At 42.2% G+C, this 103,525-nt stretch overlaps 2 protein-coding genes and 1 pseudogene across 2 annotated transcripts; 1 reads left to right on the top strand and 2 right to left on the bottom strand.

Annotated features, from left to right (window-relative positions):
- Positions 1-8,257: 8,257 nt before the first annotated feature.
- Positions 8,258-21,393, bottom strand: Fkbp14 (FKBP prolyl isomerase 14). Its single transcript, XM_032906460.1, has 4 exons — positions 21,037-21,393; positions 17,822-17,973; positions 15,054-15,181; positions 8,258-9,015 (listed from the first exon to the last, which is right to left on the bottom strand). The coding sequence occupies exons 1-4, from the start codon at positions 21,231-21,233 to the stop codon at positions 8,857-8,859; spliced, it is 636 nt and encodes a 211-aa protein (XP_032762351.1). The 5' UTR covers positions 21,234-21,393; the 3' UTR covers positions 8,258-8,856.
- Positions 21,394-23,370: 1,977 nt separating this feature from the next.
- Plekha8 (pleckstrin homology domain containing A8) lies at positions 23,371-69,709 on the top strand. The gene is made up of 14 exons (XM_032906459.1): positions 23,371-23,652; positions 42,134-42,250; positions 44,171-44,326; positions 45,488-45,612; positions 47,752-47,910; positions 48,693-48,733; positions 50,567-50,727; positions 52,565-52,721; positions 53,057-53,142; positions 56,958-57,016; positions 57,998-58,128; positions 58,809-58,879; positions 64,124-64,185; positions 69,460-69,709. The coding sequence occupies exons 1-14, from the start codon at positions 23,613-23,615 to the stop codon at positions 69,655-69,657; spliced, it is 1,563 nt and encodes a 520-aa protein (XP_032762350.1). The 5' UTR covers positions 23,371-23,612; the 3' UTR covers positions 69,658-69,709.
- On the bottom strand, positions 36,688-36,855 carry LOC116903769 (annotated as a pseudogene).
- Positions 69,710-103,525: the final 33,816 nt, after the last annotated feature.

The raw sequence follows: 103,525 nt of genomic DNA, 5'->3' as shown, positions 1-103,525 counted from the left end.
AACAACAGTGGTGACATCCCCCCTACCCATAAGCCCTGCGTGAAATTCACCATCAACTTCTGCCCTTAATACGCAAGGTTTTTAATGCTAATTGGAGACAACTGCTTTCGTGACGAATCACCACAGAACAGCAGCTCTGCCCATCCTCCGTCATGAAATCTAGAATGAAGCTGGAGAGGAACTGCAGGTGTGCGTCAGTGGCGTGGCACACAGACGGCCCATCCTCAGTAGGGGCAACCAGGGAGGGAGGGAGGGAGGAGGCTGCAAAGCTTTCACGTTGTTCTCTTTACATCAAATCAAAGTAGAAGGATGCGTGAGGGTAAAGCACCTGCCTTGAACATCTGGGGACTAAAGTTCAGCTCCCCAAAACCCACATTAAAAAAAAAAACAAAAAGCCACCGTGCAAAGTGGCTTGCGTATAACCCCACTACAAAGGCGGCAGCTTCAGAAGCTCTGCAGTAAGAAGGCTGGCCAAAGGGAAGAGCGTCGGGTTCAGTGCGGCCCTGCCTCCATGAATTAGGTGAGGAAGCCTAGGAAGACACATGTCCGTGCTCACACTCTGTGCCCCCCCACACATATGTGAATATATATACACAAACTCCACACACATGTACATGCGCAAAACATCTTCTCATAAAACTGACTCCCAAATAAACTTTATTTTCAAAGAGAGTATCCCAATACACATAGAAATTTAAATATGACACAGAGAGCAGCTACGAGTCAAATTACGCCCATGTGAAGTCACAGCTGGCGTTTGATTATTCCCACTGCTATACAAAATGGCAGATGGCTTTTTTTTTTTCAATTTTTTTTTTTATTAACTTGAGTATTTCTTATATACATATTCACTTTCCCAGTTTCGGGCAAACATCCCCCCCCTCCCCCCTTCCTTATGGGTGTTCCCCTCCCAACCCTCCCCCCCATTGCTGCCCTCTCCCCAACAGTCTAGTTCACTGGGGGTTCAGTCTTAGCAGGACCCAGGGCTTCCCCCGACTGGTGCTCTTACTAGGATATTCATTGCTACCTATGAGGTCAGAGTCCAGGGTCAGTCCATGTATAGTCTTTGGGTAGTGGCTTAGTCCCTGGAAGCTCTGGTTGGTTGGCATTGCTGTTCATATGGGGTCTCGAGCTCCTTCAAGCTCTTCCAGTTCTTTTCTCTGATTCCTTCAACGGGGGTCCTGTTCTCAGTTCAGTGGTTTCCTGCTGGCATTACGCCTCTGTATTTGCTGTATTCTGGCTGTGTCTCTCAGAGCATCTGCATTCACATTTTGATCATCCGTCTTGAGTTTCATTTGTTCTAGGCATCTAGGTAATTCAAGCATTTGGGCTAATAGCCACTTATCAATGAGTACATACCATGTATGTCTTTCTGTGATTAGGTTAGCTCACTCAGGATGATATTTTCCAGTTCCAACCATTTGCCTATTTAATTTCATAAAGTCGTTGTTTTTTATAGCTGAGTAATATTCCATTGTGTAGATGTACCACATTTTCTGTATCCATTCCTCTGTTGAAGGGCATCTGGGTTCTTTCCAGCTTCTGGCTATTATAAATAAGGCTGCGATGAACATAGTGGAGCACGTGTCTTTTTTTATATGTTGGGGCATCTTTTTGGGTATATGCCCAGGAGAGGTATAGCTGGATCCTCAGGCAGTTCAATGTCCAATTTTCTGAGGAACCTCCAGACTGATTTCCAGAATGGTTGTACCAGTCTGCAATCCCACCAACAATGGAGGAGTGTTCCTCTTTCTCCGCATCCTCGCCAGCATCTGCTGTCACCTGAGTTTTTGATCTTAGCCATTCTCACTGGTGTGAGGTGAAATCTCAGGGTTGTTTTGATTTGCATTTCCCTTATGACTAAAGATGTTGAACATTTCTTTAGGTGTTTCTCAGCCATTCGGCATTCCTCAGCTGTGAATTCTTTGTTTAGCTCTGAACCCCATTTTTTAATAGGGTTATTTGTCTCCCTGCGGTCTAACTTCTTGAGTTCTTTGTATATTTTGGATATAAGCCCTCTATCTGTTGTAGGATTGGTAAAGATCTTTTCCCAATCTGTTGGTTGCAATATTGTCCTAACCACAGTGTCCTTTGCCTTACAGAAGCTTTGCAGTTTTATGAGATCCCATTTGTCGATTCTTGATCTTAGAGCATAAGCCATTGGTGTTTTGTTCAGGAAATTATTTCCGGTGCCCATGTGTTCCAAATGCTTCCCTAGTTTTTCTTCTATTAGTTTGAGTGTATCTGGTTTGATGTGGAGGTCCTTTATCCACTTGGACTTAAGCTTTGTACAGGGTGATAAGCATGGATCGATCTGCATTCTTCTACATGTTGACCTCCAGTTGAACCAGCACCATTTGCTGAAAATGCTATCTTTTTTCCATTGGATGGTTTTGGCTCCTTTGTCAAAAATCAAGTGCCCATAGGTGTGTGGGTTCATTTCTGGGTCTTCAATTCTGTTCCATTGGTCTATCTGTCTGTCTCTGTACCAATACCATGCAGTTTTTATCACTATTGCTCTGTAATACTGCTTGAGTTCTGGGATAGTGATTCCCTGAAGTCCTTTTTTTTTTATTGTTGAGGATAGTTTTAGCTATCCTGGGTTTTTTGTTATTCCAGATGAATTTGCAAATTGTTCTGTCTAACTCTTTGAAGAATTGGATTGGTATTTTGATGGGGATTGCATTGAATCTGTAGATCGCTTTTGGTAGAATGGCCATTTTTACTATATTAATCCTGCCAATCCATGAGCATGGGAGATCTTTCCATCTTCTGAGATCTTCTTCAATTTCTTTCTTCAGAGTCTTGAAGTTCTTATTGTACAGATCTTTCCCTTGCTTGGTTAAAGTCACACCGAGGTACTTTATATTATTTGGATCTATTATGAAGGGTGTCATTTCCCTAATTTCTTTCTCGGCTTGTTTCTCTTTTGTGTAGAGGAAGGCTACTGATTTATTTGAGTTAATTTTATACCCTGCCACTTTGCTGAAGTTGTTTATCAGCTTTAGTAGTTCTCTGGTGGAACTTTTGGGATCACTTAAATATACTATCATATCATCTGCAAATAGTGGGATTTTGACTTCTTCTTTTTCGATCTGTATCCCCTTGACCTCCTTTTGTTGTCTGATTGCTCTGGCTAGAACTTCAAGAACTATATTGAATAAGTAGGAGAGAGGGCAGCCTTGTCTAGTCCCTGATTTTAGTGGGATTGCTTCAAGTTTCTCTCCATTTAGTTTAATGTTAGCAACTGGTTTGCTGTGTATATGGCTTTTTTACTATGTTTAGGTATGGGCCTTGAATTCCTATTCTTTCCAGGACTTTTATCATGAACGGGTGTTGAATTTTGTCAAATGCTTTCTCAGCATCTAATGAAATGATCATGTGGTTTTGTTCTTTCAGTTTGTTTATATAATGGATCACGTTGATGGTTTTCCATATATTAAACCATCCCTGCATGCCTGGGATGAAGCCTACTTGATTATGGTGGATGATTGTTTTGATGTGCTCTTGGATTCGGTTTGCCAGAATTTTATTGAGTATTTTTGCATCGATATTCATAAGGGAAATTGGTCTGAAGTTCTCTTTCTTTGTTGGGTCTTTGTGTGGTTTAGGTATAAGAGTAATTGTGGCTTCATAGAAGGAATTCGGTAGTGCTCCATCTGTTTCAATTTTGTGGAATAGTTTGGATAATATTGGTACGAGGTCTTCTATGAAGGTCTGATAGAATTCTGCACTAAACCCGTCTGGACCTGGGCTCTTTTTGGTTGGGAGACCTTAAATGACTGCTTCTATTTCCTTAGGAGTTATGGGGGTTGTTTAACTGGTTTATCTGTTCCTGATTTAACTTCGGGCAATTGGTATCTGTCTAGGAAATTGTCCATTTCCTGCAGATTTTCAAGTTTTGTTGAATATAGGCTTTTTATAGTAAGATCTGATGATTTTTGAATTTCCTCTGAATCTGTAGTTATGTCTCCCTTTTCATTTCTGATTTTGTTAATTTGGACACACTCTCTGTGTCCCTCGTTAGTCTGGCTAAGGGTTTATCTATCTTGTTGATTTTCTCAAAGAACCAACTTTTGGTTCTGTTGATTCTTTCTATGGTCCTTTTGTTTCTACTTGGTTGATTTCAGCTCTGAGTTTGATTATTTCCTGCCTCTCTCCTCCTGGGTGTATTTGCTTTTTTTGTTCTAGAGCTTTTTAGGTGTGCTGTCAAGCTGCTGACATATGCTCTTTCCTGTTTCTTTCTGCAGGCACTCAGCGCTATGAGTTTTCCTCTTAGCACAGCTTTCATTGTGTCCCATAAGTTTGGGTATGTTGTACCTTCATTTTCATTAAATTCTAAAAAGTTTTTAATTTCTTTCTTTATTTCTTCCTTGACCAGGTTATCATTGAGTAGAGCATTGTTCAATTTCCACGTATATGTGGGCATTCTTCCCTTATTGTTATTGAAGACCAGTTTTAGGCCGTGGGTGGTCTGATAGCACGATGGGATTATTTTCTATCTTTCTGTACCTGTTGAGGCCCGTTTTTGACCAATTATATGGTCAGTTTTGGAGAAAGTACCATGAGGAGCTGAGAAGAAGGTATATCCTTTTGCTTTAGGATAGAATGTTCTATGAATATCTGTTAAGTCCATTTGGCTCATGACTTCTCTTAGTCTGTCTACGTCTCTGTTTAATTTCTGTTTCCATGATCTGTCCATTGATGAGAGTGGGGTGTTGAAATCTCCTACTATTATTGTGTGAGGTGTAATGTGTGTTTTGAGCTTTAGTAAGGTTTCTTTTACGTATGTAGGTGCCCTTGTATTTGGGGCATAGATATTTAGGATTGAGAGTTCATCTTGGTGGATTTTTCCTTTGATGAATATGAAGTGTCCTTCCTTATCTTTTTTGATGACTTTTAGTTGAAAATTGATTTTATCTGATATTAGAATGGCTACTCCGGCTTGCTTCTTCTGACCATTTGCTTGGAAAGTTGTTTTCCAGCCTTTCACTCTGAGGTAGTGTCTGTCTTTGTCTCTGAGGTGTGTTTCCTGTAGGCAGCAGAATGCAGGGTCCTCGTTGAGTATCCAGTTTGTTAGTCTATGTCTTTTTATTGGGGAGTTGAGGCCATTGATGTTGAGAGATATTAAGGAATAGTGATTATTGCTTCCGGTTGTATTCATATTTGGATGTGAGGTTATGTTTGTGTGCTTTTCTTCTCTTTGTTTTGTTGCCAAGACGATTAGTTTCTTGCTTCTTCTAGGGTATAGCTTGCCTCCTTATGTTGGGCTTTACCATTTATTATCCTTTGTAGTGCTGGATTTGTAGAAAGATATTGTGTAAATTTGGTTTTGTCATGGAATATCTTGGTTTCTCCATCTATGTTGATTGAGAGTTTTGCAGGATACAGTAACCTGGGCTGGCATTTGTGTTCTCTTAGGGTCTGTATGACATCAGTCCAGGATCTTCTGGCCTTCATAGTTTCTGGCGAAAAAGTCTGGTGTGATTCTGATAGGTCTGCCTTTATATGTTACTTGACCTTTTTCCCTTACTGCTTTTAATATTCTTTTCTTTATTTTGTCGTTTGGTGTTTTGACTATTATGTGACGGAAGTGTTTCTTTTCTGGTCCAATCTATTTGGAGTTCTGTAGGCTTCTTGTATGCCTATGGTATCTCTTTTTTAGGTTAGGGAAGTTTTCTTCTATGATTTTGTTGAAGATATTTACTGGTCCTTTGAGCTGGGAGTCTTCACTCTCTTCTATACCTATTATCCTTAGGTTTGATCTTCTCATTGAGTCCTGGATTTCCTGTATGTTTTGGACCAGTAGCTTTTTTTTCCGCTTTTTACATTATCTTTGACAGTTGAGTCAATGATTTCTATGGAATCTTCTGCTCCTGAGATTCTCTCTTCCATCTCTTGTACTCTGTTGGTGAAGCTTGTATCTACAGCTCCTTGTCTCTTCTTTTGGTTTTCTATATCCAGGGTTGTTTCCATGTGTTCTTTCTTGATTGCTTCTATTTCCATTTTTAATTCCTTCAACTGTTTGATTGTGTTTTCCTGGAATTCTTTCAGGGATTTTTTGTGACTCCTCTCTATGGGGCTTCTACTTGTTTATTTATATTTTCCTGGAATTCTTTTTAGGAATTTTTGAGATTCCTCTCTGTAGGCTTCTACTTGTTTATTTATGTTTTCCTGTGTTTCTCTAAGGGAGTTCTTCATGTCTTTCTTGAAGTCCTCCAACATCATGATCAAATATGATTTTGAAACTAGATCTTGCTTTTCTGGTGTGTTTGGATATTCTGTGTTTGCTTTGGTGGGAGAATTGGGCTCCGATGATGCCATGTAGTCTTGGTTTCTGTTGCTTGGGTTCCTGCGCTTGCCTCTCGCCATCAGATTATCTCTAGTGTTACTTTGTTCTGCTATTTCTGACAGTGGCTAGACTGTCTTATAAGCCTGTGTTTCAGGAGTGCTGTAGACCTGTTTTCCTGTTTTCTTTCAGCCAGTTATGGGGACAGAGTGTTCTGCTTTCGGGCGTGTAGTTTTTCCTCTCTACAGGTCTTCAGCTGTTCCTGTGAGCCTGTGTCTTGAGTTCACCAGGCAAGTCGTTTGTAGCAGAAAAGTTGGTCTTACCTGTGGTCCCGAGGCTCAAGTTTGCTCTCGGGGTGTTGCCTATGAGCTCTCCGCGGCCTCAGCAACCAGGAAGATCTGCGCCGCCCTTTCCGGGAGGTTCCGTGCACCAGGGTTCCAGATAGCTTTTGTTGTTTTCCTCTGGGATCAGTACTGTGTGCAGCGTGCAGTCTCTTCTGGTTTCCCAGGCGTGTCCGCCTCTCTGAAGGTTTAGCTCTCCCTCCCACGGGATTTGGGTGCAGAGAACTGTTTATCCAGTTCGGTCCCTTCAGGTGCGGTGTCTCAGACGCAGTGGACCTGCTGCTCCTGGGCCCTCCTCTACGGGTACCCAGAGGCCGTATACAGATTTCTCCTGGGCCAGGGATGTGGGCAGGGGTGGGCAGCGTTGGTGGTCTCCTCCGCTCTGCTGCCTCAGGAGTGCCCGCCCGACCAGGCGGTGAGGGCTCCCCTCCACGGGCCTGGGAGCAGAGAGCTGCTGAGGGCAGGGATCCGCCGGCCCGGGACTCTGGCCAAACACCGGAAGTGGCAGATGGCTTTAACAAGCATTATCTACACGCACCTCTTTCTTCTATACTTATGTGTGAACGTTTAGCCGGGGTCCGACACAAATCCATGTGATAGAGTAATCAAGATTCTCTCTTCTTCCTTGCTCCAGCACAGCTGGTGGTGGCAGCTTGGTGCAAAGTGGCCTTCAAGACACATCACCGTCGCAGGACACTCACAGGCCGTCTCATCACCTCCCGGGTTCAGAAAAATGCCAGTGGTGGCAGTCATTTCATAGTTATACCTGCCATCTTCAAGAACAGGTCCTTAGTATGTTTTCCCCATTAACATGTTTGGTGAGACAATGTCAGTGCAGAACTAGTGTACAATGTAATGTCTGCAAACAGCAGGAAGTGACAGGAACAGGTGAACTACGACATACACCTGACCCCTCTCACTGGTGAGTGACACAATTCAAAGCAATTGTGAAGACTATTCTCAGAAAACACAGACCTTCCTGGATCTCAAGGAGAGCTGTATTGGCCAGGAACTGGCAGGAACTATCCCCAGAAGTGAAGATGCTAAGAGAAATGGGGCCCAACTTGCTGCTTCTTCGTTAGCAGAGAAGTGGAAGACTGAACTCAGGGACTGACGGTGCTTCTACAGCTTAAGCACCAAGGCTGGGCTCACCAGCCAACCTCTGAACAGAACTTCTCATCTATAAAGAATTACCCAAAGACCCAGCAGCTTCCCAAGGGTGTCAGATACCCCCAGGCAGGCAATAGTGCACTTGTAAACTATAAGGAGGTATCCCTAACAAACGGAGATCTGGGAAGTTTGTTTTAAGATGAAAGCCATTTTGGAAGCCAATTTGAGATAAAATGATAAAGGCCCGTTTTCATACCCAGGATAAGTATTGATAGTAGCTGTTATTGGTTAGCCTTGTTTTTGATGAGTCAGGATTGGGAAAAGTCTCACTGACATACTAAACTCTCTCACGATTCAATGCTGTTGCAAAGTAATATACTAGCCATGAACTGTATTTACTGAAGGACCAGAAGGCTAACCTGGTAGCCTCAAAAGTAAACACTGATTAGAAGTACAACTGTCTTCCATGCCCACCATGCTGTGATGCCCTGACACAAGGAAACAAACACATACATTATTTGTCTGGCTCATTGTAATAGTTTATTAGCCACTGGGAAGTCTCTGAACACCTATTTTGAGTTACTGCCTCCCTTACCCATCGACATTGTATATCTCCACAGTGAGGCCAAAGCTGTTAAGGAATAAGGCCCACCATATTCCTCCTGTCCACAGCAGGAACTCAAAAGCAGGTGAGGAAAACACTACTTCAGTGTAACCTGAAAACAGCGCCTTGGACTATCACGGAAGAATACGCCAGTAAAAGAACTTTGAGAAAACAGAGGGAGGCAGACGGCCAGGGCACTGGTTTATGCTCCACCGTGAGTGTATGCTGTGGCGTGTTTCTAGATGCACTATGTTACCATTAGAAGCAAGCAAGCAAGACCAGCCTCTGTGTGAACAGGAGAGCAGCCCAGTAGTCCTCTACGCAGAGACACCTGTCACTGCCCAATAACTTACCAGAAAGCTAGGGATATTTACAAAGTCTCTGGGGTCCTTTAAATAATAGAAAAATAATATAAAACTAAAAACAAGAAAGGCAAAGGAAAAAAAGCTTTGTTTAAAAAGGTGCTGCCTCCCCGTTAGAAATGAATGCGTGTAAAAACGGCAGCTGCTTCCCTACAGTTCGTCATGCACATATGTAAATTCTCTGGCAGATATAAACCCATCTTTGTCTTCATCTTCTTTATCAAAAATATCTTCCACCAAAGCATCATGATGGCTTTCGTTCACCACTGCACCGTGCTTCTCAAACTCGTTCTGTAAATAGACTTTCACCTGCAAAATAACAGCTGTCATTAACAACTGTCCCTGTAACCCACAATGCATCATTGCCATGATATACAACAAGAACAAAAACAGTTCTGTTCCTAAAGGAATTAAAACAAACTTTTGCTTTATAGCTATGTTAGAGACATCAAAAATAATATTTATAATACATATACATATATGAATATATATATGTATATATATATATATATATATATATATATACACCTTTGCACCAAATATAAGGTTTTTATTACCTGCCTTTTTGCCTGTGTTAGAGATGCTGTATGTCCCTGAACCTGTAGTTCACTGCCTGCCACTCTGACTGCCCAATAAGTAAGACCCCAGGAGCTCCCTGTCTTTACCCCAGCCCCGCCCCCAGCCCCTGGGACTGTGGCATGCACTACCACACTCTACTTTTTGCATGGCACTAGGGATCCCAGTTCAGGTCCTCCTGCTGACATGACAAGCACTGAGCCATCTCCCTGGTCCGTTGGCTTGTTTTAAGCTGGATCCACTTTTATCCTTATAATTTCACATCAAGGAGCCAACACTTAATTTAAGAATCTGTTGTTCACAGCCCATTTAAATTTGTGGGTATCTTAGGAGTATGTGCGGGTACCTGTTCATGTGGGGTTGCACATGTGAGTGTGTATTTGGGTATATGGAGGCCAGAGTCAACCTCAGATGTCATTCTTTAGAGTCTTGGTTTTTGAGACATAGTCTCTTACCTGGAACTTGATGAGTGGGCGATCTGCCCGTCTCCACTTGCCAGCTCTAAGATTACACATACACTCTTCCATACCCAGCTGTTTTCTCACCCTGGATTCTGGGTCTGGAACTTGGGTCATTGTGTGTGAACGGCAAGTACTTCACTGACAGCTAGCACCTCAGTTCCAACTTATAAGCATTTTAAATGCCTGGATTTTACATCAATATTCTCTGACTCTAAATTATATCTATTGCTACTCTTCAAGTGTGAAAATGGTTTCTTTATGAACTCCACACAGTACAGTCAGCCCTATCGACACAGCACTGTGTGTGAAGTGTTACAGTCACAAGAGAATCAACAGTGGCAAGCAAGCCTAGAGAGATCTGCCTGCTGCAGGATGCCTCCAGCAAAGGCACTCGTCAAGCACTAGAGAACAACGGAGGTGCAAAGCAGGGGGAACAGACATTAAATGAGGCGAAGTTTCAACTTTATCTTGGTGTCTTATTTGACATGGCTTTCAAATTGTTTGTTATTCTGATTTAATTGAAAATCAAAATGTTTGGGCACCATTTTAAAGTGTTGAGAGAATCAACATAACCTTTTAAATGTTTAGATGTGCCATATATATTGCATTTTCTGCTAGCCGTGGCTAATATTTTCACAGCATTATACTATAACTATTGAATTAAATACACTTCAAAGAAATTGTTAGCATCATAAAATCTTCCAGAAGTTTGTGAGATTTGATTATTTTAAATATTATTTTAAAGTTTAACTTATAGAAAAGGAAAGTTCTATCTTTGTTTTTTTTAGAATTTTATTTTATAAGGAGTTGCCTACATGTTTGTGCACCATATGCATGCCTGGTGCCCACAGAGGTCAATAAAAGGTACCAGGCATCAGATCAGCTAGAACTTGAGTTACAGACAGTTGTGAGCCATGTGGTGCTGGGAACCAAACCTGGGTTCTCTCTAGAAGAGCGGCCAGTGCTCTTAACCATTAAACCACCTCTCCAGCCCCAAGAGGAGCATTCTTATGAACTATTTTTTATATGTGTATATTTTTATAGACATGCAATGATCAAAGAAAAATTTAAACAAATTATGCTACGTGGTTGATGGCTTACTTGAATGTTACAATTCACTCTGCTGAAACTAAGAGGTAAATGCGTAATAAGAAATACTCTATTGCCAGGCGTGGTAGTGCATGCCTTTTATTTTATTTTATTTTTTTAAAATTTTTTTTCGGAGCTGGGGACCGAACCCAGGGCCTTGCGCTTAGTGCATGCCTTTGATATCAGCAGAAACAAGTGGATCTCTGTGTCAGCCAGGATTTCATAGAAAAACCCTGTCTCAAAAACCAACAAAACAAAACCAAAAAAATTATACTAATCAAAAGCTAATAGGTTAAATATGTATACATTACATATAATAAGTAATATACATATCATATATATCAGAAAGCATCCTTAGAAAGGCTTTAAGCTTTTGTAATCCAGAGGTCTGAAACAATTATGTGCTAGAATCAAATCAGATAAAGAAAAAGCTGGGGGTTTTGGGGGGAAAAAAACTTGACATAAGCAAGTTTTCTTTTACATTTGCGCTCCATCTAAGTCTGTCCAGGATTTTATTTCCAAATGGTTCACCACAAACCCCTCTCTCTCTCCTTCCTCCCTCCATCCCTCCCCCTTCTTCTTCCTTCCCTCCCCTCTTTTCATTCATCAAATTCTCCCACTGTACATTTGGCTCCAATTTCCAAAACGTGCTTAACCACAGAAAGCTCAACAGACCACTGTGGCAGGACATAGCAGGAAGTCAGAGCTACAGGGTACAAGGTCACACTCTGCAGGAACCACTGTGATCCATGAAGGGGCAGCCACACCCTGGAGCACATCTCTGTAGAAGCTGACACAGGAAACAATATATCCATTCTAATCAGCAGAGTTCACAGGCTGATCCGTGACTCAGCATACAGGGAAATTTGTTTTGAAGCCATATCCATTGGAGACTGTTCCACAGCTCTCTACTTTTGCATCCCCAAAGCATGTGTATATTGGCCTCAAATCCATGCTTTTCTGAACCTATCGTAGAACCGTTGAAACAGGTCAAGTAGTGGCATGGGCTTAAGTTCACCACACACTTGCATAACAGTTGTAAAAAATATTTTGTAACTTCTAGTATCCTCCTGAAGGAGCTTGTAAATGTTTCTGGCCTTCTTTCAAACAGACCTTTCTCCAAAACTCACTGCAAATAACCAGAGCTTTCTCGAAAGTGCCTGCCAAGGAACACGGCTTTCTCTGATGGAATAAATAAACAAATAAAGCATGGACAGCAGCGGGGCCTACAGAGTGACCATCAGCTCAAACTGTCCCGTAGCTGTGTTCCTCAGCCAGCTTGGCTCAGCAGCATACGCTGCCTGCCGCTGTTGGAAGCCAAACAGAGCAGTGCACTTGAAGGATGGCTGCTTCTGGATACGTTGGTTTCATCGGATTTTCTCCTCTAGGAAGGGTCAGAATTCCAGACGACCCTCCTAAAATGTAAGATTCCAGTCTCCATTTTTATTTGAACCATGTCTACCAGTAGAAAGAACTGTGTACCGGTTGTGACAAGGCCACACCAGCAGGGCCTAATCAGGACCCTGTAAACTTAAAAAGCGAAGCAGGGTCTCATGAGCGCCTATGCTACACTTTTCTATTGACTTTAAAGTATAATCGAGGAGTGGGGAGATGGCTCAGCGGATAAGACCATTTGTAGCAGAAGCATGAGGACCCAATTCCAAATGTCTAGCACTGCAAAAAGTGCACGTGCCTGCAACCCCAGCTGCAATGACAAGAAAAAGAGAAATCCCAAGTAGCCAGACTAGCCAAAATGGTTCAGTGTCCGTCACAAGGCAATAAGGCAGTCAGAAACAGGGGAAGCCACCGGTGTCCTGCTCTTCTGGCCTCTGCATGCACACTCACGGGTGTACACACTGCACACTTACATGCATGCACCACATATACAAACCACATACATAAAAATATGTCGCCAAAATGCTGCTTCCGACTCCCTATGAATGGCTAACTGCAGCCCTTTGCCGTCCCATCCATGCCCCGCTGGGCTAGAGCAGTGGTCGCGGCCCTCTCTCCCCAGACCCTGACCTGCCAATATGTGCTATTTATGTAGGGTAAGGTGGTCTAAAGCCATTGGAACAAAAGTAAGGAGGGGAGGGCCAGGGGAAGGAAAGGGGGCTAGGAGGAGGAAACAAGTTATTATATGGATTAATGTAGACGCAGTCTCAGGATCTGTTCTGTGAAGGAAGGAAGCTACTAAATATAGTATGTGTATTTTTCCTGCCTTTTGCATAAGAAAAGGTGAATGAATGATATCTATTTGTGTAAACACTGGAAAAACACATTAGAAACTAATAGATGAGGGAGGGATCCAGTGAAGGACAGAGACGACATGGGTATAACAAACACTTCTCACTTATGAGGTGCTAAGGGTTGATCTCAGAGCCTTGCACATTCTGAGGAAATGCTTGGCCACTGAGTTCTATGCCCAGGCCAAGACTTCTTCATATAGTAATTTAAATCAGTCGGTTTTTTAAGTCATGAGAATTTTTTTTATATATAAACATTTATGACATTATATATAAACATATATATAAATGTTTTATATATCTTTTTTTTTTTTTTAGTGAGAGAGAATTACTATTTATCTTGGATAGAAGGGAAAGGTTAGCTGTTACTGCCCCAGCATATGAAACCCAGTGAGAGGGACTCTAAATCCCAGCAGTTAAGAAACTGAGGCAGGAGGTTCACAAAGTCAAAGTAAGCCTGGACATCACAGGGAGATCCTGTCTTAATCAAAGAAAGCCAACAGGCAACCAAACAAAACCAAAAAGAAACAAATCTATTATGGTCCCCAATAATTTTGTTTGAGACAACATCAGTTTCTGGCTCTTACTGTGAAGCTCACCAAAACATTAAAAAAAAAACAAAACCAAAAAACCTGGGCCTCCCCTGTGGCACAGCAGAATGAGCATCCGGGTACTGGTGGAGGACTGGGGCCTCACGGCAAGAACCATGGGCACGCGTCTACCCCTGCTCTCTCTCCACAATAGCCAGTGACAGCGAGGAAGGCTTGAGACTCGGAGAAACCTCCTTCTTCCTCCTACCTCAAATGTCAGGCCTTCCGGTGGCTGAGGAAGAATTTTCCCTCTGTAAAATCCAGAAATCCCCTCCTGCAGAGGCTGACTTCAACAAACTTGGTCAGGCAAACCGCCTGTTGGAGAGTACTCCGAAAGCGGTTCAAGTCGGCCATCTTAAGCAGAAACCATCCACATGAGAAACGTCTCAGGATCTACGTGTGCCTCATACGGTCATTACCATCATGGAAAAAATGAAGCTTTCCAAGATTGGGATGAGGATGAGACACAGTCAACTCTAAGCTAGGAGAGAAGGGAAGAGGCAGGAGGCTGGGCACGCCTTTCAGCCAATGCACTTCTCCTCTGAGCAGTGACTTCCTCCAAAAAAGAGGCAACTTTCAAAGCACTTTAGGAAAAGCTGTGAATATTTTATCCAAATAAAATAAAATTTCTTTATTACCTGCTTATTCTTTGGGAACTTTGTATAGTATATTTTATCATGCTCTTCCAACCGCTAACTCCTCCCAGATTCCCCCCATCCATCCAATTTCAAGTTCTTTCTCTCTTTTAGAAAAGGAAGCCCCCCTATGGAGGCTTGATGCCTCAGAGAAGGGGGATGCTAGAGGGCTGAGGGCGGAGTGGGTGGATGGGGGGGCACCCTCTTAGAGGCCAAGGAAATGGAGAGAAGTAAGACCAGGAAGGGAGACATTTGAAATCTAAATAAATAAAATCATTAATAAAGAAGAAATTTAAAAAAGAAGTAGTTACAGCCTAGCCAGGTAAATATATTGCTATAAATCCCATTTAACTTTCCCCCCTCACTGGAATAGGCTCATAAAAGACAACAAAAACCTGCAGAAAATTTAGTCACAGAATAAGATTGTCAATACAGTCTATGTGTTTAGAAATAAAATGGCACAATCAGGTATAAAGAAGAGACCACATTAGAGTTAATAGAAAATCAATCTCAAAAAAAAAAAAAAAACAAGAAAAGAAAAAAGGAAAACCCCACCAAGAACCATGGGGTCTGATTTCTATTGGGCTGACTTCTGAGCATGGGGCCTGCCCTGGGTCTGGCTGACATACCCACTGCCATTCCTTTGAAGAAAACTTACTTTTCTTCTCCCGGCAGCTAAGGTACTTCTAAAAACATGCGCTTAAAATAAAAGTACAAGAAAAACAGTAGAGAGGCAGAGGGTAGGGTCACCTCGTGCTTAGAGAGTTTCCAGTCGTCGTTGAGATCCATTTCTTGAAATGACTCGTGGGACCTTGGGCCATTTCGAATTTCCAGGAGGTCAATGTTGAATATCAGTGTGCTCTCTGGGGGGATTTTACCTAACGTGAGGAGGTGGGGAAAGTTTTATTTAGAAGATCTAAAAGTACTCATAACAAAATCAATTATGGTAACAGACATTTTAACGACATTCAATGAAGAGGTTTTCTGCAATTGTCACAGATAGTGGAAGTCACTTACTGATATAATCATGCTTTATCCAGAAAGAAAAGTAGAACAGAAGAAGGAATAACCAACCCAAACTGGCAGAAGAACAGCACTGTGTTAGGGTGGCAATAAAACACACGTACAGGTGTTTATGCAGATGTTCATAAAAGCCTTGATGTTAACTTTCAAATGTGACTTCTAAAGGGCTTGAGTAATTCAGACTGAATCACATTGTAAGAGATGTGTTCATTTAGATCAGAAAGTCTGAAAGTACACACAGTTGGCACTACAGTGTCTACCACTGGGGGGCAGTATACAATAGTGGGAGCTCTGTGGACCAGGCGCACATTTGAAATTCACGTCTGCCACCTCTAGGCTTCTGTTCCTTATCTGGAAAATGATGGACAATTTTCTACCTTAGGCATCCGTGGGGAGGACAAAGGGGGGGGGAAATCCTTACAAAAATTAAAACCCTCGGGGTTATTCTTGATAAATAGTGCTTGATATGCTGCAAAGATATAATTTTTTATGGTTTTAAAAATAATAAAGGAAAATAATTCAAATTTTTCAACAACTTAGGATACCTCCTGACATAGGACTTTATGCATTTATCTGTTGAGACATTTAATCAGAAAATGGAAATCTAAATCAACTTCTGAAAGGAAACTAAAAAAAGAAAAAAGAAAGAAAAAGAAAGGAAACTAACATATCTTTAATAAAAGACCTTGTTAAAATCTGGGGGTGCAAACAAACAAACAAACAAAAAACCTCGACTAAGAATCAAAGAAACAAACCGTTCTTAGAAGTTTAGGCTCTTTCTCAAATTTGCTTCTCTATTTAATATAAAGGTCAGGGTACAGAGGTCAGGGTACACTCGTTAGACAAGTCTTTGCTGTGTCCCCATTTCCTCAAAGTTCTATGAAAGGATAGTCAGTTTCTAAGAGAAAACCACTCACAGTGCAAGCCAAAGCTTACCGTTGCTGATGGAGACAGGGAAGGAACATGCACTAGACCGGTGGGAAAGCTGGTATCTCTCCAAGGAGGCATGCAAGCATGTACTAAAATACTACAAAATTAGTGGTCAATACACGTTAGAAGAATTAGTTTCATGACACCAGAGAAAACAACTCAGAGTTAGATCTCTGCATGCTGCGAAGTGAAGTTGAATTAAACATGTCACGGACACTACTACTGCCGCCGCATACACAGAGTTAATAGTAACAGACCAGAGACATGGGGAAGAGAACGATTACATCTAGGCATTAAAGAACCCTCTCCTAGGATGCTCGGTTTTCTTCTGTAAAGAATATAATTAGAACTGAATGAGTTTAATAGCCACGCCAGGGGACGTGGCTTAGACGGCTAGTCCTGCTTCGGAGTATATCCTACTCACAGGAAACCGGCAAGGAATCTTGATCCCTACTTTGTCAATGGCTATGCTTGGCTGAAAAATGCCATGAGGTCTAATTATACCACACCGGAATGATTCTCTATGTGCTTCTGATGGCTTCTTACAATTCTTTTCTTCACTGTGTAAGTATGGCATTGTCTCCTTAGAGAATTTGGAAGATAGACTCAGAAATGAATGTAATTCTCAGAATCACAGTACACTACGAATATTTTATTCATTGTGATCCACTTTCTATGTGCATATACTTCCCATGGGGAAAGCTAGACAGACAGAAAACCTATTTGCTACTTTTACATTGCACACATTTCATATGTAGTATTTTTATTTTTTGGAAATGACATGTTTAATAAGTGAGCTACGTCTTACTTGGCTAACCCTGATTATAACACACTTAAGTTAGTTCCAGTTGGTTTAATAACAACACAGTGGTAGACATCCTGGTTCACAATCCTGCTCTTCAGATCTGGCCACTGACCCAGATCAGATTTCAGTGAGGAAACCACCTCTGGGGCCAGCTGATAAGCATCACCCAACAGCCCTTGGAGTGCTGCATGAATTCAGCTAAAATACCAGGTGTCAGGGCCTTAGGAAAAAACTGGCCCAAAAGCTGTGTGGACCAGCCCACCTGCTTGTAATATGAAGACAATTATTTCCAACTCAAGTCAATACATTATTTTAAATTAAACTATTGAGAAAGGCAGTGGTGGCACACACCTTTAATGCCAAGACTCATAAGGCAGAGGCAGGCAGATCTCTGAGCTGAAGGCCAGCTTGGTTTAGAGAGCAAATTCCAGGACAGCCAGGGCTATACAGAGAAACTCTGCTTTGAAAGCCAAAAAATAAATTAATTAAATTAAATTAAGTGATTGAAAACTTTACAAATATGTTTAAAAGTAAGAATGTGACTCTCCTAGTGAGAGCTACAGTGTGGAAGACTTCCTAGCTGTAAACTCTATACAGCCATCCATCAAACTACATCCGATGAAGCTACTCCAAATGTCCCAATCATTAAGACATTCTTGTTGGACGGCTTCTCTTCTCAAATTGCTAAAGCAGGTTGGCAGGTCTCCTCTACCGAGGGAGGACACACTGGAGTGCACAGCGGTGAGGATTGCAGTTTTACCTTTTCCTTCTTTGCCATAGCCCAGGGCAGGAGGAATGGTGAGCTTTCGCTTCTCTCCCACACACATTCCCTTCAAGCCTTGGTCCCAGCCTTTGAGAACCTCCAGTATGCCCAGGGTGAACCAGACGGGCTGGCCATTGTTATGTTTGTGACTGCCAGGAAGGAAACACAGTAGAATTTTAAAAGCTCATTTTGTTTAACCACTAGGAATTGAAGCCAGAGCCCTATGTATGCTAGGACAGCACCTTATACATTAGAGAGTTTGTTTTTTTTTTTTTTTCATGACTTAAAACAAAGACCCTTGCTGTGTTTCATGTGTTTAACCCATCAGTGCTTAAGCTTATGAACTTAGAAATTAAAGAAAACAGCAATTCTTGGATTAGAAATACACACATACCCAAGTCTTCTTCATAGCAATTCAATTCTCTGCCCATTTTTCTTGCTGCAAAATTCATAAATTAAGCCAGCTTGAGAAGGGCAGAGAAAATAGTAAAAATAAATAAATAAATAAATTTGAACATGTACTTTAAAGTACATAAATTTGTCTGTAATTCCAATGATAATCCTATCATTGATAGGTATTCTTGGAACATTGTCCCCAGGATTTGGTCCTCTGTCCCTCAAGCCTCAAGAAGCTCAAATCCACAGTAGTTGCATATAACCTACTGTATACATTAAACCATCTTTAGATTATACAGATTATAATATAAATGCTATACGAATAGCTCTTATACTGAATAATGACAATACAAAGTCTCCACATGTTCAATAACTATGTATTTTTTCAAATAATCTGGATCTATAGTTAATTTGAATTGAGAGACACAGAACCTGCAGACAGGGGATCAACTATTCCAGTTTTAGCCCTTGTACAGAGAAAATGATGTTAAATGTACCAGTATTTGGCTTCAGATATACCTATATTCCCAAGTTCAAGTTATTACTGACAAAGTCATACTTTCCCAGGAAGGTAACAGACCAAGGAAAAACAGGGAGTGTCTTAAGTTTGAGAAGGAAGAGAAAAAGCTAGAAGATGTATTGCTAATACCTGAAAGTCAATTTGCACCCAGACATACAAGGGTGTCTCATTCCCTGTCTATAAGCCTTCTTGCTGTACAGTTCACTGATGGTTCTGATGCATTAAAAAGGCTGTTTCACCCTAAATCTCCACTCATGTTCAGACCCTTTCCAAAGATCTACTATTGGGCTACTCAGGAAATCCTGGAGTACAGCCCCTCAAGTTCTAGAGGGGAAAGGAACAGTCTAAATGTGCGGGCATCCCGAGAGAGTAGAATAGTTTAACTACTAGAATCTGAGAATTCCTAGGCAGTTAATTCCTTTCAATAAGGGAAGTGTTCTATTTCAGGGTAATTCTTAGGTTGAATAAAACATCCTTGGGCTAAGCTTATGGGTACCATGGTTAACAAAATCTGGGTAAATGGTATTTTTGTTTTGTTTTTTTGAGACAGGTTTTCTCTATGTAGTCCTGGTTGTCCTAGAACTTACTCTATAGACCACGTTGGCCTCAAACTCTGGGATCTGCCTGCCTCTGCCTCCAAGTGCTGGGATTAAAGGCAGGCCCCACCACTTCCCAGCCATTCCTGCTTCTTTTACTGCACAGGCCCTTACATGAGGTAAAAAGAACAGAGAAGCAGCAATCATGCGCTCTAACTACATTTGGTCGCATTTCTTTTTACAGCTAAACTAGTTATCACGCAGATGATGACTCTGGTAACGCAAAACACTCTCTGCAGACTTCATTAATGAAATCTCTTCATTTTCATTAGATCCCATTAGCCAAGCCTAAAATTGTACTTGAAGGCTGCATGCAACAGTCCCTTCGCCAAGTACCACAACTTAAGCAGTAAACTGCTACAAAGTGTCCGTGCAGGTTTTTTTGGCCCTTAGAAGGGAAAGAACTTAGGCTAGATATGAAAGGGATCAGACTGAAAGCAAGAATGTAACTGAGATCCTGAAGTGCAATCTCACAGAATTGGTTACTATCTACTGTGCGCTGGCCTCACTGAGAAGGGCAATGCTCTGACAAATTGTTTTTGAAACCTTTCACCAGAACAAGCTGTTTGGAGGACTGTCATTCGCTACCCTTAAGCCTGGCAGACCATGTCTCACGGTTTATCAAAACAAAACAAACTGAAGGATCTAAAATGAGCTGAAGCTTTAGACTTAGCTCGTCACTCCCGCATCTGCGAAAAACCTCTCCCTCTCCTTTCCCCTCGTGACTCTGTGACTCTCAAGGCTGTTGTGCTATGAACTCCTTTATTCTCCCTGATCAGCACAATTGACCACAAGCTACCACGCTTACCCAGTGCTCTGAACATTCTGTACTCCCCATAAACTGAGCCCTTTCCTGTGTGCCTCCTCTCTGCACGAGGTGAGCTGCTGGAGGCCCAGAGCTTGTTTTTAGTAAACTTTGCATCTCCAGGCCCTGGGGTGGGGCTTCACAGCTGAATGAATGAATGGATGGGTGCAGATAACTAGAAAGTGAACTTTCTGACCAACCCTGAGGAAGAGCTGCTTAAATACTTTCTGAATGAAAATCATTATACTTGTTAATATTATCTGCTTGATTTCTTTGTTTATAAAAAAAGAAATGCTAGTGTAAACCACCCGGATATCCTTCTACTCTTCTTTAACCACATCTATGCCATGGATGAAGCCTGACTTTCTAGAAGCAATGACTTTCTGTCATCATGTACTTTGCCCAAAATGCCACCTTCCAGAAAGTTCAACTGGTCGCTTGAAACAGTATTTGTATATCTTTTTGAAGCAGGCAAATAGATTGATTGTGCATTTTGCTCTTGAAGAAAAATGACACATTTTAATATCTTTTATGTGCAATTAAAAGGGAAATCAGATATTTTACCTACGGAATGGAGTTTAAGACCGAAAGTTCTATTAAGCCTTTTCTACTTACTGCTTAATTATAACCTAAGTATCTCTGTAAAACCTCAACTACCCTAGATATAATTTTAAAAATAAAATGATTTTATGAAGACTACATGTTTCCAGGAAGTCCTTTCAAGGTTTTGACCTATACAACTGTCTTTCGACATTTTTTTTTCTCCAAAGGGAAGCAAGTATTTCAGTTTTTTGTTTCAGTTTGTAGAAGTAAAGGACTGTTAGCTTCACAGTAGGAGGGCTGGTGTGAATGGGTGGGACCTTTATCATTCTGCCTCAGAGGCAAAATTACTTACGTGGAATGAAACAGGGAGCCATCCTTTTCTAAATAGCCTTCGTAGTGGACCAACATCAGATCCCCTCCCTTGGTCTTGCGATGGCAGATGAATGGCTTCTGAAGAACTTCGATCTTCACTTCTGGCTCGGGGATCAGAGCTCCACTCAAAACCGTGACCCACAGTGTCAAGTTCGCATTCCACAAGAAAAACCTCATGTTACCAAAGCAGAGGAAAGGCCTCCGACCTTCATAGAGTTAAAAATGTGCCGAAAGCAGACGACAGCTTAGGACAAGTTCAGGATTCCCCCAACAGACACTCTCCCAGGAAGACGTGGCACTTTACTACGAACTTTCACACATACTGGGAACTCACATTAAAGAGTTAAAGCCCCATCCCAACGTGATTGGCTCTGATAAGGCGGCTGCTTGGGGAGGGCGTCCTTCCACTGGCTGGCGGTGCTGTCCCTCAGGCGCCTCTCCAGCCAATGGCGCAGCAAAAATGTAATGGTTGTTCTGCTCCGCCTGTGCCCCTTCGGAATAGTCCTAGAGCCTGCACGTTTGGAAATTCTCCCACCTCCCACCTCGGGAAGGCAGCTGGATGCAGGCTAACAATCCTTGGGGCATGGGGGGGTGGAGGAGCTTTGTTTCTGTGAAGTATTCCAGCTAGGGAGTTTGGGGCCAGGTGACACTCGGGATTTTGGAAAGACCAGACACTGGGAAGCACCCGAAGATGCCACAAATAAAGACTCAGAACTATGGTTACTAATTTAGAACATAAACTCTAAGGACCTAATAGGATGCTTTAAGGTTCACAAAGCACATTCTGGTGCAAGATCTTCACTAACTCAACGTGGTTATTCCCTCCAATTTGGACAGTATCTTAGGGTTTTCATTCTTGGGTTCAAACATCATGACCAATAGCAACTTGGAGAGGAAAGGATTTTTACCTATTACACTTCTATATCATAGTCCATTATCCAGGGAAGTTCAGGGCAGGAACTCAATGCAGCAATTAGAAATCAAGAACTGATGGAGATAGAGAAGCCATAGAAGAATGCTGCTTACTGGCTTGCTCCGCCTGCTTTTCATAACACCTAAGAATGGTACCACTCTCAGTGGGCTGGACCTTTCCACATCGATCAGTAGGTAAGAAAATGCACTAGGGACTTGCCTACAGGCAAATCTTATGGTTCACAGCTCCTCTTTCCAAATTACTCTAGATTGTGTTAAGTTGCGAAAAACTAGCCCACAGAAAGTTTTCTTAGGTTAGAAGTTAGTGTCCTGCTTAAGTTTACTTGGCCAAAAAGAATTTGCACTCCACCTAAAGACTTGGCCTGATTTCATTCTACAAACATCGCTGTCAATGACTGACTGCTAATAATTCATCAGTTATGTGGAGAGTAAAGAATGGCTAAGGACATCTTTCTTTAAAAAACAGAAAAAGGAGGAGAAGGAGGAAGAAAAGGAGGAGGAGGAGGAGGAGGAGGAGGAGGAGGAGGAGGAGGAAAGGAGAGAGAGATGAGAAAGAAATGGCATTTGTGTTTAATAATTATACAGCTTAGAGTTTCTAGTTCTAAACAGCTGCCCTTATTTCAGATGTAGTCCATTGCAGCAGACTAAGAAACTAGAAATCACCAAAAAAAAAAAAAAAAAAAAAAAAAAAAAAAAGGAACTCTGGATTAAAATAACAGCAACAAAACACAAACAAAAAACGGCATTAAGCAAGGTGTGCGGTCCAGGCAAATAACCAATTAAGTTATATATTATTTACTAAACCTGTCAGCCTTACATTAAGGGGAAAATGCCCACACTTAAGCCCTTCAGAGCCTATTTCTACAACACTAACATTTGGTTTGTATTGGGCTTCTCAACATTCACCTTCCATTAATCTGACATTTTTCTTAAATAAAAATCCTGATAACAGTGCATTTTCATACTTTGGTGTACATAGAAATTCCCCTTGGGGAGCTTGTGAAAGTGTCGATTTTTGATTCAAGGTCTGGAACCCAGGCAAGACTGTACGGTGCAGTCAATGCCGGCGGTCCAAGGACCAAGCTTCCAGTCTAGAGGCCCCACGGTTTGAAGAGCGCCTTAAACTGAAGTGCATCCGGAAACGAATACAGACTTGCCTCATCCGAGGATTCCGGGTCTCAGCCGGGAACTTTCTCCACAGACAAGCTTAAAATTAAAAGCTGGACCCCTGGAGCCTAGACCCCAGGGGTGACCTGCCACCCCCGTGCGCATCCGAGCCCCGCCCGCCAGCCAGCCCCTCTGCGCCGCGGCCAAACCCCGGCGTGGATTTGGGAGCGTGCGCGCGGCGCAGTGGGCATGCGCGAGCGCGCCGGGGCGGGCGCTGTGGGCTCAGTGGCCGCAGGAAGGCGCCCGCGACCGCCGCCTCAGGGGCCGCGCCTCCCTCGCCTCTCTCTGGCGGCCGCTCTGCCGCGTCCACACCGACCGCGCCAGGCGCAGGCGCAGCCCCGGGACCCTAAGCTGGTGCTCCTAGGCTGTCGCGGTGACCCCGCCCCCGGGCCCAGGATGTGAGGCAGGCCCGGTGTCCCCGCGGCGGGCCGGGGCGGTGAGGGGCCCGCAGGCGCCATGGAGGGCGTGCTGTACAAGTGGACCAACTACCTGAGCGGTGAGTGGCGGCCTCCGTGTGTGCAGTGCGCCAGACGGCGCCCTCCGCCGGCTCGTGGCCCGGACGGAGATTGAGGTACCGGGTGAAGCCCGCAGCCCGGGTCCGCCGCGGGGGTCCACCCCAATCTCGCGAATTGGGCGGGGGGCGGCCTCGCTTGGGCCGCAGCCCAACTGCAGGGCGCCGAGTGCCAGCAGTCTTTGGGATTCCAGAGTCTCCACTCAGACACTGTCCCTAGGCACCTTCAGGGTCATCCCCCTGCAGACCGAGGTAGTGGAACTCTATCTAGCTCCGCAGCCCTGAGCCCTGAAGTGTACGCTGGCGATTGGCTTTTCTCTCCGAACATTTCTTTTGTTTCAGAACTCTGTCATAAAATGAATGCAGATATTAGCAAACGTGTCCTTGTCTTGCCCAACACAATGGCTTAAAATAGCACCCTACCCCCTTTTTAGCTCTTGGAAGAACTTTCCAAGTATCTAGAAGTTAGAACTATTCTTCAGCTGTGAAGATGATTCTCAATGAACATTATTTTCGTCCGAGCAGCCAGTATTTAATAAATTCTATGCTATATGAACGGTGCTGGGTGCGTTTGAAAGTTAAACTTTTTATTTTGGAAATGGGTTAGCATTTAACGTGTCGGTGGTAATGCAAAAACTAAAAAACCATCCTTTGATGGGCAGTGCTGTAGTAAGGACAGGTGTGGCTTGTGAAGAGCTGGCAGAGTAACTTTGAGGAAGTCACAGCACACAGAACAGGCAGAAAGAAGTACACCTGTCAGCGCCTACAATCTCTCTCCGGATAATGGAGTAGTTAGCACAGTTACTCCTTTTTCCTTTAATCTCTACGGGAGGGCGTGAGGGGGAAGGGTTTTCCTTAAGACCTGACTTTCACCTCAAGGATCTTCAGTGATGTCAGCAGAGAGATTAGGTTAGAAAGGAAGATCTCAAAGCTGAGCTGCAGTTCCGTGAATGCTGGAAGCCGATTAGCATGTTGTTTAAGAGAAGGCTTGGTCAGGCCATTCTCCTGCTGTTGTCCTAAATGCTGAGAGGTAGGTATATATCTTAATTGTAAACCTTGTAAACCCTTGAGTCAACGTTACCCCTTGCTGTCATCTCTTCACCCCTACCCACTACACACACAGAACACTTTCTTCTCCTGCCCCACTTTAATTTCTTTCTTCCTTTCCCTCCCCTTTCTGTATGGAATGTTTTGGTAGCAAAATGCTCTCTCCCCATCTTCTGTATCCTTCATTGCACCAGAATTTTTCTAGCAGTCTTTGGGGTTCTTTGTTCTCTGATGCCTGTGTTATCTGTTTTGATGGTAAGAGTTTACTCTTTTCTTCCCTAAGTAAGAACCAATAGTACTGTTGAGTGGCTTCTGCATGAAGCCCCAAAGATGGGCATTGGAGCCTTTGCCGTGCTCTTCCTTTGGCTTTCATGCCACTCACTGTTCAGTGAAGGCTGAAGGCTGTCACACCTGACTACTCTTCTTTTTTTTTTTTTTTTTTTTTTTAAGATTTATCTATTTTATGTATACGAGTACACTGTAGCTGTCTTCAGACACACCAGATCCCATTACAGATGGATGGTTGTGAGCCACCATGTGGTTGCTGGGAATTGAACTCAGGACTTCAGGAAGAGCAGTCAGTGCTCTTAACCGCTGAGCCATCTCTCCAGCCCCCTGACTACTGTTCTAGATATGGCTGGCACATTGCCTTTCTTTAGACATGGTCTTACTTTGGAAGAGAATGGCACTAGCTTAGGAGATCCCATGGGTCCCTGTTCCCTCCGCTCTCCTTTGCTCGTTGGTCTCCCATCAAGAGCTGTTGGAGAAAGAATGGTGAACTTAGATGAAAACACTACTTCTTCTGAAGCTTCTGCTTTTAAAATAATATTTTATTAGTTCTTTGAAACTGTCACACAGCTGATTTTGCTCATTTTCATCCCTCTTCCCATATCCACCCTCTCCACCCTCACTTCGCACCCAACTGGAAGTCCTCCTTCTGCTCTTCCTCTTTCTCCTCCAGCTAATGTTGCTCAGATATTCTTGAGAGTGAGGCCTGTTAAAGACCACACCATTAAAGAAAATTGACACTCCCTCTCCCACTAACTATCAAATGCCAGTAGTTCCTCAGCCAGTGCTAGCACTCAGATGCCGGGTTTGTGTCTGGCTTAAGCTTGCACAAGTCTTATGCAGGTTGTCACAATCACTGATTGCATATTTGCAACCGTGCTGTTATATACAAAACAAAACAAACAGACAAAAAAAACCCACTTGTTTCCTTGATGTTTTCTACCATCTCTGGGTCTTACAGTGTTTTTACCTACTCTTCCACTAAGATCCCAGAGCTTTAGGAGTAGGGAGTAATGTTTGTTCCAGTTTGGACTGAGCACTCCACAGTCTCTCATTTACACATTTCGCTAGTTGAGGGTCTCTGGGTTAATTGCTATCTACAGTGATAAGCATCATCTCTGATAAGTGTTAAGCAATGTACTGACTTATAGGTATGGAGATAAGTCATTAGAAGTCGATTTAATGCTATAGCATTCAATTTAGCTGAATAACAGTATTAGGTTCTCCTTTTGGACCTATCACATATGTAACCACAGACTCTTGGCCCTGTTAACAGTATCTGGAAAGGGTTCCATTTCATTGAGCAGGCTTTAGATCCAGTCAGAAAGTGGTCGGTTGTGTCCATAACATTCATGCCACTGTTGTACCAGTGAGGGTACATTATCAAGCCAGTTGTTATTGTAGGAATCAGAACTGAGCGATACTGGTGATTGCTTTTCCCTGCTGGTGTGCTTAGGAACGTCCAGTGCTAGGGAAGCTACCAGTAAGGTTGAAGTGAGGACCAGTTTGATTCCTGTGTTCTATGACTCAAATGTGTGCTGCATGAAGCTTATTTTAAAAACATTTTTTTGCTTATAGTTTACATATAGTTACCTTAAAATATTTAAAATACATATCCCTATCCAAGGTTTCTTTCCTTCTGAGTTTTTCTCCAAAACAAGCTCATAACCCATTCCTTTTATGTAGCTTGTGTATTTATGCTTATGAAAAGCTTAATACGAAATTCTAGGTGTCTTGTACACGATACCTTTAATCCCAGCACTCAGGAGACGGAAGCAGGTAATCTTTTAGAGTTTTGAAGCCAAGCCCAGTTTGTTTAATGAGTTCTAGGACAGACAGAACTACATAGTGAAACCGTGTCACAAACAAGCAAACAAAAATGTGGTGGCAAATTTGAGTGGAAAACTTAAGTATATCCGTTCACCCTTTGAATCTTCGGAGAATGTATTAATTTATCATTTGTGGTACAACCCAGGCCTAGTGTTGCTGGGTACATGCTCATACCACCTAATTTGCCAACTGCCTGTTCTTAGGCACTATGCTAGGAAGAGGGCAAATAATACTGAGCAGGCAGACAGCTCTCCTGCCCGATTGTGCCTATGGTCTAGCCAGTAAAAAAGATTGGATAAGTAGATAGAAGCAGGTTCCAAATGTGTGTAGTAGGCTGGGTGACAGCTTGGAGACCCAGGAGGTTAACCTGGGTTGTTGGGAAAAGCTACTTTAGTAAATAGAGCCAGAAGGTTGAGTCATGAGGGCCAAGACAGTGGCACAGTAGGAGGCAGCGTGGTAGAATTAGTGACAGGAATGCTTCTGTGAGGGCTTTGAACAGGATAGAGACCTGGAGTCCTTAAAGAGAAGGAGCCATCTGACTAGAGGCAACAAATATGTTAGGGTGTTTGGGAAGCCTTACCAGGGCCTGTGTAAGTGGTATGTAGTGGAGTGGGTGTGGGTGTGTGTGTGTGTGTGTGTGTGTGTGCGCACGCGCGTGCGTGTACATGTGCATGTGTGTAATTTAAATGAGCTACTCTGCTTTCAGCATACAACGTTCTCTAGGTCTGCAATCATAGCTCAGTGGAAGAGCTTGCCTACTATGCAGAACAGATCCCGGTGTTTTGTTTTTGCCAAGCATGTGCCTACAATCCTAGCACTGAGGTTGCTGAGAGATTATAGGCCAGCCTGGACTGCCCAGTAAGACCTTCTCTCTTTACAAGTCTCCTGCACTTACTGTATTTTGACAAACATTGTGGTTATTTTATGGGTATCTATTACTGAAAGTTTCTCAGATCCTGAGAAAAGTATCTAAATTTATAGCCTGAGTGTGATTCAAGGAGGCAGGAGGAAGAGAAGAAAGGCCCCTTTCACTCAGTTACCAGGCTTCTTCAATATTTCTTGTGCTTCTTCAATGGAAAATGAAAGGAAAATGAAAACCTTTGGGGCCATCTTGCTCTTTGAAGTACAGAATAGTGAACACTCAGGGATTTGTTGTTGAAATTTCTTTTCAGATGTTAGATAAATTCAGGATGTTTAAAAGGAGTTGAACAATATGTCTTGTGACACGCACAGTATACAGGTGATAGGCATTGTTTTCTCACCATTCATGCCCTTCAAAAGCTAACAGGTAGTCAGTGTCCTCTATGCAGGGCTGTTGGATAGGGTTAGCGGGAGCCGGACTTGGGCAGCAGGTTTATCACAGCCAGTGCCAGTCTCTTAGCTACTTTGTAAGTTTAGTATCTTCCCCCAATAAAAAGAATGTGATTTACCAGTTTAATTCTAAGAATACTACCTAAAAACACATCATACTTTATGATGTGTTACCGCTATTGTAAACGGTTTTCGTTTGGACCCAATAGTAACATTGAGAAGCCTTTGTCACCTCCATTTTTGAGATGACGACATTGAATCACAGCATTGGACTGGGCTTAAGGTCACACAGTTAATAGGTGGCTCCAGAGTCACAGCTCCATTACATAACACTGTCAAAGGTCATTATATAATGCTAGCTGATTCATAATGTACCTATATTTGAAGCATGTTTGACCTAGAATACAGGTCTATTTGAGAGGAGGAGCCAGGGAGGAGTTGAGGGGTGAGGGGAGCTTTGAGTACAGAATACTCTGTGTAAGTTGAGCTACAGAAAGTTCTCCAGCTATGCTTTACACTTTGCAGTTTTTCCTGCCCACCCAGCGGACAGGAGGACCATTGCCTCAAGCCCTGCCCAGTTGTTAGCTTTTGCAGCAGGTTAGGCAGGAGCACAATCATGGTACTGCACTCCAGAAACAACAAAATCTCATCATGCTGGCCAGGTGACTGCCAGGGAGGAGGCACTGTGACATTCCCCCAGGTGCTAGAAATGTCTCTTACTCTGGTCTTTTATGCTGTGTAATTGCCTAGAGGTTTTCTGGAACATGATGACCCAGAGGGGGAGTCATGGTCTTACAACTCATGTTTTCTATTGTTGCAATTATAATATCCTATTGGATACCTTAATATTCTTCCTTGTAAAATATGTAGGTTAGTAACTTGTATGTGTATATACACACAGTGCAGCCATTACTACCAGCAATTTTAGAGCATTTTTACAATCCTATCTCCTCCTCCCTTAGCAATCTACATTCCATTTGTGTAGATTTGCCTAGTCTATTTTCTATGTCAGCTGTTTTCTTTGTTATTGACAGAATAGCTGATGCAAGATCGTAAAGGAAGAAGGATTTATTCCGGGTCATAGCTCAGGGAGCACAGTCCACCATGCTCAGGAAAGCATGGCAGTGTGAGCAGCCCGGCTGTGGCATCAGAAGTATAAATCAGAAAGCTTGGATCCTCAAGCCTCACTTCTGCCACCTAGGTCCCATACAGAAAGTTCCACAGCCTCCAAGAACAGTGCTAACAGCTGGACTCTGACTGTTCAAACAAATCACATGATTTTAGCATATCTTTGTTTTGGTTTATTCATGTTGTGGCATGTATTGGTTCATTCTTACTGCTAAATAATACTTCACCACATACTGTGTTTTGCATGTCTGTTCTTCAATCGCTGGACATTGGGATTGTTGCATCTAGGGACTATTATATTGTAGTGAACATTTGTATGCAAGTTTTTCTGTATAGATGTCTTATTTCTCTTGGATGTATATGTCTAGAAGTGGATTTGTACAGAAATTCTTGTAACAATTTGTGAAGCTGCCAGATTGTTTTCCTGTGTCCACACCCTTTACATTCTCACTAGCAATCAAAGTTCAGTTTCTTTACATCCTAGCTGTTACTCATTACATTATTTCATTTTACAGCTAACCCTACTTCACGTGAGTGGACATGTGGTTCTGACTTATACTTCCCTAACTGTAGCAGTTGATCATCTTCTTATTTGCTTATAAGACCATTGAGGAGTGTCTTTTTACATTTAATTGGGTTTCTTCTTATGGAGATGGTTTTCTGTGTTTGTTTGTTGTTTTTGTTTTGTTTTTGAAGAAAGGGCTTTTGTGTGGAGCCTTGGCTGTCTTGGAACTCACTGTGTAGACCAGGCTAGCCTTGAACTCAAAGATCCTCCTGCCCCTGTCTCCCAAGTGCTGGGAGATTAAAGGTGTGTTCTATCACTGCCCTGCTTTCCTTATGGAGTTGTAATAGTTCTTTATTGTGGATGCCAATTTCTTATCAGATGTATCGCTTTAAGTATTTATTCTGTGGGTTGTCTTTTCATTCTCTTAAGGGTGTCATTGATAGCACAAAAGTTTTAAATTTTCATATAGCTTAATTTATCAGGTATTTTTTCTGTATACTTCTAATACCATAACCATTGATATCAACTGTTGCCTTAACCCCAGGCCATAAAGATACAGTTGTATTTTTTTATATATTCCTTTTGTTCCTTACTTAGATCTCTGGTTCATTTTGAGTTGACTTTCATGTCTGAAGTGAAGTAGTGCAATTTCATCTCTTTCCCATGTTGATATCTAATGATTAACTTTTATATGCACAATTTTGGATTCAGTGACAGGGTGTGTTGCTACTGTGGTGAAATCCATGTGATAATTAACCTCTAGGACATCCCTCTGTCCTAGAGACTTCCAGCAGACCACACCTCCAAAGGTTTGCGTAGTTCCCCAGTAGTGCCTTAGTGTCTGGCTCCTTCCTCCAGCCGTATGATTGGGACAACAAAATAAGCAGAGGAGTGTGGCTAGTAGATGTTTGCTGTGGTCTCCATCAGAGTGCTACAGCTCCTTCATCCTGCTGTGTTGTGGTTGGGTATATTGGAAGTGATCTAGAGTCTTAGATCAGTGAACAGAAGAAGCCTGGGGATCATTGTTCTCAGGCTGCAGTCTTGGTGCTTAATCATTGCCACTTCCTGTTACCATCACTTTTGCTTTTTTTAGACTGGGCAAAAGTCAGCCAAGTTTCATTAGAACCAGATTTAAAACAAACAACGAAACAAACTGTGATGTTATGTTGTGTACAAGATAGAGGAATAAAACAAGCAAGGTGCATCCAAATGCCACAATGCCTGAGTGTTTTTTTGGATCCTGTGTCAAGCTTGTGGAGTGTGTGACAGCACCCAAAAAGATGGAGAAATGCAAACTATATGGAGAATACTGCTACAGAGAGCTAACCTTCCTCAGTAGTCTATCATATCACAGGAAGCAGAATATTTGCTTGAAAATACACTCCATTTGCTCCAGCTAGAAATGTTCTAAAACAAGAAGCTGTCTTTATTTTTAAATATCAGAGAAAAGATTTCATAAATCTTTCAATGCCATTACTCCCCTTTCATTTATTCGTCTGAGAAAGCCTTATTGAGAGTGAACTTCTTATCCATCAGACCTTTTGTGGTGGGGCCACTGTTTGAAGATAGCAGGGTCTCTGTGCTAAGAGACTGTAGTCTGATGGAGGATCTTCTCAATCATGAAAGTTTACTTCCATTTGAGTTTGGGTTTGAACAGACCGGTTTTCAAGTGGCTTGCCCTGGGGCTATGACTTCAAAAGGCATGGAGGATCACATGTATATAGCTGTCTCTAGAGGAGGCTAGGTGTTACCTTTACTCTGGTGTCCTTACTGAGACTTTAACTACAGTGCTGGTTTACCTCTTACAGGCTGGACTGTTGGCATTTGGGGCTTGGTCCTTTTCTCTGTTGGCCTATGTTCACTTATTATAGAGATCAGCCCTTCTACCTATGAGGCCTGTGTAGGCATCCAGGAAACAAATAGAGGAAAGTATAAATTTTGCTAAAAGAGACAGGTACCTTGGTTTTTTTTTTGTTTTGTTTTGTTTTTTGTCAAGAAACATGTTAAGAACCCCCTTTTAGCAGTATTGAAAGAAAAGCTTCTTGGAAGAGGTAAGATTAAAAGGGTGGGTAAATTGGTGTGGACACAGGAAAGGTCTGGAGCAACAGACACCTTCAAAGGAGAAAACAGGACCAAAACCGTGTTCTTGGGCTGGAGAGATGGCTCAATGGTTAAGAGCACTGACTGCTCTTCTAAAGGTCCTGAGTTCAAATCCCAGCAACCACATGGTGGCTCACAACCATCTGTAATGGGATCCGATGCCCTCTTCTGGTGTGTCTGAAGACAGCTACAGTGTACTTATACATAATAAATAAATTAAAAAAATAAAACAAACAAAAAACGTGTTCTTTTCCAGAAGGAGGAAATATTAGAATGGTGTGAGAAGAGAGATTCTTAAACCAAGCGAGAAAGTATGGAGTTTGTGTGGTAGGCAGTCATTGAGGACTTACTAATAGGAAGAAAGAATGGGTAAAAACTGTCTTCAAGGAAGACAAGGGAGAAGAAAAGGGCAATATTCCCGTGTCACTAATGAGTAAGCCAAGGCTCACATGATAAGTAACTTAGAGACATAATCAGCCCATTCTACATTACCATCCTGTCTGGACCTCACACTTCCAGTGTGGCACAGTGGAATGCTGTAAACCCACGGAGAAATATCAAGATTGGAGGGACTCAGTGACTGGCCTAGAGGATGAGACAGAATTGGCTTTTTGACTTGCAGCTTGGATGGTCTGTTCAGAAAGACACCAAGTGATAGGGAACATGAAGTTTGGAAACCTCTGCTAACTAATTGGAAAAGAAGGCTCAGAGCAAATGAGTGGCATACAGCAGTGACCCTCTGGGTGTCAGAACTCTGAACTCGTGCCAGTGTTCCCCCAGTATTCTGGTGGTACATGTAGAAAACATGTAATACATGATAAATAACACGTAGTCTGGTTCCCCGTGTACACAAGAGAGATAGCCGAGAATAGACTGTAACAGGAGGCTCCAAAGAGTTTTGTATAACTGTGATTATACTTAATTCCTTTCTACCTGCACTCCCACTCTCTGCCAGCCTGTGTCTTCTTGAGGTCTGGGATCTTTTCTCTAGATCTCTAAGCCTGACAATTATAACTGCGAAAAACATGTTCTGTGGATTAATTAATGTTAACTAAGGAGCCTGTAATTTAGCCAATCATAACTTACCTATTATGATGAGGGCTGTTTCTTACCTTTCTTCCTCCTCCTCAGTTACTGACTGACCTGATACAAGAGCCCAAGGCTTTGCTAACCACTTTCTGTGTGGGACTCTGCTAGAGATGTTGAGGTATAGATGGGCTCTGGGGAGGTCTGGTATGGCTGAGCACCAGGCTAGATGTGGTAGTCCTTCAAGGTTGTAAAGATCAGGATTATTTGAGATCAGTAAATGCTTTGCTCCAGGTTAAAATGATTCATTCTTAATTTATTTATATAACATAAACAAAATATGCATATCTTAATCATTGTTCTATTGCTATGAAGATACACCATGACCAAAGAATCTCTTATGAAACAAAGTATTTAATTGGGAGGTTTTAGAGGGTTAGTCTGTTATGGTAGATGAGCACAGTGGAAACATGGCAGCATGCATGGCATTAGCACATTGCTTGAGAACTACATCCTGATCTCTAGGCAGCAGACAGAAAAAAACACTGGGCCTAGTGTGAGCTTTTTGAAATCTCCAATCCCACCACTCCTTGTGACACACTTCCTCCAACTAGGCCACACCTCTTAATCCTTCTCAAATAGTTCCACTCTCTGGTGACTAAGCATTCAAATATACGCACCTATGGGAGCCAGTCTTATTCAAACCATTACAATGCTGTATATGGATTAAAAACATAGAAACTATAGTTCTTATGGTAAAAGTATTTTTGTTATACTACTTCAGAAAGTTTGTCAATTCTATATAAATTTTAATTTAATTTTATTTTCTTAACATTGGTCACTTAGTCTTACATAATGTGGGGAAAAGCTGAATTTTCTGTTGCTCTCCCTGAGGACAGAAATTTACATGTCAGTTTTGAAAACATGCCACCACTGCTGGGAAACATCAAAGTGACGAAAAAGTTGTGTGGGGACAGCTGGAGCTGAAGTTAGTTAAGGACTCAGGAGGTTAGTTAAGGATTCAGGAGGTTAGTTAAGGGGCTAGGGGTTAGTTAAAGGCTCAGAAGGTTAGTTAAGGGGCTCAGGGGGTTAGTTAAGTTGCCTTTTCTCCTCCTATTCTGGCCCATTCATTGTCATTGAACTTTCCTGTTATTGATCAAAAAGTACATTTCCTTTACTTTTTTCCTACTTTCAGCCTAATTTTCAAATAATGGATTTAAATAATGTACTATTCTGCTTCCCCCACCCCCCAGCTCCACATTTCTTGTGAATTTAAAAAACCCAATGAATTGTTTCCTGTTTCTGGTTCTTTCTGTTAATGGGATGTTATAAATACTTGGTTCCCAGTAATACCTTAATTGTCAGATGTTTTTTAGGACCTCTGATGAGTTGATAGGCAGAGAGACTGATGTGCTCAAGCATCCAGATTCTAAAACTGCGTGTGGGTCCCAACTTTGTACAGAGTTGTATAATTGAATGTCAAGGGGTGCAATAAAAGTAGAAGGGTTTTTACCCACAGTGACCAGAAAGCAACTCAGAATCAAATGTGCTCACCCATGTTGTATGGCAGAGCTTAATTCCAGCTTCATTTCTGAACATACACGTGCACTCTGCACTGTGCACGTTGCCATGCTACATGCAGCCTGCAAATGCTGCTTAAAACACCTTGACTGTATTTAAAACTACTGCATTCTGGGAATTGGAGTGGTTTTCCTAGGCATACCAAGTTTTCTACCATTTAAGAATATAGTGGATGGTTGCTGAGGGAGGCAAAAATCACACTCCTTGGAAACATGGCTGCTATGAGGTTCCCCAAGCCTTACTGGCTGACCCCACACCTATGCACATGTGGGGAGTACTATTTGGACTCTGGGATTATCAATAACAACAGAGGACACGCGGTTGGGAAGGAGATGTGGTGGGAACACTAAGGAGAATAGAATGGGATGATGGTGGATGGATGATGGTGAATACAGTTTATAAATAGATGAGAATTTCAAAGAGTGAATAAAACATTAGAAATGTACAGTGACTTGAGTCATTTCCTACTGCCATTCCTCAGCCTGTACATATCCAATTAGTATTTATCTTTGTGTTATGTTAATTTTTTTTTACTTTTATATTTACTGTATGGGTGTTTGCCTGAATATATGTCTGTGCACCTATACATGCTTCGTGCCTGGAGTTGGGGTCAGAAGAGTTCAATTCCCAGCAACCACATGGTGGCTCACAACCATCTGAAATGGGATCTGACATATGTAAAATAAATAAATCATTAAAAAAAAAAAAACAGGACATTGATTATCTCACGTATCTAAAAATCCAGGAGTATCTTCTCTTTAGGCGTGGCATGCTCTGATTAAACAGCACTAGATTTGCCCCCTTCTCCCTCTTCCCCTTAAATCTTCTACCTCCTCTTCCGATTATGTGATAGGCATGCTTAGGTCCCTTGTGGTAGCAAGATGGCTGCCAGCAGCTCCAAGCAAAACAGTCTCTAGTACTTTCCATCGTTTCTGGTCCTAGAGTAAATTCCCAGATCAGTCATTGTGCTAGTTGTTCATTATGGAACTCAGTGAGGATGGAGCATGTGAAATTCCAGTTAGGTCTGTATCACATACACATACCTGCCCTGAAGCTGGTCAGCTCCATCAAAATTATGTGGATGAAGTTCCAGAATTACACAAAGCACATAAAATTGCCATTTACATATCGAGTTCCCCCTGAATGCCATCTCTGGTAATAACAGAGAGTATGAGCTAAAACTCCAGAGTTTCTTTCTTTCTTTTTCTTTTTTCAGAGTTTCTTGATCATCCTTCCATGTGTAGAGTTTAAAAACATCTGCCTTCAACAGAGGAGCAAAAGGGGGCTTGAGTTGGACCAGAAGAGTCAGTTGTCAGGCTAAGGAGCAGAGAATGGTATAGACTGTAGTTTCCACATCTTTTATTACCCTTGAGTATCTCTCATTTCCAGGCTGTCTGCAGAATATCTTGAAACATGAAATAACTCAATCCTCTCTTCATCGTCTATGCATCTTTCCTTGTCTTTGCTGAGCTGTAGCTCAGTTGTCAGCATCGGGCACTAAAAAGAACAATGTGTCCAGCACTAATCAGACTCCCCACCACAGCACTGAGCTCATCTAATGGGAATTGGGCTTTTTAAGGTGTGTTTTTAGAGGGGAGTACTTTCATCGGGTTAACCCTGTGCCAATGAGTTCGAGGCTCTTTCCCACTTTCTCTTCTATTAGATTCAGTGTATCTGGTTTTATGTTGCGGTCCTTGATCCATTTGGACTTGAGCTTCGTGCAAGGTGATAAATATGGATCTATTTTCACTCTCCTACATATAGACCCCCTGTTAGATCAGCACTTTTCCCCCACTGTATGTTTTTGGCTTCTTTCTCAAAGATCAAGGGTCCATATGTGTGGGTTTACTTCTGGGTCTTTGGTTCTATTCCATTGATCGACCTGTCTCTGTACCAATAATACCATGTGGTTTTTAACACTATTGCTTTGTAGTACAGCTTGAGATGGTGATTTCCCCGGGAAGTTCTTTTATTGTTGATAATTGTTTTGGCTATTGTCTTAATTAGGGTTTTATTGCTGTTAACAGATACCATGACCAAAGCAACTTTTTTTTAACATTGTTAAAAATATTTATTTTGATAGTCTATCATGAGACAGTATATACTTCACTCTACCAGAGATGTGCTGAAATGATGTCTCCTTTCTTATCTAGCTGAAGTACACACCTTCCATTGCATCCAAACCTAGATGACTAAACAGTCCTTTATCCCCAAGGTAAACTTAAAACTGATGGTTCAGGCATTCCAGGATCTGCACTTCTCATAAATCCCAGGTAAATCACAAAAGGAATAAAGTCCCAGTGGATGGCAAACTGGCCGCCCTAGAAGAGCTGCTGTAGCCTCTGTTTGGCTTCTTTGCTCAGCTTCACCATGGCAGCAGACCAGTGGACCAAGAAGCCTCTACAACCATGACCATGCCTGGATCTGGAAGGGAGCACCAAAGCAACTCTTATAAAGACAACATTTAATTAGGATTGGCTTACAGGTTCAGAGGTTCAGCCCATTATCAAGTGGGAAACATAGCAGAATCCAGGCAGGCATGGTGCAGGAGGAGCTGAGAGTTCTATATCTTCATCTGAAGGCTACTAACAGAATACTGACTTCCAGGCAGCTAGGATGAGGGTCTTAAAGCCCACACCCACAGTGGCACACCTACTCCAACAGGGCCACACCTTCTAATAGTGCCATTCCCTGAGCTGAGCATATACAAAACATTGGGCTTTTTTGTTTTTCCAGATGAAGTTGAGAATTGCTTTTTTCGTGTCTGTGAAGAATTGTGTTGGGATTTTGATGGGGATTGCATTGAATCTGTAGATTGCTTTTGGTAAGATGGCCATTTTCACTATATTAATCCTACCAATCCATAAGCATGAGATCTTTCCATCTTCTTAGGCTGCCTTCAATTTCTCAGGGATTTGAGTTCTTGTCATAGAGATCTTTCACTTGCTTGGTAAGAGTTACACCAAGATACTTTATATTATTTGTGACTATTGTGAAGGGTGTTGTTTCCCTAATTTCTTTCTCAGCCTGTTGATTATTTGTATAAAGGAAGGCTACTGATTTGTTTGAATTAATTTTATATCCTGTCACTTTGCTGAAGTTGTTTATCAGCTGTAGGAGTTATCTGGTGGAATTTGGGGTATCAGTTATATATACTATCATATCATCTGCAAATAGTGATACTTTGACTTTTTCTTTCCAATTTGTATTCTCTTAATTTCCTTTTCTTGTCTATAATTGCTCTAGCTAGAACGTCAAGTACTATATTGAATAAGTAGGGAGAGAGTGGGCTTATCTCAGATTTTAGTGTGATTGCTTCTAGATCCTGTCCATTTCATTTGATGTGGACTGTTGGTTTGCCGTATATGGCTTTTATTATGTTTAGGTATGTGCCATGAATTCCTGATCTCTCCCAGACTTTAACATTAAGGGGTGTTGAATTTTGTCAAATGCTTTCTCGGCATCTAATGAAATGATCATGTGCTCTTTTTTTCCTTTGAGTTTGTTTATATAGTGTATTATGGTGATTGATTTTCATATATTGAACCATCCCTACATCCCTGGAATGAAGCCTTCTTGAGTGTGGTGAATGGTGGTTTTGATGTATTCGTGGATTTGGTTTGTGAGAATTTTATTGAGTATTTTTGCATTGATATTCTTAAGTGAAATTGGTCTGAAGTTCTCTTTCTTTGTTGGGTTTTTGTGTGGTTTAGGCATCAGAGTAACTGTGGCTTCATAAAATGAATTAGGTAGTGTTTCTTCTGTTTCTATTTTGTGGAGGTATTTTGAGGAGCATTAGTATTAGCTCTTCTCTGAAGGTCTGGTAGAATTCTGCACAAAACCCATCTGGTCCTGGGCTTTTTTAGGTTGGGAGGTTTTTAATGACGATTTTTATTTTCTTACGGGTTATGGGACTGTTTAGATCGTTTACCTAATCTTGATTTAACTTTAGTACATGGTATCTGTCTAGAAAATCATCCATTGCATCTAGATTTTCCAGTTTTGTAGAGTATAGGCTTTTGTAGTAGGTTTTGATGATTTTTTGAATTTCCTCAGTTTCTGTTGTTATGTCTCCCGTTTCATCTCTGATTTTGTTAATTTAGATACTTTCTCTATGCTCTTTAGTTAGTTTAGTTTAGGGTTTATCTTCTTGATTTTCTCAAAGAACCAGCTCTTGGTTTTGTTGATTCTTTATATAGTTTCTTTGTTTCTAACTGGTCAATTTTAGCCCTGAGTTTGACTATTTCCTGCCATCTACTCTTCTTGTGTGTGTTTGCTTCTTTCTGTTCTAGAGTTTTCAGGTATGCTTGCATGGAATCTCTCTGATTTCTTTATGAAGGCAATTAGTGCTGTGACTTTTCCTTTTAACACACCTTTCACTGTGTCCCATAAGTTTGGATATGATGTGGCCTCATTTTCATTGGATTCTATGACGTCTTTGATTTCTTTCTTTATTTCTTCCCTAACCAAATTATCATTGAGTAAAGAGTTGTTCAGTTTCCATGAGTATGTGAGCTTTCTGTTGTTTTAGTTGTTTTTGTCTAATCTTAGTCTGTGGTGACCTGATAGAATGCATGGGATTATTTCAATCTTCTTGTATCTCTTGAGGCTTATTTCATGTCTGATCATTTGGTCAGTTTTGGAGGAAGTTCCATGAGGTGCTAAGAAGAAGGTATATTTTCTTGTTTTGGGGTAAACTATTCTGTATATGTCTGTTAAATCCATTTGGTTCATTACTTCTGCTAGTTTCACTGTGTCTCTGTTTAGTTTGTTTCAGTGACCTGTCCTTTGGTGAGCGTGGGGTGCTGAAGTCACCCACTATTATTATGTGAGGCTCACTGTGTGCTTTGAGCTTTAGTAAAGTTTCTTTTATGAATGTGGGTGCCCTTGCATTTGGAGCATAGATGTTCAGAATTGAGACTTCCTCTTGGTGGAGTTTTCCTTTGATACATATGAAAGTGTCCTTCTCCATCTTGTTTGATAACTTTCTATTGAAAGTCTATCTTTTTGGATATTAGAGTGGCAAACTCCTGCTTGTTTCTTGGGACCATTTGCTTGTAATACTTTTTTCAATCTTTTTCTCTGAGGTAGTGTCTATCTTTGTCACTGAAGTGTGTTTCTTGTATGCAGCAAAATGCTGGATCCTATTTATGTATCCATTCTGTTAGCCTGTGTCTTTTTATTGGGGAATTGAGTCCATTGATGTTGAGAGATGTAAAAGACAGGTGATTGTTAGTTCCTGTTATTTTTCTTTCTGGAGGTGGTACTATGTGTGTGCGTGATTCTCTTCCTTTGGGTTTGTTGTGAACCATTTAATGTCTTGTGTTTTCTTGGGTGTAGTTAACCTTTTTGTGTTGGAGATTTTCTTCCAGTATCCTCTGTATTGACTGGCTTAATAGATTGTTTAAATTTGGTTTTATCATGGAATATCTTGGTTTCTCCTATGATAATTGAGAGTTTTGCTGGGTATAGTATGCTGGACTGGCATTTGTGTTCTCTTAGAGTCTGGATGGCATCTGTCCAGGATCTTCTGGCTTTTAGAGTCTCTGTTGAGAAGTCTGGTGTGATTCTGATAGGTCTGCCTTTATATGTTACTTGACTTTTTTTTTTCCCTTACTGCTTTTAATATTCTTTCTTTATTTTGTGCGTTTGGTGTTTTGACTATTATGTGACAAGAAGATTTTCTTTTCTGGTTCAATCTATTTGGTGTTCTGTAGACTTTTTATATATTTATGAGCATCTCTTTAGGTTAGGGATGTTTTCTTTTATGATTTTGTTGAAATTTTTTCTGGACCTTTGAGCTGGTATTCTTTACTTTCTTCTATTCCTATTATTCTTATATTGAACCATATATTGAACCATCCCTACATCTCTGGGATGAAGCCTTCTTGAATGTGGCAAATGATGGTTTTGACATGTTCTTGGATTTGATCTTCTCATTGTGTCCTGAATTTCCTGGATATTTTGGGTTAGGAGCTTTTTACACTTTGTATTTTCTTTGACCAATGTGTCTATATTTTCTGTGGTATCTTCTACACCTGAGATTCTCTCTTCTATCTCTTGTATTCTGTTGGCATTACTTGCATCTGTAGCTCCTGATCTCTTTCCTAAGTTGTCCATCTCCAGGGTTGCCTCACTTTGTGTTTTCTTTGTTGTTTCTATTTCCATTTTTAGTTCTTGGACTGTTTTGTTCAATTTCTTCACCTGTTTGATTGTATTTTCCTGTATTTCTTTAAGAGATTTATTTGTTTCTTCTTTAAGGGCTTCTACCTGTTTGCTTGTGTTTTCATTTAGGGAGTTCTTTTTTTTTATTGGATATATTTCTTTATTTACATTTCAAATGTTATTCTCTTTTCAGGTTTCCTGTCCATAAGCCTCCTACCCCTTCCCTCTCCCCCATAAGGATGTTCCCCCATCCACCCCCCTTAAACCCTCCCAACATTCCCCTGCACTGGGGATCCAACCTTGGCAGGACCAAGGGCAGCTTCTTCCACTGGTGCCCAACAAGGCTATCCTCTTCTACATATGCAGTTGGAGCCCAGGGTCAGTCCATGTATAGTCTTTGGGTAGTGGTTTAGTCCCTGGAAGCTCTGGTTGGTTGGCATTGTTGTTCTTATGGGGTTGCAAGCCCCTTCAGCTCTTTCAATCCTTTCCCAAATTCCTTAGAGAGTTCTTTATATCTTCCTTAAAGGCTGCTATCATCTTCATAAGATGGGATTTTAGGTCATTATTGTGCTTTTCAGGCAAGTTAGGTTATCCAGAGCTTGCTGTGGTGGGAGAACTGGGTTCTGATGTTGAATTGCATTATGTTCTGTCGATTTAGACCTTCCCCTTGCCTCTGGCCATCTGGTTCTGTCTGGTGTTAACTGGCTTCGGTGTCTTTGACTGTAGCTGGGCCTCCTTGGAGACAGGTAGAGATCTGTGACCTGGGTTAGAGCAGGTCTTCTTGGAGGTAAGCAGTGCTATTTCTGGTTAGGGTGGCACTCCTGTGTCTCTGGTTAGACCAGGCCTCCAGTGTTCCTGGTTACTGTGGACCTCCTGGAAGGCAGACAGACTGTGCCCCTGGTTATTGCAGACCTCCTGTGTCCTTGGTTACTGTGGACTGGTATGGTGTGGGAGGGTATCTGCATGCTGATCTAGCCTGGATAGAGAAGTGAACCAGAAGGAAGGTGGAGCTTGGCAAGACAGGTAGGTGTCCTAGGCTTTGTGGGAGTCCCAGCTGGCGAGGTTATTTGGGTGAGATTCTCACCTATGTCTTTGGTTACTACGGACTTCTTGGGGGACAATCAGACTGTAACATTTGGGCAGGTATCGGTGTTGATCTGGCCACTAGAACTGTGTTTAAAGGGGAAAATTAAAATAAAAATCTGTGTTAAGTTCTATTGTGTATCACCATCACTTCCTTACTTCTGATCCTTCCCAACTTCTATCTTGTGACTAAAATATATGCCTCTAGGACTGTTTGTTTCTAATTTTACAAAACTAGAGTCAAATGTACATGTCTTTTCTAACCTGCTTCCTTCATAGAAGCAATGAAAAGGTCTTTGCATCTGGGACTTGGTTCCCTACATTATTAGGTCCTATTTCTGTGCCTGTGTTGGCACCTTGCACACTAGCAGTAACTGTGCCCGGCTTTTCCTCTGCTCTTAGGTTGGCAGCCTCGATGGTTCCTTCTCTGTGGGGGAATACTGTCCTATTACGATTCTCCTGAAGATGCCTGGAAGGGTTGCAAAGGGAGCATCCAGATGGCAGTCTGTGAGATTCAAGGTGAGTGACCAGCCAACTTGGGACCTTTAGTTTTCTTTTTACCTCCCTAGAAGAATGAAAACGTACTGGCCCTGCCTGCCCTTCTCTGCTGCTCCTGCAGGACACGCCAATTGTTCTAAAAGTGGAGAGATACAAAGGCAGTTTTTCTTGAAAGAAAACCTTTGGAGAAAACCTAGAACTGCAGCCGGCTTTTTCAGAGTGGGTTAAGAACTGGTCAGAATAAAGAGAGCAACATTTTCACACCTAGTCTATGCTCACTTCTTACCTGCTTGTCTGGGCCAGTGACTGTATGTGAGCCTTCAGTGATTTTGCTACAACATCAAGTGCCATTGTGTTTAAATCAGGACAGGCATACATACCCACCTGCCCACCCCACCTTCCAATCAACATAAAATACCTACAGGGACAGCAAATAGTCTTTACTTCTTGGCTTTAAAATCTTGAGATGGTGAGATGTGTGGATGAAGAGATGGAAATTTGGGGGGGGGGGTGTTGAGGAAGAATGTGTTTTACTAGTTTTTTCTCTGAAAGAGTTCTAAGAAAATACCAGCACACCTACACTGAGTGCTTAAAAGAAGCAGAAAGGGGCAAATGTGTTCTTGATTGTTTCCCAATAACTCCAAGGAAATAAAGATTGTACCCTTGCTTATTAGAAGGTATGTTAGTCTGGATTCTGTTGCCACAGTAAAATACTCGAGGCTGGGTAATGTATAAAGAAAATCATTTTATTTAGCTAACCATATTAGAATATGAAAGTGTAAATAAAAGAGGGCTAACTCTGGTGAGGGCACACTGGGTGAATCATACTGTGGTATATGGTATTATGATGATAGATTATAGGGAAGGGAGGTATCACATAGAAAGCCAGAGAAACCTGGGGGGAACCTTTGTTCCTGTGTAATGACCCCCCACAAGTACTAATCAGAATCTGTGAGAACTGCATAGTTACCTCCAAACTGTGGCCTCCAATGACTTCCTACTAAACTGCCCTCTTAAATGTTCTATGCCACCTAATGGCAAGCCTACACCGGAATCATCCCCACACACCAGCCTGGGGATTTCAACTTTCCTTTGTGAGCACGCTAGTCTTTTGGGCATACTTTATATATTCATGAGGCTAAAGAGAGACTCCTGCTCCATCCAGATAATAAGGTTCAATTGGATGATTGGTGTGTGTGTGCGTGTGTGTGTGTGTGTGTGTGTGTGTGTGTGTGTGTGTGTGTGTGTGTGTGTTGGGTGAGCCAGGGGTAGACAGTGGCTGCAAGGTTTTGATTGGTGCCTTGAAACCAATTACTCTTTTTTTTTTTTTTTAAGACAAGATTTCTTTATTGTGTGGTTCTGATTGGCCTGGAACTCACTTTGTAGACCAACTGGCTTCTACCTCCCAAGTGTTAGGATTAAAGGTGCATACCACTACACCCTGCAAGGTTTCCCTTCTTAATCAGCAAAGCTGTCAAGAACAGATAAATAAACAGAACTCTGTCATTCGAAGAGTTGGGGAGGACTGGCCTTTCTCTCTGAAAGGATAGGAGAGATAGTTCAGTGGTTAAAAGCACTTTGTTACTCAATATTGGGGACTGAAATTTAGATGTCAGTACCCATGTAATCATAAGCCAGGCATTTTGCACACTCCTGTAACCCCAGGTCTGAGAAGGACAAGACAGGAAGATCTCTGGACTTGGTGGCTTTTACCTAAGCATTGAGAACACACTCTTGGGCTCAAAAGGAATAGCTGGAGAGTAATGGAAGAGAGGAGCTGACCTCTTCTGGCCTCAGTACTCACACAGACACATGTACCCTCATGTGTACATATAAACACATAGGTACATAAGTAGTAAATTATAACACAACTAAACAAGAAGGTGGGGTGGAGCTGCCCAGATTGTCGTTAATAAGTCTGACCTTCTTCCTTGCTCCAAGTTCATTCCGTGGATAACACTCGTATGGACCTCATCATCCCTGGGGAACAGTATTTCTACTTAAAAGCCAGAAGTGTGGCAGAGAGACAGCGATGGCTGGTGGCTCTGGGATCTGCCAAGGCCTGCCTGACTGACAGTAGGACTCAAAAGGAAAAAGGTAAGTACCGATGGTCCCATGTCTGAGAACCTTGGAAATGACCCACGCTATGTCTGGGCTCCCTCACCCAGCTTTTTGTATCACTGAAATGCTGTGTATATAAGCAGAATTGGCCAGGGTTCCTACCTAATTACAATTCTGCTTTCTCAATGTGATAGAAAACATGGTAACTTTGGAGCCAGATACACCTAGGTTAAATGATGTATCGGAACTTCACTGGCTATACACTTTTGCCACAAGTCACCTGATTTTTCTGAACTTTGTTCACCTTGTCTTTGCAAAACTGATAGCATCTGACTGTGAGGTCTGGTGATAACATGAAACAGTATCATCAAGTTTGTTAGAGAGGTAATCCAGAGAAGCCTAGGGATGGGTGTCCTCTGCAATGTGTACCTGCTTCCCACTGTCTCCTCTCAGGTGAGTGGATACTTAATTGCAGGTTGCTGCTGCTCAGAGCTCAGGGACATCATGTGATCTTCTTCTTTGCCATGGGGTAAGAGTGTTGAGGCTTACTTCTTGGCCCCTCACTGCTCCAGTCACAGCTGCACAAGCCTGTATGTACATCTGAAGAGAATCTGCACTGAGGGAGCCTTTCTTGCGACAGAGACGTTCCTAACTCTTGAAGGAGACCCAATAAAATGGCCTCTTCCTTGGTTGTGCTGGTGCTAAATCAAAAACAAATTCTTGAAGCTGTTGACTTGACTCAGAGCAGGTGATGTATAACATTCTCATGAAAAGGAAATAGAAGTGACAGCAATTGTTATTGATCCCTTAGCACCACGGTGGCTACAGAGCCTTTCCAGTAATGGCTGTGTACATTAACCCACAGACACACTCGAGCTAGTGCTCAGACAGAACAGTGTTCCCAGGAGCACATCGCTAGGACTCCATAATACAGAGGGGCAGACTCAGTCCTCAGGAGAGGAGCTCCCACAGAGTCTTCTCTTTCTGAACCTGGGGCTGTTCAGTATGTCCTCTGAAGAAATAGCTGGGATACACCCTCTTTGCATTTCCGTTCCTCTGACACCTTTCCTATCGCCTCTGAAACAGATGCTGTAAACCTCACTTGAGCCATCAGTTACTCCACTTCTGTGCAGCTTACTGACTAGGAAATGGCTGTCCCTTCTGTTAACTACTTTACCTCTGTTGTTGTTAACTTAGAATTTGCAGAAAACACTGAAAACCTGAAAACCAAAATGTCGGAACTAAGGCTATACTGTGACCTCCTTGTTCAACAAGTAGATAAAACAAAAGAAGTGGCCACAGCCGGTGTTGCTGACTCTGAGGTAAAGTCTTGTTTTAGTGCTGTTACTGATATTATACACAAAGGTAGTATCTGATTGTCCATGGGCATTTATTCTCCAGGAATTGCCATCTTGGAATCAGCTGTTCTTCAGAAGAACATGGCAAAGTTCAACACAGAATTACATGCATTGCTGTGCTTGGAAGCACACACTTTCTTACCCTTGAAGGAATTTAGGACTAATTTATAACATTTGGGATTTTTAGCTAAGAAAAAAGGAAAAAAGACCTTCTAAAAACTTTGTTTCTTCCCAGTCAGCATCAGTCTTTAAACAGACAGTCTTGCCTGCCTAACTGAACTGAACTACAGTGTCAGCCTGCTGTCTGTCTGTGGCTCTGAAACAGCCCCGTGCTTTCAGAGGTGGGGACAGGACTACATCTTGCTTTCAGGGATGTCTCACCATCACCAGCAAGGATTGTGATTTTTGTCTTGTCTGTCCATCCATCTGTTCTTCCTTCCTTTCTTTTTTTCTTTGAGGTAGGATCTCACTATGTAGTCCAGACTGGTTTGGAACTGAATTCTGCATAAGCTTCCCGAGTGCTGGGCCTATTGTGCACCTGTGCCACCACGCCCAGCTAAGGGTGACACCTTTAGCAGTTATTCCTTAGTAAGGTTGTCACTTGCTCATCCAACAGCATCATAAAAGACGTTAGGCTGTGTATGAAATGACGTGCATGGACTAAGAGAGGGTATCTATCTGCAGTGCTCTCAGAGCAGCTGTGACCTAAAGCTTGAGGACTCCAGATGGTGTACGTGAGAGTGTTAACTCATTCTCTTAAGCATTAGAACACCATGTTACTAATACTGTCTTGAAGTCTTGTTGCTAAAACTGGTTTAACTCACTTTCATTTACTTCCTTTGGCTTCATCAGCTGTCTTTTATGTGTAGGACACTGTGTGGAGGAGGGAGAAACAGAAGAACAAAAGCCATCTCATTTCTTTTCTTGCAGAGTCTGTAGTCTAGAGCAAGGACCACCAATCCACAATACCTCTGTGCCCCTAATATCTGGGGACAGTTCAAATGTCAGGATTGAGGAAGTATCATTGTTGTATAGTGTTTAGAAGCCATAGGTACTGCTAAGCATCTTATAAAGAGCAAGAGAACTGTGCTTTGCTCCCGCATACTGACAAACTGACTGACCAATCAACCAACCGACTGTCTTAGTCACTAGTCTACTACTGTGAAGAGACACCATGACCAGGGCAATGCTTGTAAGCTTGTAAATGCTAAGTTAAATTAAGCTTTTAATTGGGACCTTGCTTGTAGTTTCAGAGGTTTATTAGCCCATTATAACATCAAGATAGGGAGCACAGCGACATGTAGGCTGATAGGATATTGCAGAAGTAGCTGAAAGTATTATATCTGGATCCATAGATATTAGGAAGGGAGAGACACTGAGTTGGGCTTTTGAAAGTTCAAAGCCCACCCCCAGTGGCACACCTACTCCAAGAAGGCCACACTTCCTAATCCCTCTCAAGTAGTGCCACTCTCTGATGACACACACACACACACACACACTCACTCACTCACTCTCGTAACAGCCCAAGTCTCAGTGGTGCCAAGGTAGAAACCTGATCTAGACAGATGGAAAATCCTGGACACAGCAGTCTGTAATTGAAGAAAATGCTCACAGTGAGAGCCTTGGGAACTTGATAACAAATACAGATTACAGTCACCGCATCACCTGGGACCTTTATTAGAAATACATGTCATCTCCTTGATCCCTAGTCAAGAGTGTGGCTTCAGAAATTTAATTAACAACTTATTAATGTCAATATCCAGAAGCAAAACACCCAGAAAAGACAAAAGTACCCACTAGGTACTTGGATGAATTCTGGTTACCTCAAGCCCTCCTGTCATCCACACTGAGAGCAAATGATGTGCACTGCCTGCACCTGTGCTCAACACCTAGCAGAAGAAATTGCCATTAGTGGGAACCGTGGGCCAGAACAGCAAGGTGTGTATGCAGATGATGACGTGGACTAATTGGTTCTTGTTGTTTATCACCAATATGCCTTATCCGGCAATGTGCAGGTTGGGTACATTAGCAATGTTTGTGATATACCATTGGGTTTTCCATTCTGTAGCAAAACCAAAGATCCTTTTTCTGGTTGTTATATAGGAGGGAATCGATGTGGGAACTCTGCTGAGATCGACCTGCAACACTTTCCTGAAGACCTTGGAGGAGTGCATGCAGATTGCAAATGCAGCCTTTACCTCTGAACTGCTCTACCATACACCCCCAGGGTCCCCTCAACTAGCGGTGCTCAAGTCCAGCAAGGTAAAGCCCAGCTCCCTTTCTCTCCAGCAGCTCAGTGGCAAAATTTAAGGATACATGCTGTCGTGCCTACTACTGTTTGAGAGTCGTTTGCTTTCTGTCCATTTTGTATCTGCCTTTGATCCTCTGTGTTTAGTTGGATATTTTTAGCAGTTTGACCCCACACAGTTTTCTACTATAATCTCTTCTCTCTAACCTCAAAGAGTCTTTCCTAGATTAGTGCTGTCCTACCTAGTCACAGTCAGCCTGACCCTTCCATTAGCCAAGAGCAATGAGTGCAAATTGGTCATTTCCTCATGACCTATAAGCTAAGACCAAAACTTCATAGCCTCTTCCTATGTCAGCTGCTTCCTCCCCTGACCGTGCCTAGACTGAACACACCATTGCTTATGGCATTTCCCAGTGCCCACTCCCTGTTTCAGCCCTAACTTCTACTGGCGTTGGCTTAAAGGCAGCCTTCTGTCTATAATGCTTACCTTCTAATCTTCAGTGTTAGACACAGTACTGCACCATAATTTGCTATCTGTCAGTGCTGAACATGGCTAGCAGATTACAAAGAAAGCTAGTCATCAGGAATTTGTCTATGGTAATGACATCTTTCAAAACCCCATCTTCCTTTCCTAAGAAATTGGGTGTGCTTCTATTGGAGGGGACCTAGCATGCTTTCCATGAGGAGGACAATACATTCTGTCTGTATTGACCACTTTCTTATGTGATGATATTCTAAATAACTTGTTGCAAGCTTAACACATAAACTTTCATTTCTTTGTTTTTTCTTTTTAAAGATGAAACATCCTATCATACCAATTCATAATTCATTGGAAAGGTATAGTAACTCTTATTTTTCTTCTTTCTAAAGGTTAGAAATCTATACATTGTGTTCCTTGTTTTTAAAAAAGGAACGGTATAGTGGTGGTGGTTTGAGATGGCGTCAGAGGCGAATGGCCTGACTTACCTTTGTGAGCAGCTAAACCACAAGTGGATTTGGCAGAAATGGGCAGATGTGGCCACTTCCCTAGGAAATGAGTCTTGCCATCACATCTACTAACTTGGTCTGTCTAGAGTTGCTGAAGCTTAGAACTTCTCTTGAAGAAGAGCTGAATGTTGATTCCAATGTGCTTTTCAAACCCAGGAAAAGTAGTGTTGTTTCTCTGTCTTACTTAGAGATGGAGTCTTGGTAGCTCATAAGTCAAAAGATAACTTGCTAGCAAAATATTAACCAGTACCATTCCTCTAAATGATTCTATGATCTAAAAAATGTATACACGACTGCAGCGCATGTAGCTCAGAGGAGAGGTCCGTGCTCGCCTAGCACGTGTGTGCCCTTGAGTCTGACCTGAGTGTCAGCAAGAAAGAAAAAGCTTCCTGGCTCACTGTGGTCAGGGCTTCACTTGGAAAAAATAAAATAAGATTGTGTAGGTATGCCCAGGAGTTGACACGGTGCAGGTTATCCTTTTAAATTATTAACAGCCCATCCTTTTATGTGCTGTTTATGTGTATGTACATGTATTTTGATTGCTTATTACAAGGATTGCCCTCAATTATCAATTTGTCATTGCTACTTTTACTTTTTTTACTAGAAACATTTTTATAAATTTCTGTTTCTTTTAAGACTGGCTCTATCTATGTTTATATTTTGAGTTGTGGGTTTAAAATGTATATTTTCTTTAGCTGGAATCATTATGTAACTTGATACCACACTGTTACTGTTAAGTTGACTGGGTATAATAAGCCATTACATTCTTTTACCAGAGTTAGCTGTTTCATTTAAATGTTAAACACCTTTTTCTGCTGCCCTGATGTGTACTCAGTCACTTGGGATATGCTGTGATCCTGTGTGCCTTTCTCTGAGACTCCTGCTGATAGGAGAACTCTCTGCTGGCCACAGTATGTCACTTCAGACAATTATCTGCTAAGCAAACATGTTTAAGTGTCATAAGGAAAAGCCTCCCAGGGAGAACTTGAAGAAAGTCAAGTAAGTGTTAAATGTGGCGAAGAAAGTCAAGTAAATGTTAAATGTGGCACCTGGAGAAAGCCTATTGCAAACTAAAGAGCTGTCCCCAGCATTTCCTGATGCTGGTGGAAAGCCAGGAGATTCCTTCACCTCAGGGTACAGGAAAAGCCACTAACATTCCTGTATTATTTTTAAGAGGATCTTAATCTATGCCCAGGTTAGCCTAGGAGGATGGCAGACCATGTGCCCCTCCCCCCCAGCCAAGTAAAGGGATTGCAGGGAATGCAGGAATGAGCCACCACACCAACTCTAGTAGTTTGCTTACTGTGTTTCCCTTGGTGTCTGTGGGGAAAGGAAAGGTTTGGCTTAGATGGGTTTTTTTTGTTTTGTTTTGTTTTTCTTTGTTTTGTTTTGTTTTTTAATTGCCTTTAATCAGTGTTTGGTGGTTGTGGATTCTCCTGTCCCTTAGAGCAATATTTCTCAACCTGTGGGTCATAGCCCCCATGGGGTCACACATCAGTATCCACATTAGAATTCCTAACGTAGCAAAATTATAGTCATGAATTAATAACAAGATAATTTTATTGTTGGTGTCACCACAACATGAGAAATTGTATTAAAGGGTTGCAACATTGGAAGAAGGTTGAAAACCACCTTCTAGGCAGCCTGTGGCAATCACATTTTCTTTTAAACAATTTGTTTTAGGCCGATGGAGTTAAACAGTTGTGAAAATGGATCGCTAAGTGTAGAAGTAAATGGTGATGAAGAACTCCTAATGAAAACCAAGAAGAGTTCCTTATATTTGAAATCCACAGAGGCGGATTGCAACATCTCCAGTGAAGAAAACACAGATGGTAATACGACAGGTAATGTCAGAAGAAAGCCTGCCTTGCTGTGGTGAAGTAGATTTAGGGTCTGGTGGACACACAACTTAGCCTGCAAGCAGTATGCTCTGGATCTGCTGAAGGATCCACTGCAGGTCATGACACTGCCCAGCCTCTGTTACCCATCTAACACTGCATGTAAATAAAGTAAAGGATTCTAGTGCTGGTGTGCATGGCTGCATTTTGGTGGGTGTAAGTGGTTCACTGACTCCCATAATACCTTAGTATCTTTTGAACCCAGATTGCAATGTCAGGCTTAGTGTGTTAACATTAGAGCAGCTTAATTTTCCAATCTCCTGGTTTCTAGTGGGGCCTGAGGATGTCACAGTTTACCAACCACCAAACTTCTGTGTGTTTATCAAGCCAAACTTCAGGTAATACCTGTGTAGTTGGGAATTCTGTCCTTTCAAATTTACTAATTGCACTGGCACTAATCACAAAGTCCTGTCTTCATTTTGGCCAAATTAACTATAATAGAATTTATAGTTGTGTTATAACTGCTTACTAAATGATTTTAAATCAGAGTACATAACTGAAATAAGAAAATTTCTCTCTTCATCGGGTGTCTTAAAAGATTCTGTGATTTTTTTTTCTAGCCAAGTCATTTTTGTTTTGTTTTTTTTCAATATGCGAATCCTAGAAGCTGTTAGATATTGATCTAAGAAAAAGCAACACACACCCCTTTAAAGTGTGATTTCTTGAGTAAAGATTCCCTATAGAAATCTGTGGTCACAATGCAGTCAGATTTAAGGTGAAAGCCTTTGAAAGGGGTTCTTTATGATATGGCTGTCAGTTCTCATGTGTTGTATTCACACTAAGTTGGTGTCAAATTGCCAAATTCACACCAAACATTGATTAGTAAACAGTATGGTTGCTCTAAGGGAATAGTCTGCTTTCTACAACCATGTGGTTTTGATCAGCTAATCAATAAATAACATTGTTTTAATGTTCTTTTCTATTTAAAAATGTCTATGTGATCTAGATAAGCACTGAGCTCAGAAGCATCACTGTAGTTTATGTCTAAATGAAGCCTGTCCACACACATACTCTTTCCATGAAGGTGTATCTCACTCTTGTGTTTATGCTCTCTAGACAGAGTAACTGTCTAAAGCCTTCTTCAACTGCAGAATTGGCAACAAAAGCCACATATATGTGAAAACCATGACAGGAAATAAAAGCATTTGTTTCTGGTGTGAGCCTTCAAGACAAACACCTAAGCCATGCATGCTGGGTAGCATATCTGTACTGCCCTGTATGACCAGGAGCCATTAGAAAAGCTCTACAAGTCTTGACTTAGGAGGAGCAAGTAAAGTTTAGCAAGTGGGCTAATCCATAAAGACAGAATATGCTTACAACCAGGACTCACCATTCATAGGAAAAAGAACTTAGAAATCACTAAATGCCCCTTACATTGCTATAACTGATACCTTAAGATCATTAATATCAGGTTTCCAGGACCAGCAAGATGGCTCACTGGGTAAAAGCACTTGTCACTAAGCCTGATGATCCGAGTTGGATCCCTAGAATGCACATGGTGGAAGGAGAGAACCAGCTCCTGCAAGTTGTTCTCTCACTATACACAAATACAAAATATACAAGTAAATATCAAAAGAATGCGTGGTTTTGAAGAGTACTGTGTGATAGTGGAGTAATTGATGTGCACTGATGAGTGAAAACAAGGTGCACATGTGCTCTTCAGGGGTATGGGTGTGTGTACAACACTTCCTGTTCTGTGTTTTAGAAATCCTCACTAACGATTATGTGTTCATGTTAACACTAACTATATGGAGCTTAGTGATAGACAACACTTCCTTTGTAGTCCAGGGTGAGAGAATAAAGGAAGATGGAGAGGAAAACCTGGAGAGTCGTGACAGGGATCTGGCACAGCCGGGATCAGACTCAGTTTGCTCGCCAGAATCTCCCTGGGAAGACAGTGAAGAAGTTATTCCAACTTTCTTCAGTACTATGAATACCAGGTATTTTGGGCCCTTTAAACTCCCTGGCAATTTGACACTAGTTTCCCTTTTTAGAAGTCAGTGGTGATGGCGTACTCTAGGACATAGAGATTATGGTATACCAAGTACTTCGTATTTACTGGGTGGAGGGAATGAGAATGGCTTGGATTATGGGGGTGGATTATCTCTGGAGAATTATGTTAATAGACTGTTTCATAATAGACAAATAATGCCTGGGCTACTCATGAAATCAGGCAAAGTGGTTTTCTCTAAAAACCTGCTTCTGTGACAACTCTGAACTGCAGAGTGCTGGTGTGGTTTTAATCTTCCATTCTAAATATCACCAACTTGTTCAGCTTTAGTGACATTGAACTTCTGGAAGACAGTGGCATTCCCACAGAAGCATTCTTGGCATCTTGTTATGCAGTGGTTCCAGTACTAGGTAAGATTGCTACAGTTGCCTTATATCCATTAGTTTCTGGACATAATTTTTGACTTGATAAATATTCTGTATTGTGTACAGCACGTTGACTCTTCTTAGCTTCCTCTTGACATCACATGCCACGTAGTGAAAGCTGACCAACTTAAAAACTCTTGCCTTTTCCCATTCCATTTCTAATTGATTGAGCTATTGACTATAGAGTGGTATAATGAAAATAGGGACTTCTGCTGTCTAGGAAGTACATATACAAGCAAGAGTGGAGGTAGCTCAGGAACAGGCCTTCAAACCTGTCAGCACTGTGGGAAAATACCTTATTAAGGGAAGATGAATACATACACATATACTAAAATTTGCTTAGTATAAAGTCAGTAATATTATTAATGTATTGATATTTACTTTATGATCTACTAATGCATGTCCTTGTTTCTCATGTGTATGAGTATGTGTGATTACGTGTCTGAGTGGGTGTACTGTGCACATATGTGTACAGGCTAGAGGTTGGCCTCAGGTGTCTTCCTCCATTACTCTCTACTTTACTTACAGGGATCCTCTGTCTGATTCTCTCCCTCCCTGTGCTGTGATGATAGGGGGATTCCACAACGCCCCAGCTTTGACATAGGTTCTGGGGACTTGAACTCTGGTCTTCACACTTGTGTAGCAAGTGCTCCATACACTGAGCCATCTCCCAAGCCCTGTTCATGTCCTCTAAATTAAAGTATAACCCGCATCTAGAACTTAAATATTATGATTGTCAATTTTGATAAATGTACCTACCTATGTATTCTACATCCCTGTCAAAATAGAGAACATTTTCATCACCCTAGAGCATTCCCCGTGCCAGTTGGTTCACCATCCACTGTGAAACCTAATTCTTGTCTCCAGCTTAGGGTTCCTTGTCCATGAAAATAGAATCCTGTTGTCTACTCTTGTACCTAGCATTTCTCACTAAGCATATTTAAAGATTTATCTTTGTGGTGTGTATTTCTTATCTGCTCATGTATCTGGGAGAAGAACTAGTGTAACTGAGCAACTTGACTTTGTGACAGCCTGCAGGAGCAGTCTCTCCCACACGTGTGCAGTTGCACACTCATACTATCTGTATGCTGGGTTCGCATTGCTTCACTCTTCTCATTTGCTGGTGTAGGTACTTGGGGTTTAGGCCATTCTCACATTCAGTGGCCCTCATTATAGCTGTAATTTGCATTTACCGTGTTGTTGAGTACATTGTCATACAGCTCTTGGCCCTGCAATATTTTTTTGTTGTGATACATCTCTCCAAATCAAGCCCAGATTTAAAGTTGATTATTTTTCTTTTCATTACTTAGGGTGCTATTATTATTTAGAATGCTTCTGGTACTGAATTTCGGAAATTCTTTAAATATTCCAAGTAAATTCCATTATAGACATGCATCACAGATATTTTTCCCTCAGACTCTTGCTTCCAATTTATATTTTATCCTTTTATAAATCTGCTTTTTGAAAAGTAAGTTTCACATTTTGACAAACTTGACTTTTGTGTTAATGTTTTGTTATCCTAAAGTGACTTTTAATCAAGGGTCATAAAGATAATCTGTTTTTTCTAGATTTTTAATTTTACATTTATTGTGTATGTGCAGCTGTGTGTGTGCATGCACACACGTGTGTTAAGTGCATGTGTGCGCAGGTGAGAGGACAGTCTTGGGTGGTCTTCCTTATGACACCCACTTTTTTTTTTTAGACAAAGTCTCTTATTGGCCTGTAGCTAACCATGTAGGCTAGGCTGGTTGGCCAGAGGGCCTCAACGATCTTCCTGTGTCTTCCTTCCAGTGTCCCTCCCATTTGTTGAGACTGTCAGCCTGTGTCACCATGCCTGAGGCCCCTCCACCGTCCATGGGTGCTAGGGATTGAATTCGGGTGCTCATGCTTGCAAGGCAAGGAATTTACAGACCTACCTTCTCAGCCATAGTCCATGCTGGAATTACTTCTTGTATGCATTGGGATGTTGGGATTGAGGGTCATTTTGTCTTAATCACAATCTAGTTATTTAAGGACCATTAGTCAAGAAAAACAACCACCAATATTTCTCCTCTTGCATTGCTCCGGCCATCTGCCCCAGAACTTTTAGGCCTATAAATGGGTCTCTTTTTTCTGGCCCCATGATTTTTTTTTTTTTTGTATTTTTTTTAGTGTCTTAAAGTCTCCCAATTTTGTTCCATATCATAATTATTTTAGAAATTCTAGGTCCTTTTGCAGATTTGTATAAATTTAGTTTTAAATTTCCTATTAAAGGGCCATTGGGATTTTGATTAAAGCTGCATACATTGAATTTATAAACCAATCTGGGGAAAGTTGATGTCTTTCACAACATTCTATCTCCTAGTCAGAGAGAGAGAGAGAGAGAGAGAGAGAGGGAGAGAGAGGGAGAGGGAAAGAGAGAGAGAGGGAAAGGGAAAGAGAGAGAGAGTGTGTTCTATTTGATACATATATTTATATATATGGGTATATAAAATATATAAATGGATATGAATATGAATGATATGAATATATACTTATTTTAGTCATTTTCTCAACATTTATTATCTCTAACTAGTGCAATGTATAACTTTTATTAGGAATAAATTTTGGACTTTATGGGTTTGATGCTATGTACATATGTAGTATGAATATATATAGATACATTGTTATTATATGCTGGTAGTTCTTATAGTCATGAATCAGTTAATTTTATTAAATGCTTTTTCTTCAGCTGTTGAAATTTATGTTTTTCTGGTAATTACTTACATAATGAACTATGTTCTTTACATTTGTTCATTCCTGTTCTGCTGTGTTTCTCCATTCATTACTTATTTTGTGTTTTCTCTTTTTCCTTTTTTTATTCTCATTCCCTAACTTAGAGCCAGTGAAATCATTGTTTTTTGGCATGCTGTTTTATTTCATATTTGGGATTCTTTTTAGCTGTATCATTTCTATGTTTTTTATAAAAGATCAATCAGATAATTCTTAGAATTTATTATTTTTTCTTTTCTGCTTTTATGCTATGCTTTAAAAGTTAAATTTATGTTTAGTAAATAATTAAAATTATAAAGCTAGATTTAACTAAATTAAAGTTAGTAGTATAATCAAACCACATGTAATACAAGTTTATAGAAGACACATTAATATAGCAAAATAAAAATTAATATATCTTACATAACAGCATATCTAAAATGTCATAAACACAGAGTCAGGTTAGAGAGCCATTGATGAGGTTTTCTCCTTTTTTTCTTTGGTGCTAAGTCTTTAAAAACTGTTAGGTATTTTAGGTTTACAATTCATTTTAATGTGGACTTTGCAACATTAAAAGTAGCAAATAGTCACGTATCTGTAGCTGCCACATTGGGCAGTGTACCAGCCAAAGGACTTTCAAATGGGAACTCTAAATTTCTGAGAGGCGCTTTCATCAGATCTGCCACATAAGACCTCGTCACAGTGGCACACCTCAAAGTAGTAGAATAGAAAGCTGATGACCAAGTCCAGAAGGCAGAGTAATGCAGGGGAAAAGATCTTATCGATGTATTATTATGATGAAAATGTTTTCTAGTATAATGATATATATGTTTCCCACATTAAAAAAATCTTTTTCAGGGCTGGAGAGATGGCTCAATGGTTAAGAGCACTGACTGCTCTTCCAGAGGTCCTGAGTTCAATTCCCAGCAACCACATGGTGGCTCACAACCATCTGTAATGAGATCTGATACCCTCTTCTGGTGTGTGTCAGAAGACAGTGTACTCATATATAATAAATAAATAAATAAATAAAATCTTTTTCAAATTTATTTTTTGCTCCTTTTTTTCAGATAAACTTGGTCCCACCGTGTTTGCTCCTGTTAAGATGGATCTTGTTGGAAATATTAAGGTGAATGTACTCGCTTGTCTCTGTAGAAACTTATCTGTAAATGAATGGTTATTTACCCCTTTTGTGTGTGAAAAGAATAAATCAAAAGCGGAGGGAGTCACTCACACTGGGAATTTTCAGTGGAGGAAAATAGTAGAGTAGAGGAGTGACTGATGTGTGGTAGAGGCAAGTCCTTGGTGGCTGGCCACTGGCTCAGTGGGGAATCATGTTAGCAGTGAGTGTGTGCATTTTGGACAACACTTTTTCCAAAAATATGTTGGCTGGCAGTAGCTATCATTTGTATGGGACACAAAAGGCCAACTTCCTGGTGCAGCTGTGGGGCCATCAACAACAGGAAGTCTGAGCCTCCTTCCCAGAAAAGTGAGAGTTATGTATGTTACATCCAAACTTGTAGATTAAATCTCTTTTTAAGCCAGACATGGTGGCACATGAAAATTTCAGTACTTGGGAGGCAGAAGCAGGAAGATCTCTGAGCGTTCAAAGACAATTTCATCTACAGATTGGGTTTCCAGGGCAACAGGGGCTGTGTAGAGAGACCCTGTCTCTAAAATAAATAAAATACAGTACCCAGCACTAGGTAGGACATGTTGAGGAAGTTGTGTGCATATCTTTCCTGGCACATTTGGGGAGGTAGAGAGGTACATGGGGTCTCACTCATACAAGTGATTTTGTGCGTGTGTGTGTGTGTGTGTGTGTGTGTGTGTGTGTGCAAGTACGCACACACTCAGGATGAGAAGAAATTTGAAACAGTTTCTGAGGGAGGCAGTGGTACCGCAAGAACAATGCTTCAAGATTGGGACTCTGGGAATTAGTTAAAGCCTCATAGAATTTTTGGAATTTTTAAAATACATTACCTCAAAACAAGTAGACTTTGGTCTCTTAGAAGTTGTGTTGCTTGTAAGTTTGAGTGCTGTGCTGATAGTACTGGCAGTGTCACAGTTCCCAGCTTCCACGGGGGCCCTGTTGTGCTTTGTTCTCCAGAAGGTAAATCAGAAGTACATAACCAACAAGGAAGAGTTTACCACCCTCCAGAAGATAGTGCTGCATGAGGTGGAAGCCGACGTGGCTCGGGTTAGGAACTCGGCAACTGAAGCCCTCTTGTGGCTGAAGAGGTAAGGCAGTCAGTGGAGCTGGCACAGGCTAAAGCTCGCTCCGCTCGTTGAAATATCACAGCTCATGTTGCCTTCAGAGAGGGTGTAACCAAAAGGTGTGACCTCCTGTAGAACATCTGCTGAACCAACCAAACGTCTGCTCCATAATAATACGTGTTATTCACATTGGTAGTGTTTGTAAGATCGGAACTTTAGACTGCAGAGCCAATGAGTTTTTCTTAGTGAACAGCTTTCTGCTTCAATGGCAAAACCTGGGAAAACACTGAACTTGGAACCAGAGTTTCTGGACCACTAAATCTGGTACAGGGTTCTAGAATTTTCATAGTTAATGAATCCTAGATGATGCTAAAGCCACCATGATTTGAAAAACTGTTTCAGGGATGGCAGAGAGGGCGAGGGGCTGTGACAGGACTTTGTAACAGACACAGCAGGAAGTTGTTCAGAAAAGATGTCTGTTAGTTCACTGAAGGTTGATGTTTAAGGGTGGGCATGTACAGCTCTCTACTTAAATATGTAATGGTTTCTACTTGTTGAATATATTTAGGAAAACACTAAAAAAAAAAAGAAAGAAAGAAAGAAAAGAAAAGAAAAAATGTCTGTCTGCCCTGCCCTCCCCTGGCTTTGCCTGAGATACTGAGATGAACTTGGAAAATAATATTTCTTCTTCTCTTTAATTTTAGAGGTCTCAAATTTCTAAAGGGATTTTTGACAGAAGTGAAGAATGGGGAAAAGGACATCCAGACAGCACTGAGTAAGTGTGCCTCGTATTCTGACAGATCTGCAGTTAGACTTGGGGAAGCCACCCTGGAAATGGGCAGAGCATAAGGGGACATTTCTACTTTGAGCTTGTTTTTATTTTCCTTTTTTAATTTTACTTTTATTCATTGCTTCTTATATGCCTTCTTAAAAGGAATCTATAAGGGCTGATGATGTTACGTGGCTTCATGAGAAAGCATTTATCTAGCATATGTGAGGCCCTGGATTCAATACCTTGTCATAAGAAGAAAGTAGAGGGAGGGAAGCAAGGGCCTGCATATCATCCTAAACCACTATGAGGTTGGTTTCCTAAATTAGTCACAGGAGTCCATCCATATTTAAAGAGAAGCTTTAGATTTAGAGTACATGAAAGAAGGTAGACAGGGGAATCGTGGGAGTTGCCATGGCATGGGATCAGGGCCCAGCTGCCACCCTGCATTCCTCCACATGTCCATTTTGTAGTGACAGAGCCAAGACTGCCTTTGTAAGAGGAGATTGACCTGCACCTCCATCACAGTGCTGTAACTACAGCACATAGGTGCTTACTAATAAATACTGGCATGTGGGTTATGAATAGATGCATCTATCAGAAAAGCTAGACTTCATATAGCATCCTTACAATGTACTAATAATAACATAACTGAATCCTCACTCTGGACCTATGGAGATGATGTTACATGAGCCCTTTTCTCTGTTTGCTTGCCTTGTTTAGTTTGGTGTTACTGAGATAGGGGCTCACTGTATGTGTAGCACAGGTTGACCTCCAACACATAATCCCATGCCTCAGTCTCTTGGGTACTGGAATGGCAGGCCTATGCCACCACACCAGGCCTAGCATAAGTCTTGGAGTATTTAGAGGGAAATTCTTTTTTTTTTTTTTTTTTTTTTTTTTTTTTTTTTTTTTTTTTTTTCTGGAGCTGGGGACTGAACCCATGGCCTTGCGCTTCCTAGGCAAGCGCTCTACCACTGAGCTAAATCCCCAACCCCGGGAATGAGATTCTTGTTACTCTACAGCTTGGATTATTACAGTCTTGAGGCACAAAATCAGGCACTAAGTAGCCATGGTTATAAACAGAAAACTAAGTTAATTCTATGCCCTTGGAGAGGGTTATACTTTTTTCAGTTTCCAAGGGGCCATCTTCAAAGACTGTAAGCATTCTAGGCTTACATAAGATTATATGGCGGTTAGAAGCTTCCAGGACTAAGCCTAAGTCAGCAGATGGAGGGAGCCTCAGAAGCAATTACATCCGGAGAATAAAAGTCACTTTTACTACAGGCAAGCACTCTGCCCACAAGCCACACACTCCCCCAGCATTCTGCCTGGTACGTTTACCTGATCTATAGGCAGGACCAGAAGATGTTGATTCTGTGAGGAGAAACTTGGAAGGACAGATGTTGCTTTATGACTGAATTATTATAGCCAGCCTCAGCTCTGCTCTCCCTTCCCCACTCTCCCTTGGTGCTGTTCATGGAAGAGAAAAGGGACTTATGAGTTCTAAATTTTCACCCTGACGTTCAGGCTTATTTCAGAGGTCTTCTTATTAAAGTGGTGTCTTTGTAATAACCCTAATTTCCACTGCTATTCAATATGAGGAGGTAATGTACACACCCTAGTCACCACCCCCATCAGACATGGCTACAAGCTAACTGTGTCAACAAATGTGATTTAAATTTGAGCTCTTTGACTATTTAATACCTACATATGTACTTGCCTTCCTACCTACAGTGTATTTTGTCATTTCCATCCCATACTTCCTCTGATCCTCTTCATTCCTGCTGAATGCTTCTCCACAAATTCTCCTCACACTCTGAATTCCCTTTGAAGTATAAATGCCCGTGCTCAGCAGGAGGCAGGAAGTGCCGGTCACTGACCCAGGCTTTCTGAGCCCTGGTCTGGCAGTTCTTGCTAAGGCTCGTAGGCACCCCAGGCAGGCTTGCTCATCCATGGCAAACATGGCCTTGAGAAGATATTTACAAGAAGTTGTTCTGACCCCAAGGCTCCTTGATGCAGATTTCTTCTGGACGGTGGCTTTGCTTGTCTATTAAGAACAGCAGTCTCTGAGTGGAGCCTACTATCTTGTCTGACTTAAGATAGAAATGTAGGTAAACGAGTATATACCGGTGTCTTTACCTCTGGGATTTATTTCGAGACTATGAAAGACAGACTTTTGTTATTATTTTTTTCACAAAGAATAAACATTTTTGTAAGAATTGTTTGATGTGATACAAATGCCCCAAATTGTCATTGCTTTGTGTCCTTGGGAGGGTCACTTCCTCTCTGGGTCTTTCATTTCTTCCCTTGTAAATTGAAGAGAAAGTCAAAGAGAATGATTAGGCTTTGCATTTAAAAATTTAGAACGAGTCTCTGAGGAACAGACACATCTCAAAGAATTGGAAGACGGTCATTTATTTTATTTTTGTTTTTTTTTCACAGTTTCTGTGTAGTCCTAGCTCTCACTGTATAAACCAGGCTGGCCTCAAACTCAGAGAAATCCACCTGCTACTGCCTTCTGAATGGTCAGATGTGTGCACTACCATCTCAGGCTCATTTATTTCTTTTAGAGCGCACTGTATGATAATGAGTGAGAACTGCTATGAGGACTGACGGTGCTCAATTCTAATCTTCTCTGTGTAACCAGAATAGACCAGGCTTCGACTTCGACTTCATCTTATTTTAATACAGCCTAAAAGAGAGCATTTCTCTGGAATATTGTGTGCTAGTTAAGTCTTCTAGTTTCTTTAACCACTACATTTAAAAAGGCATTTATTTGTGTATGTGAGTTTGCATGTGTCGGGGCGGGGGTGGGCACACATGCTGCAGTGTTCTTGCTGTGTCTTCCTCATTGGATACTGTGAAGATGGGGAAAGAAAACGCTAAGATCTTCAGAGCTGCTGCTGAGCCCTGGGTCACTCAGAATCCACAATTTGGTGGATAAAGACATTTGCTCTTTGATTTAACTTCTGCTCATGGTTATGCAGCTTGGCCAGGTTCCATGAATCTTTCTCATCTGTGGCCATCACTTTCCCTTCTCTATACCCTACCAGCCTTCAGGATGCCCGAAACTCCTGTGTCTGGTACACCAGGGCCGGGTTAGTCTCTGTTCCTTTGGCACTATGTATAAACCTATTTAGCAGTTAGGTGAAAATGCCATTTGTCATATAAATGTATCTTTATATGATAATGGTGTGTTAAAAGGCTCACTCCCTCTGAGTCTGTCATGTTCCTGAGGGCAGCAGATTGACTGAGCTTAAGTCACCTGAAGATCCTCTGCTTTGCTCAGGGTGTGGAATATAGTAGGTCAGCACTAGATTCTTGTTAAATAAAATGACTTGTTAAATCTGCCCAGGACAGATTTTTTACAGTGGCATTTAATACTCTGACTGCATTAGGGTCACCGGAAAGTAAGGAGACCCACTCCCTTGTCCTGTGTCTCCTCAGATGGCCGAGAGGGTTAGAAGTATGGCTGTCTTACTTGGTTTCCTCAGGGCTATCTTGCACTGCTTGCCTGTACTGCACTCGCCATTTTCAAGACATCACCAAAACCCTGGGCACCATGTAAACTTCCCACGTGCCATCCACAGAGTCAGATGAGTTCCTGGTTTACACTGGTGCTAAGTGTCTTTAACCAGGTCCTAGCCTGCTTAGACTATTTGCCTAGAAGAAAAACATAAATAAATTTGCTCTTGGGCTCTCCTTTCAACTGTCTGAGAATTTCTGCATATTTGTATTTGATTGGTGTTCCTTCTACCTGGCTCTACACTGATCCTGACATCTCATCCTATTCCAAATAAGGGATAGCCAAGGGAATCAGTCGTATTTAAAACCTAAATCCTTACAGATAAAGTATGTTATAACATGGATTGAAATGTTCTTTTATAGAAATACATTTTGTGCAAATTCAGATCATGCAAAATGGAAATGGTAACTCCAAAAAACACTGACATTTTTTAATAAAGCCTTATCCAAAAATTTGAAATAAAAGGTGCCTAAAGTCCTATATCAAAGCTGGAGAAGGCTCTCTGCCCTCTGAGCTGCAGCTCCACGCCAGTGCTTACTTCCCAGCAGAGGTCAGTGTCCCGGGCTCTGCATTGCTTTCCCCACACAGGAACTCACACTGTGGTCCTGCTGTCTGTCCTCTGCTGTGCCTGTTCTTGTCAGAGCTGAGCATGACTGTGCAGCCTCTCACAGCGTCACCTGAGTCTTCACCCGATGGTTCAGTTCCTGCACTAGCACCACATTAGCCCAGGAAAGTAAGTAGGTTTACAACAGAAAACTTAGATGTACTCAGGCCACCCCTGTGATGCAGTATGAAATAATCCAAAAATGCCATAAACTCCTGGAGACAACATGTAGGCATGAATGAGACATACAAAGAAAATTGCATGGCGAGCTACAGATGTGTAGCTTCCAAAAGTATATCTAGTCTATGGGAATAGTAGAAAGTCAGTTTTAAAGTTTTTTATATATTGTTTATATATTGTTGCCTAGTATTTCAAAAAGTTGCATAAAATGCCATTCTTTGATCTTAGAAGTTTTGCATTAAAATTATTATATACAAGTTTTAAAATCTCACTTTAAAATATCTTGGATCAAAAATAATAGGCAGTTTGTCTTTAGCAATACATGTGAATGACTTTATTAACAGTTTCCACAATTACTTTATAACTAACTCCAGGCCATCCTGCCCAGACATTTTATTTGTTTGAAGGATGCTCTGTTTTGTTTTGAGATACAGTCTCCCTCTGTTACTTAGACACCTCTCCTGCCTCAGCCTACTGTAGATATGTATGCTACACATTGCTTTTCTATAACATTTTTAAGGGATTCGGGCTTCCATACTGTATATCCAGGGTTACTAAGAGAATTAAGACAAATGTTTGTTATCTCAGGAGTGAACATTAGAATTGTCAAGAGCTTAGAGATTATTTTACTAATTGGAAGATGGGTCTAAGCCTGGCCCAGAAATGTACCTTCATTTCAAAGAACAATGTTTTAAATTATTTGCATAATTGCAGTTGTATATAGTGATAATTTTTTATATTTTTTCTCTCTTATTGTGAAATATGAAAATTTTCCCACTTTGATAATAAACTGAAATTCAGATACAGTGACCCCAATATAGGTAAAAATTCCTGTTTTTCTTCAAAGAATAGAAGCCAGTAGTAAACATATATTAAGCAGTGTATTATAAAAATCACATCGGCATCTTACCATGCACAAAATCTCTTTCTTTTCAAGATAATGCATACGGCAAAACATTACGGCAACACCATGGCTGGGTAGTTCGAGGGGTTTTTGCGGTAAGTCATTCCTATCCCCTAAAGTTTGCATGATCAGCAAGGTGCTGTGTTTTGTTAACATCAGTGGTTCTCAACCTGTGAGTCAAGCCCCATTGGGGAGCATCGAACCACCCTTTCACAGGGGTTGCATATCCTGCATATGAGATATTTACATTGCAATTCGTAACAGTGGCAAAATTACAGTTATGAAGTAGCAAAATAATTTTGTGGTTGTGGATCACCATAGTGTGTAGGACTGTATTAAAGTATCACGGTACTAGGAAGGTTGAGAGTGACTGGTTTACATGGTCTTTCTACTTGTTTTATTTTTGTAGACAAAACCAAAAAAATCAGCTCATTTATGTTTGTTTATAGGCTTTGAAATGTGAAAATGTCAGCAATAGACAATCTCTCGGAGACCAGCTGGCAAACTTAAGAATGGGAGTGTTTCAGTGACACTGGAGCTGTGCCTCAAGTGGTTGTCTGCAGAGAGAACAGAAGAGAGCTGGGTAGTTGTGCTCTCAGACACCCAAGGAGAGGTTAGGCCCAGTGATGCGTCCCAGCTCACAGCTCCTCTGCACTTATTAAGTTGATTCTTAGCTCTTAGTTCAGGTTTTTCATCTTTTGTTTATTTTGTTTTGTTTTCAGTTGAATTTTATCTTCAAATATTAACTGTGTGGGTATGTGCCACCAGGCAGGGCTGTAATCTCTTCTTAGATAGTTGTTATAACAATGGAGATATTAGACCGTGGTATGCGTGTGTTTGCCTGGTATCTGGCATTCCTTCCTTCTTGGCATTTTGCTTTACCTTCTTAGCTTTTAAAAATACATTTTATTAAATCTTTCAAATACTGACCCAGTTTATATATTTCCTTAAATATATAGTTCTATTTATACGTGTTTACCTTTATATACCCACATATTTGTGGTATGTATGTAATTAGTTATTATGTAAATTCATATTTTTACATTTAGTCTGTAGTGTGATTCTGTAGTCTGTTATAGGTTCCGTGATGACTTCTGTGGTGGTGCTGAGGATCAAGCCCTCGGCCTCAGTTGCCAGACAAGCACTATTGGCTCCAGTCCCTTTTATGACCATTTCACTGTAGTGAGAGTCTGAGGAAAGTGGTATTATTAGTGGCTGCATAATACACCCCCCAGTTTGCTAAATCCTCTGAGCAAGTGCAGCCCCTGTGAGTTGGTTCTTAGCAGTGGCACAGCACTGTTTTTCTGAAATTCTTATTTCCCTAAAATAGATTGCTGGAAGAATTGCCTGTCACACACCACACACTGCATTTACAGATTACAGTTTGCATTATTTACCACACAAATACATCCTGAGAGACAGAGTTACTGCTCTCTGAACACTGAGGTTACGCTTATTTTCCCTGTTATGGACAGAGACCATAACACGGAGATAATCCATCTTTAGCTGTTGATGGTCTTAGACGGTGTCCAGTGTCTGACATTTATGTATTTAGGAAACCAGTGATTTCAAGTATTTTGGCCCAGCCCTGTGGATAAATGAGTTAAGTGTGGAGTCTCACTGGCCTTGTGGCCTCGTGGTTACTCCCCAAGTGATCCATACTTTGGAAGGCTTATTGCATTTTCTAATGTGCCAACTAGCCAGTCTCAGCGGCTCAGAGAAAACCCTGGAATTTGACTCATTTGACAGTGAGTAGTGAACTTCTATTCTCAAACACATCCCATTTGAATAAAGGCCAGCCAAGGTTCAGCTGTCACTTGGCCTTCCTGCCTTCCGCTTCAGCCAGATTGCAGAGTTGAGCTCACTCTTAGCTAGCCTTGCCTCTTTTCCTGGAGTGCTGATCTGGTTGAGTAAAGAATTCTAGACTAGCATTTGCTTCCTTGGTGCTCTTCAAGGTGTTGACTGTTGTCCTCCAGCGTCCACTCTCACTACAAGAAAGGTCAGTTACTCTCCCCACCAAGCTTTAGCTGTACTTCCCTTCAAGACAGTTTTACTCTTCCTTTCTCTTTACACTGAAAAAGTTCATGATAAGCTTTTCCCTGTTTTATTTTTTTCCCCATCTGAATTACAAATCTTACAAGTCCTTCAGTTCTAGAAGACTTTCTACATTGTTTTGAATAACTGCCTTATTTTCATTTTTATTTCTCTCTTTCCTTTATACTTACACTATCTTCTGAATGTTAATTATGTGCCAGACTTTGAGTAAAACATTTAGATGATCTTCATCTTTAAAATAAAAAATGTTTATCTACCTTCTATGCTTGAAGAGAGTATGAGGTTCTAAGAACTTAAGCACTTTGCTTCAGGTCTTCAAATGAATGTGTGAAAAATCTGAGATGCAACGATACAAGCCTCCCTTACTTTACAAATGAGGATGGATTCTCAAAGGCTTTCAAAATAAGGAGAACTATGCAGGTTCTCTGCTTTCTCAGGAGAGCTAGCCTAGTGATATTTGGAAGAGAGATTTTGACAGTCTTGTAAGCCAAACTAGCCAGACTGGAATGGGAAACGAAGAAGGAGCATAGGAAGTCTTCCACCCAGAAGAGGTGGTTAAGAAGCACAGAGGGATCCCAGGTTTCAGTCCTGGCCCTCATGTTCCTGAGACTGACAATGTTCGTACAAGAATAGAGATAGAAACTGCATGGTTCTTAAAAAATTATGATCAAAATGTTAGTAGGGAAGCAAACACGAAACATCACGTCTGTATAGTTACCTGTCGCTACAGCAAAATGCCTGGCGAAGGCAAGCTTATCTGGGCTCCCGGGATCTGTCATGACAGAGGACTAGGTAGCAGGAGCTTAGGCAGCTGCCCACATTACATCCACCATCAGAAGCAGAGCCATGGGGTCTGCTGCTTTCTCCTTCATTCAGACTGAGGCCCCGCCCATACAGAAGCAAGTGGCGTTGACCGTGGGTCTCTCACCCAAGTTTGAAACGCACTCCCAGATGCGCCCACAAGGTTGTGATTCTGGATCCTGACAGGTTGACAATATTACCATCATGAGTCTACCCTTTTCACCATAGGCTCCTGGCCATCTTATCATGCAAAATGCATTTGGTCCAACTTCAAAAGTTCTCATTTTGTTGTCTTTAACAGTTCCAAAACTGTTCAAAAGTATAAGTTGAGAGTCTCTTCTGAGACTCAGAAAAGTCTCTGTAACTCTGAGACAGTAAAATAAAAAACCAAGTCGCATACTCCAACATAAAAGGTAGGGCACAGAGTCAGCATTGAGTCAGAAGAGTTGGAACACAACAAGGGATATCAGACCACAGTAAGACCAAAGCCCAGCAGAGCACCAAATCTGTAGCTCACATGGAGCATCTAGAGTTCACGATGGAAGCGTTGCCTTCCAACGTGCCTGGGCAGCCCTGCCCCTGCAGCTCTGCTCCTAAAGCACATGGAGCCATACGCCCAACTTTCAGTAGCTACCTCACGGTCCTGGTATCTCTAATATCCTGAGCTCTCCGTTGCAACTTGGCTTCCCGCTTGCAGCTTTATGCAGCAGTCTGTCTGGGTCTCCTTGCAAGGAATCTAGTCTCACATAGCTTGGCTCAGAGGCTGTCTGGAATCTCAATCAAGCCTACATGACTCCCTTACTCTTGTGTCCATCATGGCTGTAAAGCCAATAACACATGGACAGGGTTTCCAACTTCTGCTGTAAGCAACAAGGTGTAGCCTGGTCTCCCAGTACCCAACTGCAATGGGCCTTACAGGCTGACCCTGGGGAAACCCTGCCCTAGGGGGTAGTTGTTCGTCAGGGAACTTCTTTAATGATAGTCTCAATTCAGGGTCTCCTTTCCAATGAATCTTTATTTATACAACATAGAGCTTTTGTTGGATATGGTGTCCCTCGGGCACCTTTCCTGTTGTCTCAAATTTCTTTTTAATGGTATTAATCTCTAAAATTCTAGCTGCTTTCTCAGTACTGGCCTTCTCTACAACATGGAGTTTCTTCTCCATGACAAACAGTGCATTTCTGCTCCCTTTTGTTCCCTGACTGTAGAACTGGATCAGAGCATGCCACAGCCTGGATGCTATTCTATGGGAGATTTCCCCTGCCAATGAAATTAGCCCATTGTCATTGAGTTCAGCTTCACTGAGAGTCTCAGCACTAGCAGAATACGGCCAGATGATTTGCCAGAATATAATGTGAATGGCCTGTAGTCCAGTTCCCAGTAGAGTTGGTTTCCCTCTGAAACTGCATTACCTGGACCTCCACTGCCAACACTTCTCTTGACATTCTAATTTTCCAAATACCCACTAGAACAGTCCACTTAGTTCTGCTTGCAACATCCTAAGGCTTTCTTTCTAGCCTGAAGTTCCAAATTCTTCTGGAAACCAGTTCGAAAGATCCAATAAACAAGAGGCCTGTTTCATCAAGGAACAATGACATTCCTGGTGTGAGTTTTCTATATTTGTTACTGTTCTCAGGGCTATAAGAACATGTCCAACAACAGCAATTTGTTCTGGCTTAGATGTTGAGTGTGCAGGCCCTCTACCAGCTGGAGCTCGAGACAGCTGGTCACAGTGCACCCAGTCAGTAACTAAGAGACTTTGCTGCTGGACACGTTTTCTTCCTTTTCATCAGAGCAGGACTCCAGGCCAGGCCATGGAATAATGCCATTCACATGTAGGTAGTTCCTCCTGTCCCAGTCAGCCAGGCTAGAGATTCTCTCACGGACACGCAAGAAGTTTATCTCCTAAGTCTGCCTCCTGTCAGGTTATCATCATTACCATTACTGTCCTCTTCCTTGTTAAACACATATACAGCGTTAGAGACACTACTATCCATGTGAGAAATAACAGAAGACATGAAGGCTCATGGGATGTTGTTTGCAAGTGAGGTATGAACAGAGGTGCTGGAAAGCTGGACAAACACGTGCTGACAAACAGGCATGCATGCTGATTGACCGAGGAATCAAGGAGAGATGATGAGATGAATGAGAAGGGAGCTTTTCTCTAAAGCCTTGCTTCTTATTAGTCCCTGACTTAGTGGCATTGTTCATTGTTAAATTGGCCCAAGTAGAAGGGACCCTGCCTTTTCGAGTCTTGAAGTTATGTGTTTTGGTGCTTAGAACATAATTTTAAGTGATCTGTGAACTAGAATTAGAAGGGCATTCATATTTGTATGCCCCTGTGTTCCTCGGGGTAATCATGCATATTCATTCTCTCTCTCTCTCTCTCTCTCTCTCTCTCTCTCTCTCTCTCTCTGTGTGTGTGTGTGTGTGTCTGTCTGTCTGTCTGTCTGTCAAGGTAAGTATACAAGAGACAATTGTGTTGCTGATCCTCACAAATAACTCTTTTGCAGTTAGCACTGAGGGCAGCACCATCCTATGAGGACTTTGTGGCTGCGCTAACCATAAAAGAAGGCGACCATCAGAAAGAAGCTTTCAGTGCTGGGATGCAGAGGGACCTCAGCCTTTACCTCCCTGCTATGGAAAAGCAGCTGGCCATACTGGACACGTTATATGAGATCCACGGGCTGGAATCTGACGAGGTGGTGTGACAGCCACAGGACAGCACCTCCTAACTTCAGGGAATAAAGTCTGTAAAGTGTTGTGTTGCCCTAGTTGATTTTCAGCAGCAGCTTTGATACTCTCCAGCACCTTTCCATAGGGAGGTGGACATGAGGAAGTCCTAGTGCTTTTATTTAGAATTGTTTTAATGCATATGTGTTCCATGTTTTTAAAAATCAAGGTGCTAAATATTTCAACAGGCTAACTGGAAACCAGATCATCGCTGTTCCAGACCTGAGTGGTAGGCAGTAAGAGCAAACTGACAGATGAATTTGTTGGGATCACACTTGTATTGTTCTGTTTCAGTTACTAGTTTTAATGGGCACCTAAACCCACTCAGTATGCAGGGCTATAATACAAAGTCAGTGATGAGAATAGCTTAGAGGCTGACTGGGCATCAGAGGGAGTATAAGCCCCTTCGTTGAAGGACTTGCTGTGTAAGAGTTTGTTATTCCTAGACTTTCTTGAGTGGATCCCTTCTCCGTTGCTCTGCTGATGGGAAGGGCTGTGTAGTGAAGACATGTGGGCAGTTGTGGTAAACACTGACAAGGACTGCCATGCCTATTGTCAGGTGGGACAGTGGCTCAAGAGGATGACCTCAGCCCATGCTGGAGAACAGACTAGAAAGTGCAGTAAGTCATTTGGGTGACACATGCCACTCTTTGCCAATACATTTCCCGTGTGTTATCTGAGTTGGACATCATAGCAAAACAGCAACTGTAAAAGAGTATTCATCCTACTTCACAAGTACGGCTTACAGTAGGGTCTGCTCACAGTCATGGAGGATCTTGTTTCTGAGGACTTTATTTGTATTTATTTATTTATTTATTTTGCCTGCTCTCTTCAGCAAAAGAGCCAGGTAGCTTCCAAATGTGATCTAGATCACCTCTGTATTGAAGCCACATGATGTGCTGTTTCAAAGAACAGAGTCCAGAGTGGAATGTCCCTGGGGATAACCTTTCTAGGTGACACACTCTCGTAAACAAGGCTGAAGAGCCAAATTCCCGTTTGAACTCTAGTTTACAGAATTCCCAGGCTTCTACAGAAACCAAATAAAACACCCTCCTTCCAGAGGAAGGGGCCATCATTCAAGTAACATAATTAAATGGAGAGTGAATAGACCAGCAGCTGGTGTAACAGCTTGTGGCATTCTTCTATAAAGAGTGACAGGATGCCCCGTCTCCCAGAAATGGACCAAGCTGCCTAGAGTGTGCACAGGGAAGAAGCCATGAATGCCTTCCCCAGTAGAGGCTACTTCCCCCTAGCAACAAGAAGAGTCACTCTAGCATAAGCAGTCCCCTGAAGAAAGTGAGCTCTTTGCCAAGCACGGGTAAAGGGAGTGGCTGTGCACACTGCTTTTGTTGCTGTATATACTAGGGCACTGCAGAGAACTTTGCAGGGAAAGGTACTAATTTGTCTTTTGTCTGTCTTTAAACAAGTGGGTATTTACTCAAATTAATGCAGCAGTAGAGAGGGCCACAGAGGCCCCTGCAGTGCCAGCTACTCAGAAGTATGAGGGCGAAGTATTATTTGAGCCCAGGATTTGGAGGTTAACCAAAACAACATACCAAGACCTTGCCTCTTAAAAATACTTTTAATAAAATTTTAAGCCAAGCAAGCATTTTTGCTGACATGAGAAGTTCTAGAAATTAAACCTAGGAAAGGGAGGAGTGGGCTGGACTTAACAGTGTGCTACTTTGCTCTTGCAGGAGTTTCATATGGATCCTCTTCTCTAGCTAATGGAAATGGGGGGCAGGGCCAGGGCATAACTTAGACCTCCTGCCCTCGACACAGCCTAGGACAGGAAAGGAAAAGTAGCCAACCCGCTTGTCTCTGCTACCAGGAAGTGGGCATTAAGCATGGCTGTGAGCAGAGCCGTAGGTGCCTCTGGATCTCTAGTCTGGGACTGGCACTCTGAGAGCATTTTGGTCCAGGTCCTCACTAAGGCCCTGAGTGCACGTGGAAGGAGAGCTGACTTGCAGGGCAGTCTGGGTTTGTAAGTTCATCCCACCTGAATTAGCAGTTCTTGGTTTCTCATTTTAGTTAAAGCTAATTTATTTCGTCTGATTTTCAGTTACTTTCTAAGAAATGAAAAGAAGAACCTGAAAGTGCTCCCTGGAGCTCCCTGCCCCCCAAGAGCCCCAGTATCCCTGAGCCACCCTCACCCTGACAGATGAAGGACTGGTTGGTTTGTTGACAGAATGTTTACCTTATCTTCATTGCTAAAAGTTTTTGGATGTTTTCCTAGCATAATCTTGAGACTAGGAAAATGTGTCTTCCTAGAGAGCAGCAGAATTGAATGAGCAGCACTGGCTGAGGGCTTACGGAGCTCAGCCCCAACACCATCCCATGATCTGCCCTTCACCCTCACCCCATGTCGCTCGGCTCCATGTGGGCTGGCATCAGTATGTGTGTTGAACTGAACAAAGGCTTTTTAATTGTGATAAGCCTTAGTCTTTTAAAAATAGATCTGATTATAACTAAAACCTACTGACAGATGCTGCCTTGGAGGAATATCTTTAAGGGTAGAAACCATCTTATAATTGAGGCAGAGTTGACAGCTCTTGACCCAGGCCGGAAGGGTACCGTAAGCACGTAATGGCTTGTTGCTATGTCCAAGTCATTATAAGCATGAACGCACCCCTAGTGTCACGTACCACAGTGGGGAACATCTGAGCTCCTCTTCTCAGCCTTGCAGCTTTTCTCTGCTACTGAGCATTGCTAGCAGTGACCCCCTGTACCACCCCCCATCAGCTTGCCACAGTGGTTTGCTCTCCCAGCTCTTGTTTCCCCTTCCTCAGCAGCAGCAGCAGCCCACCTGGTCCAGGATCTGTTATACACCTAGCCAAAATGCCAGCGCTTAGGGCAGACGCCATGTTCACAGTTAGCTGTAAGGTAAGGGAAAGTCAGCATGGGAGAGCTGAGTGCCACAGGAAAACGCACCCTCAGCTTTGATTGCTCCATAGACAGTGTAGTCTGCTTCTGTCTGTGGAGTATTTCCAGGTGCAGGAAGTGTCTGATGCAGTCCACAAACACGGGACACTTGGTTAAACTTGAAGTGAGAAGAGCTGAAGAACTCTTAACTAGTCCGACTGTAACAGTCATTTTACAGGGAGAGATTTCAGACAAAGCAACAGAAGTTGGAGGGTTGTGAGCAATACAAGATATAAGGCATTTTGGGGACATTTAAAAGAATTTTTTTAATGTGTTTCCTACTAGACCACTATGTCCTTCAGGCACGGAGCTATGTCATGTTGTGTTTCTGAATCATCAGTTCAAACCACTGCTTCTGATTTAGTCACAGGTTTACAACGGTTCAAATCCCTACCCTCATGTTTCATTTCACTACCAATCATTTTTAAATTCTAAGGTGTCTGGATATAAGAGTTCTGAGTAACTGCAATACGTGTTGGGCCATTACTCTGACATCTAATGCATTTGGGCAGAGAAAGCCAGATGTGGGATGCTTTGTGACACTGTGCAGGCTACATGGTCGTGTGCATCAGACCCATCCTGTGATGTGCACATGAAGTGATGTGACATATGTGTTCTACTTCCATGTGTCCCTTTGTAGCCTGCAGTAGCTTACTCAGGAGTTACACAATGACATAAATATCCGCCAGCTGTCGAGTGGCATTTGAAGACTTTATCCATGACAAGGTTATAGTGGCATTACATTAGTTGAGGGTCCTTCACTGCACACTGGTCCTTCCCTGTGAATTCTCCCAGTCCAACCCTGTCTAGACTCTGCTGCAGACCATTTGCATGATTTCTTGCTATACAGCTGCATTTGGGAACTCTAGGGCATGACCACCCGGCCACTGGTAATGCCTCTGGTACAGAGGTCGCATGCATTGATCCTCTTCTCCATTGTCTATATATGGCCTTTAATGGAAAGGAAAAAATGCCACTACCCTGCATTGCAGTTTTCAGAATTCTTGTAAATTGTGAACCCTGGAGTCTTCACAACTTCTTCAGGGTACAAAGTGTTTCTAGTCAAGCTGTGTGGGGACATCCTGCTTGTTTTAAATGTCTTATATATTTACAGTATGGTCAGTATCTTCCCTTTACACATAGCCTTGGGCAAGGTGGTCCCCTCACCCTGAGGTGGGTGGTTCCATCAGCCTTAGGACGGGTGGCTTCGTTACACAGCTGGTCTCATTCCCAGAGAGCCCCGAGTGTCCATTCAGATGTGTAGGTGGAGTCGGTGAAGAGAAGGGTGGTCTAGATGGCTGATGAGCCAGCCTCATGGCATGGGGTACCGGATGATTCCCGTGTGCATGGGAACTTCACTAGAATGTCATTAAACAGCCCAACTACCTCAAGTGAAATTGGCTGTGGACAATCTGTGTTTGATGAGAAATGTGTTTGGAGAAACTTATTCTGGTTAATAAGTTGAACAGTGCAGTGTCTCTATGAAGAAGAAACATGTTATACCAGATGCCAAAGGCTAAACTATACATAGATTCTCTCAGATCCATTTCTATGTTAATGTTTAATTCCTCAGTCTGTATCCTCATGAACATTTGTAGCTTTGTAGAGCCACGTGCTTTGGGTATCTGTCACAGAATCACCTCTTGTCCCTCAGTATTTTGAATGAACATCATAATGCTGATAGGAACTAAGTTAAACTACGAAAGTGTCAAACAACTTGTGGCTTCTTAATTTAATGGACCTTTACTTAGAAATGTATTGGAGCCTTTTAGGACCAATTGTGTGAAAATCTTGTGTGCAAACGTGTCTGCTTTTCTGTCCAAGTTGTTATTCCTGTATTTCATGAACAGTGGGGCAGGGGTAAGGGTTTTACTTTCTTTGGAGAATGTTTGAAAACATCTGTCAGATTTTTATATTCATTAGTTACAATAAACATATTTTTAGAGTATTTTATTAAATGTTCTTCAAAGGGTTTTGTTTGGGTTTTGCTTAATTGTATGTGCCAATAATATGTAGTATTTATGGAATGTCCACACTGTGCCAGTGATCATTCTAAGTCCTTGACATGGAGTGTTGACACGGATCCTCCTGCTAACTATAAGGCAGGTGCTATAGTTACCCTCCGGTTACAGTGAGGAGAACTGAGGCACAGTGGTGAGGACTGGAGACAGGCTACCACTGGCTCTCCCAGCTCCAGGAGCTTCACAAAGCTCTCAAGGCTTCCAGCATCAGCCAGTGTAGTGACATCTGTGATGATCTGGGCACTCTAGACAGACCAGCCCTTTTCAGAAGTATTCTCTCCTTTGTTTTCCAAGGTGGGAGCAGCAGTGACAGTCCAGAGACCTCTACTCCAGCAAAGCCACATCCTTCCCTGCCTCCGAAAAGAGTCTTAGAATTCATGACAAGCAAATTTAGTGTTGTTCAAGCAGAGAGAGGAGATAGTACACACTTCAGATGTAAGGGGGAGGGTTGAGAGTTGACAGTCCTTTCGTTCATTCGAGCACAGTGGAAGACATACCCTTAGACTGAGGGTAGAACCACACAGCTGTGTGTTTAACCAAGGTCTGCCACTGTCCTCATTCCAGAGGCGCAGAAAGGGAGCATGTGGAGCCATAATGTTCACATTGGCTTGGATGGCTGAGGCTGCTGTGTGAAACTGTCTTCCTTAGAGAACAGAGCCAAGCTGCTGGCTGAGTCTTTGCTGTGTGGCCAGTTGTAGGGTACTGTTTGTGGTTTTAATTTTGTTAATGTTCAAAGTCCTTTGTAGATCAATTATCTTAGATGCGGGGCCCTCAACCCTCTCCATCCTCTGACCATTGAGCTTCATTGCCCACCCCCAGCATGTGCCCCAGGTTTCCTCAGTCACTGGGGAAAATAGAATGATAATCCCTCCACCCGGCTTTTGCTCTAGACCTGTTCTCACCTATCCACCTTGTAAACTTCACAGTCCTAGAGACCAGACACCCTGCAGACAGTCTTTAAATTACACTCGAAGTACAGTCCTTTCATCCGGGCTGTGGAACCCCTGTCCCAGACCCGCCTATCTCCTGATCATCTTTTAGTAGTCCTTCCTATACCTGAGACCCCAGGCCAAGTCTGGCTGCTGCTTCAACTTTTTCAGCCAAGTCAGTGGTGTCACCATTACTCTGGTCTCTGGAGAAAGACATAGCCTCTACTCCTTTCTCCCTCACTTTCCATACCTGCTTGTCTTCAAGGTCTCCCTTGTCCTCCACACTCCCTAACCTGCAATGTTCTCTATCTCTCAGTCCTCTGCCCTCTCACCCTGGCTGACGTGTCTTCACACCTGCAGATGTTCCCTTAACTCCATGTCATGACTGAAGCCCTTTCACAAACTTGGAAAGCCACATCCCTTTTCCATTCCAGCAAGATGCTTCCAAATCTCTCAGATCATAGCCATCAGTTCCCTTCCATTGCTCCTGCATGTCTAAATGATCAAGTAGGACTTGGGTGCAGGAGGCATGACTCCAAGGTGACTGGGTTAATTCGTTGATGTCCTGTCTAGTTATTTGGTGTAGCTGTCACTGACTCTGAGAGTGGTATACTCTGCCCCTGATGGTGATCTCTCTGGATTTGCAAGGATTTTAAAACCATTTTACAAAATAGATGTCACCTCAAATGGTGCTCCCTGATTCTTTCAGATGAATTCTTTCTGTTACCCAGCTAGATGAAAGTAGATGAGAGTCAGTGCCACACAGTCCAGCTCCCCTAGGCTGCCCTGGTTATATACCAATACTTAGGGAGGCTGGCTGCTGTGGAGTGGAAGGGAAGGAGGGGGCAGGAGGGAGGGAGAGGAGAAATATGGAGGGGAGGGCTGACATTGTGTTTCTCTGTGTTGCTATGCATGTCTGTTTCTCTGTGTCCCTGAGTGTGACTGGTTGTGTGTGTGTCTGTATGTCTTTGTTAATACTCCTAAAATGTTTATATCAATGGTATTTTTATGTGTCAAGTTATGAATCAGTAGGATTAAACCAGTTCTGGGTTCTCAGATCTATACACTTGTCTAAAAACAAGCAGTTTTTTAAAACACTGTTGTCTGGGCCACTCCACATGCATCAGTCAGGGGAATGTGGCCCTTCTCTGATACTGTTGAACTCTTCCCAGAGATTCCGACATACAGCACTGATTGAATTTCTCCAAGCTATTGGTGCAGTCCTTTAAAATCGTCTCTGCGGCCTTTCAGGATAAGTCTAGACTACAAGTTCCTTCTTAGGATCTAACAAAGTGGCTATGAAAATAAATAAATTTTTAAAAATTAAACTTTAAAGTTGCCATCCATCAAGCAGTAGTGGGAACTGAGATTTTCCTGTGTGCCTTGAACTTCAGAGATAGCTGAAGAAAATGCCTAGATTTCCTGTCAGGAAGAATAGCTCCTAATACATTGCCACTGAGGCAATGTGTCAAGAGTCTTATTTAAGTCTCACTTAGAAAGGAGCTGATTAGCACTGTTAACTGAAGTCCCCTGGGAAAGCCTTACCCACATCGGTTCTACAGACTGGTTAGGACTTACGTGGCCTGGGGGAGTTGGAATGTTGCAGATGAAGAGCCAAAATGATCTTATGCTGCCCTTAGTCCCCTCACCGGTTCTTACCCAGCTATATACCTGACTGGACATGCTTCCATCAGGGAAAACCTTTGGAATGAATCATAAGTCATAATGTATCATAAATTATAAGCTAACCCCTAATTTCCACCAATCTTCCCAAAGCTAAGGATGTCATCCAACAGCATTGGAAACACAGAACAGGGATTTCTCCACTTAATTGTCAGCCACCTACCCAGTATCCCCACTAATAATACATTTGGAAAATACTCGATTTGTCTATTGTTACTGCTTCCACAGCAGAATGTGTCATTCAGGGAAACTAAAATCTGTGTTCCCAGGCCATAGTCACTCCAATCTGGTATATGTTACACTTGGTCTTATTCTCTTTGGAACAGAGTTGACAAAATTCTTTTGGTGCAATGGCATCCTTATGTCCTACTCTGAGCAGAGTGATTGTGGGGGCAGGGGGATGGCAATGTAGTTGTAGGAGTGAGACAAAGAATCGGAGGTAGCCCATCCCTCAGCTGAGAGAAAAAGCCACAAGGCATGCAGCCAGTGTGTCTTCTCTCAATGCATTACTTTTCCTGGGAAAATATGACCAAATGATGGTCACCAGGTAGATCAACAACAGGCCAAAGAAAGGGTTTTACATAAGTTCAGCTTGGTGAATTAATGAGTTAATTTATTGAGCTTGCCTTTCAGGAGCATGGGTGAGAGTTACTTAAGGGGTTCCTCACAGTAGTGTGGATTGTAGGTAAGGAGTTACCTAGAGGAGCATGAGTGTCCGGAAATAACTGCATCACTGAGTTCTGTGTGGTAGTTTGAATGAGCATGGCCCCCATAGGCTCATGTGTTTGAATGCTTGGCCCCCAGTTGGTGGAACTGTTTAGGAAGGATTAGGAGGTGTGGCTTGTTGAAAGAGGTGTGTCACTGGAGATGGGCGTTGACGTTTCAAACACCCACACTAGGCCCAGTCTCTCTCTGCCTGCTGCCTGAGAATCAGGATGTAAAGCTCTGAGCTATTGTGCCAGTACCATGCCTGCCTGCTTCCTGACATGATGATCATGGACCAAGCCTCTCAAACTGTAGGCAAGCCCAAATTAAATGCTTTCTTTAAGAGTTGCCTTAGTCATTGTGTCTCTTCCCAGCAATAGAACAGTAACAAAGACACGTGGGTATTTCATTACAGTGACAGCTCATTAGTACACCTATATACGTCACACTCCTCCATCCTTTCTATATAAACAGAAGACCCTGCCAGGAACGGCTTGTGTTTGGCTGAAACCACAGTATAGGTTGTGTTGGTCATTACGGCATCAAAATATTTTCAGGTAAGTAAACTGAACATCTCATACTGTCTGGCTATCCCACAGACCAGCATCTTTCAGGAGTAACATCAGACCTTGCAGGGAGCCTCTGACCTAGCAAGAGCTATGGCTAGCATCTGTTCTGATTGGTCAGTATGTGTGATTTTAACCTGTTCAGGAAAACACATAGAGCATAATAAGCTCACAAGGGAAGAGAAATGGTTGCTGGGCAAGATAGGAAATATATCAAGGCAAATGCACCAACACCACTGTACAAAACCAACCAGCAGCCTAAACGGAGTGCCCCCCACAGATGTAAGCAATCTTCAATAAAATGATCTGGCAACTCTCTAAGTGCTCTATGGTCAGAAGAGGGGTCTATGCAGGGAACAAGTAGAACCAACTTAGAGGAAAAGCTCATGCAAAAGACAGAAGTCCCTGCAGCTATACCGTGCTCTCAAGGAACTTAGCAATGCATTCAGACATGTCCAAATGGAGTAACAGGAGAGAGGAAGACTGGCTGCAGAAATAAACCGTGTGACCAGAGAATATCATAAAAAGAAAGAAATGGCCTAGCAGGACCTGGATATGGTGGCACACACCTATGATGAACCTTGTACCTCGCAGATAGAGGCAGAGGATCCTACATTTGAAGCCAGTATGAGGCTGTACTAGCTTGTTTTATGACAACTTGACATAAGCTGCAGTAATCAGAGAGGACGGAGCCTCAATTAAGAAAGTGCCCCCATAAGATTGAGTTGTAGGCAAACCAGGAGGGCATTTTCTTAACTACTGATTGATGGATGAGGGACCAGCCCATTGTGGGTGAGGCCACAGCTGGGCTAGGGTTCTGGGTGCTATTAAAAAGCAGATTGAACGAACCAAGAGGAGCAAGCCAGTAGACAACATTCCTCCATGGCCTCTGCATCAGTTCCTGCTCCTGCATCAGGTCCCTCCCACGAGCTCCCATCCTGATTTCCTTTGATGATGAACTATAATGTGAAAACAAACCAAATAAACCTCTCCCTCCCCAAGTTCCTTTGGTCATGGTGTTTCATCACAGCCATAGAAACCCTAAGATAGCCACATAGTGAAATTCTGTCCAAAACAAGAAGATAAGCATATTAACATATTTGAAGGTTAAATTGGTAACTCAGGGAAGGCACTTAGGTTAACAAAAGTAAAGAGTTTTTCAAAAGGAATTGACCGCTGGCCTGGGTCTGCTTCTGGCCTCAGGTGTCCAGACACTGTTGCTCCTAAGGCAGGACTTGAAGGACTGAACCTCAGCCAGCTGGGTGGGCTCCACAGGACCTTGGTCCTTGTGCAGCGAGTACGGGGATAAATGGCTTCTCTGAGATGGTTTTGAGTAAAACGGCTCTCCATTTTCGGGGGTGAATAAGAGCTGTCTAAACCTTGGGGAGTGGGTAGGGATTTTCAAGGTGAGTACATGCTATTGGCTGGAGCTGAGGTACTAGGTACTCCTCATTTGCATGAAGAGGAAGTCCAGGTGCTGACCAGATATGATCTCATACGGAAAGAGGAAGTTAAACCTGCAATGTGGCCACCAGACTACATGACTACCTCAAGGGTGGCAAAGGTCGGGGATCATACAGGCTAAGTGCGCTGGGACATGCATACCCAGAGCAAGGAGGCAACAGTCCTAACTCCTGCCAGCCTCAAGATGAGATTTGGGGGGTTTGGACGTGTCTTGACCTTACCCTTGCTTCAGACTGCCTCCTCCAATCACATAGCTTTCCTGCCCCACAGTTGGCCAAGGGGAAAAAAAACTTAATTTAGAGGCATAATACAGACAATTTTCCCTGCAATTAAGGCATGAATCTTCATGTTAAAGCACTCTCTTCTTATACACTGCTAGTGGGAGTGAAAACTGATGCAGCTACTGTGGAAATCAGTATGGCGCCTCGTCAAAAAACTGAAGCCAGACCTACCATATGATCCAGCTATATCCTTCCTGGGATTATGATACCAAGGAATTCTACGTCAGTACATCACAGAGCTAGCTGCACATCCGTGCTTAGCACTGCACTGATCACAATGGGAAGATACAGAACCAGCCCACGTGCCCATCAGTAGACCAACAGAGGGAGAAAATGTGCTCAGCTGTAAAGAATGCAATTATGACATTTACAAGATGAACGTGGAGCTCATAGTATTAGCTAAAATAAACCAGACTGAAAAGGACTCGTGAGAAAGAAGGGAGAGGGAAAGCAAGAGAGAGAAGTAGAATGTATGTGTCAGGACAACAGAGGTGTGAAGAGTCAGCAAGATGAGGGAGGAACTAAATGGAGGACAGTTGTCTTGGGGGTAGGGATGAATAGGAAAACGGTAGTGTGGGAAGGAGGTAAGGGTCTCCTTTCCTTTGGCATGCTCTCTGGGTCCAACCAGAGACATAAACATGCATTGTAGTTGAAAGTGGTCTCAAGAAGTCATGGTCACCCTCGTCCACTCACCAACCCATCTTAGTTCATCTGTAAGCATAGATGAAGTTTCTTTCCTCTCTTGGCCTTGGACTATGTGACTAGTTTATAATCTATCTGGGCCCTCATCCCTACAGAGAGATAATGCCCACGTCAGAGGAATATTTAAAGTTCCATGGCTGCTTCAGTTCACTTTCTCCTCTGTAAATATTTACTTGCAAGCGGACTGGATCTTTTCTACTCAAAGGTAAATATAATTAGAAACCAATGTGAGAAATTGATGTTTATAAAAACAGTACCCATCTCTCCGTGTCTGAGGAGAGATAAATTAGAGCCAATATTCCTATGAGGCAGAGAAGGTGGTTTTGATTTGGTTTTATACGCTTCTTTTTACTTTGTATGTTTCTTTGCTTTTATTTGAAAACCATGATGTTTACTTTTAACTGGAGGGCTGGGGTACAGCTCAGGGGGTGCACAAGGCCCCCCAGTAGCTCCCCAACATGCAAAAAGAAAAGAAAATGGGAGCTATTGCTCTAAAAATAAGGTTTGAAAGCATGGATGGTGTCATGCCAGCTGTTCCTCATAATGACGATGGCTTTCCAGTATCACTTACGTCCTAAATGTCCTCCATAGCCTGTGTTGGCAACTTGGTCACTGGCCTCATGTTACTGGGGGTGGGAGGGCTTGGATGAAGGAAGTTAGGTCACTGTTCCTTCCTGACCTTCTTCCCAGTCACCAGGAAACGAGCAGCACTGCTCCCTTCCGCTGCGTTCCACAGACCATATTACCACAGATGGGAGCCTCTTGAAACCATGAGCTAAAACTAAATCTGAAACTAACATAAATCTCAGATAAGTCACAGTGCCCGAAAGCTGACGCTGTAAAAATTACCATGTTACTGTCAACCACTTCATTTCCTCTCCAAGTTTCTTTCCTACCTTGCTATTCCTTTGCCCACAGGGAGATATTAGTCATCCAAATAGCCTGTTTTATGTAACTCAGGAGTGTTGTAACTTCTTTCCAGTCTCAAGGGAAGAACTGAACTCACAGTGAAACAGAGTTTCCCAGTCCACCTGAACGAATGCCACAGTCTGGAGAAGCCATCTGGAACCCATCCTGGCAGGGAGCCTGCAAGTGCAGGCTTCGCACCTGATCGCTACAGTCTGTCCACAGAACAGAAAGCACATTTGCTTCGTGCTGCTGTGACTCGGGAAGTGTGATGCCGACTCTTCCCCTGCCCGAGTGAAATCACTGGGCAGAGAAGCTGTGACTCAGCAGATAAAGACACGAAGAAAATAGGCCTTAAAGCAATGGGGTGTTACTTAATCATGAGCAGAATAATGTTGTACCACGTACAATAACGTAAGCCTTAAAACTGTCTCAAATGCAGAGGACATTTATATGAAACGAATCGCCTTACATGAAAGAGCTCGAGTAGACAAGTTCAAAAGGACAGAAAGTAAGAAGCCAGAGTTAGGCAGGGACTGGAGTGGGGAGGACCAGGGAGTTAATTATGTAAAGTTGCAGAGCTTCTGTTTGGAATGGTAAGAATGTTCTAGAACTCGACATTGGCAATGCTCCTGTGGTATCACCGATGCACTTGATTCCCTGATCTGCTCGCCTGCAATGGCCAACTGCCAGTGTGTGCATGCTTTACCATAATTTATGAAATTAATAACACAATTCAGTAGTTTTAGGGATATGTAAATATAAATAAAGCCCCCACAATGGAGGCCCAAGATTGTACATATCACCAAATCCTCTATATGCAACATTTTTATCATTTATACATACACACCTGTCAAAATTTATTTAAAAATTAGACGGAGAAAAATATGACAACAGCTAAAAGTGGCTCCATGAATGCAAGTCTCACGTGTACCCCTGAGCCCCCTTGCTTCTCTCTGTGTTGGAGGAGCTCAGAGCACACACCTTGTCCCCCTGCCCTGACACACCTCCCCTGGGTTATAGATTTTTCTCCAACACAGCCAGTTTGTTATCTCGACCCGTGAAACACTGTGGGATTCATCTTGAGCCAGAAACCTGACAGGCGGTAGTAATGAAGGAATGGCCCCTGTACAGCCTGGCACAGAATTGCCCTTGGCACTGTGGTTCCAAGTGACTTCACTACCTCGTTTACAGTTTACCTTTGTCACATCCAAGTGTGTGGTCACGCTCTTAACAAAGTGCACCAAGGGCTTGTGGTGGTTACTGGTTACTTTTAGTTTAGAGTGCTTTGAGATTTTTTTTTTTTTTTGAAGAGTCGCAAAAATATTGCAGAATCCATGTGTAGCCTGCGCCTTGCTTCCCTAATCCCACATTTAAGAAATTGTATGCTGTGAACCTGCTCATTGGAAATGTGTGGTTTGGTGTTTCTTATCACATTCCCAAGGTCACACACCCTCCCTGTACTGTAATTTCAGACTGCCCTCATTAACCTTAAGGGAATCCCCACGTCCATAATCTACCTGCTGTGGCCAAGGGCATCTGGGAATGTCTGTAAGCAGCGAGTCTTTGAGCGCTTGCTCTGTGATCGCCCCATGCTCCTGGTTTACACGCCTGTGCCTCCCTCATGGTGATGGGCCGTATCCGTTTAAACTAGGGAGCAAAATAAGCCCTTGCTAAGTTGCCTTTTGCCTAGTGTTTTGTCACAACAGAAAAACAGTAACTGACACACAATCCTCATGCACTCTTCCCTCTCGAGCCGCAGAGACTTGATTTGTGTCTTACCTCCATATTGTTAACTCTCCGAGGTCTTTAATGTAAATATGCTGGTGTGCGGCATGTGGTGATTTATGATTAATTTCCTTCAGTTAGCATGTTTTTTCAAAGTTCATTCTTATTGTAATTGATATCTATTTGATTCCTTTTACTGCTGTGCGTTATTTCATTGTATGGATACCATTCTTGTTTACCTTTTCCCAATTAATGAGAACTTGGACCTTTCCCGAGTTTTGGTTATTAATGATACTGCTGTGGATATCTGTGTACTTTTTGTGTAGATGTATGTCTTTATTTCTGTCGTGTATACTAAACACAGAATTCCTTGGTCATGTATGATAAATTCGTATTTAACATTTCTGTTAACTCCGTCAACTCCGGATGTTCCTGAACCACTTCACGGTCCATTGGCGATGCACAATGGTTCTGCCTTCCCCACGCCGTTATCCGACACTCGTCACTATGCATCTTTTGTTGTATTTCCAATTACAACCATTCTAGTGAGTATGGAGTGGAATCCCCTCGTGATTTTGACTTACATTTCTCCAGTGACTAAGGACGTTTGAATATCTTTTTCTGCTTCTTAGCTCTTTGTACATCTTACTTAGAGAAAGTTTTATTCAAATCTTTTGCCCAAACTTCTGAGCTGTTTCTGGTGTTGTTGAGTTGCAAGAATTTTATATGAAAGTCCCCTTTTAGATCCGTGAACTTTAAACATATTCTCAGCCAGCGCTCTTTGATGCACTCTTTAAAAAAGCATGTTCTAATCTTAAGGCCGTTCTGTGTTCTCACTCGTGTGCTTGTATTGTGTTTAAAAAGAAGTCATTGTTTCAGCCAAGGTCATGAAGATTCCCCCCGTGTCTGCTTCACAGCTTTTACAGTTTCAGATTTATGGCTCACTTCTGTATGTGATGCAAAGTTCTGGTTCCATTTGCAAAAAATAAAAAGTCCTTTTCCCCCATTGACCGCCTCAGTGTGTCTGATTGATCCTTAATAGAATGGTTTATATGTCACACTGCCTTGGTCTCTGCGACATGGTGGTCAGTTTTGAAAGGGGGGGAGGTTTAAGTCCCCCCAACCTGGTTGCTTTTCTGCGCTGCTTTGATGGTCTGCGCCATCTTGCTCACTTCTTTATTAATTACTTAGGCTCCTGAAGCGGAAACGTGAGGGTTCTCGGAGAGTCAGATGTGTAGGGTGGTGTTTTGATGGGGCAAACACATGCAGAAATGTTTTCCTGGCTGTGCAACACTTGTGGGCCGAGAGTCCTCATGATCTATTCCCTGAGAGAGGCACAACTGAGAACTTCTCCTGGTGTTTCTGTTGGTCTTGGTCCCTCTTGCTGACCGCACAGAGGCTGAGGCCTGACTGTCCTGCTAGGTAGTACCACCTCTGCTAATTCGTGTTTGCTGTCCTGACCCTACTGAACTGGACTGCTGGTGTATCCCTGAAGTGTTTGTGAGTGAGTGAGCTGACGCTGCTGATCTGGGAACTGAACTGCCGATTTCCAGACAACACAGAAGGGGGTTGCTCCAAAGAACCAATTCTATTCAGGTCCACTTCCCCTGTTACCTTTTCTTTCTCACTACCTCTGGTCGGTGGTGGACTACAGGGAGGTTAAAGCATATAAGAACCACCGTTAAAAATAGACTTTGAAAACAAAATTAAAGTTACAGGCTCGTAATTTTCATTTCTTATTTCTCAGTTTTCTCTTTCATCAATTCTCATTCTTTTTTTAAAATTTTTTATTAGATACATTACTTACATTTCAAATGTTATTCCCCTTCCCAGTTTCCTGTCCATAAGCCCCCATTCTCTTCCCTCTCCCTCCCCCATACGGGTATCCCCCCCATCCATTCCCCTTACTGCCCCCCATATTCCCCTGCACTGGGGGTCCAACCTTGGCAGAACCAAGGGCTTCCCCTTCCACTGGTGCCCCAACAAGGCTATTGTCTACTACGTATGCAGTTGGAGCCCTGGGTCAGTCCATGTATAGTCTTTCGGTAGTGGCTTAGTCCCTGGAAGCTCTGGTCGGTTGGCACTGTTGTTCCTATGGGGTTCCCTGAGAGCTCTTCAACTCTTTCAATACTTTCTCTAATTCCCCATCAATTCTCATTCTTGTTCAACTATTTCCTAGATTCCTGGGTTTGTGTATTCATTCTCACAACTATAAAACGGGCATTATTCTCAGTATCTTTGTGGCTTTTCTTCTCTGACACACAGCCCAAAGGCCGCAGAGGACTCCTGTGTTACTGAAGCCATGTTACTCCAGTGTTACAGCAGCCACGTACCTCAAGCTTTAGTGGGTGCTGTTGCCACCTTTAGGGCTAAGCATGTTCTCATTCCTTAAGAGTCCCCCTTGGCATAGACTGTTTTTATCCCTGTTTAAAAAGTCTCCTTTGTCTAACACCAACACAATTCCGTTATCGTATGGCTTCTGTGGTCGCCACTCACTGATGCCCTGTGGGCTCCTCACTGGGGTAATTATTGGGGGATTTCGGTATTTTCAGTCTTTTTAGATTGTTGCATTTTTTAATGCACCCAATATGAACAGGCTATTGTTGGTTTTTTTGTTTCTCATATCTAACATCTATTTTTATGTTTGTGGATGTATTAAACATATGTACATATACCATGTGTGTGCTGTGTGTGCATACATGTCTGTATATATGAATTACTCATATAGTTTGGTTCACTTACAACACCAGCAAGAGCTTCTGTTTACCGTGTGCCCCTCCGCTTCTTTTTCTGTCTCTGCCCTGCACTGGGTTGAAGTCCATTTCCCCTTTTATTTTTGGTTTGGAGATAATAAATGTCTTGTCTTTCATTGGTTTCCCTTAAATTTTTAGCATGTATTACCTAACAGTCGAAGGTATATCAATATCTATGTCTTTCTCCCTGAAGACCTCTTGCTTTTCCTATAACAGCTGTGCTCCTCCTTGGTTCTAGACTTTGTAAGCTAGTTATTGTTCCCACCAGGAGTAGCAGCTCAGACACTCCTGGATCAGCTTTACCTGCCTGCTTGTGCATCCTTGTAGATCAAATTTTTCTCTTCCATTTTTCTCTGGCTTTGGTGTCTGCTTCCCTGAAATTTACCCACAGTGATATTTTCCATGAGAGTCTATGAATGATTGACTCCCACTGAATTTACCATCAATAAATTAAATAAATAAATAAATGAATGAATGAATGAATATCTTTCTCTTCTTCACTAGCTTTTTGTTTAGCTAGTTACAAAATTCTACATTGTGGCATTATTTTCCTCTACATTTTAAAGGGTTTCCATTGTCTCCCTGCCTTTGCTGTAGCTTGAGAGTAACCAGTTGTCAGCTCCGATTGGTACATAGTTGCAGTCTTTCCGCTCTGGTCATACCTACAACCTCTGTTGTGTGTTCTGGGATTCTCCCACAGTGTCTAGGCTAGAGTTATTTCACAGTGTGCCTTCATGCTAAGCATTCTTTTCTTCCTTCAGTCCTGGAAGTCTCACTCCCAGCCCTCTGTAGTCCGACTCCCCCCACACACGTCTCCCTAGCTTTGACTGCCTCCGAGGTATGGACTGAACCATCTTATCCTGTGTCTTCCAAACTCTTTACATTTTCTGTCTCTTTACCCTCTTGCTACATATTGTGCAATTTCTTCAAATGATCCTTCTAATTTATTAATTCTTTCTTTCAGTTCTCTTCCATCCACTCATCTAAAATTTCAATATCTTGGGCTATGATTCAGTAGTAGAGCGCTTACCTAGCATGTGTGAGACCCCGGGTTTGATTACCAGAATAGATAAATGAATAAATTCAATGAATCTAGTGTCATTTCTAGACATTGTTTCTTTTCAGAATCTCACCTCCTTTTTTCATAATAATAGCAATATTATTATTATAATAACAACTTTCTGTCGCTATAACAAAATATCTAAAAGCAATAAAGACATAGTATTTTAGCTCACAGGAGGTTCCAGTCCATGATTAATTGGCCTTCTATAGCACAGAGGAAAGATAGTGAGGCAAAACTGTCATAAGTCCAAAAGAAACATAAACAGGGAGGTTGGGACACCACAATCTCTTTTAAAGACATAGTTCCAAAGACCTAAAGACCTCCATAAAGCCCTGCCTCTTCACAGGCCCAGAACTTCTCAGCAGCACAGCTCTGAGGACCAAACTTTGAACATTTAGCATTCAAACTACAGAAATCTCTCATTCCAAGCGTATTTGCAATTTTCTAAGCAGTGTAGGGAGGGGAGGTATTGAATCCTCACAGCCCACCACTGTGGGGCCATTAGTAGCCACCCCTGACAGATGAGGAACCTAGGCACAGAACTCTGAGGCGAGTGTCCCAAAGCTGCGCACACAGGATGTAGTGTTGGCTTTCAAACACAGCGACTGGCCTGTGTTCTTCACTTATAGCTACCATGTGAAAGCACCTTTCATCCAATTTGTCCTTTGCTGGTGTTTAATTCTATCTTCCAGGGGCTAATAAATTGAAACGTGGTTGCCTGACGATCTCTTACAAACCTTAGCATATGAAATTCTCAGGATCTCCTAGCACTGAGCTGTATGTCTGTTGACTCTTCCTGCATTTCATTGTTTTCGTTTGTGAGCTCATCTTTAGCAAACGTGTTTTTTCAATGAGACCTTCCTGTGGCTTGCACGGTAGCTGTGTCCCTCAAGAGCTCTTCTGCATTTGACGCAGAAAAATCTCTCCACTTGGACGACTTCTTTGCTGATGATCTCAGGGAGCACTCATTGTCTTGGTTCCTGGACCACTTCTTTGGTTCCTTACCATCTAGGGAGCCCCCATTTCCTTGTCCTGGGCTGCCTGAAGACTTGAAGTTTCATTCATGGAGAAAACCAACTAAAAGAACGTGTTTTTCATGTGATCTCACTTCTCCACTAAGAGGCATATACATTGTTTCCTGTCTCTCTGAGGTAGCGGTGGCTTTCTGATATTCCAGTGTGGGTATAGCCCTTTAGAAATCACAGTGATTTTTAACCAACCCCAGCTGTAGAAACATTTCACATCCTCACTGCGACTTCCCTTTCTGTTAGTCACACACCTGGGCCCTTCTTTTATCTTGTCAGTTCATCCAAGCATTAAAAAATACTTTTTGATAGATTTTGTGCAGTCCTCTTAGGCAATGCAGAAGAGATTATCAAATTACTTTTCCTTATTTTTTGTTTTCTTTTTATTATTGGATACTTTTAATTTACATTTCAAATGTTATCCCCTTTCCCCGTTTCCTGTCCATAAGCCCCCTATCCCATCCCTCCTCCCCCTGCTTCTATGAGGGTGCTCCCCCTCCCACCCACCCCTTCCTGCCTCCCACCCTGACATTCCCCTACACCCTGACCAAGGGCTTCTCCTCCCATTGGTGTCCAACAAGACCATCCTCTGCTACATATGCAGCTGGAGCCATGGGTCTGTCTATGTGTACTCTTCGGATGTGGTTTAGTCCATGGGAGTTCTGGTTAGTACTGTTCATCTTATGGGGTTGCAAGCCCCTTCAGCTCCTTCAATCTTTTCTCAAACTCCTCCAATGGGGATCCCATTCTCAGTTCAATGGTTGGCTGCAAGCATCCTCCTTTGTATTTGTCATGCTCTGGCAGAGCCTCTTAGGAGACAGCTATATCAGGCTCCTGTCAGCATGCATTTCTTGGCATCAGCAGTATTGTCTAGGTTTGGTGGCTGTATATGGGCTGGATCCCCAGGTGGGGCAGTCTCTGGATGGCCTTTCCTTCAGTCTCTGCTCCAAACTTTGCCTCCATATTTCCTCCTGTGAATATTTTTGTTCCCCCTTCTAAGAAGGACTGAAGCATCCGCACTTTGGTCATCCTTCTTCTTGAGTTTCATGAGGTCTGTGAATTGTATCTTGGGTAATTCAAGGTTTTGGGCTAATAGACACTTTTCAATGAGTGCATACCATGTGTGTTTTTCTGTGATTGGGTTACCTCACTCAGGATATTTTCTAGATCCATCCATGTGCCTAAGAATTTCATGAAGTCATTGTTTAATAGCTGAGTAGTATTCCAATGTGTAGATGTACCACATTTTCTGTATCCATTCCTCTGTTGAAGGACATCTGTGTTCTTTCCAGCTTCTGGCTATTATAAAGAAGGCTGCTATGAACATAGTGGAGCATGTGTCTTTGTTGTATGTTGGAGGATCTTCTGAGTATATGCCAAGAAGTGGTATAGCAGGGGTCTCAGGCATTCAATGTCTAATTTTCTGAGGAACCTCCAGACTGATTTCTAGAATGGTTGTACCAGTCTGCAATCCCCCCAATGGAGGAGTATTCCTCTTTCTCCACATCCTCGCCAGCATTTGTTGTCACCTGAGTTTTTGATCTTAGCCATTCTCCCCAGTGTGAGGTGGAATCTCAGGGTTATTTTGATTTGCATTTCCCCATGACTAAGGATGTTGAACACTTCTTTAGGTGTTTCTCAGCCATTTGATATTCCTCAGTTGAGAATTTTTTGTTTAGCTCTGAACCCCATTTTTAATAGGGTTACTTGATTCTCGGGAGTCCAACTTCTTGAGTTCCTTGTATATATTGTATATTAGCCCTCTATAGGATGTAGGGTTGGTAAAGATCTTTTCCCAATCTGTTGGTTGCTGTTTTGTACTAATGACGGCGTCCTTTGCCTTACAGAAGCTTTGTAGCTTTATGAGGTCCCATTTGTTGATTCTTGATCTTAGAGCATAAGCCATTGGTGTTTTGTTCAGGAAATTTTCTCATGTACCCCTCATAAACACACAAGGTAGACAGACAGACAGACAGACATACAGATAGACATGCAGGAGAAAAAGATAAATGGGGGGCTTCCAGCATGTATTTGGCTATTCTGCAGATACCTACCACCACTTATATATCTAAAATAGAAGGGTTGGGGATTTAGCTCAGTGGTAGAGCGCTTGCCTAGCAAGTGCAAGGCCCTGGGTTCGGTCCTCAGCTCCAAAAAAAAAAAAACAAAAAAAACAAAAAAAACAAAACCCAAAAAAACAAAAAACAACAACAAAAAAAACAAAATAAACATATCTAAAATAGAAATACCCAAGCTAATATCCCTGAAATACCAGTTTATTCTATAGCCAAGAGAAGGAGGAGGAAAAGAAGGAGAAAGAAGAGGGAGAGGAGGAAGAGGAGGAGGAGGAAGGAAGAGGAAGAAGCAGCAGCCACAGTTGGGTTCCTGACATTCAAACTTAGTCTCGAGTGAGAGTCTTCTGTTATTATTATACACACATTCTCATTCCCAAGGCTGGCCTTGAACTTAGAATGTCGTTGAGGATGGTCTTAAACTCCTGATCATCCTGTGTCCGAGTTTCAAGTTCTGGGACTGCAGGTTTTCGCCACCACGCCCAGTCCATGTGAGATTCTGAAGATTTATTCTATACGCGATAGGATAGTTCGCCATATTGGTTATTGTTGCAGGCCATAGGCACTGAGGCTGGCTACCTCTGTGGTACCTCAAGATGTAAGAGAAGAACAGGGCTACCTCAGGAAGGGCCAGCTCCAGAAACAGGGAGGGGGAATGCGGGGCTTTCCTCTCACTGTTACTCCTGGTGCTTGTCTGCCTCCCCCTGCTCTTTCTGCGCATGCACTGTCCATGTGTCCCGCCGTAAGCTAGGACCCAGGGGCAGCAGTTGTGAGTCATGTGCTGTGTACTGGCTACATAAACTCCAACCATCATCAGTTTTAGGATCTCAGTCCCAAAGCCTCAGACAACAATGGCTGTGTTCAGTCAAAAGTGGCCTGAGGGTCCTGATGTGGCCGCTTTGGCCACCACTTTGGATCAGCACATGGTTATCAGGAACTGGAAATGGTTGTGAGCTAGGAAGGCAGACCCCAAAATGATGGCCTCTATGGGAATGGTGTCTGTCTTTTTTCCCAAGCCACAAAGTCAACAGATAGTATCTGTCGATCCCTGTTACGAGGGAAGGCAAAGGTAACAGAGAAGGATTGTCTTTTGTCCATGATCAGACACTGAGGGAAGTTCTGTGGGTTATCTTTACACATCCTGAAAACGACCCTAAGGGGTGGGCACTTTAGTTTCCATATTGATAGATGGGGAAGTTGGTGTTGGTAGAGGCTAGCCACAAGTGGCAGGGCTTGGGTCTTAACCTAGACAGAACCAGCTTCCTGCGGAGGAAAGGGGTGTTATTAAGAATGATATAATGTCTGTGAGCTGTGCAATCTCAGCTACTAATAACTTGCTTGGGGCAGGATCCCACAGAGTGAATCCTCACCCTGGAAGACTTATTAATAAGAGCATCTCACCCTTCCATTACAACAGCAGGCTTATCATCACAGAGTGCTTTGCTCACATTAATCCAACAAAAACCTCTTAGGAAGTGGGGACCCATTTTCCTTGAGAGCTTTTTGCCAAGGCGCACTTTATTAAGAGTGAAAATGAAGATGAAAACGGTAGCTGGTGTCTGTTTTAGCTATAACTGACCTTCAGCTACCATTTAGGGTAATGGAGTAGGGAGCCCTGCGTCCCACTGTAAGTTTACTAGCTTGCCAGCATAATGTCTTAGCCTCTAGGATGTGTTCACGAACACTTATCTCCTGACTTCCCAGGCCAAATATTACTGGCTTGGGCCCTCAGCTGGTATGCAAAGTGCGTGCTGTCTTCGTAGAGAGACTGCCAATGGGTAACAACCAGTCATCTGCTGCAGCAAGTCTCAATCTGTGATTCACAACTCTTTCGGGGGCTTAAATGGCCCTTTCACAGGGGTCACCTAAGGCCATGGGGAAACACAGATATTTACATTACAATTCATAAATAATAGTTATGAGATAACAAGGAGAATAATTTTATGGTTAGGGATCACCACAACATGAGGAACTGTATTAAAGGGTGGCAGTGTTAGGAAGGTTGAGAAGCACTGGTCTCCGGAGAGTAGCAGGTCTCTAAAATAAAATCCATCTATGGGATTACTCTTCTGTGACCACAGAAAGCCAAGAACCTAGTCATTAGGGAAGTGGGAGTTAAAACCACAATAAGATAGCTCTTCATAGTCACTTTGATGGCGGTAATTACAGGGGGAAGGCCAGGTGATGATAAGCGAAGGCACTGATGGAGAAACGGGACCTTTGTGTGTGTTAGTAAAAGTGTAAATTACACAGCAGTTAGAGTAAAGCGGTTGGGCAACTCCTCCATGTGTTAAACATAGACTCACTATACAGCCCAGGGGTTCCACTCCTGGGTGTAGACCCCCAAGAACTGAAAACAACAGCCACAGAAAAGCTCTCACACACACACATTGACAACTGCTAAGATTGAAATACCACAAGAGCCTGTCACTTGATGAGCAGATAAAGAGAATGTGGTATTTCTGTGTGACAACTAATTATTCCACCATAAGAAGCAATGAACGCTGATACCACTGATGGGAGCTTAAAACATTGTACATGGAAGAGGCCAGAAGTGAAAGGCCACATGTTGCATGATTCCGTTTCTATGAGGTATTTATAGGTTAATCCACAGAAACTGAAAGCACATTGGGACTTTTTGGGAGTGAGGAGAGTAGTATGGGATATGGCTAATGAAATGGATATTTCACTTAAGCTAATTAAAATGCTGTAGAAGAGAGTGATGCGTGTCACATAACATCCATCAAACCGTGCTATGTGTGTTTGACCGTAACTGCTAAGAAAGGCCATAGGACCTCTTATGATCACCAACAGTTTTCTTTCTCTTGCATAAGAATGAATGAATGAGATTTAAAGTGGGCTTTGAATCACAACCATAACCAGATATCCCTAAGGTGCAGTAGTGGCTCTCACATCTCGGCAGTTACCAACAGCTGTCTAATTGGACTTAGGCCTGCTCAACAGGAGGGAAACCATGCCTTGTACTGGAAGCCTAGCCCACTCCTGGAGGCTAGTGAAGTCATGGATTTTAGAAGAGTAATTCCCAACTGCATTCTAAATATTCATCTTTACACCCACAGATAAATCCTGTTCTCGTTCTTTCAAAGAAGCCTATCTTTACAGAAGATTGAAACCATTACAGAAAACCACAAGTGGTCAAAATGCAGAGAACAGCTGATCCTGGGGCGCCCAGCCCCACTTGGTAAACCTACAACAGAACGCCTGCAACTGCTGTGAGATGATGTCACCTAGAAACACCAGGGAAGCTTCACCCTTGATACCTCAACTATGTGGCTACCTAAACTAGACCTGACCAAGAACAGAACCAACAGACACACTGATGTAGACAAGGGGAACTTCACTGTGGCTTCATCTCTAGACAAAGACTACAGGATGCTAAGGATGCTGAGAGAGAGAGCGAGAGCGAGAGAGAGCGAGAGAGAGAAAGAGAATGAATGAATGAATTAGTCTTCCCCAGAGATGAGACCCTTAATTGGTTATTCAATACCAAGCTGTAAGCTTGAAAATCATATACATTTATGTTACCAAGGGTTTTACTGTGGTGAACAGACACCATGACCAAGGCAACTCTTTTTTTTTTTTTCTTTTCTTTTCTTTTTTTCAGAGCTGGGGACAGAACCCAGGGCCTTGCGCTTGCTAGGCAAGCGCTCTACCACTGAGCTAAATCCCCAACCCCGACCAAGGCAACTCTTATAAGGACAACATATATTTGGGGCTTACAGGTTCAGAGGTTCAGCCCATTATCATCAAGGTGGGAGGATACACAGTCTAGGCAGGCATGGTGCAGGCAGAGCTGAGAGTTCTGCATCTTCATCTGAAGGTTGCTAGCAGGATACTTGCTTCCAGGCAGCTAGGAGTAGGATCTTAAAGTGCACGTCCATAGTGACACATCTCCAACAAGGCCACACCTCCTAATAGTGCCACTCCCTGGGCCAAGCATATTCAAACCATCACAACGAGCAAGCAACAATAAGTGGACCTAGCAGATTGTATTCATATGTTAACGCATATATATTAGACAACTAATAATATAATGTAATACAGACATACATGCATATCACAACTAAAGAAAAGAGACCATGACTAGGAACTGGAGAGGGAGTCTAGGGGGTTGAGTTTCAGAGGGACTGGAGGGAAGAAACAGAAGAGGGTAAATGATTAGAATCTACTTTATTTTTTGAGATTTTTTTTTTAAATTAAACTATGCTTTTAAGGTTTTACTGAATTTTTTTTTTTTTTTTTTTTTTTTTTTTTCTTTCCAGGGCCTTTATTCACGCTATTTGCAGTACAGAATTGTTCCTCCATCTGTCCCCAAGACTTCCTTCTATATCTCTGCTTTTTTTTTTTTTTTTTTTTTTTTTTTTTTTTTTTTATTAACTTGAGTATTTCTTATATACATTTCAAATGTTATTCCCTTTCCGGTTTCGGGCAAACATCCCTCCCCCCCCCCCTTCCTTATGGGTGTTCCTCCCACCCCTCCCCCATTGCTGCCCTCTCCCCAACAGTCTAGTTCACTAGGGGTTCAGTCTTAGCAGGACCCATGGCTTCCCCTTCCACTGGTGCTCTTACTAGGATATTCATTGCAACCCACGAGGTCAGAGTCCAGGGTCAGTCCATGTATAGTCTTTGGGTAGTGGCTTAGTCCCTGGAAGCTCTGGTTGGTTGGCATTGCTGTACATATGGGGTCTCGAGCTCCTTCAAGCTCTTCCAGTTCTTTCTCTGATTCCTTCAACAGGGGTCCTGTTCTCAGTTCAGTGGTTTCCTGCTGGCATACGCCTCTGTATTTGCTGTATTCTGGCTGTGTCTCTCATGAGCGATCTGCATTCACATTTTGATCATCCGTCTTGAGTTTCATTTGTTCTAGGCATCTAGGGTAATTCAAGCATTTGGGCTAATAGCCACTTATCAATGAGTACATACCATGTATGTCTTTCTGTGATTGGGTTAGCTCACTCAGGATGATAGTTTCCAGTTCCAACCATTTGCCTATTTAATTTCACAAAGCCATTTTTTTGATAGCTGAGTAATATTCCATTGTGTAGATGTACCACATTTTCTGTATCCATTCCTCTGTTGAAGGGCATCTGGGTTCTTTCCAGCTTCTGGCTATTATAAATAAGGCTGCGATGAACATAGTGGAGCACGTGTCTTTTTTTATATGTTGGGGCATCTTTTGGGTATATGCCCAGGAGAGGTATAGCTGGATCCTCAGGCAGTTCAATGTCCAATTTTCTGAGGAACCTCCAGACTGATTTCCAGAATGGTTGTAGCAGTCTGCAACCCCACCAACAATGGAGGAGTGTTCCCCTTTCTCCACATCCTCGCCAGCATTTGCTGTCACCTGAGTTTTTGATCTTAGCCATTCTCACTGGTGTGAGGTGAAATCTCAGGGTTGTTTTGATTTGCATTTCCTTATGACTAACGATGTTGAACATTTCTTTAGGTGTTTCTCAGCCATTCGGCATTCCTCAGCTGTGAATTCTCTGTTTAGCTCTGAACCCCATTTTTTAATAGGGTTATTTGCCTCCCTGCTGTCTAACTTCTTCAGTTCTTTGTATATTTTGGATATAAGCCCTCTATCTGTTGTAGGATTGGTAAAGATCTTTTCCCAATCTGTTGGTTGCCGTTTTGTCCTAACCACAGTGTCCTTTGCCTTACAGAAGCTTTGCAGTTTTATGAGATCCCATTTGTCGATTCTTGATCTTAGAGCATAAGCCATGGGTGTTTTGTTCAGGAAATTTTTTCCAGTGCCCATGTGTTCCAAATGCTTCCCTAGTTTTTTCTTCTATTAGTTTGAGTGTATCTGGTTTGATGTGGAGGTCCTTGATCCACTTGGACTTAAGCTTTGTACAGGGTGATAAGCATGGATCGATCTGCATTCTTCTACATGTTGACCTCCAGTTGAACCAGCACCATTTGCTGAAAATGCTATCTTTTTTCCATTGGATGGTTTTGGCTCCTTTGTCAAAAATCAAGTGCCCATAGGTGTGTGGGTTCATTTCTGGGTCTTCAATTCTGTTCCATTGGTCTATCTGTCTGTCTCTGTACCAATACCATGCAGTTTTTATCACTATTGCTCTGTAATACTGCTTGAGATCTGGGACAGTGATTCCCCCTGAAGTCCTTTTATTGTTGAGGATAGTTTTAGCTATCCTGGGTTTTTTGTTATTCCAGATGAATTTGCAAATTGTTCTGTCTAACTCTTTTGAAGAATTGGATTGGTATTTTGATGGGGATTGCATTGAATCTGTAGATCGCTTTTTGGTAGAATGGCCATTTTACTATATTAATCCTGCCAATCCATGAGCATGGGAGATCTTTCCATTTTCTGAGATCTTCTTCAATTTCTTTCTTCAGAGTCTTGAAGTTCTTATTGTACAGATCTTTCCCTTGCTTGGTTAAAGTCACCCCGAGGTACTTTTTATTATTTGGATCTATTATGAAGGGTGTCATTTCCCTAATTTCTTTCTCGGCCTGTTTCTCTTTTGTGTAGAGGAAGGCTACTGATTTATTTGAGTTAATTTTATACCCAGCCACTTTGCTGAAGTTGTTTATCAGCTTTAGTAGTTCTCTGGTGGAACTTTTGGGATCACTTAAATATACTATCATATCATCTGCAAATAGTGATATTTTGACTTCTTCTTTTCCGATCTGTATCCCTTGACCTCCTTTTGTTGTCTGATTGCTCTGGCTAGAACTTCAAGAACTATATTGAATAAGTAGGGAGAGAGTGGGCAGCCTTGTCTAGTCCCTGATTTTAGTGGGATTGCTTCCAGTTTCTCTCCATTTAGTTTAATGTTAGCAACTGGTTTGCTGTATATGGCTTTTACTATGTTTAGGTATGGGCCTTGAATTCCTATTCTTTCCAGGACTTTTATCATGAAGGGGTGTTGAATTTTGTCAAATGCTTTCTCAGCATCTAATGAAATGATCATGTGGTTTTGTTCTTTCAGTTTGTTTATATAATGGATCACGTTGATGGTTTTTCAGATATTGAACCATCCCTGCATGCCTGGGATGAAGCCTACTTGATCATGGTGAATGATTGTTTTGATGTGCTCTTGGATTCGGTTTGCCAGAATTTTATTGAGTATTTTTGCATCGATATTCATAAGGGAAATTGGTCTGAAGTTCTCTTTCTTTGTTGGGTCTTTGTGTGGTTTAGGTATAAGAGTAATTGTGGCTTCATAGAAGGAATTTGGTAGTGCTCCATCTGTTTCAATTTTGTGGAATAGTTTGGATAATATTGGTACGAGGTCTTCTATGAAGGTCTGATAGAATTCTGCACTAAACCCGTCTGGACCTGGGCTCTTTTTGGTTGGGAGACCTTTAATGACTGCTTCTATTTCCTTAGGAGTTATGGGGTTGTTTAACTGGTTTATCTGTTCCTGATTTAACTTCGGTACCTGGTATCTGTCTAGGAAATTGTCCATTTCCTGCAGATTTTCAAGTTTTGTTGAATATAGGCTTTTATAGTAAGATCTGATGATTTTTTGAATTTCCTCTGAATCTGTAGTTATGTCTCCCTTTTCATTTCTGATTTTGTTAATTTGGACACACTCTCTGTGTCCTCTCGTTAGTCTGGCCAAGGGTTTATCTATCTTGTTGATTTTCTCAAAGAACCAACTTTTGGTTCTGTTGATTCTTTCTATGGTCCTTTTTGTTTCTACTTGGTTGATTTCGGCTCTGAGTTTGATTATTTCCTGCCTTCTACTCCTCCTGGGTGTATTTGCTTCTTTTTGTTCTAGAGCTTTTAGGTGTGCTGTCAAGCTGCTGACATATGCTCTTTCCTGTTTCTTTCTGCAGGCACTCAGCGCTATGAGTTTTCCTCTTAGCACAGCTTTCATTGTGTCCCATAAGTTTGGGTATGTTGTATCTTCATTTTCATTAAATTCTAAAAAGTCTTTAATTTCTTTCTTTATTTCTTCCTTGACCAGGTTATCATTGAGTAGAGCATTGTTCAATTTCCACGTATATGTGGGCATTCTTCCCTTATTGTTATTGAAGACCAGCTTTAGGCCGTGGTGGTCCGATAGCACGCATGGGATTATTTCTATCTTTCTGTACCTGTTGAGGCCCGTTTTTTGACCAATTATATGGTCAATTTTGGAGAAAGTACCATGAGGAGCTGAGAAGAAGGTATATCCTTTTTGCTTTTAGGGTAGAAGCGTTCTATAAATATCCGTTAAGTCCATTTGGCTCATGACTTCTCTTAGTCTGTCTCGTCTCTGTTTAGTTTCTGTTTCCATGATCTGTCCATTGATGAGAGTGGGGTGTTGAAATCTCCTACTATTATTGTGTGGGTGCAATGTGTGTTTTGAGCTTTAGTAAGGTTTCTTTTCGTATGTAGGTGCCCTTGTATTTGGGGCATAGATATTTAGGATTGAGAGTTCATCTTGGTGGATTTTTCCTTTGATGAATATGAAGTGTCCTTCCTTATCTTTTTGATGACTTTTAGTTGAAAATTGATTTTATCTGATATTAGAATGGCTACTCCAGCTTGCTTCTTCTGACCATTTGCTTGGAAAGTTGTTTTCCAGCCTTTCACTCTGAGGTAGTGTCTGTCTTTGTCTCTGAGGTGAGTTTCCTGTAGGCAGCAGAATGCAGGGTCCTCAATTCTATGTATCCAGTTTGTTAATCTATGTCTTTTTATTGGGGAGTTGAGGCCATTGATGTTGAGAGATATTAAGGAATAGTGATTATTGCTTCGGTTGTATTCATATTTGGAAGTGAGGTTATGTTTGTGTGCTTTTCTTCTCTTTGTTTTGTTGCCAAGACGATTAGTTTCTTGCTTCTTCTAGGGTATAGCTGGCCTCCTTATGTTGGGCTTTACCATTTATTATCCTTTGTAGTGCTGGATTTGTAGAAAGATATTGTGTAAATTTGGTTTTGTCATGGAATATCTTGGTTTCTCCATCTATGCTGATTGAGAGTTTTGCAGGATACAGTAACCTGGGCTGGCATTTGTGTTCTCTTAGGGTCTGTATGACATCAGTCCAGGATCTTCTGGCCTTCATAGTTTCAGGCGAAAAGTCTGGTGTGATTCTGATAGGTCTGCCTTTATATGTTACTTGACCTTTTTCCCTTACTGCTTTTAATATTCTTTCTTTATTTTGTGCGTTTGGTGTTTTGACTATTATGTGACGGAGGTGTTTCTTTTCTGGTCCAATCTATTTGGAGTTCTGTAGGCTTCTTGTATGCCTATGGGTATCTCTTTTTTTAGGTTAGGAAGTTTTCTTCTATGATTTTGTTGAAGATATGTACTGGTCCTTTGAGCTGGGAGTCTTCACTCTCTTCTATACCTATTATCCTTAGGTTTGATCTTCTCATTGAGTCCTGGATTTCCTGTATGTTTTGGACCAGTAGCTTTTTCCGCTTTACATTATCTTTGACAGTTGAGTCAATGATTTCTATGGAATCTTCTGCTCCTGATATTCTCTCTTCCATCTCTTGTATTCTGTTGGTGAAGCTTGTATCTACAGCTCCTTGTCTCTTCTTTTGGTTTTCTATATCCAGGGTTGTTTCCATGTGTTCTTTCTTGATTGCTTCTATTTCCATTTTTAATTCCTTCCACTGTTTGATTGTGTTTTCCTGTAATTCTTTCAGGGATTTTTGTGTCTCCTCTCTTTGGGCTTCTACTTGTTTATTTATGTTTTCCTGGAATTCTTTCATGCATTTTTGCGATTCCTCTCTGTAGGCTTCTACTTGTTCTCTAAGGAAGTTCATCATGTCTTTCTTGAAGTTCTCCAGCATCATGGTTAAATATGATTTTGAATCTAGATCTTGCTTTTCTGGTGTGTTTGGATATTCCGTGTTTGCTTTGGTGGGAGAATTGGGCTCCGATGATGCCATGTAGTCTTGGTTTCTGTTGCTTGGGTTCCTGCGCTTGCCTCTCGCCATCAGATTATCTCTAGTGTTACTTTGTTCTGCTAATTCTGACAGTGGCTAGACTGTCTTATAAGCCTGTGTCTCAGGAGTGCTGTAGATCTGTTTTCCTGTTGTCTTTCAGCCAGTTATGGGGACAGAGTGTTCTGCTTTCGGGCGCGTAGTTTTTCTTCTCTACAGGTCTTCAGCTGTTCCTGTGAGCCTGTGTCTTGAGTTCACCAGGCAAGTTGTTTGTAGCAGAAAAGTTTGTCTTACCTGTGGTCCCCAGGCTCAAGTTTGCTCGCGGGGTGTTGCCTATGAGCTCTCCACGGCCTCAGCAGCCAGGAAGATCTGCGCCGCCCCTTCCGGGAGGTTCCGTGCACCAGGGTTCCAGATAGCTTTTGTTTTCCTCTGGGGTCAGTACTGTGTGCAGCGTGCAGTCTCTTCTGGTTTCCCAGGCGTGTCCGCCTCTCTGAAGGTTTAGCTCTCCCTCCCACGGGATTTGGGTGCAGAGAGCAGTTTATCCGGTCGGTCCCTTCAGGTGCGGTGTCTCAGACGCAGTGAATCTGCTGCTCCTGGGCCCTCCTCTACGGGTACCCAGAGGCCGTATACAGTACCCTCCTGGGCCAGGGATGTGGGCAGAGGTGGGCGGCGTTGGTGGTCTCCTCCGCTCTGCTGCCTCAGGAGTGCCCGCCCGACCAGGCGGCGAGAACTCCTCTCCAGGGGGCCTGGGAGCAGAGAGCTGCTGCAGGCCGGGATTCTCCGCTGGTCCGGGACTCTCGGTTTTACTGAATTCTATGAAAATTTGTTTTGTCTTTTATTGGATATATTTTTATTTACATTTCAAATGTTATTCCCTTGCCTGGTTTCCCGGACATAAGCCCCCCATCCTTTCCCCCTCCCCTTCTTCTACAAGGGTGTGCCCCTCCCATCCACCCCCCTCCTGCCCCCCTGACATTCCCCACACTGGGGATCCAACATTGGCAGGACCAAGGGCTTCTCTTTCCATTGGTGTCCAACAAGGCCATCCTCTGCTACATATGCTGTTGGAACCATGGCTCTATCCATGTGTACTCTTTAGGTAATGGTTTAGTCCCTGGAAGCTCTGGTTGGTTGGCATTGTTGTTCTTATGGGGTCTCGAGCCCCTTCAGCTCTTTCAGTCCTTTCTCTAATTCCTCCAACGGGGGTCCCATTCTCAGTTCAATGGTTTACTGCTAGCATTCACCTCTGTATTGGACATGCTCTGGCTGTATCTCTCAGGAGAGATCTATATCTGGTTTCTGTCATCATGCACTTCTTAGCTTCATCAATCTTATCTAGTTTTGGTGATTGTATATATATGGGCCACATATAGGGCAGCCTCTGAATGGCAGTTCTCTGCTCCAAACTTTGCTTCCATATTCCCTTCTATGAATATTTTTGTTCCTCCCTTTTAAGAAGGACTGAAGCATGGTCATTCTTCTTCTTGAGCTTCATGTAGTCTGTGCATTGCATCTTGGGTAATTTGAGCATTTGGGCTAATATCCACTTACCCGTGAGTGCATACCAAGTGTGTTTTTCTGTGATTGAGTTATCTCACTCAGGATGATATTTTCTAGTTCATTTCATTTGCCTATGAATTTCATGAAGTCATTGTTTTTGATAGCTGAGTAGTACTCCATTGTGTAGATGCACCACATTTTCTATATCCATTCCTCTACTGAAGGGCATCTGTGTTCTTTCCAGCTTCTGGCTATTAGAAATAAGGCTGCCATGAACATAGTGGAGCATGTGTCTTTATTGTATGTTGGAGCATCTTTTGGGTATATGACAAGGAGAGGTAGAGCTGGGTCCTCAGGGAGTGGAATGTCCAATTTTCTGAGGAACCTCCAAACTGATTTCCAGAGTGGTTGTACCAATTTGCAATCCCACCAACAATGGAGGAGTGTTCCTCTTTCTCCACATCCTCGCCAGCATTTGCTGTCACCTGAGTTTTTGATCTTATCCATTCTGATCGGTGTGAGGTAGAATCTCAGAGTTCTTTAGATTGCATTTCCCTGATGACTAAGGATGTTGAGCATTTCTTTAGGTGCTTCTCAGCCATTCGATATTCCTCAGCTGTGAATTCTTTGTTTAGCTCTGAACCCTATTTTTTAATAGGATTATTTGGCTCTCTGGAGTCTAACTTCTTGAGTTCTTTGTATATATTGGATAAAAGCCCTCTATCAGATATAGGATTGGTCCCAAATAATATAAAATACCTCAGTGTGACTTTAACCAAGCAAGTAAAAGATCTGTATGATAAGAACTTCAAGCCTCTGAAGAAAGAAATTGAAGAAGACCTCAGAAGATGGAAAGATCTCCCATGCTCATGGATTGGCAGGATTAATATAGTAAAAATGGCCATTTTACCAAAAGTGATCTACAGATTCAATGCAATCCCCATCAAAATACCAGTCCAATTCTTCAGAGAGTTAGACAGAACAATTTGCAAATTCATCTGGAATAACAAAAAACCCAGGATAGCTAAAACTATCCTCAACAATAAAAGGACTTCTAGGGGAATCACTATCCCTGAACTCAAGCAGTATTACAGAGCAATAGTGATAAAAACTGCATGGTATTGGTACAGGGACAGGTAGATAGACCAGTGGAATAGAATTGAAGACCTGGAAATGAACCCACACACCTATGGTCACAAAGGAGCCAAATCCATCCAATGGAAAAAAGATAGCATTTTCAGCAAATGGTGCTGGTTCAACTGGAGGTCAGCATGTAGAAGAATGCAGATTGATCCATGTTTATCACCCTGTACAAAGCTTAAGTCCAAGTGGATCAAGGACCTCCACATCAAACCAGATACACTCAAACTAATAGAAGAAAAAGTGGGGAAGCGTCTTAAACACATGGGCACTGGAGAAAATTTCCTGAACAAAACACCAATGGCTTGTGCTCTAAGATCAAGAATCGACAAATGGGATCTCATAAAACTGCAAAACTTCTGTAAGGCAAAGGACACTGTTGTTAGGACAAAATGACAACCAACAGATTGGGAAAAGATCTTTACCAATCCTACAACTGATAGAGGGCTTATATCCTAAATATACAAAGAACTCAAGACAAATAACCCTATTAAAAAATGGGGTTCAGGGGGTTGGGGA

The sequence above is a fragment of the Rattus rattus genome, chromosome 6, assembly GCF_011064425.1.
Source record: "Rattus rattus isolate New Zealand chromosome 6, Rrattus_CSIRO_v1, whole genome shotgun sequence".
Classification (NCBI taxonomy): domain Eukaryota; kingdom Metazoa; phylum Chordata; class Mammalia; order Rodentia; family Muridae; genus Rattus; species Rattus rattus.
This window is presented reverse-complemented; position numbering and strand designations above follow the sequence as displayed.

Excerpts from the sequence above, each read along its gene's own strand:
- Fkbp14 (XM_032906460.1), bottom strand. The coding sequence starts at position 21,233 with ATGAGGTTTTTCTTGTGGAATGCGAACTTGACACTGTGGGTCACGGTT. Across the intron at positions 17,974-21,036 it reads GGCTCCCTGTTTCATTCCAC|TCACAAACATAACAATGGCC; the intron begins GTAAGTAATTTT and ends CCTTCCTGGCAG. Across the intron at positions 9,016-15,053 it reads GGAAACTCTCTAAGCACGAG|GTGAAAGTCTATTTACAGAA; the intron begins GTGACCCTACCC and ends GTTATTTTGCAG.
- Plekha8 (XM_032906459.1), top strand. The coding sequence starts at position 23,613 with ATGGAGGGCGTGCTGTACAAGTGGACCAACTACCTGAGCG. Across the intron at positions 52,722-53,056 it reads TTCAGTACTATGAATACCAG|CTTTAGTGACATTGAACTTC; the intron begins GTATTTTGGGCC and ends CAACTTGTTCAG. Across the intron at positions 58,880-64,123 it reads GGACATCCAGACAGCACTGA|ATAATGCATACGGCAAAACA; the intron begins GTAAGTGTGCCT and ends TTTCTTTTCAAG.